At 41.8% G+C, this 144,179-nt stretch overlaps 3 protein-coding genes across 14 annotated transcripts; 2 read left to right on the top strand and 1 right to left on the bottom strand.

Moving 5' to 3' along the window:
• Positions 1-348: 348 nt before the first annotated feature.
• LOC112248338 (guanine nucleotide exchange factor DBS) lies at positions 349-69,846 on the top strand. 8 transcript variants are annotated; one of them, XM_024417296.2, is made up of 34 exons: positions 349-548; positions 15,851-15,934; positions 19,869-19,983; positions 23,527-23,617; positions 23,982-24,101; positions 24,660-24,776; positions 24,862-25,011; positions 25,635-25,759; positions 25,921-26,035; positions 26,486-26,605; positions 26,793-26,984; positions 27,427-27,618; positions 27,730-27,916; positions 28,722-28,828; positions 31,138-31,226; positions 43,868-43,934; positions 44,364-44,479; positions 46,472-46,541; positions 46,629-46,721; positions 48,592-48,684; positions 48,949-49,074; positions 49,774-49,998; positions 50,651-50,743; positions 51,138-51,216; positions 52,278-52,332; positions 52,478-52,575; positions 59,830-59,928; positions 62,850-62,936; positions 63,586-63,660; positions 64,024-64,113; positions 64,456-64,571; positions 65,594-65,706; positions 67,060-67,157; positions 67,894-69,846. In XM_024417296.2, exons 1-34 carry the CDS (start codon positions 470-472, stop codon positions 67,983-67,985), a joined length of 3,768 nt encoding a protein of 1,255 aa, XP_024273064.1. In that variant the 5' UTR covers positions 349-469; the 3' UTR covers positions 67,986-69,846. The 8 variants fall into 8 exon arrangements, with proteins under 8 accessions (XP_024273064.1, XP_024273090.1, XP_024273047.1 ...); XM_024417322.2 differs by lacking the exon at positions 349-548 and adding an exon at positions 8,673-8,867; XM_024417279.2 differs by lacking the exon at positions 349-548 and adding an exon at positions 9,428-10,011.
• On the bottom strand, positions 32,620-42,779 carry LOC112248383 (lactosylceramide 1,3-N-acetyl-beta-D-glucosaminyltransferase A). The gene is made up of 2 exons (XM_024417347.2): positions 42,411-42,779; positions 32,620-34,440 (listed from the first exon to the last, which is right to left on the bottom strand). The coding sequence occupies exon 2, from the start codon at positions 34,128-34,130 to the stop codon at positions 32,991-32,993; it is 1,140 nt and encodes a 379-aa protein (XP_024273115.1). The 5' UTR covers positions 34,131-34,440; positions 42,411-42,779; the 3' UTR covers positions 32,620-32,990.
• A 2,467-nt stretch (positions 69,847-72,313) lies between the features above and the next one.
• On the top strand, positions 72,314-95,873 carry LOC112248389 (protein ECT2). Of its 5 annotated transcripts, none has more exons than XM_024417362.2 (26): positions 72,314-72,524; positions 76,644-76,806; positions 76,955-77,034; positions 77,648-77,743; positions 78,402-78,584; positions 79,247-79,336; positions 79,466-79,573; positions 81,657-81,730; positions 81,872-82,002; positions 82,154-82,269; positions 82,648-82,710; positions 83,455-83,680; positions 84,670-84,794; positions 85,759-85,878; positions 85,992-86,060; positions 86,143-86,253; positions 86,499-86,595; positions 86,884-86,965; positions 87,103-87,181; positions 88,474-88,593; positions 89,441-89,579; positions 90,528-90,682; positions 91,452-91,559; positions 92,285-92,425; positions 93,087-93,432; positions 94,858-95,873. In XM_024417362.2, the coding sequence occupies exons 2-25, from the start codon at positions 76,677-76,679 to the stop codon at positions 93,417-93,419; spliced, it is 2,976 nt and encodes a 991-aa protein (XP_024273130.1). In that variant the 5' UTR covers positions 72,314-72,524; positions 76,644-76,676; the 3' UTR covers positions 93,420-93,432; positions 94,858-95,873. The 5 variants fall into 5 exon arrangements, with proteins under 5 accessions (XP_024273130.1, XP_024273139.1, XP_024273145.1 ...); XM_024417371.2 differs by having other exon boundaries at positions 76,648-76,806; XM_024417377.2 differs by lacking the exon at positions 77,648-77,743.
• Positions 95,874-144,179: the final 48,306 nt, after the last annotated feature.

The raw sequence follows: 144,179 nt of genomic DNA on the forward strand, positions 1-144,179 counted from the left end.
GGTACTTTAGCTCCGTTCCAGTGGCTCTATATCTCCAGGTTTTGTGTTAGTGAATTCATTAGCCCCCCATCTCCCCAAGGCAGGTAGCAGCTCTCTGATTTGCTTCCTGGTGTCTGACTCAGCCTTTATTACAGCAAGCCGAGCATCTGCCTGAAAGCACCATGAAATCCTCCTGATTGGCTCACCCAATGAGTGTGTGTGTGTGTGAGTATCCGTTACTAATGACACACACATACTATGCTACATTGTATTGTCATTTTTGACGTGAAGAGATATTTTCAGTGGAGTTAGAGGTATCCTCAGACCCTCAAGTTGCTTCCCTTCTTTCACATCATCCCTCAGAGGTGCTTGCGGACTGGGAAGCATTGTGTGAGGAGGGTGCTTCATGCTCCGGTGAGGGAGCGGATTGACGAAGGAGGGTGGACCGAAGAGAAGAGGAGGGGAGAGAGGATGCTGCCCACACCCTGAGATGCTCTGCTGTCTGATAGAAGATGAGATGTCTCTGCAGGAGTTCCAGCAACGTGTGGGCTGTGTCATCACACATGTCGGTGAGTGTCCTGTCTTTATCCCTCCATGAGCCATCAGCCAAGGGATACCCAGCAGCTGCTCCCTGCATGGTCTCCCTATTCCAGACAGCATCTTTAGAGATGCCTAGATATGAAATGCTTGACTATAGAGATACATGTGTGAATATTTGGTCTAAACGGATAGAAATGTCAGGTTTGGGCTGATCATAATTGTTGCAATTTATACACAATTTACATTTGAAACAGTTCAAGGTCAGAGTCAGCCTTACACAAATAACCATGTAGCATGTTGTTATTGACTACTCATTTACATTTTTTACATTTGACATTTGAGTCATTTTGCAGACGCTCTTATCCAGAGCAACTTACAGTAGCAATTAGGGTTAAGTGCCTTGCTCAAGGACACATTAACCGTTTTTTCACCAGGCTGCTCTGGGATTCGAACCAGCAACCTTTTGGTTACTGGCCCAATGCTCTTAACTGCTAGGCTACCTGCCACCCAAAATTGGGATCTGGTTTGTGGATTTATATTTTATTCTTGAGTAGATTTATAATGGACGCATCATGTTCCACTCCAGTCAGACTTGTCATTCCATGCTGGTTGGTGTGATGTGTAATAACTAGTTGTCACAGCATATCACAGTGAGTGGGTGTCATCAGAAAGTGTGATTGTCATATATTGAAAATCACTTTTCTATTCTCTGATAATCCCATCCTATTCTTATTATGAGTTTAATTGTAAATCACTGTAACCACATTTTAGAGACAATATGTGTATCATCATGCAGATAGATATACAGTATTTAACGGTGTCTATGGGTTTCGTTACATATTTTATGATACTCAATTGTTATTAGCCACAGAAGACAGCACAACCTAGTATACATCTCTTTAGATTCCTATCTCCCCCTCTCAAAATTCCTCTTGTTCTCCTTCATTCCATATTCTACATCCGGGTCTTCCGGGCTGGGCAGAGGAAGTAGGTTATTGTGCCACGCTGGAGATTGTTACGGAGTGTCTTCTATCACTGCTCTCGTGAGGCAGTCAGGCAGCAGCCATCTATTGAGGAGGGGACCGTACAGCCAGTTACCATAGAAACTGAGATAGCCCAGGCTTGTGTGCATTGGCCCTATTGATTTATGGAAACGGCCTCTCCTGTGTTGCTGTTTGCACCTCACGCCCCCAACTTATCACAGACCCCCAATTATTTTCACTATCACACCCGTAGGGTGGTCTTTGGCCGACACATAACACATCCATAGACTTGGAGGTCCTCCTCCTTTACTCATTAACCATAATTTAATCATTGTCAGTGTCATGTTATATGGTGAGCGTTATAGATTGCTGTCATCATAACACTTTATTATACCGATCGGACCTAACGGTCCCAACAGTGTCCTTTAATGCAAGGTTCATAATGAGCTTCCCTATACTGAAGATGATTGCCTTGCTACACAAGAGACTGACAATAGTAATGTTATTCTGCTAGTGGCATTTATTCTCTATTGATTTATTTAAAATCAAAGACACGCCCCTCTGTTCATCTGTAAGGGATGTAGAGCTGTGCAGAGTCAATCACATATTTGACATTAAAAGCCGTGTGTGGGAAATGGTGAGCTTGGCAGCTGATGTCAGCAGCACTACATCAGATATATTATTGCAGTTACACCTTGTAACAGGCTCCATGACTCAGAGAGAAAGAAAGCGAAAGAGGCAAGCCTTATCTGAGCTCTCATTGGTGGCAGGTGACAACATAGTTGCCGGAGTGTGAAGGCTGTGTAATCTAGGGTAACGGCGTATGGATTTTATGAATAATTCATGATAGAAATGTAGAATTCAAGCGGCTTCCTCTATTAAACAGAGTTATTAGAATGATCATACTGCAGACCATCGTCCTCTCACAGCTCTTCCAAACAAATGATATTTACTGGAAAATACACAACCGACTTGAAATGGTCCTTCAAATAGTTTTCAGGGAAAAAAAGATCAGGCACAAGTATGTTATGTTTTGTTGCCTCTAGCAACCGAGGAATTACAGTAGTGCAATGCCTCTTGTGTACAGGGCAATCCCCCACTACACATCCCAAGGATATCTAATTCAATCTCCAAATCATATAGGGAAATATAAACTCAGTATTACATGAGTTAAATTCTTAACCTCATAGTGTGCAAAGATTTTGGCCCTGTGTAGCAGTAACCCTCATTTCAGGATGCCTTCTGTACTATTTAGTAGAGTAGAACAATGGAAATGTGTGGCATCGGTCATCCGTTGCTAATTGAACTAACGGGATTAGCATGGTCTGGCTACTCAAGGCTGGCCCCAGACACATACTATGTGGTTAACACAGGGAAATGAAGCGGTCTATAGGCCTATATAAACAGAAAATACAACCACATCAAAACATGAGCCCAGACTAAAGACGCAGCTGACAGGGAATCGTAAAGGCACCAAGGCTGGAAAATGCATTAAAATGTCAGTGTAATCACTTTGTGGTTTTCAGAGGCATTTAGTTTAAAACATACTTTCCACAGATGAGTAACCATTCTTGGCAGATTCTCACTAAGTGATCAGTGACAATGTACATGTTCCACTGGTTCTACAGCACAGACCTCGATCCTAGACGTTATGTATTTTGTGTGAGCATGTTTATGGTTTCTCTCAGGATGAATGTTGGCTTACTTGTCTGTCGTTCATTTTGTTGTAACTCTGGCACTGTAGTAGTTAAATCCTCTTACAGTAAGCAATGAATCTATTGAGAGACTCTATGTACATCATAAAGAGTTAAATAGATAAATAGAAGCAGCATTGTTTTGTCCCTCCCTTTATCTATGTCCCCACCCCTCATCCTCTTAGCAGCTAAAGGGCCATTGCTATCTTCCAAAATCAATACCAGATGCCACCATGAGCGCGTGTGCCATGTCATTCTGTAATACTGATAGTCCATTCATAAGCCTTCCTTGGCACAGAAGGAGATATATAACAAGTCCAGATTCTATCCCATCTGCAGAGAGGTGAACAATGGAAAGGTCAGGAGGTCATCCTCTCTCCTGTTGGAACAGCAGCCCTGGTGTTCATCTCAAACGTCCTGATCAGATGCCTTCCTTCCTCACCTCTGACTTCTGAAATTATATCCCCTCACAACAATGCCATCAACTTTATCTCCGTTTTTGGATTTTAGATTATGTGGAATCATAAATGATTGATTGCAGGGATTCGATGTTCATTCATTGAGTGCATTTCATCTGTCGACATATCATAGACTGTTGGATTTTGTTTCATTCAGAGGTTGTCAACATATCTTAAGGTTAGGTAGGTGTTCCAGCCATAGATCTTCCTGGTATCATAACAGCTCTGGTCTTGTTGCCCAGCCAGCCCAGTCTTGTTGTTATGACGTAGGCTGTATTCACACTGCTTCCCATTTGTCCCTCATTTACGTGAAAGGGGCTCTTTGGAAAACGTTTGTCTTATTTCGCACAGCCCCCTTTGGGCATTGGCCAGTATTTGATTGGTGCTCACAGTAACACAATGGAACAATAGCCCATTGAGTCATAAATCTATTTTAAGAGTCTGGCCTAATTTCGAACTCTAATATGGACTTACTGCTCCAGTTTTCAAGGGCTCAGGGTGGCCCTCAGATCAGCAGGGTCAAGCTTCACAGCAGGCTTGGAAAAACAGAGGGCATGTAGGTAGAAGACAGAAGTCAGGTCAGGTAAGGCTAGGACAGACAGAGGGAGTACTGGGGATTACTACTCCCCATTCTCCTTCTGTGACCTTGACCTCTGTAACCCGTTCCTCTCTGAAGGTGGTTGGGAAGGTTTGCTCACCCCCGATAGGGCATTGTTTGTGGGAAGAATTACTTCTCAAGGCTACGGTGTAAATTCATGATCCATAGCACTGCAGATTATTATTATATTTTTTTTTTACCAGATCCTTAATCTATCTCACAAGGGGTTGCAGTATATTGTGTGCAGTCACAGCATACCTGTCACCGCAGATTTCCTCCGAAGAGGTGAAACAAGGATCGGACCAATACGCAGCGTGGTAGGTGTCCATGTTTTAACAGGGAAAACTGAACATGAACACAAATACAAAATAGCAACGTGAACTGGCACCAAAACAGTCCCGTGTGTCACAGACACAGGAAACAATCACCCACAAAATACCCAAAGAACATGGCTGCCTAAATATGGTTCCCAATCAGAGATAACGATAAACACCTGCCTCCAATTGAGAACCAATCTAGGCAACCATAGACTTACATAAACACCTAGAAAAGGAACAAAGAACACTAAGGTCAGGGTGTGACAATACCTGATCTTTGAGTTGATTTCCTATCCTCAGTGCTTCTCACGGTTGAGAGCGTTGATGCATGCTTTGCTCCTGCACTGATAACTGGGGCTCACTGCCACAATGTAATAGTGCAGATGTTCACAACAACTCTGAACTAGGGACGACATACTACTCATTTATATATATACAAATGTATAATTGAAATGGCACTGAAACAAGCTTTGTCCACATTTTTTATGGTTAGGGTAGGGTTGTTCATCAACATGTTTATGTCAAATAAAATGTGAAATAAATGCTGTATATGCTATTTGGACTTGGTTGTTTATGTCCTTGCAATAACGAGAGAATAAAAAATTAATTGTGAGGATTAGCAGATGCATTCCAATATGTATCTTTCAAAAATAGGGTGACCTTGTGTTGACATGCAGATATATATGTGTGAGCCCCATTACAATAGCAGGAAGCAATAAAAGACACTGTGTGGGTATCTGACTCAGTGTGTGTGATCCTGGACCTCATTACTACCAGCACGGTGCTGTTCAGAGCTCACATATACAATACTATTCATCACCCTTCCTATGTGTGTGCAGTGTGTGTGTATTTTCTAGAGGGAGGAGTGACTGACAGATGCCAGTGACACTAGGAGAACCTGGCCTTACTGCACTGGTCCTATGCAGTGTGGGCTCGAAGTATGTGTCTGCTCTGTCATTCGTTGATGACAGAGCAGGGTGGGGGTAAGGGCTGGGTAGGCTTCAGAACTGAAGAAGTGACGGTCCAAGGAGCATTTGAGAGGACGGATAGAGCGGGCAGGGCGACCGGAAGAGTGATCTCCGGATCCAAACATGAGGAGTACGCTTTTTTATATGGGGGTGTCTTGTTCCTGTTTTCATGTTTTTAGAGCACATGTCCCAATGGCAAAGGACAGCTTTCTGCTGACAGAGCCACATGGTGATGTCATATGATGGAATTTACTCCCTGCCTCTGACCTTAAGTAGAAAAACAAACAGTGCAAATACTCCAATATTCTCCTTGTACAGCAGGTGTTGCTGCTTTTCTAGTTTTTTATGTTGTTTCATTAGCATAGTGGTTTAGAATAGATAATGCCAGTACTGTGATTCAAGATCATATTGTTGAACTGAACATATACAGTGCTTTGCAAAACTATTCATCCCCTTGGCGTTTTTCCTATTTTGTTGCATTACAACCTGTAATTTAAATGAATTTTTATTTGGATTTCATGTAATGGACATACACAAAATAGTCCAAATTGGTGAAGTGAAATGAAAAAAATGACTTTTCAAAGAATTCTAAAAAAAAAAAACGGAAAAGTTGTGTGTGCATATGTATTCACCCCTTTTGCTATGAAGCCCCTAAATAAGATCTGGTGCAACCAATTACCTTCAGAAGTCACATAATTAGTTAAATAAAGTCCACCTGTATGCAATTAAGTGTTACATGATCTGTCACATGATATCAGTATATATACACCTGTTCTGAAAGGCCCCAGAGTCTGCAACACCACTAAGCAAGGGGCACCACCAAGCAAGCAGCGCCATGAAGACCAAGGAGCTGTCCAAACAAGTCAGGGACAAAGTTGTGGAGAAGTACAGATCAGGGTTGGGTTATAAAAAAATATCCCAAACTTTGAACATCCCACGGAGCACCATTAAATCATTATTAAAAAATGGAAAGAATATGGCACCACAACAAACCTGCCAAGAGAGGGCCGCCCACCAAAACTCACAGACCAGGCAAGGAGGACATTAGTCAGAGAGGCAACAAAGAGACCAAAGATAACCCTGAAGGAGCTGCAAAGCTCCACAGCGGAGATTGGAGTATCTGTCCATAGGACCACTTTAAATTGTACACTCCACAGAGCTGGGCTTTACGGAAGAGTGGTCAGAAAAAAGCTGTTGCTTAAAGAAAGAAATAAGCAAACACGTTTGGTGTTCGCCAAAAGGCATGTGGGAGACTCCCCAAACATATGGAAGAAGGTACCCTGGTCAGATGAGACTAAAATTGAGCTTTTTGACCATCAAGGAAAACGTTATGTCTGGCGCAAACCCAACACCTCTCATCAACCTGAGAACACCATCCCCACAGTGAAGCATAGTGGTGGCAGCATCATGCTGTGGGGATGTTTTTCATCGGCAGGGACTGGGAAACTGGTCAGAATTGAAGGAATGATGGATGATGCTAAATACAGGGAAATTCTTGAGGGAAACCTGTTTCAGTCTTCCAGAGATTTGAGACTGGGACAGAGGTTCACTTTCCAACAGGACAGTGACCCTAAGCATACTGCTAAAGCAACACTCAAGTGGTTTAAGGGGAAACATCTAAATGTCTTGGAATGGCCTAGTCAAAGCCCAGACCTCCATCCAATTGAGAATCTGTGGTATGACTTAAAGATTGCTGGACACCAGCGGCACCCATCCAACTTGAAGGAGCTGGAGCAGTTTTGCCTTGAAGAATGGGCATAAATCCCAGTGGCTAGTTGTGCCAAGCTTATAGAGACATACCCCAGAGACTTGCAGCTGTAATTGCTGCAAAAGGTGGCTCTATAAAGTATTGACTTTGGGGGGGATGAATAATTACGCACGCTCAAGTTTTTTATTTTATTTTATTTTATTGTCTTCTTGTTTGTTTCACAATATAAAATAAATATTTTGCATCTTCAAAGTGGTAGGCATGTTATGTAAATAAAATGATACAAACCCCCCAAATCCTTTTTAATTCCAGGTTGTAAGGCAACAAAATAGGAAAAATGCCAAGGGGGTGAACACTTTCGCAAAAGCCACTAGTTCTTCTCACATGACATAATCACTGTGAGTAAAACATCTGAACTGGTGACCACCTGCACATCAACACCACTTAGGAACAGGAGTCTGTCTGTGGACACCTATTCTCTCTGCCTGGGAGACCAACTATCTGAGCATAGTATGTGGAGACGTATCTCAAAGTCATCCATAAAGAAATTAGGTACATTGCATCTTTAATTTTTTACATATATATTTTATTACATTATATGGCAAATGTGGCAATATCAGATTATGTGCACTGTATGTTTGAGATATTTTTGGACTGAGCTGTTTATTGTAGTAGATGTGTATGGGAGGTGCGTGCAGAGGTAAACACTAAAGCCAAATATAGGCCTATCACTGTCATTAAAGTCGTCCCTGAATAGACCCGTGTCCTAAGATTAGCTAGCGAGAGTGATCTATGTTTATCGGCCAGTGGAAAGGTAAGCTTAAGATACAGACCTGTGTATTATGCACTTTTAAAAGCAGGAAGGCCACTGGCTCCTATTCCATGTGACAAACATCAAGACTATAGTATCACACATATTGGTCATCACTTTGACACTAAATGGACACATTATGACGTAATGGTTCAGTTCTTACAGCACACGGTGTGGTGAAGCCTGAAGACGCAGATTTGTGAATGAGTGTTAAAAGAATGTCAGACAGTAGGCTACAATAGCAGTTCTACAAACTTACACCAAGTGCCATGCCCATGGGTGTAACTTAGTATAATTGAGTATGACTGATAATGTTCTTGTGTGTTATTATTCTCATGAAGTACGTGCCCTTCGCCAATGAGAGTGTCTTGGGAGGGAGGGGTGAGAAAGGGCTTCTGAGACAAGGACAGTAAATAAGCTACAGCCAGGAGGAAAAGCAGTGCCTCTTGTGCTGTGTTCCTGACGCACATTGTCCACACAGTACTCCACAGCACAGAGGCTGAATGTTGGACTGGGTGGGGGAGGAAAGGGAAGCCCCAGTGCCTCAGGGTATAGTTGAGGATATTGGTGTAAACCATGCCAGTCTCCTGTGCTCCACTGGTCACAAGACTTGAACTCAGACCTCTGGCGAGAGCCCTGACAGAACACACACACATGCACCCACACACTCACAGACACACACATTGTAAGGAATCTGCTCCGTGGTGCTCTGCGCGGTTTTTCATAACCACAGCTGGCGCCCCCAGGGCAGGACTGTAGTGTTCAGCGGTCTGGTCCAGACAGGAAGACCTCGCCATGGGCTCAGTTATGTGTAAGTGACTGGATTACCTACTTTAAACCTTAATTTACATGTTCTTTCACACTCATACAGGTCTGGTTTCCATGGCTCTTTTGCCTCCGAGTGGTGTGAAACAGATGTGATGTAAGCTAGTTGTGCTACTGGAGAAGCCTGCTCAGTAGAGAGCAGTAGGTAGGGGCTGGTGGTTGAGTGGAGTTGTGCTTCCTTGTGACGTCTTGAGTAAGGAGCTCTGCGTGCTTACAGGCTTAAGCCGTTCAGCAATGTGACCTAACAGAGAGGCCGGTGATTACCCTGTGAACACCTTGTGGGAACCTGGTCACAAATAGAGCTGGGGAATTCAAAATGCCTGATCAATTCACAATGGAATGTATTATACAGTGTAGTTACCCGTTACTTCTGTGCATACAGGTTGTGCTTCACAGAGAAATACATGCTGCATTTCACTGTTACATTCTCCCCTGAGTGTGAAGTCACCTAAGCTTATATAGAGGTTACATAAGAAGGGTTTTTGATTATCCTCTGTTGCATGTGCCCGGCATAGAGAGGGAAGAGACGTAGGCAGAGGTCAGAGGCAACAGCTCACTGGCTCCCGGGACTGAAGATAAATAATTGCAGTGGTAGAGGCTGGCAGGGGACTGGGTGTGTGCGTACTGCGTAGAGTATGTGTGTGTGTGTGAGATGTACTGCGCTGAGAGACAGACTATCAGATGGAAGGCACTGTAAGAGAAGAGCGTCTAGGGGACTTGAAAAGCAGACCAGGGGTGATTCAGGAAGACTGAGCCTGGGAGGAGAGTGAAGCTCTGGTAGCCGCTCCAAGCTCTTTCTGTCCCTTTCTCCCTGGGCTGGAGTCTGGACTGACCTTGACTACACTAGGCACTGCGTAGGAAGGAACTACACAGGCTGGTGTGCAGGAAAGCAATCTCTTGAACACAAACGCACACACTCTCAGAGATGAGTAGTGCAGATATTTTGGCAATCTGCTGTGGTGGGATGATGGACGGCTCCCCGCGGTACCAGACCATCCCCTCGCGGTGTTCGGTATGTGGGAGGCACACGGGTGGCGCTTCCTCCATGGTGCGTATCTCTGCCGGGGAGATGGAGTCCTACCACCGCTTTCTGGGGGTGTGTCAGAAGACTGAGTCAGCCACAGGGAGAAGTATGTCCTCCCTCTCTTCCCTCTCAACCTCCTTCTCAGCACCTCTCCTTCACTCCATCCCCTTGTCAGTTTTGTTTTTAAACTAGGCAAGTCAGTTAAGAACAAATTCTTATTTACAATGACTGCCTTGTTCAGGGGCAGAACAACAAATGTTTACCTTGTCAGCTCGGGGATTCGATTCAGCAACCTTTTGGTTACTGGTCCAACGCTCGAACCATTATGCTGCGCTTGTTGATTGATGTGATGCTGCTAAGGCCCTGCTATATGTACATGCTTTAGTGAGATTTCATTAGTCTGCCGCTGCTGCTATCTGAGGTATGCCATTCCTTCTAATATTAGACTGATGCCTTTATGAATAGGCATGGCAGTTCTCAACCTTCTCAGACATGCTTATCATATGCCAGGTTGCTTTCCTATCTGCATGTCAAATGGCTTGCATTGTCCTGGATAGAAAGCTCCACATCACAACAACCTTTTAAAGAACACTTGATTAGAACCCATCTTATACCATGCATGCAGGCTTGCACAATTATTCATGGCAATGACAGCAGAAAAAAATGTCTCCATGTTTAAAAAGAATGACAATCTGAATCATGGTGTCTATGGTTGGATAAAGATGTCCTGTCTGACTGTTTTAAATATGTGGGAAAAGACTAGCAGGCAAAGTTGAATGATGTCACAAAATAACCTACCCAGAAGCAGTTGATGGTCCCACAAACCCTCAATGCCTAGACATGCAGCGTCTCTTATGTGTGATTATCCCTTGCAACTGAAGCAAATAGTCACCTATTTTATCCAGTTAGCTGCCAAGCCTATGTCCTTCAGGGCATCTGGTTCAAAATCTGTGTGTCTGAAGATATAAATGCAATTCAATTGTTTGGGTACATTCAAGTCAGGATATGTGTCACTTATTGCTCTTCCTGGACTGTCTTCATTCAAAGGTGTTTCTGAGATAATGTTCTTTAGTCGGAACAAAGTGACACATTTTATTGCCAGAAAGCAGTTTCTGTATCTGTCAAAGCGCAATTCCAGTACGTTTTTGATTGTTAATAAGAGAATGGGGTATCCATCTTAATGTCCCGAGTGTAAGACGGAAACCATAATGACCATCGCATGGCTTTGACGTCTCTTCCTCAGAAATCCTTTCATCTCTCAGCACCATAATGACGTCCATTCATTCTGTTCCTAGAACAAGTTTCCACGTGAATGTTGGCCAAAATTCATGGTCAAAATCCCAATTTGTTGCCCTATTTTTATCTAATCGGTTGGTTGGTATTCCCTCCACCTGAAGTCCAGATTATTACACATCTGGGGCTCGTCCTACTTCCAAAGACAGTTTTGGCTTAGCTGACATTTGATATCCATCACTAGGGGAGGTTTGTTATTGGGAGATAAATGGACCTGTCTGACACATCCTTTTATTGTTTGCTTGCACGACCGCCCTTTTCCTGAGTGTCAATGGGAAACGTGCTCTTTTGGACGTATGTGGATTTACGAACAAATATCTACTATATTCAAACTTCCTCTCCAACAATATTGAAGGAGATCAGCATGGAGTGTTGGTCACATATTCTCATGTCCCTTTAGCTAAAGAAAAATTCCACCCAAAAACGATCTTTTGGCATTTGTTTCACTGGTCCATTGTTGACATAGTCCCTAAGTGTTTTTGCTTGTCACCACTTGAGTTTTCAAGATATGTAACTTTTAAAATACAGAAGTCGCATTTTGTGTCATATGACGCAAAACGCAGCATCATGTGACGCAAAAGGCATCGTACAGGAAAGATTTCTGTATTTTGAAAGTTACATCTCGTGAAAATGTGAGTGTAGTCAAGCAAAACATTTTTGGACTATGTCAACAATGGACAAAATACCAAAATATCTGATTTGGGTGGAGGTTTCCTTTAAGACAGAAGCTTTTGTTCAGGAGAGGCTGAATCAACCACTATTAAATGACAAGGATGGACTACTTTCATACAATACTTTATGCATCTCATTTGATTGTGCTTCTGTGTTAAATGTCCATTTAGTTAAATGTGTTACTCCATACGCACACACCTGCATGTATGTGTTGGCGCGCACCTGTGTGTATCTGTGTGGGTGGGTGTCGTGTAGCAGGGATCAGACTGGAGGAGGAACATTGTGGGCTGGTTGGCTGAGTGTCTTTACAGTCACATGTTGATGGGAGGGGAGCTCGAAAAACAGTGCTGTGGTCCGCTGGTCCCTGATGCTGAGGGGATGATTTGTGTTAGATAGTCCACTGCTTTAAGATGCTCATTAGGGAGGCTAATCTAGCCTATCAATTGTCCTCTCCTGGAGGACAGATTTTGTTATGAATTTCTCACCCTCGGGGCTCAATTTGTCAACTAAGGGGTTCATATCCTATGAGGATAGTGTGGAGAGAAAGTGTGTGTGGTGTTTATGCTATATGTGGTGGATATTGTAGGATATTGTTTTACATACAGAAAACTTGAGTGCATTTGTGACGCGTGTCTTCTGTTTGGAAAGAGAACAATGCAAAATGTATCAACACATTGATTTGCACTCCTTCTGAACAATTGGCTGTCTCCTTATTTTGTCTTCAATAATGGCCTCTTGTTATGTAACCCTGTAACAGTAGGCTTATTGTCTGTGTGTGAAATCCATGGTGGCTCAGGCAGGCAGGTCGACAGGGCAGACATAGCAGAGAGGGAGTCTAGCTAACTTCCCGTCTACCCGTTCAGACACAGCTGATCTCCCTGCTGTAAACTGCTGCTGACCCGCCAAGTGATTAAACACAGAGCTAATTATCCCATAATACCAGATCTACTGGTAGAGTTTGTTTTGTTTGTTTACTAAATAAAGGGTAGAGTTTTAAGTCTAAACCCTGACATAGATTCAAAGTACCACATGGAGTGAGATTATTTTAAATTACGTGTTTATGAAATTGTATAATATATTCAGGTCTATTAAAACATTTAATCGGATTTACAACAGAATGGTTTTCATGTTGTCTTTTGTGCGAATATTGTAACACATTTCATGTGGCAAACTGGACAACACATTTCAGTGAATCTCACTATTTTGGAATACAGTGTACAATAGGAAGGAAAGCTGCTTGTTTAACATACAATGCCTCAGTAGCTGCCATTGGTGTTTTGGGACATACTTCCTCTAGGACCATAAACACCCTTGTCTTCCCATTCAGCTGCTCTTAGAGAAGAGGGATGGATGGGGGGAGGGGGGAGAAGAGAGGAGATACAGGAAAGGACAGAGACAGAGTCAGATCAGAAAGGGGTGCACAGTCAGCACGTGACTTTAATGAGAGGGATGCTGCTGAAGGGAGGAGAACACCAGAGCACAACACAGAACGCTCTGATTTGATCCTCTCTTTTTTTTTTCTCTCTCTCAGAAGTATAGTTAACATTTGGGGCTGCCCCCCACTTAAAGAGGCAGTAAGCAGTGTTTTCCTCCTCCCTGAGTCCTGATAGGTTGCTTGTGTGGCTGCTGTGCGCTGAGAGTCCTGTGAGAGAATAGAGTGGAGCTGTGAGACACAGCTGGGGCTGGAAAAAATACCCTAAGGAACAGATGCACTCCTTCCTTAGAAAAAAACTTTGCGAGCTGGGTATGTGTGTGTTCCGGTGTGTGTAAGTGGGGAGTGTGTGTGTGTGTGTGTGTGTGTGTCTTGGGTTACTTATTAAGGAAGTCTGAAGAGGAGAAAGGGGATGAAAATGGTTGAAAAAATTGTTTTGACAAACTACCGCTGCTGGCTGTGTGATTTACCCCCGTCGCCTGGATTAGTGTGACTTTTCTCTCTCCTCACACCCAACTATAGTGGCACTACGATGAAGAGAACCAGACCTGTCATAGGTAAGGTATTTTCACTCCCCTTGCTCGCTGGCTGGCTCTCTGTCGGGAGTTATAGGGTGTTTACATGCCAAACAGAGACACAGGTTTGTTGTCACTCATGTTGCTAGCCTTGGTCCTAGACTTGATTTCCATTTCAGCAGTATACCAAGAGGCTGAGACATTCTTCAGCATTTCCTCTGAGGAGCTCAAGGGACTATTGCCTGTCTGTCCGTAGTTAATGCTGAGGGACAAAATGCCTCAGTTGTTTTGCAGTTTTCTGTGGGGGAGATGCCAGTGTGCTTCAGGCTTTTTTTCTGGTGGGGGCCAACTGTGTGAAAATGAGATTGTTGCGTGATAAAAGTTATGTAGGCTACAAATATATAACATCTGTTGTAATTGCTTTGTGTCATTTATCCAGTCCTCTACTCATTATTTCACAAGAGCTGCAATGTTGTTAATTAGTAGGCTACGCAATGATGCTTTCTTGGAGCTTTACTGAACCTTTGTTAAAATAGACTTAGAGGGAAGGGAGGGTAAAGTGAGGAAGGCTACTTGATTTAAGGAATTCTAGGACCTTGTACATGATCATATAACTCACCATAGCTAATGATTAAAAGGAAACCTGCTTGCCCTCCATATAGTTTGAGGTAACTAACGTTAAACATTTATTAAATAAATGATGTACTTTCCAGGCAGAGAAAAAGGTGCATACAGTACAACTCTCAAATGGGAATCATACAAGTTTGAGGTTGTTATATTGTTGTCCGTCAAGTTCATATCTGACAATATTGCATTGCACTTTGACCCATATGCGAGCAACAATCTTGACTATCTCATTAATGGCATGTCACAATAATAAATTCATTCAGTTTACCACACAGCTTGGATTAGGGGAAAATACAGTATGTACTGTAAGTCCTCGTATCCAGTAGATGTGTTCCTGTAGCTGAGAGTGAATGTGTGTGTTTCTGCTCATTGGAGCAAATGGAGAAGGCTGTAGGCTCCCTTGCAAAAGGTGAGGTGAACACTGGGATGAGGTGGGTGGAGCGCAGAGGATGGCACCCTTCTGTGTTGCCATGGCATTATTTCATGGTGTCTCCACATGTTGCTGGCACAACCTGCCACAGAATCAACTCTGTGTGGACAACACACCCACCAGACTAACAATACAGCAGATATGACTGACTAGGGCCTGGAGTTTATCCTGACCATGTGATCTGACTATAGGGAAACATCTGGAGGACCAGGACTGGATAAAGTGCAGTCTGTGTTAATACACTCCTTTATACCATGGCCAGACAGAGGGTGTTTTGTTCACAGTGAAAAGCTAGTTGCAGTGTGCTTCAGGCCAGGGTGACCCCAAACCATTAATGCAGACTGATGGAGCTTCATCAATCATCCTTCCCCTCCTCCCCTCCAAGCATCCAGAATAGCTACTAAGTCTTACAGGAACAACACAATGAAAGAATGATCTGTGTGAAAGGGGGCAACAGTCGCTACTGCAGCTTGTAATGGAAATCTAACAAAGGCACACAAAGCTCATCTGCATTCACAGCTAAAGGTCCTGACTGCGAAGGGCAGCGTTACACATGGAGACCACTGTTGGAGAGAGAACAGACACTGTGGAAAGGTCCAGCGCCCAGCCTTGCCCTCATATTCCACAGATCATACTGAGCTGACTTGTCCGACATGTAGATCACAGGAGGTTGGTGGCAGCATAATTTGGGAGGGAGGGCTTGTGGTAATGGCTGGAGTGGAATAGGTGGAATGGCATCAAATACATCAAACACATGGTTTCCAGAAGTTTGATGCCATTCCATCTACTCCATTCCAGCCATTATTATGCACCGTCATCCCCTAAGCAGCCTCCACTGATGATGATTGGGCCAGGGTATGGCCTCGGGGGCTTGATTAGTTGGGACATGTTGTACGCTAGTGTTTTAATAATACGGCTCTTTCTCCTATGATATTGTGATTGCTGACTGGAGGCATTCTCCTGTTTCCCTCCCCAGATGAGATCATGCAGCAGGAGATCAGGCCCTTGCTGGCTGTCGACATCATAGAGCAGCTGCACCGGCAGTTTGCCCTGCTCTCAGGTATGTATCTAGGGGCTCTGTCTCCTCTCCTTAATCCTGCTTCCCTCACACACAGACAGGCATATATTGTAGTTCCTCTCCCTTTATGAAGGAGGAAAGATTGATGTCCGAAGGATGGAAATGACTATTATTATCCTCACTTAGAGAGATGTGATCGCTTCTATAGTACTACACATTGCAATGTTTCATGATTCATTTGGATCGCAGACAGAAAAAGGAAATGGGTCATATCCTTTCAAGTCACATTATCAGTTAAAAGGCCATTTCCGGTGTTGACCTTAAATCATGATTGAGTTGTGAGCAGACTTGAACCTTTTTAATACTGTTGATCGATAGGAGTGCCTCTTAATGACTTCCCGTCCCAGAGTGGACAGAGGTCACAGGAGGTTGGTGGCACCCGAATTGGTGAGAACGGGCTTGTGGTAATGACTGGAATGGAATCGGTGGAATGGTATCAAATACATCAAACACATGGTTTCCAGGTGTTTGATCCCATACCATTTGCTCTGTTCCGACCATTATTATGAGCTATTCTCGCCTCAGCGGCCTCCTGTCTGGTCTGCTCCATGACAATAACAGCATTATGACATTACACCGTGAACCATTTCCTCTGACTATATTCACAAGCTTTGTTCAGTGCCTGAAATGGCCACTTTTTGGGATCCGGAAGTAGTGAATGTGTACATACATAAAGTTGAAGTGGGAAGTTTACATACACTTAGGTTGGAGTCATTAAAACTTGTTTTCAACCACTCCACAAATTTCTTGTTAACAAACTATGGTTTTGGCAAGTCGGTCAGGACATATACTTTGTGCATGACACAAGTAAATTTTCCAACAATTGTTTACAGACAGATTATTTCACTTATAATTCACTGTATCACAATTCCAGTGGGTCAGAAGTTTACATACACTAAGTTGACTGTGCCTTTAAACAGCTTGGAAAATTCCAGAAAATTATGTCATGGCTTTAGAAGCTTCTGATAGGCTAATTGACATAATTTGAGTCATAATTTGTACCTGGGATGTATTTCAAGGCCTACCTTCAAACTCAGTTTGCTTGATATCATGGGAAAATCACAATAAATCAGCCAAGCAATTTCCAAATGCCTGAAGGTACCATGTTCCTCTGTACAAACAATAGTACGCAAGTATAAACACCATGGGACCACAAAGCTGTCAAACTGCTCAGGAAGAGCTGTCTCCTAGAGATGAACGTACTTTGGTGCGAAAAGTGCAAATCAATCCCAGAACAACAGCAAAGGACCTTGTGAAGATGCTGGAGGAAACAGGCACAAAAGTATCTATATCCACAGTAATATTAATCCTATATAGACATAACCTGAAAGGCCGCTCAGCAAAGAAGAAGCCACTGCTCCAAAACCGCCCAAAAAAGCTAGACTACGGTTTGCAACTGCACATGGTGACAAATATCGTACTTTTTGGAGAAATGTCCTCTGGTCTGATGAAACAAAAATAGAACTGTTTGACCATAATGACCACCGTTATGTTTGGAGGAAAAGGGGAGGCGTGCAAGCCAAAGATCACCATCCCAACCGTGAAACATGGGGTGGCAGCATCATGTTGTGGGGGTGCTTTGCTGCAGGAGGGACTGGTGCACTTCACAAAATAGATGGCGTCATGCGGTAGGAAAATTATGTGGATACATTGAAGCAACATCTCAAGACATCAGTCAGGAAGTTAAAGTTTGGTCGCAAGTGTGTTTTCCAAATGGACAATGACCCCAAGCATACTTCCTAAGTTGCGACAAAATGGCTTAAGGACAACAATGTCAAGGTATTGGAGTGGCCATCACAATGCCCTGACCTCAATCCTACAGAAAATTTGTGGGCATAACTGAAAAAGTGTGTGCGAGCAAGAAGGTTTACAAATCCAATTCAGTTACACCAGCTCTGTCAGGAGGAATGGGCCAGAATTGACCCAACTTATTGTGGGAAGCTTGTGGAAGGCTCCCGAAACGTTTGACCCAAGTAAAACAATTTAAAGGCAATGCTACCAAATACTAATTGAGTGTATGTAAACTTCTGACCCACTGGGAATGTGGTGAAAGAAATAAAAGCTGAAATAAATAATTCTCTCTGCTATTATTTTTTACATTTCACATTCTTAAAATAAAGTGGTGATCCTAACTGACCTAAGACAGGGAATTTTTACAAGGATGAAATGTCAGGAATTGTGACAAACTGAGTTTAAATTTAAATGTGTATAGACTTCCGACTTCAACTGTACATACAGTACTGTATAGTCTTATTAACACGTATGTGAGAACATTGAGTCCCCTATATCATATCTGTATGCTCACAGATCAACCCAGAAGACTCTCTCAAACATTTTCCATCTCTGCGTTATTTCCCTCATAACCTTCTTGGAGCACAAATAAATGAGTCTTCATCTTCTGGCATATCCATATTTTAGTTACTGGAGACATAGAAGTGGCAGAGGTGTAGGGCCTAAGCTGGGACAATAACAGAGGGAGTTGTGGGTAGTTATTGGGCGGGACGTCCACACCTAAGCCTCTGCCTCCATGGGGATTGTTTCCATTCCTTCCCACCCATGTCAAACAACCAGGGGTCGGCCTGCTGCACTTCTGCCAAGCTTATGCCTCAGTCTAAAAACCCTGGCTCAGAAAAGCTAGCTTTCAAACTTATGTAATTTTACTGTGGAAAAAACACAAGAATGTTTTATGACCTACACCGCAAGCTGTTTTTTTTAAATTCTGTGGGTCTCTCAATGGGTTTTCCTCCAATATTACTTTCAGGCAGTACTTATACCTGAAGAGGTGGTGCTAAGTGAAGTTTTCCAGACAGCGCTGTATTTTCTAACTCTGATTATTATCTGATGTAGTGTTGTTGTCAGTGAGAGAAGTAGACAACGAGCCCTGACATGTGTAAAAGGATCTCCTGTGGCGGCAGGTATGGATTCTTCTGCCATCAGCAGATGATTGGATGTGTCTGGTTGGGAGGACTGATAGGTGAGATGTCACCCTGTGGGATGGATGGCAGGCGAGATGGCACAGGAAGTGAACAAAATGCTGCTTTTAGCACAAAGACAGTGACAGCGTTGGAGTTTGGGAGGAGGGTGTTATTCTTGTCTGTGTGATTGGTACATTTTTAGAGCCGACTGAGAGAAGGGAGAGGAGGAGAAGTTAGTCAATGCGTGTTGAAAGTAAAGAGCTACCGTTACCTGACCAATAATATCAAAGGCAATGTTTCTTGACGTGCTCCACAGGAATGAGAGTAATGTGTCCAGATAAAGTGAGTGCCCAGACACAAGCCTTAGGTAGAAAATCAGACTGCCTCCCGCAAATAAAAGCCTTGCACAAAGATACCATTTACAGCTGTTCCCCTCTGTCATCCTAAACGGAACTGTTTTGACGTTGAGAAGAATTCAACCTAGATAATAAGGCCAAACCCTAGTCCCTGATCTCCACCCATGAATGTAAGCACTGGGGGCATGATGTTGAGTGAGGTGGAACACTTTAGATAAATGGTGGCCTTGCTGCTCCACAATGCTTTCGCATAGTGGTACACTTTGACTGATCAATCTCTCATTGTAGAGATATAGGATCATGCATTATAATATGGCTGCTTCATTTGTTTCAGGATTTAATAAGAAACTTTTCTTTCTGTTAGATCAACGTATTCACTTATCAAACTTGTTAAGTTTCATGTTTCAAATAATTAAATAATGACTTAATTGTCAAAAAATTATCAAATTATATCCAACATTGGCAAACAATGCTGACATTTTTTAACCCAATGTTTCCACCTTGTGGTTAATTAGTGTAAATATAACTTTTCTAGGACTGCGTGCAATTAATGTTTATTTCCCTGTCAATGCCTGGTGTGAAAGAATGAACGTAACAAAATGGACACATTTATAACAACCAATTGTTTTACCCCTCTGTGTGCAGGAGGAAGAGGGAAAGATGGTGCCCCAATCATCACCTTCCCGGAGTACTCAGGCTTCGGCGACCTCGTAGCGGAGGACTTCCAGAATGTTGTAACATATCTGACCAGCATCCCCAGGTATAGTAGGAGCAATGCATTTATAGCTTTCTTTCCAACCATGCATATTCACCCATGGCTATGCAGTTCAGATCAAAGTAGCACTTTTGGCGCACTTTATTTTCCCACAGTGTAGAACAGAGGCTTAGTGCTTAATTTGTAAATTGGGAGGTGCCAGAACTAAAAGTGAGCCCAAGAGCGGAGTGATCTGGGGCCTCTGAAGGACCAGAACGCATGAAAAAATATAAGAATGAAGTATTGCATGCATTATCATAGCTTTTGCATACTGGTATAGAGCAGTTGAATAGACGGGCTTGCTTAAGTTGCACACATTGGGCAAATATTTTGTAGCCTGGGGTCAGGGAAAAAATGTGACCTTTTTATAAACGTATTTCATGCAATTCTTCAACATTTTAGATGACTGCAGACTTTAGACAAATATTTTTTAATACCTCACAAATTATCTAAATGACAGGCTACTTTAACACTGACAAACTGAGAATGTGAGATCAATTAAAACGACCTTGTCTCGAATCCATCAATAGCCAAGTCCTAGGTGTTTGGAGACACACATATTGTACAATTAGAGGAGGAAATGATCTTATTAGTCTTAAAAAGGCTCTATCTTTCTTGTTTGACTTTGTAAAACAATGCTGTTTGCTCAACAGGGCTATTTGGAAGTTGATAACATGGTAGCCTACAGACAGATTAGACGTCTCTTTACAGCAGGATCCATTTGCTTTACAACCTGTGTTTTACCCACGATTGTAGGCCTACTATAAATATTTGCTTAAGGCCTGTTTTGATTGCACTGACCGATTTCCCGCGCCTTCCCGACTGTAGGCTATGCCCAGTGATTGGGCTACACAATCCACAGCTAGGCATTTTTGTTTTCTTTTTACATAAACTATTGATCCTCTGTTGCTAAATTATAGGCCTACTCCTGGTCTAGCATTCTGATTTATTTGATGTATTTATGATCAGACAGGAGTAATTCTGTAACTTTGGCAAATGTAGCCTAGAATTTCAATTCATCAGGGGTGCTGCAGCATCTCCAATTCCCTTCGGCGGCTATGATTCAATACGGAAAGATATGAGGAAGTGCAACGCGGAAGAGATGAGTTGCAAGGATCATGTCTATCAGAGCAGAGAGAGATTATAGGAAGTGAATCTCATTCTAGATCTGTGAGAGATACAGGCTTGCTTCTGGTCTATATAGGCGTTGGTCGACATAGGCTACAATGTTGCGCAAACCATAAACCCGGGCTGGCACAACACAAATCAATTTTTAGAATATCAGGCATGTTTTCACATTACGATTTTTAATGGGCAGGATAATTACAGAGGAGTCAACCTGAACTAACTCTGTTTGCTCTGATTGCTTTTATTACATTGCAAATAGTGGGGGGAAAAGTATGCCAAGAAAGGTACCGGATACTGGCAAATGGGTTCTTGAACAAAACTGAGAGGTGCCAGATCCTGTTCCGGGGATCTGGCACTGAATGCTACTATATATTTGGTAATAGCCGGTTAAAGAGTGATGCTTATAGCAGCGCAGTGATGCAATGTTTCTAAAGAGTGTGGCTTGAAGAAAGACATTGGTTTATATAGACGTAACCCACTGGGTACACCACATAATTTCAACGTGGATAATTGGGTACAATTTGGTTGAGACGTTGATCAACGAGATTAAAACCTGTCACCCACTCAAAAAGACAGCCCTAAATGAGTTGAATTTCCAATTTGTGATCATTGTGCTTTCAACCGTCTGGAATGGAAAAACAATGTCAAATTTTTGGTTTAGTTGTCACCCAAATGTCTATCGATGTGCTTTCAACCATTTAAAAGAAAGTCTAATGTGAATACAATATCAGATATTTTGTTTATTTATACAACAGATGAATACTGAGCTTCATCTAAAAGCAGAACCAAATGACCTGGATGCATTTGAAATTACATTAAAAGTACAGGTGGTGAATGCCGTTTGACATTCTGTGCAGATTATTACAGCAATTGTGACGATCTCCACAGATCTGCGATGACCTATGCATGCTGTCTTGTACATGCATGCTCTGTATGATTACATAATAACACATTTATAGTTAAAGAAACCTCAATGTGGCCATGGATGTATTACTTATTTTAAGGTTGAATGTTGCATTAGTTTGTAAGATAATATTGAATTAGTGTGTCCAAGCAGAAGATGCATCTCCTTCAAATGTTAATATTTGGTTGCGTTGACAACCAAACATAACTCAATGTCACAAAATATAATTACATTTGAAATCAAACGTTGCGTGAAACCCTTGGCCTATTGTCATTTATTTTTTGTTGTTGAATTCTGGGTTGAATTGAAACAATTGCTGTTGATGCCTGCAAATGCTACAGTATATAGTCCTGATAGCATCAATGATGATATTTGAGTGAAAGTCATTCCCTTTGGAATGACTTCAATAGCAACAGTGAATCTATTTCGTTGTTAAGTGGAGATCTCTCAACAATCACTCTCATGATCTAATATTGGCAATAGTCAGTGACAAATATCATAGCTAAGCAGGGCTGGCCTTGGTTAAAACCCTGGATGGGGGACCAATGGATAGCTGTATATAGATCAATTCTCCAGTAGGAGGGGATGCCCAGCCTGTCGTTTTTTTCTGATAGTGGATATAACGTTGAAGATCTTAGGTCTTAAAGGTACAAATTCAACATATTTTATTCAAGGTTTGTCTATGTTTAAATTTGATTATGACAAAATGATGACATAATCCTGTGGTTGACATTTCACCTTCAAAACAACACTTTTTTCAAATTCAATTATTTCCCACAGAGTTTCCATGTCACAATACATTGACAAATGACATTAAAACAATGTTGATCCAACTAGTTTATGCCCAGTAAGAAATGCCACTTCATCCCCTCTGTATGGGATGTGGTTCCGGCTAACTCCCATCCAACCGCAAATCCAAAGGTACTTCCCAAGACACATTTCTTGAGGTGTAGCATTTTCAATTCGTTTTCAATTCTTTCCACATCCTGAGAAATGTGCCATTCTTTCTCTCATGGTACATCGTGAGGACCATTAATCTAGTCTCATGTCAGCTGCTCGCAGCCAGGAAAATACACAAAAGTTGCTCAATTGAGTAGGAAATGTATTACGGCCAGATAACACATTAAGATGTTAGACATGAGCAACTTTATTCACCTTTTTGTCAGAGTAACACATTGAGAATGTTAATGGCCCTCACTTAAAAACCTCTTCCCTGTAAAAGACCCCAAACATTACACAAGTTTACACAGCTCCTCTAACACTGTTAACTATAATGGCCTGGCTCTAAAAGTGCTGAAGTGATTTTGTGTCAACTCTGTTTAAACTGTACAGAGACAGAGCACAAGAGTGTAGTGTAGTGCCCTCTTGGATATGTCTTGTGACTGCATGCTTGGATATGTCTTGTGACTGCATGCTTGGATATGTCTTCTGACTGCATGCTTGGATATGTCTTCTGACTGCATGCTTGGATAGCTACACCTACCGCATGTGTTTATTCCCATCTTTCCTTTGTCTAGTTTGGACGTGGCCAGCATCGGTTTCGTTATAATCATCGACCGCAGGCGGGACAAATGGAGCTCAGTGAAGGCCTCGCTGACGCGGATAGCGGTATGCCGATGTCCATCTTTCACTTCAGACAGGGCTTTTATCTCTTGCCTGGTTATCCAGTCTGTTTGTGCTTTAACTCCTCACTGTCTTTGACTTCAATAGAGGAGTTGGCCACACCACAGACAGAATGGGACCAAGCATTTTTATCTCAGCATCATGTAACATTGTAAAATATAATTGCTACCAATGCTCCTATATCAGGAAGTATTGTATGAAGAATTTTTTGGGGAGTATAATCTACTGCAAATTCTTGAGATTATGTTAAATTGAAAGTAAGCGCAGAGCAAAGCTCCCTCACACAAGGCTAACTCCACACAAGGCTATGAGATGGTATGAAGCTGTGTTTTGTACCTGTGTCCACTAGGGGGCATTTCCAGGGAACCTCCAGCTGGTGTTGGTGCTGAGGCCCTCCCGTTTCTTCCAGAGGGCCATCGCTGATATTGGCATGAAGCTGCACCGGGATGACTTTAAAATGAAGGTACCGGTAAGAATGGTTCGCTACCACTCACCCTGTCCAACTCGTAGATCATCTTAGAAACCTTTCCTCTGTGTCTGGGTGTGAGATAGTGATTGACCTAATGTCATGTGGAGTGTTGCATCGGAGTGTGATGTTCACCTGTAAACTAACTGTTAGAACAATGACTATGTACTCACTGCATGTTTTCCTTGTTTATAGAAAGCTGTAGAATGTGACAACATACACCTGTATATCCCTTCATACATTTTTTTGGTGAAGGCCAATTCTCCTGCATTATCCCCAGACGCCTACAGTATACTGTAACTGTACACATTTTCGAAGATAAAAGTTGCAACTCCTCCTCAGACTCCTCATCACCTTGCGTGTGTGTGTCATCCTTACTGGTGAGGAAGTGGAAATAGAGAAATGGAGTAAACCAAAAAAACACAGAAGCCTATATTAACATTATGCCGTGACAATTATTGTCTAACCCTAAAATCAGATGAGAAAACCGAGACTGATAATGCAGAAGATGCCCTAACATCTATAACACACAGCAATGTATGTGAATTTGTTTCCCTACAGATTGTGATGCTCAACTCCCTATCTGACTTATATGGCTACGTGGATAAGGGCCAGCTAACATGTGAGCTTGGTGGGAACCTGGACTACTGTCACAGCCAGTGGATCCACCGCCGGACAGTGAGTTACCATGACATTGGCATTACACCAGTTATTTTCTGGACTCACTGGAAACATTACGAGTGTGTGTGTTTTTTGTTGTCAGGCCATTGAGAACTTTGCTGTGACGGTGAAGACCACGGCTCAAATGCTGCAGAAGTTCGGTATAGACCTGGCAGAGACGGAGCTGCCCAATGATGTGCAGTGCACCAAAGACCTCCTCACTACTCACACTGAGAAGCACGACAAACTCAAGGTGGGCCTCTGCTTCAGCGTCAACATAATACTACTGAACCTGGCTTCCTACAATGGTTTACTTGTACTCATGGCTAGCATCCTCAACACCTGAAGATTGTGTTGATATTTGTTAGTTTACTATTAGTTACATTCACATACAGTAGTGTGATCAAATACACAGGGGAATGGGTTCTATCATAGCCTGTGGCATTGTAGTTTAACCATAAGCATCTAATGGCCTAGATAATAATCAGAGTATTCTATTCCCAAACCAGCAATACCATTATAAATCGGGTGGTTCAAGCCCTGAATGCTGATTGGCTGAAAGTCGTGGTATATCAGACCGTATACCATGTATTTTTACTGTTCTAATTATGTTGGTAACCAGTTTATATTAGCAATAAGGCCAGAGGAGGTGTGGTATATGGCCAATATACCATGGCTAAGGGCTGTTCTTAAGCATGACGCAACGCGGAGTGCCTAGATACAGCCCTTAGCCGTGGTATATAGGGCATATACCATAAACCCCTGAGGTGCCTAATTGCTATTATAAACTGGTTACCAACCTTTCAGCCAATCAGCATTCAGGGCTTGAACCACCCGGTTTATTATGGTATTTAATGAATTCTTTCATTTTGACAGGATGAACTGAAATTAGCGATGAAACAGGGAATCACTCTACTGGGCTGTATCAAAGAGCAGGCTGCCAAGTCTGAGAACCACCAGCTAAACCCAGACGAGATGGAGAACCACATCACTGTGGAAAGGTTGGTTACTGGGACCTACTGGAGATAGAAGCTCCCAATTAAATCATTTGTATGTGTTCGGTTCACAAATGATTTAACTTATTTAATTTCTCACTAAGAGTATATTCCAGAGGTGTATAAAGATGCTGCAAATGATGTTATATGTCCATGTTGTATTTCAGGTTGTTGGCCCAGCTAGATGAGACAGAAAACGCTTTTGAACAGTTCTGGTCTAAACATCACCTCAAACTGGAGCAGTGCCTACAGTTCCGCCATTTTGAGCATGACTTCCGAGAGGTACGTATGTTTCTGTGACAGAGTCACTGACTGCTGTAGTCAGCAGGTTTAGCTTAATCATGTTAACAAAGAAAGCTGAACAGGACACAGCCTGGCTATTTGTGTTCCCCCAGAGACAGCAATTAGAAGTAGCCGTTACAATGTAACACCTTGTCCAAAAATAGTTGCTCACCCGTCAATTTCTCAGTTTAATTACACTTTTTTATGTTTGCAACCTCACACTTACAGTATATAGCGCTTCCTCTCAAGCATATGTGCTTGGAAATCAAATCAAATCAAATCAAATCAAATTTTATTTGTCACATACACATGGTTAGCAGATGTTAATGCGAGTGTAGCGAAATGCTTGTGGGCCTCTGCTTCAGCGTCAACATAATACTACTGAACCTGGCTTCCTACAATGGGAAATACTGTACATAAGTCCTTAACCTCCTGCTGTCCCCTCCACAGGTGAAAGTGTCATTGGACAGTCTGATGGCGACTCTGACAGCCCTGTCAGACATTGGGGACTGTGTCACCCTGGTAGATATGTTACTGAAGGACCTCAAGACCTTAGAGGAGAAGGCTCAGGTCAGCCCAGTCACATAACAAACGTTATATGAGATGTAACATCTACACCTTACAAGACAAAACAAAGCACAATGTATCCACTATGTGTTAATTAGCACGTGATCATCAGCCTTGGATTGTATTGAATGTGAGCCTAACACGAACGTGGTCATGTGAGATGAATGGCTCTCTGTCTGATGCATATCAGGAGTCGTTAGAGAAGGCCCAGCTCCACGCCCTACACGGGGACCAGCTGATTCAGAGCAACCACTATTCTGTGGACTCCATACGGCCCAAGTGTGTGGAGCTCCGACGCATCTGTGATGACTTCACCAACGAGGCCCAGAAGAAGTACGACGTCCTCTCCAAATCACGCCAAATACACAAAGGCATAGACAAGGTGGGGTGGATAACATAAGAGGCTCCTCATCTCTATATTGCTGTCAGAAAAGGCAATGTCCTCAGGGAGAGATTGTTTGCATGATTATACACATCATTTACACATGCTCTCATGAATTCAAATAACTTTCACAAAGTTTCCCTCTTCCATCAAGGTTAGTGGTACTTCCACTTTTTCAGCAAAGCAATAAATACATTTACTCAATAAAATTGTATTTTTCATATTATCTGTCTCAAAAACGCTTGTTCAGTATATTGTCCCATACAATCAGTACCTTCTTTTTTGGTTCCTAAACAACTATACATGCCATCCATTTATAACATTAGTAGTTAAAAATATACATTAGTGCCATGCAAATGAGCCTAGATATACTACTGATATGGAGCCTAGACAGTAGCTACTGTAGTTGTTCATTCATCCATGTGTTCTCGGGTGGTTGTAGGTGAACCAGTGGTGTGAGTCGGGGGTGTACCTGCTGGCCTCTCAGGCTGTGGACAAGTGCCAGTCCCAGGAAGGGGCTGAGGCAGCCCTGCAGGACATTGAGAAGTTCCTGGAGACGGCCAAGGAGAACCAACTGAGTGACCTCAAGAACATCCACAACCAGTATGAGCTAGTCCTCAACATTGAAGTCAAGGTGTGTGCAGTGCTCCCTTAATTCACTCATGGAATCCTAATTCCTGGAGTTGTCAGCCTACAGAAGAACAATGGTCCTATTTGTTGATCCCTGATCTGTGCTTTCCATCAGGCTAATGTACAAAAGGCTCTAAAGAGGCTGGACGATGTACAGGAGATGTTTGAGAAGAGACAAGTTAGTCTGAAGAAGCTGTCAGCCAAACAGACCCGGCCCGTCCAGCCTGTGGCCCCCCGGCCTGAGTCCTCTCCCAAACGTCCTGCGCCCCACAAAACACCCAAGACCACCTGCGCTGCCCCTGGTAAGTCTCCCCCATAGAGATAGTGAAAGGACTCAACTTAGAAATAACCCCTTTTAGCATTGGCATTGCCATTGAGAGCATCCACCATTTTAAAGTAGTCAACTGGGTGGGGATTCCTATGGATTGACAGCAATCAGCCAATGATCAGAGCATTGTCTTCTTCAAATTGAGTGCTATGGTTTGTAAATTAATTTAAGCTATATCACTGCCATATAGTGGCCACAGTGAATTAATGACAAGATTTGTGGCGGTTAATCACCAATATTAGCTTTACAGTTTTTTCAAACACAAAATTAGAAGAAAACAGACTACTTTAAAATGGAGATAGCCTCAATGGCGTTGCCCATGCTGTCACAGATTCCATAATGGCACAGATAAAAAGTTGAAACCTCTTTCCATCGTTATGGTCCCCCCCCCCCACATGACCTAACCTCAAACTTTACCTGCCCGTAATGAAAGATCATTGTAGAGCCTATTCATTGCTATTGAAACTGAAATATAGTCTGTACTTTACTTTACAGGAAGCACAGTCATTTTCTAGTTTAATTCAAAGTATGTATTTAAAACCTTACTTCTTGAGGCTTTTAAAGGAAGTATATTGTATTCACTTTGGTACTCGACCTACTACAGGAGGAGGACATAGCTTTGGGCCAGGGCCTCCTGCTGTTGTTCCACACAGAGAGAATGGCAAAACTCCTGATGTTTCAAACAGGATCCCTAGATGTCTCTATGCCTTCAAACATTCCGCTTAATTAAAAAAAAAACTTTCTTCCTTTTCCCATCCCTGTTCTATAACCATTTCTAGCCCTCAGTCGAAGGATCTCAGAGAACTCTAGTGCCACAAAGCAGCCCACGGAAGCTGAGCTTGCAAAAAGGAAAAATGTAAGCCGCAAAGTCAAAGGGAGCCTCAAGGTAAGACCTGTGGACATCCTCTAGACAATTGAACCTGAAATGGTTCAACCTCATTGACAACAACAACAACAACCATCTGTTGTTTTTTAGGTTAGTCACTGGTCCATTTGTATGACAGTGTCCTGCTAATTCTTCTTGTATAATTCATCAGAACATAACTCTTGGTCAATGGGAGTCTGGGAGAAGAAGTCATGGGAGTGTCCTGTATCAGACATCTTCTGTTTCCTGCCTTTCCCAAGGGAACCCTGCGGGGATGAGAAACCCTAGTTTCAAATCAATTGCGCACCTTTTGCCCTGACCACATCACGTCTGTCTGATAAATAGGAATAATGTGCCATTCTAAATCAAATCACATTTAATTGGTCACATACACATGGTTAGCAGATGTTATTACGAGTGTAGCGAAATGCTTATTGTTCTAGATCCGACAGTGCAGCAGTATCTAACAGGTAATATCTAACAAATTCCACAACAAAACCTAATACACACAATCTGGTAAAGGATGGTATGAGTGAATATACTTATAAAATATATGGATGAGCAGTGACAGATCGGCTAAGACGCAGTAGATAGTAAAGAATAGATAGTGAAGGACACAGTATAGAGTATATACACATGAGATGAGTAATGCGAGATATATAAACATTTTAAAAATAGCATTATTAAAGTGACTAGTGTTCCATTTATTAAAGTGGCCAATGATATCAAGTCTGTAGGTAGGCAGCCGGCTCTCTGTGCTAGTGGTGGCTGTTTAACAATCTGATGGCCTTGAGATGGAAGTTGTTTTTCAATCTCTCTGTCCCAGCTTTGATGCACCTGTACGGACCTCGCCTTCTGGATGACAGCAGGGTGAACAGGCAGTGGCTCGGGTGGTTATTGTCCTCGATGATCTTTTTTACGTTCCTGTGACATTGGGTGTTGTAGGTGTCCTGGAGGGCAGGTAGTTTGCCCCCGGTAATACGTTATGCAGACCGCACCACCCTCTGCAGAGCCTTGCGGTTGTTGGCGGTGCAGTTGCTGTACCAGGCCGTGACACAGCCCGACAGAATGCTCTCAATTGTGCACCTGTAAAAGTTAGTGAGGGTTTTCGGTGACAAGCCACATTTCTTTAGCCTCCTGAGGTTGAAGAGGCGCTGCTGCGCCTTCTTCACCACACTGTTTGTGTGCGTGGACCATTTCAGTTTGTCGGTGATATGTACACAGAGGAATTTAAACTTTCCACCTTCTCCACTGCTGTCCCGTCGATGTGGATTGGGGGGTGCTTCCTCTGCTGTTTCCTGAAGTCCACAATCATCTCTTGATGATGACATTCAGTGAGAGGTTATTTCCCTGACACCACACTCAACTGCCCACACCTCCTTCTTGTAGGCTGTCTCGTCGTTGTTGGTAATCAAGCCTACCACTGTTGTGTCTTCTATAAACTTGATGATTGTGTTGGAGGCGTGCGTGGCCACGCAGTCGTGGGTGAACACAGAGTACAGGAGAGGGCTGAGAATGCACCATTGTGGGGCCCCAGTGTTGAAGATCAGCGGAGTGGAGATGTTGTTTCCTATCTTCACAACCTGGGGGCGGCCTGTCAGGAAGTTCAGGACCCAGTTGCACAGGGTGGGGTCGAGACCCAGGGTCTCAAGCTTAATGATGAGTTTGGAGGGTACTATGGTGTTGAATGCTGAGCTGTAGTGGCTAGGCATGCCGTCTGGGCCGGCAGCCTTGCGAGGGCTAACACGTATAAATGTTTTAATCATGTCGGCCACGGAGAAGGAGAGCCCACAGAGAGCCCACAGCGGGCCGTGTCGGTGGCACTGTATTGTCCTCAAAGAAGTTGTTTAATTTGTCTGGGAGCAAGATGTCAATGTTTTATTTTTGTAATCCGTGATTGTCTGTAGACCCTGCCACATATGTCTCGTGTTTGAGCCGTTGAATTGCAACTTCACTTTGTCTCCATACTGACATTTTGCTTTTTTATTGCCTTACGGAGGGAATAACTACACGGAAGTTTGAGTAGCAGTGGTCGAGTGTTACTCGCTCGTGTATTGCAATCGATATGCTGATTGAATTTAGGTTGCCTTGTTCTCAGATTAGCTTTGTTAAAATCCCCAGCTACAATAAATGCAGCAGGCTCCGGATATATGGTTTCCAGTTTGCATAAAGTTCTAGTCATGCATGATAAGCCACTCATCGTATCTAAATGTTAGCACTATGACCACGAGGGTGATGTTTGAAAGGAAATAGGGGCCTCCAAGGTATGTACAGTATGTGTCACCCTTTCACCTGTCCATGACTGCAACGATGTGTGTTTGTGTCCTCAGATTGAGGTAATGCATGAGGCAAGCCAGGGAGGTTCCAGCCACGTCCTGGTGACGAACGAGACAGAGGAGAGTCTTTCAAACAGACGGAGGTAAATGTCTCTTTCTGTTCTCTGCCCATATACAGTATCTTTCCTGTTTCTTTCGCTCTGCTCTTTTTCAAAACCACTGCATTCACACACTGTGGCTAGTGATGAGGTTGGCGACATTTTACAAGGGACTGCTTTTTCCTCCACCATTAGTTAGTGTTAGTTGAAGAAACTTTGAAATAGGTCACAGGGCGAGAGAGAGTGAAAATTGAGAGACGAGGTTAGGAGAGCATAGCATTTACAGTACAGTGGTCTGAAGAAAGGGCTTGTAGCGATGATGAAGATACACTTTTATCGAGGCAAAGGCTGCCGGCTGGCTGTTAGCACCCAGGTGACCACACACTCTGTGACTGCTGTGTGGAATGTCTCTTGCTCTAATTTCAACCTGCACAGTGCCTCCTGATATGGAGCACACTAAGTTTATTAATACTCGATAAGTCGATCACATTATGAATCTTGTCTTTATTGTAACTGTTACGGTTCGTAGGAGTGTACTCCCTGTTGCATGGGTACAGTCTCTGACTCAACAGACATTTTTATATTTGGAAACCTCTTTTGAGGTTCTGAGCAAGTGAGAAAGTGGCTCAATCTCAAAGGGATGTGGCTGAAAGACAGAAATAAAATAGGTACAGGAAGTGAATGATATTTGCACTCCCCTCCACTGCCAAGCACAGGCATTAGAAGCAGTCAATGTAGGCCATGTGTATTTGCATGACATTGAAATGAGACGTACAGAAGCATATGTACATATGGTATGTCACCTGATATGTTCAAATGTCCTGTAACAGTTCTGGGTATTTATGCATAAGGTTTTTTTTTGTACATGAGATTTTCATAAAACACACATATAGGCTGTGATGTCCCTGACAATGTCTCTTTTGGAGCATAAAGTAGCAACAGATAAAAACCAGATTAAAAAAAGAAGTAAATGAAGGACAGAGTTTTGGAAACGCCTGCTGTAGGCTAGGGCCGCTAGAGATCCATACTAAATCCACATTTTCACAGCCAATCATTCCGATTTCTTAATTACACATGCCAGATTTATAATTGTAGAGAATGTTAAAGACCCTTAGCAAACATTGTGAAGTGCTTTATGTTTGAAGGTGGGGTTAGTTAGCTTATTTCAGAGAGTAGTTAGTTTCACAGTGAATTCCTTTCTGCAGAGTCACTAAATGCTGTATGTTACCTTATTGGGGGGCCCAGACTGTAAGAAAGGGAGAGATGGGGGAGCAGAGTTCATATGGAATGATTTAGTGAGCAGGATGTGGTTTAAAGCAAATTGTGTTTGCTCATTGTTTGCAGCCTGACATTTAAGGAGAAGTGAAATCAGGGAATGGGGTAAGAAAGGCTCTATAGAGATAAGAGGGATGGTAAAATTAGTAGGATACAGACGGTACACTTTCAACCAGTTTAATTCAATGAGCAATAGAAAACTGAATAAAAACCCTAATGTCAGCTAGCAATGCTGGACAGAATTTCCTCTTGAGACTGAGGTAAATTATTCAAATGATTCTTCCCTTATGACTTCACGCAGCCAGCCAAAATGTTCCTGAATGCAGCCAAGAACACGAACAGTCTGTTTACCATCACACAATTAGCTAAACCACAAAGTACAACTGCAGTATCCATCAAGCCAAGGCAAGAGTGGTGAATATATGCTCAAGAACAAGGCTTTGGTCTTTATTTAGAAAATGATACCAGCTGTTGACACTGAAATATAAAAAAAAATAAAGACTGCAGTGACATACTGTGCAGCCTTACAATACACTATGAAAATGCTGCTTTGCATGGGTAGGTATTTAAATAATAAGGTTTACAGAGGAGCATTACTTTCACTGCTGTGCAGTACATCTTTCCCAACAGGCCAGAGGAAATGTCATGGATCTGGGGGTCCGTCGCTGCCTTCCAAAGGTACCGGACATCTGCCACGTGTCCGTGAGAGGTGATCATCTTATCGTAGATACAGGGGTGATAGGGGGCCTTCCCTTCCCCTGAAAAGTAAACATGTTCCTGGGGAGACACCCCCATGGCGTTGGCACAGATGCCCATGAACACATCATCAATGTACAGCGAGGCATTGAGGGACAGAGTAGCCTGGTAGATTTTGGAAGCCACGTCCCCTGAGACAACGTACCCTGCCCCCGCTGTGTAGTCTGGGTAAGAGAGCCACTGGTACATCTCATAAGGCACGTGGTACTTGCTGTCCTTCCGGCGGTTGGGTGGGGCTCCCCTGTGCACGTGGCCCACCCAGCGGTCCTGGGCCCCCTGACGGATTAGGCCCTGCAGGTAGTGCACCAGGTTGGGCATGTGGACAAAGATGTCGTCGTCGGCTGACATGAGGAAACGAGCTTGGCTGCAGTAGTTGTGGCTCCAGCGGAACTGCAGCAGCAGTTTGATGGTGAGGTTGTGAAAGGTGTCCACAAAGTCCTGCTGGACCAGGTCCCCATAGACCTGGTCCTCCCCCAGCAGCCTCCTCTGTACATGGCCCCTCTGCTGGGGGTTGGGGTGGACCCCCAGGGCAAACACCACCCTCACAGTGGCCCCCAACTCCCTCTGGGTGTAGGCCTCACTCCCCCAGGTGGCCCGGATGGCCTGCCTCCTCTCCAGGTTCTCTGGGGAAGATTTGACGAACAGCAGCAACAGCACTTCGTTGCTGTCACATTTGTCATGGTGGTTGATGAGGTACGGGAAGTTGCTCTGGCTCTTAGCCTCCCTCTGGCTGATGCCAAAGCTCTTGTTGATGAAGTCGTAGCTGTTGACCAGGTAGCGGTAGGAGTAGGACTTCATATGGCTCACCACGTGGTGGTCCAGCTGCTCCCAGCACACCATCAACACGGACAGGACAAAGCACGTCGTCACCAGCTGCACACATTGACATTTTCTGATCCTTCTGAAATTCAAAAACATTCTTCCACCTTCCTACCCTTGCCCCCCCTTTTCTATCTTTTTGTCAAGTCCAATAGGTTGTTGCGTTTGACAGGCTGCTACTTTCACAATTATTCCAAATGATTTGGGAGTGTCTGAGTTCCATCATATTTGCCCAACGGGAGACATGGGCTCCTCAGAGAAATGTTGGTCTTCAGTTAAATTTAATCTCCTCCTGACACCTCTCCACTCTGCTCTCTACTGGGACTGTATTGTTGAGACAATCATGTCTCTAGTCATCACCGTTTTGTATTGTGTCCACACAGTCACAAAGCATTCCACATCATAGGATCTGAAAAGAGAAAGACAAAAATATGAACATATCACACTAATAGGAAATGCATTTGAAATTGTGAGTCAATATTATGTTATTGAGTCATTCTGAGGATGTGAATGAAACCGCTAGATGTGCTTGATCCATCACGCCGGCTAAACCCGGTAAGTACTTTTGAGGTTATTACAACAGGGCTAAAGTGCGAAAACCGCAGGGCAGCGTCAATCAAGCATGCTTATTCTGTCCAACCTGGAACGAGGCATCCATCCTCACGTCCCCAAGGTAGGCTACCCAAACAGCAACAACAGCCGTGGGTCGAGCAATCGCATTTAGTCCACAATACGGGGACAGTCCAAATGCAATATTGATTGTAGGCCTATAAATACAGACGGGTAACGTGGCTTTTCAATCAACCTACTCACCGGGGTGAAAGAACGACAGTAAGGCTGAAGGCGAAATTGTAACTTTTCTCATATTCCAACGATTCCAAACTGAAGAAGCAAAGCTGTCAAAACGCGTATGCTCAGAGCTCCCTACAAAAACATTCCCCTTGCTTTGAAGACTTTTTGCAAATCCAATCAGTTTTCTACGTTGATTCAACATCATCACATTACATTTTTTTGTTGAAATAACAAAACAATCTTGATTCAACAAGTTTTTTGCACAATGGGATTTAGGCCTATTGCTGAGAAATGTATGAATTTAAATTATAACAGAAATACCTTTATTTACGTATGTATTCAGACCGTTTGCTATGAGACTCAAAATTGAGCTCAGGTGCATCCTGTTTCCTTTGATCATCCTTGAGATGTATCTACAACTTGATTGGAATTCAGCTGTGGTAAGTTCAATTGATTGGACATGATTTGGCTAGGCACATACCTGTCTATTTAATGTCCCACAGTTGACAGTGCTTGTCAGAGCAAAAAACCAAGCCATGAGGTCGAAGGAATTGTCTGTAGGCACAGATCTGGGGAAGAGTACCAAAAAATGTCTGCAGCATTGAAGGTCCCCAAGAACACAGTGGCCTCCATCATCCTTGGAACCACCAAGACTCTTCCTAGAGCAGGCCGCCCGGGCCAAACTGAGCAATGGGGGGAGATGGGTCTTGGTCAGGGAGGTGACCAAGAACCCAATGGTCACTCTGACAGAGCTCCAGAGTTCCTCTGTGGAGATGGGAGAATCTTCAAGAAGGACAACCATCTCTGCAGCACTCCACCAATCAGGCCTTTATGTTAGAGTGGCCAGACGGAAACCAATTCTCAATAAAAGGCACATGACAGCCCACTTGGAGTTTGCCAAAAGGCACCTAAAGGACTCACAGACCATGAGAAACAAGATTTTCTAGTCTGATAAAACCAAGAATGCCAAGCGTCACGTCTGGAGGAAACCTGACACCATCTCCACAGTAAAGCATGGTGGGGACAGCATCAGGCTGTGGGGATGTTTTTCGTCGGCAGAGACTGGGATACTAGTCAGGATCGAGAGAAATATGAACGGAGCAAAGTACAGCGAGATCCTTGATGAAAACCTGCTCCAGAGTGCTCAGGACCTCAGACTGGAGTGAAGGTTCACCTTCCAACAGGAGAACAACCCTCAGCACACAACCAAGACAACGCAAGAGTGGCTTCGGGCCAAATCTCTGAATGTCCTTGAGTGGCCCAGCTATAGCCTGGACTTGAACCCGATCGAACATCTCTGGAGAGACCCGAAAATAGCTGAGCAGCAACCTGACAGAGCTTGAGAGGATCTGCAAAGAAGAATTGGAGAAACTCTCCAAGTACAGGTGTGCCAAGCTTGTAGCATCATACCCAACAAGACTCAAGGCTGTAATCGCTGACAAAGGTGTTTCAACAAAGTACTGAGTAAAGGGTCTGAATACTTAAGTTAATATGATATTTCTGTTTTATTTTATTCATTTGAAAAAAAGTTCTATAAACCTGTTTTTGCTTTGTCGTTATTATGGGGTATTGTTTGTAGATTGAGGACAATACAGTGCACCGACGCGGCCCACTATCAAAGACTGTGGACTGTCCTTCTCCATGGCCGTCGTGAGTAAAACATTTAAACGTGTTAACCCTCGCAAGGCTGCCGGCCCAGACGGCATCCCTAGCCGCGTCCTCAGAGCATGTGCAGACCAGCTGGCTGGTGTGTTTACAGAAATATTCAGTCAATCCCTATCCCAGTTTGTTGTCCCCACATGCTTCAAGATGGCCATGGTGGTGCTTTGAGAGACTTGTCAAGGATAATTTCACCTCTACCTTACCTGTCACCCTAGCTGTCACTTCAATTCGCTTACCGCCCCAATAGGTCCACAGACGATGCAATCGCCATCACACCGCATACTGCCCTATCCCATCCGGACAAGAGGAATACCTATGTAAGAATGCTGTTCATTGACTACAGCTCAGCATTCAACACCATAGTGCCCTCCAAACTCATCATTAAGCTTGAGACCCTGGGTCTCGACCCCGCCCTGTGCAACTGGGTCTTGGGCTTCCTGACGGGCCGCCCACAGGTGGTGAAGGTAGGAAACATCATCTCCACTCTACTGTTCTTCAACACTGGGGCCACACAAGGGTGCGTTCCCAGCCCCCTCCTGTACTCACTGTTCACCCACGACTGCGTGGCAATGCACGCCTCCAACTCAATCATCAAGTTTATAGAAGACACAACAGTGGTAGGCTTGATTACCAACAACGACGAGACAGCCTACAGAAAGGAGGTGAGGGCAGTGAAGTGTGGTGTCAGGGAAATAACCTCTCACTGAATGTCATCATCAAGAGATGATTGTGGACTTCAGGAAACAGCAGAGGAAGCACCCCCCTATCCACACCAATGGGACAGCAGTGGAGAAGGTGGAAAGTTTAAATTCCGTGGTGTACATGTCACCGACAAACTGAAATGGTCCACGCACACAAACAGTGTGGTGAAGAAGGCGCAGCAGCGCCTCTTCAACTTCAGGAGGCTAAAGAAATGTGGCTTGTCACCGAAAACCCTCACTAACTTTTACAGGTGTGTGATTGAGAGCATCCTTTTGTGCTGTATCGCCGCCTGGTACTGCAACTGCACCGCCAACAACCGCAAGGCTCTGCAGAGGGTGGTGCGGTCTGCATAATGCATTACCGGGGGCAAATTACCTGCCCTCCAGGACACCTACAACACCCGATGTCACAGGAAGGCAAAAAAGATCATCGAGGAGAATAACCACTCGAGCCACAGCCTGTTCACCCTGCTATCATCCAGAAGGCGAGGTCAGTACAGGTGCATCAAAGCTGGGACAGAGAGATTGAAAAACAACTTCTATCTCAAGGCCATCAGATTGTTAAACAGCCACCACTAGCACAGAGAGCCGGCTGCCTACCTACAGACTTGATATCATTGGCCACTTTAATAAATGGAACACTAGTCACTTTAATAATGCTATTTCAAGCATGTTTATATCTTGCATTACTCATCTTATGTGTATATACTCTATACTGTGTCCTTCACTATCTATTCTTTACTATCTACTGCGTCTTAGCCGATCTGTCACTGCTCATACATATATTTTATACGTATATTCTCTCATACCATCCTTTACCAGATTGTGTGTATTAGGTTTTGTTGTGGAATTGTTAGATATTACCTGTTAGATACTGCTGCACTGTCGGATCTAGAAGAATAAGCATTTCGCTACACTCGTAATAACATCTGCTAACCATGTGTATCTGACCAGTAAGATTTGATTTGAATTTGATTTGAGATTGATGAGGAAATAAACTATTTAAGACATTTTAGAGTAAGGCTGTCACGTAACAAAATGTGGACAAAGTCAAGGGGTTTGAATACTTTCTGAATGCACTGTATCTGTTATTTTCCTGTGCTTATAGTGCCTTCACAAAGTATTCACACCTCTTGACATTTTCCACATATTGTTGTTACAGCCTGTTTTTTCATTTTATTTTAATGTCACTGACCTACATACAATACCCCATAATGCCAAAGTGAAATGTTGTATTTTTATGTTTTTACTAATGAATTTAAAATGAAACGCTGATATGTCTTGAGTCAATAAGTATTCAACCCCTTTGTTCTGGCAACCCTAAATAAGTCACATAATAAGTTGCAAGGAGTCACTCTGTGTCCAACAATAGTGTTTAACATGATTTTTGAATGACTACCTCATATCTGTACCCCACACATACAATTATCTATAAGGTCCCTCCTTCGAGCAGTCAATTTCAAACACGGATTCAACCACAAAGACGAGGGAGGTTTTCCAATGCCTCGCAAAGAAGGGCACCTATTGGTAGAAAAAAAGAAGAAGCAGACATTGAATATCCCTTTGAGCACGGTGAAGTTATTAATTACACTTTGGATGGTGTATCAAAACACCCAGTCACTGCAAAGATACAGGCGTCATTCCCAACTCCGTTGCCAGAGAGGAAGGAATTTCATGGATTTCACGATGGTACCAATGGTGACTTTAAAACAGTTTTAATAGTTTAATGGCTGTGATAGGAGAAAACTAAGGATGGATCAACAACTTTGTAGTTACTCCACAATACTAACCTAATTGACAGAGTGAAAAGAACGAAGCCTGTACAGAAAAAAATTATCCCAAACATGCATTGTGTTTTCAACAAGGCCCCAAAGTAATACTGCAAAAAAACGTGGCAAAGCAATTAACTTTTTGTCCTGACATTACATTACTGAGTACCACTCTCCATCTTTTCAAGCATAGTGGTAGCTGTATCATGTTATGGGTATGCTTGTAATTGTAGAGGACTGGGGAGTTTTTCAGGATAAAATTAGAAGTAGAATGGAGGTTAGTACAGGCAAGGTCTTTGAGTAAAACCTGGTTGTCTGCTTTCCACCAGACACTGGGAGATGAATTCACCTTTTCAACACAACAATAACCTAAAATAAATCTACACTGGAGTTGCTTACCAAGAAAACAGTGAATGTTCCTGAGGGGCCGAGTTACAGTTTTCACTTAAATATACTTGAAAATCTATGGCAAAACCTGAAAATGGTTGTCTAGCAATGACCAACAACCAATTTGACAGACCCTGAAGAATTTTAAAAAGAATAATGGGCAAATGTTGCACAATCCAGTTGTGGAAAGCTCTTAGAGACTCACCCAGAAAGATCCACAGCTGTAATCACTGCTAATGATGCTTCTACAAAGTATTGACTCAGTGATACAGTGAATACTTATGTAAATGAGATATTTCTGTATTAAATTAATACATTCATAACTTGTTTTCACTTTGTCATTATGGTGTATCGTGTGTAGATGGGTGAGAGAGAAAAAAATATGTTAACCATTTTGAATTCAGGCTGTAACACAACAACATGTGGAATAAGTCCAGTGGTAGGAATACTTTCTGAAGGCCCTCCATCCCATTGTGCTCTATCTCTGAAAGGATGATGGACAATCCTCAGTGTTTATCTGTCAGAGTCCATCCTCTGTAGATGCTTGTTCACAGTGTGAAGTCTCTTAACCCTCTCAACTGTATAGCGGTAGTTGCCGAATCTTTTGTGAATGAATGCATAAGCCAACCCAGCGAAAGTTCAATAATGGAGGGGCTTTAAACTAACAGAGTGCATGGAATTGCTGAGGTCTGTACAAAACAGTCATCATGACAAAAAAAAATCATTACAGCAGCAGATTTAGGCAGTGGCCCACAACAATGAGCAGCCCTGACAGCATGCATCAGATAACCTTGTGTCAATACCATGATGGCCATCTATCCAACAGTCCCAATGCAAATAACATTCAACTCCCAATTAGAATTTCCTCCCATGTCTGGGTGTCACATATCAGTGTCAATAAGAGGTAGAAATTAGATTGTTGCTTACTTTCTAGGTTATTGTAATCACAAAAGGTTGCATTTGTTTGGTTGACATTTTAGTAATTGTGAATATTCCTGACAAAAACAACAAGAATATACACTATACATACAAAAGTATGTGGACACCCATTCAAATGAGTAGATTTGGCTATTTCAGCCACACCCATTGCTGACAGGTATATAAAATCAAGCACACAGCCATGCAATCTCCATAGACAAACATTGGCAGGAGATTGATCTTACTGAAGAGCTCAGTGACTTTCAACGTAGCACCGTCATAGGATGCTACCTTTCCAACAAGTCAGTTTGTCAAATTTCTGCCATACTAGAGCTTCAACTATAAGTCCTGTTATTGTGAAGTGGAAACTTCTTGGAGGAACACCGGCTCGGCCGCAAAGAGATAGGCTACACAAGCTCACAGAATGGGACCGCCGAGTGCTGAAGCGCGTAGCACTTAAAAATCGTCTGTCCTCACTTGCAACACTCACTACCGAGTTCCAAAGATCAACATGCGCAATGCTCATCGTCGGCTCCGAGTGGTGTAAAGCTCGCCGCCATTGGACTCTGGAGCAGTGGAAACGTGCTTTCTGGAGTGATGAATCACGCTTTACCATCTGGCAGTCCGACTGACAAATCTGGGTTTGGTGGATGCCAGGACAACACTACCTGCCCAAAAGCATAGTGTCAAATGTAAAGTTTGGTGGAGGAGGAATAATGGTCTAGGGCTGTTTTTCATGGTTCGGGCTAGGCCCCTTAGCTCTAGTGAAGGGAAATATTAATGCTACAGCATACAATGACATTCCAGACGATTCTGTGCTTCCAACTTTGTGGCAACAGTTTGGGGAAGGCCCTTTCCTGTTTCAGCATGACAATGCCCTTGTGCACAAAGCGAGGTCCATACAGAAATGGTTTGTCGAGAGAACTTGACTGGCCTATACAGAGCTCTGACCTCAGCCCCATCGAACTCCTTTGGGATGAATTGTGGCTGAATGGTAGCAAGTTCCGCAGCAATGTTCAAACATCGAGTGGAAAGCCTTCCCAGAAGAGTGGAGGCTGTTATAGCAGCAAAGGGGGGACCAACTCCATATTAATGCCCATGATTTTAGAATGAGCTTTTCGATGAGCAGGTCTCCACATACTTTTGGTCATGTACTGTATTTTCTCTCTCTCAAAACTATTTAAAACAGAAGTTCACCATAGCGTTATTATAGGCTACAACGTGTAATATATTTTAAATGATAGGCCTAGTGCAGGGGTAGGTTGCATATGGCCTGTGAGCTTATTCAGGGGAGGTTTTTTATTTTTTAATTGGGGGAGGATGGGGATTTATTATAAAAAAATGTAAATACAGGCCAATCTTGAACATCTAAAACTTGAATTTATTGCCCACCCCTAGACTAGTGAAACATTCACCCCTACCGATGCAAACCTTTTCATTGATCAATGACTTGTAAAGCCAACTGTCCCCATGAAGTTCCTTTGAAAGTGGGAAAAATCTTTGAGCCAGCCTCCCAGAATATAAGTCCAAGAATGTAAACTCTTGGAGACATGAATGTGGTTTATTAATCATCAGCTCAACAACAATGGTTTGAGAATGCAGTAGACATCTATAGAGAAGTATAAACAACTACAGTTTTGTGCTAAGTTGGGTTCTAAGTAAGTTCAGATAGTCAGATTAAAACACAATAGAATAGGCAGATAAGAACACCCAAATTGAGTTTTTTTTTGTGTTAGCAGATGTTATGATTTTTTAAAAGTGACATAAATTCCATATCATTGTTGAGTCAAAAGAAAATATTTAATTCTGTTAAATTTGTGTCTATTGTTTTAAAACCTACCAAGAGGGTTAGGTTCCAATTCCATGAAAGGGTGTTGGCCTCTCCCCTCCTTTCTCCCCTTCATCCCCGCGATGATTCTACCGTTAGCTGTTATCTCACTACAGGCTAACTGTAAAAGCAGTGTGAATTCAGGAGTGCGACATGAGCATAGATTTGTTTTTAGTTTTTCACAGTCTGACTTTTCTTTCTCAAACCCTCTACTGAAAGTCGACACCTTTTTGCTTTGAGCAGCTTAAGTTAATATAAACAGTCTTTCAGCTAGCGCATACAATCCCCCCACCACCTCCCTCTCCTCTCCCAGATCACTTACCAGCCTGTGAGAGTTCCATCCACGTGTTGCTGGGAAAAGTACAGAAAACTACTCTCCCCTGCCCCTCTTTTCCTGTAGATGAGCACTCTCTCTCCCTCTTTCTCTCCCTCTCTCTCTCTCCTTCCCGCTCTCTTTCCCCTCTGTGTGTAAGGAATGGCAGCATCAGCCCCCAGCCGCCTGCCTGCCTCCCAGTGGTTTTCTCCTGCCTGAGCTGTTCTGTCTGTAAGTCTCTACGCTGTGTGACTGTGAAAGACTGAGAGAGCAGAATGGGAGCGGGGGAGGAAACCGCTGGGCTAGAGGGGGAAAGCTCAGCCCTTGTACCTCCCCTCTCATTGCCTGCCTCAGCTGAGTCAGTCTATGATCCTCTCTCTGCGTTATCATATCGGTGAAGCCAACCAGTAGGAGTGAAGTTGGATCATATGCCAGAATGACAGAGCTTGGAATTTGTGTCATCTGAGTTGCATCAGCTACTGCAAATTCTGCACAATAAAGGTAATTCGGTGTTCCCGAGGGTCACATTAGGAGAGGGTTTGCACAGGGGCAAACTCTGGCATTGTCTTCTAGTACATGATATGTATACATTATTTGTTTTATATAGTTATGGAATTGTTTTTCTGTTGGAGGAGGTTATCTTTGCTCCCCGACTTAATTCTAGGCACACAGAGGTGTGTGGAGATCTAAGCTATTTTATGCACTAATACCTTAGCTAGTGTTGCTGGAAACATGAGGTAGGATGGCAGAGTATGTATCATTAAACACTCCACTAGGGTGCTCAATAAAAATGATTTGACCTAGGAGCACAAATAACAGGCTAGGCACATGGCGTCATGGAACAGTTTCCCTCCAGGGCTTCAATCAAGGTATCTCTGTCCATAATATTTATTCGCATGATGCTGCCCTATCTTCCAAAATCGATATTCACAGATCTTATTGCGTTGGGACTTAGGAGGCAGTCACCTATGGTATAACAGATGCTTGCCTCTGTGAGATTGGCGGGGCCTTTGGAGGAGCTTTATTGACCTATAAAATGTGACCATACATCAAACACCACTCAGTGTCTCGATGGGCTCGTGATGGCACATAAAAATCAAGACCTCAGAACTCATACAAATGTGCACATTAAAGGGGCCATTAAAGTCTGGAAATGTTAGCTTTGCTCAAGATGGTTGGTTTTATGACAACTTCCTCTGTTAATTCTCCAAAGGTCTTATTTCCTCCCTTGTACCTCCTATCTGGGGTGCTGTACTGTTGTCTTTAGCAGAGCCTCTTTTGAGTTGGTACAATAACCCGATGACGATGTTGATGGTCATTCAGAACTTTGACAAAGCACTTAGTGTATGAGAGGCAGTTGATGTCCTCATTATGGGTTTCATTAATCTATCTGCATTGACAAATACGACTAAAGGGCTTCTCTGCAATTGTTGTGTATTGACAGATCCTGTATTTTTCCTCCCCAGACACATCATGAATGAGCTGATTGAAACTGAGAGGCTGTACGTCGAGGAGCTGCAGAGCATCATGGAGGTGTGTTTGTTACTTTAATTGGCTCTCTCGTGACATGTGAAACGCTGCCAGTTAGTGGCAATAATGTCAAGGAGACAGTAGAGAAAGCGCTCCTTTCTCTGTTTACTGCACCTAGGGAAAATTAAACCCTGTTCTAAAAATCGAATTGACCGCCAGTGTAAATGTTGCATTAGATCTGCCCATTTCAGAATGCCGTGTGAACTTTTGTTGAACTTAAAATGTGCTGTCTTTATTGATTAGATGAGTCATTAGGCTACTCAAACTGTCAGTGATTGATTGAAGTTCATATCATGTTCATTCAAGTGTTATGTGTAAAGCCATGTGGAGGACAGGATTTGATTGGGTTCAGATTATCAAAGAAGTGTTGACATTATCATTGTTTTCACTGAGCCGTCACTCATTAGCTTTGAATGTGATTTTCTTCTCCAGGGATATGCTGCTGAGCTGGACAACACAGAGCTTTCCCCCCTCATCCCCGCAGCCCTGGAGAACAAGAAAGATGTACTGTTTGGCAATCTCCCAGAAATATATGAATTTCACAACAGGTGACCTAACTTCCTCTGTCTCGTTCTAAATTACATTTCCATATTCAGTGAGTTGACAAATGTGCCTGCGATGTCAAAAGAAAGGATTGGCATGGTCCCCATCCCCCCTGCCACATGACAATCCTGAGAGATAGCAGTGGGAGACCAGTGAGAGGAAGAAGGCTAACAACTTATCTTGACCTGACCTGTGTTTTAACACATTCCTACTATGCATTCTTTGGCTGCAGGCACTCACATGGAACAACTGGTTATTTTATTTTCTCTCACAGCTCGGGAAGTTCCCCCCCCATTCTTCACGGGAAGCTATATATATAGAACACATTGTACCGCTATGTCAACTATGAAGGCTCCAAATAACATTCATCACCAGAAGAGTATGCTACAAAGCAGAATCAATAAGTTAAGGCGTCCGCATGCTTCCCACCTGGAACAGTTCGTGCATATACTGTATTATGACGAGATTTTGTGACGTTTGTTTCGGTCTTCGGCAAGGGTTTTTCGGCTGTTCGTGCGCATAAAAATGTTTCTGGAGGCAAGCCGAAGTTCTGAAGCTGAAGTCTTACGCCCCTTCGTCGGTAATTGGTCAACAGTAGGGAATCTTCAATTAAGTGTTTGTCATACAACTATAGACGATTTGTTTTCATGCAAATGTTCCCCTTGAGAAATACTGTACCAAACATCCTAGTTAGATGTAAAACTGCACGACTAAGATCTCTTTGGCAAAAACATCCAAATGAATGACAGATTTCTTGAGTTATTTTAGATTAATACTGACTACGGCGTCTCAACATGGACAAACAGTACTATTGCTGCTTTTTTTTTCTCGTTTTTCAAGCGAATGTGGAAGGTATGCGAGCGCACTCGTTCTGTTCGCCTAGCCGAGTTCGCCAGCCTAACTGAAGCATGCAGAAAGAAGCCTTTAGCCAGCTAAATTTTATATCTACTGATTGATTTTCTGGTTTATTAGGAAAGCTAAACTGTGTACTTTTAGTTGTTGGGTCAATCAGACCCTGCATATTTCAAGCTTATCTGTTTATTTTATTTTTTATCATACGTTATCTAGGTAAGTGAACTGGCAGAGTCGTTGATCTTGCTTTGTAAAATACCTCTGTGCAAGAAGTAAAAAAATAAACAAACATCCTGCATTGTGATTGGCTGAGAGAGCTCAATTGACAGTGGGCCCTGTATTGTCTTTGGGGTTTTGTATTCTAGGCGTGACGCCCCATGTGATGGACACCCATTGTTCTGCAAGGCCCTGTGATCACTCCCTCGCAGGTGGGGTTAGGTTACAGTGAGGGGGGCAAACAAAAGGTTCCACAGGGACCCATAGAGCTCCACACTACATGGGCATTCAATATTATGCAGACACATTCACGTGAACATGTCCCTTCACTCCTGCTTTTCCAGTTTGTCCATATTTCTAATACAATGACAATATCCATAACACATAGATATCAGATATGTCAACATTTCAGTGCCAGGGTTTTAGCTCTTAACACTATCATTTCATTATATGTGGATAATTTCTGTTGTATAATGTTTTATCTCTACTCAGCTAAATACTGTCCAGTGCCCATAGCTGAAGGACTTACTGTATTAACTCCTTGGTGTGGTAATGCTTAAGGAGTTAAAACCCAGGACAAACCCCCAAGCATGATACTAATGGGACACTCATTGGGAAGGCTCAGGGTTCAGTAGGTTAATTCAATGTCAACTGCAGGGCCCCACAAAAATCCCAACCTTGTTGTTCAGACTGGCATCCATGGCTTCCATAACTTTACACATCATAGACGTTCCAAACAGAAGTGCACAGACACTGTCTACCAGCTACAATTTCCCAACATCCTCTTAACTTCCCAGCATAGGAAAAGTCAATCTGATGAATGTGCAATTGTATCCAATGTTATACATTACTTTATGTACCTTGTAAGGGGTCAACAGGAAATGTGTTGAACTTTTTAATTGAGTTGACTTCATCCTTCTTGTTTGCAGGACATTTTTCAAAGAGCTTGAAAATTGCATGGAAAGGCCAGAATTGGTAGGGACCTGCTTTTTGAAAAGGGTGAGTTCCTTGTGTTGATGTCATTTGGAAACTGAAGGCCGTTACTGTGCTGTAATGTTGCATTGCTAAGTGTCTGTCTCTCTCCAGAAAGAAGAGCTGCAGATCTATGAGAAGTATTGTCAGAACAAGCCCCGATCAGAGGCACTGTGGAGACAGTGTGGAGACAGCCTGTTCTTCCAGGTGACTCCCATTCCTTGGGTGTCTAAGTGTTGTCATAGTTATGATATAGCATTCCACTGTATAATGGTGTCAGTTTACATTAAAGGGATACTGTGAGAACCTTGTTCTACTTCCCCAGAGTCAGATGAACTTGTGGATACCATTCTTATGTCTCTGCATGCAGTATGAAGTTACGCTACTGTAACGGCGGCAGGGTAGCCTAGTGGTTAGAGCGTTGGACTAGTAACCGGAAGGTTGCAAGTTCAAATCCCATTCAAATCCCACATTTCCTATTGTTTAGGGTTCGGATTTGGCTTGACAGACAGTGCATTCGGAAAGTATTCAGACCCCTTGACTTAAACCACTTTTCCCCTCTTTTTTTTACATTACAGCCTTATTCTAAAATGGATTAAATAGTTTTTGTTCCCCCTCAATCTACACACATGATGAAAACAGTTTTTTAGAAAATTTTACAAATGTATTAAAAATAAAAATGGAGATCACATTTACATAATTATTCAGACCCTTTACTCAGTACTTTGTTGAAGCACCTTTGGTAGCGATTACAGCCTAGAGTCTTCTTGGGTATGACACTGCAAGCTTGGCACACCTTTCTTCTCTGCAGATCATTGTTCTCTGCAGATCCTTTCAAGCTCTTGTCAGGTTGGATGGGGAGCGTCGCTACACAGCTACTTTCAGGTCTCTCCAGAGATGTTCGATCGGGTTAAAGTCCGGGCTCTGGCTGGACCACTCAGGGACATTCAGAGACTTGTCCCGAAGCCACACCTGCATTGTCTTGGCTGTGTGCTTAGGGTTGTTGTCCTATTAGAAGGTGAATCTTCGCCCCAGTCTGAGGTCCTGAGCGATCTGGAGCAGGATCTCTCTGTACTTTGCGCCGTTCATCTTTCCTTCGATCATGACTAGTCTCCCAGTCCCTGCCACTGAGAAACATCCCCTCAGCAGGATGCTGCCACCACCATGCTTCACTGTAGGGATGGTGCCAGGTTTCCTAAAAAATGTTATGCTTGGCATTCAGACCAGATAATCTTGTTTCTCATGGTCTGAGAGTCTTTAGGGGCCTTTTGGCAAACTCCAAGCGGGCTGTCATGTGAGTGGCTTCCGTCTGGCCACTCTAACATAAAGGCCTGATTGGTGGAGTGCTGCAGAGATAGTTGTCCTTCTGGAAGATTCTCCCGTCTCCACAGAGGAACTCTGGAGCTCTGTCAGAGTGTCCATCGGGTTCTTGGTCACCTCCCTGACCAAGGCCCTTCTCCCTCGATTGCTCAGTTTAGCCAGACGGCCAACTCTAGGAAGAGTCTTGGTGGTTCCAAACTTCTTCCATTTAAGAATGATGGAGGCCACTGTGTTCTTGGGGACCATCAATGCCGCAGACATTTTTTGGTACCCTTCCCCAGATCTGTGCCTCGACACTATTCTGTCTCTGAGCTTTACAGACAATTCCTTCAACCTCATGGCTTGGTTTTTGCTTTGACATACACTGTCAACTGTGGGACCTTATATAGACAGGTGTGTGCCTTTCCAAATCATGTCCAATCAATTGAATTTACCACAGGTGGAATCTCAAGGATGATCAATGGAAAGAGCATGCGCTCAATTTGGAGTCTCATAGCAAAGGGTCTGAATACTTATGTAAATAAGGTATTTCTGTTTTTTTATTTGTAATAAATGTGAAAACATTTCTTAACCTGTTTTCGCTTTGTCATTATGGGGTATTGTCTGTAGATGGATGAGAATTATATTTATATTTTCAATCCATTTTTAGAATAAGTCTATAACGTACCAAAATGTGGAACAAATCAAGGGGTCTCAATACTTTCTGAATGCACTGTAAATGATTGCAACAGGAAACATTCTATGTTTGTTATTGCAGGAATGTCAGAAGAAGCTGGACCACAAACTCTCCCTGGATGCTTATTTACTCAAGCCTGTGCAGAGGATCACCAAGTACCAGCTGATGGTCAAGGCAAGTTTATCACTGAGGTTAATATTTCACTTCAGCACTATACAATCACAGGCTTATTCAAATTTTAGAGCAACACACAGATAACAGATAAGATGTAAATGTCTTCACTGCTCAAACATCCTCCTTCACTCCCCAAGGGCTAACATGCAAAGCACTTCCTTCAGACTGATCTAATTTGAAGACCTTGACTCTCAAGCAGAGGAGCTAGGATGCATTATTTATCCCACTTGGCTTTGTCCTGACCCGGCTCTGTTTCCTTTGTAGGAGATGCTGAAATGCAGTAAGAACCAGGAGGGTACTGCTGAATTGGAGGAGGCCCTTGCCACCATGCTGGACATCATCAAGTCTGTCAATGACTCCATGCATCAAATTGCCATAACGGGATTCGAGGTCAGTAGTTTCAAGTTTTATTAGTTGTAAAATGGACACGAGATGCATCGTATACACACCGTCCAATGAAATGGTTACTTGCAGGTTCCTTCTTGACAATGCAAAAACAACAAGAAATAATAAAGCATAACAATACGAACATAAAGTAAATGGTTAAATAGAATATAATAAATATTTTAGCATAGGTAAGGAAGGCACAATTTATAGTCCAATATTTACACGTGATTTGGGGAAGGGGGGATTGGGTATGTGTTTTAAATTCTGCTCCCAATTGTGCAGTATGGTAGCAGGAGTTGTGCTGTGTGTATCATGAATGTGTGTTTGTGTGGATGAGTGCATGTGTCAGGTGGTCAGTCCAGTTCAAGTGTTCAGCAGTCTGATATCTTGAAGATACCAACAGGCTCAGAGACAGTTTCTATCAGACCTCATGCTCCAATACCGTCTGCCTGACGCGAAGGGAGTGAACAGCTCCTGGCTGAGGTGTATGACTTGGCTCGAGTGAAAGGGTTTGAAAAATCAGTCCGATTTAGATCCTTACTGTTCCTATCTTAGAGTGGATCTGTTGGGCTGTGTCAAAGTTCCAGGAAGTCCTGCTGTTAATCAGTTTGACTAATCTGTCGGAGAGAGTGTTATGGCTAGGTGTACTGTATGTGTGAGGGTGTAGGACTGATGTCCCCTGTGTGCCTCTCCCATCCCCAGGGGAACCTTAGTGAGCTGGGCAAGCTCCTGATGCAGGGCTCATTCAACGTGTGGACGGACCACAAGAAGGGCCACAGCAAGGTGAAGGACCTGGCTCGCTTCAAGCCCATGCAGAGGCACCTGTTCCTCTACAATAAGATGCTGCTTTTCTGTAAGAAGCGGGAGGAGACCACGGACGGACACGAGAAGCCGTCCGCCTCCTACAGCTTCAAACACTCCCTAAAGGTGAGGTTGGCTTGTGGGGTCAGTTCCTTGTTGGACAAACATAACAATTGCTCACCTGGAATTTGAATGGTTTTAACTGTCCGCGGGGCTACAATTCTCACCATCCTCCACTTACTTCCCCCTTCTCATATGGAAACTTTACAGTGGCTCTCTCCGATCCCCTGAGAACCTTGGAATTCACTGTCATGTCACATATTTCAATTCAAGCTAATCTAGATGCATGAAAAGCCAGGGCAGGAAACAGGGCCCTGAGATGACAGGACCTCCTTTCATCAATGGGATGCTGGGACAACCCTTTGTTTTCTAAAGGAAATATTTGATGAACTTGTTTTTTTTCTCTCACTTGCTGATATAAAGTGCTGTGCATGTAATACACTCTGACTGTCACTTGGTCAATGAGTAATGGTGTTCATAACTTAATAGGAAAATACATGTTTCAGCCCAGGGCTGTTTCAGGATAGAGCCATTCAATTGGAAATAAAGCTGAACTAAAAGGCTGTAGCAGTTCACATTCATTTGCAGAATACAAGAGCCTCTGAGCAGGATTCTATCTTTAAATTCTTCTCTTTACGTGTGTTTATGTGAAGCTGCAGGGGAAATCAGAAATATAAAGCTGTCATTGTTGTTAACCACAGTCTTGCCCCTGTTTCAGATGAGTGCTGTGGGAATCACCGAAAATGTCAAAGGAGACATTAAGAAGTTTGAGGTCTGGTATAACGGCAGAGAGGAAGTTTACATCATTCAGGTACATGTCCATAAACTTTCTGCGTTAAAACTAAAACTCAATTGTTTCCATTTAAATGACTAGTTATTTTCCAAAGAATACTAAATAGATGCCAGACTTTGTAATAAGAGATGTGATTCAGCAACATTCTTTTCTAAGAAGCATACCTCTCACTCCTGAGACATTTGTCATGAAGACGTCAAATGCCTTTTCTGTATGATATTCTCCTTGTGACCACTTGGTGGCAGTGTTGTCCCACTGAGAGTAGCTCCTCAGACGTCGCTACGACAGAAACATCCACTGTCTGGTGTGAGGGAGGCTGTACAGTTAAACCTCAGAGGGTGTTTATATATATATATATATATATATATATATATATATATGGATATATATATATTAGTGTGTGTCTCCCCAGGCTCCCTCCATGGATGTGAAGAACATGTGGGTGTCAGAGATCCGGAAAGTTCTGACAGGCCAGCTCGAAGCGTGCAGAGGTATGCAGTGTGTGGGGATTCTCTCTATAGGCATATTTATACCACCCTCTCAGCTCCCACACTGGACACCTGGACACAGCCCTGACGCCTCCCAGAACGGTGATGTGAATGTTAAGCGGGGGGGAAGACTAGTGTTTGGGAACACTTACCTGACCAGATGGTACAGTCCACACATTCCTGTCCTCCTCTCCTCTCCTCCTGTCCTCTCCCTCCACCTCCCAAGTAGTATGCATCAATCGCCCCATGTTCCGCTCCGAAGCGCCTGACAGTCAGGAAAACGACCCTCTGTGCATTGTGTCCTCTCAACTGAACTGACAACCTGTGTGTGTGTGTGTTTGTGTGTGTGTGTGTGAGAGAGAGGGTGTATGTGTGAGGGGACTGGGTAATGACACAGCAGCCCTCATATGAAGCAGAGAGAGAGAAAGAGGCTCTGGCCTGATGGAGGGCTGGATGTGATTTACACCTGTCTCTGCTGGCAAGTGGTGGGAGGGGAGGGGAGCACGTACAGCAGCATAGAAAAGCACACAAGATAAGCCAGTGTGAGATGTTAAAAAGCCCAGCGACATGGGGTTTGTGCAATAGCAGGACAAGGCAGTGGCTTGTACTGCAGCTGTTTGATTTGATTCCTCCCCTGGGCTTTGGCAGTCAACTGTCCTGTCCCTCCTGTTAAAGACACAGATTAGGGGCTTCCATTCTGTCTACACCACTGTTTTGGCCCACGGCTTCTGGTCTGACTACACTGTTTTGGTCCACATACCCTCCTGTGGCTTATGTAACTCCTGGGATTTCTCCTGTTTTATCGCCTGGCATTGAAACAGTTTTATCAACCTGCTTTTGACTGCAGGTTTCTCACACAGTCCTACACGCAGTGTGATGTACACAAGCATGCAAACAACAAATATATACACACACACATACACACACACACACACACACACACACACTTGCATACCTATGAATCCACCTCCCTGACCGTTTTATGTCAATTTAACCTAAACTAATATGTCGTTCCATTGAAAATCTATGTTCTATTCTAATACCATTTTTCTCTCCATTCACAGAGGCTAGTCAACTCCATCAGAAGATCACTGAGAATGTGTATCATGCTCCCATGAGGTAGAGTACTTGGTCTCACAACGTTTTCATCATGTCGTGTGATTGAATGGCAGCAGCGCATAGATGCTCTCAAGTACAGGGAATGTAATGCTTCTGTAGTGGCTGTGTGATTGACTGTCTCATATCGCTCCTCTCCGCCGCTCAGAAACATGCGCAAAATGGCCCTGAGGCAGTCGGACTCGTCTAGCCCGGAGACAGGCTTCAGGAGGAGCAACCCCAGCCCCAACATGAGACAGAAACGAGGTGAGAGGGCTGTGGCGGTCATGACATTTTGTCAGCCAGTTATTGTCATGCAAAAGACTTCCAGTCTCACGGTAGTTGACCTTTTAATTAACATGAACATGTTTATGGTCTTTGGAACATTTACTAAATCAATTTAATATACACCATCACAATAAATATATATTTTTTGTCAGTTCTAAAAAACATAATGATATGAAGAAATACATTTCAGAAGAACAGAATATGAGTTGGCCTACTGTCGGCCCATGTTATCTGGCTATGCTCCATGCCATAGGCTGTAGGCTTGTTCAATTAGCTGACAAGATTTTATAGTAAGAAAGATATCATTGAACTTAGCTGAATAAATATAAAGGATATTTTTCTCATTAAGGATCGATTGACTGCCCATATGAAGTGGCCATGTTGAGCATAAAAGAGATAATTTGAAACAGGTCCTACATGCTAGATTTAGATTTGGAAACTTTAGTTGTGAATGATACAAACTTTAGAATGTCTTACAAATCAAAACATACAGTACCAGTCAAACTTTTGGACACACCTACTCATTCAAGGGTTGGGTTTTTCTTTATTTTTACTGTTTTCTACATTGTAGAATATATAGTGAAGATATCAAAACTATGAAATAAAACATATGGAATCATGTAGTAACCAAAAAAGTGTTAAACAAATCAAAATATATTTTAGATTTTAGTTTCTTCAAAGTAGCCACCTTTTGCCTTGATGACAGCTTTGGACACTCTTGGCATTGTCACGTTGAAATAGGAAAGGGCCTTCCCCAAACTATTGCCACAAAGTTGGAAGCACAGAAGCATTAAGATTTCCCTTCGCTGGAACTATAGGACCTAGCCTGAACCACGAAAAACAGCCCCAGACCATTATTCCTCATCCACCAAACTTTACAGTTGGCACTATGCATTCAGGCAGGTAGCATTCTCCTGGCATCCGCCAAACCCAGATTCATCCGTTGGACTGCCAGATGGTGAAGTGTGATTAATCACTCCAGAGAACGCATTTCCACTGCTCCAGAGTCCAATGGTGGCGAGCTTTACACCACTCGAGCTGATTCTTGGTATTGAGAATGGTGATCTTAGGCTTGTGTGTGGCTGTTTGGCCATGGAAACCCATTTCATGAAGCTCCCGACGAACAGTTCTTATGCTGAGGTTGCTTCCAGAGGCAGTTTGGAACTCAGTAGTGAGTGATGCAACCGAGGACAGACAATTTTTACACACTATGCGCTTCCGCACTTGGCAGTCCCATTCGGTGAGCTTGTGTGGACTACCACTTCGCGGCTCAGCTGTTATTGCTCCTAGACATTTCCAATTCACAATAGCATCACTTACAATTGACTGGGACAGCTCCAGCAGGGCAGAAATTTGACAAACTGACTTGTTGGAAAGGTGGCACTCTTTGACCATGCCATGTTAAAAGTCATTGAGCTCATCAGTAAGGCCATTCTACTGCCAATGTTTATCTATGAAGATTGCATGGCTGTGTGCTCGATTTTATACACCTGTCAGCAACCGGTGAGCCTGAAATAGCCGAATCCATTCATTTGAAGGGATGTCCACATCAACCACTGTTTGAGGAACATGCACTCACTGGTGATATTCCACCAAAACTCTGTATGCAATGGCTTCTCCAACCTTGTTCCTGCAGCTAAGTGCTTATTTCGGGGAAACCAAGTGAAATCTGTTCACGAACATCGATAGTAACATATTTGTTGACAGCTCGTCTGCACGCTCGAGAAAGGAATAATGGAGAGGGAGGAAATCGAAACGCATGCTGGTGAGATATTCTGTATAGCTTTGTCACCCAATTCATTTTGAAAATATAAAAATGCCCTATTTACTAGGCTATTCAAAATACAAATTCACTCATTGTAGGCGAACTGTAAGCCGCACTGCACAATCAATGAACCAACAGCATCGCTTAGAGCTATACGTTCACTCTCAGACTCATGGATAGACATTTTGGAGTGTAGCATGCGTAAGGTAACCAGTCCATCCAGTATGCATAATAATACAGTCCAAGGCGATTACTAGAATTGTTTAATTTTGGAGTATAGGCTAGACCAATTATGTACCAAAGACATCTTAAATCAGTTTTATGTTTTTCTGCTATGTGTAATATGCGGTATGCTATGTATTGGATAATGAAACATTCATAATTTTTATGAAGGTTTTTATTTGGGGGGCTTGCATATGCATAAAATCTTGTATGGGTATGGGTGTTTTGAATTAATCATCACCTTAGATAGCGCTGTCCATTTTGTTGTGTTAGGCTTTGAAACACAACAACCATGTTTTACACGGTTTCAACCTGCTGTTGAATTTCGTTCATGAAATTGATCATCGCAGTGAGGTGAGTTTTAAAAGTACTATTGGCCTTCTGTTTTGCTGATATGTGTTTGATGTGATTTTCAATTGCATTTTGCATTGATGTCAGAGTGGTTAGAGGGACAATAGAGCCCTGAGTACCCAGTTATTTGGAGCTGAGGCATGTCCAAAGTGCATAAAAGGAGATTACCGTGACTCACATGGAATTTTACTGCGGTTATGACTCATGACTGCTGGTGTCGTAATATGGTCACCGCAAAAGCCCTACCACCAACCCCGAGCCCTGACCAACTAGCATCCACTCAGCTGCGTTCACTGGAAACAAGAGGCAGCATCTGCCATCTACAAATTATCCCATAATGGCATTGTGAAAGACACCAGACTGATGGCACAATTAGCTGGGATGTTTCATCTGGGCTTTAACTCTGTTAGTGAGAGATGAGAGGATGGATGTATTACTGGCTCAGTCTGTCTGTCTCGGCATCATTCATCCCCAGCCAACCCCTCACCCCCACTCCACTCTGATTGCTCACTACACCGGCTCACTATACTGGCAGATGAGGATGAGGTAACAGGTACGATTTCACGCCGTGTAGATCCCGGCGGCAGGGTGCTGCTGCGTCACAGTGAGAGGGACCTGGGCTAACTGTAGTCTGTCTGCCAGGGAGCGAGTGGTGGTGGTTAGGAGAGGAGAGTGGCTCTTTGACTCTGGATGTAGTCGGTGACTGGACGTCACTGGCTCGAGAAGTAAGTGGATCTGACAGGTGCTTAGTCCTGGGTGCACGGGGGCCTTTATTACCCCCACCACGGACTCACAGAGAAAATCTCTCCCCTTCTCCTCTTTGGGAAAGGAATATGACAGAAGCTGTTGTAGAGTTGAGCTTTACCACAAAAAAATAAATCCAGTCCCAACCTTACACTGAAGTCATACAGGTACCCAGCTGTAGTACAGTACGGTTTTGACTACAATGAGATTTGTACTGTGGTCTGGTGGGATTTTTTAGCTGATGCCAACCATTTCCCTAATTGGAACTGTTTCCTTTTTGGGTCAGCAGGACCCACTCCAGAGGTCATGACTCCAAATACTTTAGTTTCAATAATACATCTCACTATACCTCCCAAGCAATGTTCCCTCAAATTTTGGGGGGGAACTGAGCAAATTTTAGGTCCTGTGAGCGGAAACTTGAATGTTGTTTACAGTGAACACTGAGGCTGTACCCTTACAGTTTTAGACAGTAGCCAATAGGCTATTGTGGCAATTTGAGCATAATGTAGACCTACCAACAAAACCACTGGAGCAAGTCCCATAACATGTTCACATGGAAATAGCTTTTGATTTCTATGATATATCCTACAGTAGCCTATATGTTAAATGCAGGCCTACATTGCATGAGACTTTTTTTTACATTATGAAGAGCTTGATATTAATTATGTTGTACTTGGTCTGTAACACCATGGGCCAGATACATTGCATTGTATTGTATGATTGTTATTAAATGTATTTATTTAACGAGGCAAGTCAGTTAAGAACAAATTCTTATTTACAATGACGGCCTACCAAAAGGCCTCCCGCGGCGACGGGGGCCTGGGATAAAATTACATAAAAAATACAATATGAATATAGGACAAAACACACATCACAACAATAGAGACACAACACTACATACAGACCTAAAACAACAACATAAGGCGGCAACACAGCATGGTAGCAACACAACATGACAACAACATGGTAGCAACACAACATGGTAGCAGCACAAAAACATGGCACAAACATTATTGGGCAACAACATTAAGTCAACAGCACATAGGTCAAGAAGGTAGAGACAACAATACATCACACAAAGCAGCCAGAGTGTCAGTAAGAGTGTCCATGATGAGTTTTTGAATGAAGAGATTGAGATAAAACTGTCCAGTTTGAGTGTTTGTTGCAGCTCGTTCCAGTCGCTAGCTGTAGTGAACTGAAAAGAGGAGCGACCCAGGGATGTGTGTGCTTTGGGGACCTTTAACAGAATGTGACTGGCAGAATGGGTGTTGTATGTGGAGGATGAGGGCTGCAGTAGATATCTCAGATAGGGGGGAGTGAGGCCTAAGAGGGTTTTATAAATAAGCATCAACCAGTGGGTCTTGTGAAGGGTTTACAGAGATGACCAGTTTACAGAGGAGTATAGAGTGCAGTGATGTGTCCTATAAGGAGCATTGGTGGCTAATCTGATAGCCGAATGGTAAAGAACATCTAGCCACTCGAGAGCACCCTTACCTGCTGAGCTATAAATCACGCCTCCATAATCTAGCATGGGTAGGATCGTCATCTGAATCCGGTTTAGTTTGGCAGCTGGGGTGAAAGAGGAGCGATTACGATAGAGGAAACCAAGTCTTCATTTACCTTTAGCCTGCAGCTTTGATATGTGCTGAGAGAAGGACAGTGCACCGTCTAGCCATACTCCCAAGTACTTGTATGTGGTGACTACCTCAAGCTCTAAACCCTCAGAGGTATTAATCACACCTGTGGGGAGAGGGGCATTCTTCTTACCAAACCACATGACCTTTGTTTTGCAGGTGTTCAGAACAAGGTTAAGGGTAGAAAAAGCTTGTTGGACACTAAGAAATCTTTGTTGTAGAGTATTTAACACAAAATATAAGACTGTATCATCTGCATATAAATGGATGAGAGAGCTTCCTACTGCCTGATCTATGTTGTTGATGTAAATTGAGAAGAGCGTGGGGCCTAGGATTGAGCCTCGGGGTACTCTCTTGGTGACAGGCAGTGGCTGAGACAGCAGATTTTCTTACTTTATACACTGCACTCCTTGAGAGAGGTAGTTAGCAAACCAGGCCAAAGACCCCCTCAGAGACACCATTACTCTTTAGCCGGCCCACAAGAATGGAATGGTCTGCCATATCAAAAGCTTTGGCCAGGCCAATAAAAATGATGCAAGAAACCACTTTACAAAATAAAATGTATTATTACCATACAGAGAATTAGACAATGTAGGCTACCCCACTGCCTATTGGCTTATTTACATATTCAAGCCTGTCTCAAAATACAACACTGCCTCTTTAATTAAGACAGAAGCTTTTTACTGGACTGGCTTTTCAAAAGCAGCTTGAAATGTGACCTATATGTTTTGTGCTCTTGTAGGAAGCAGTAACTCCCCATTGCTGACCTATACTTATCTATAGTTGGGATAATAACTCGCTAACTAGCAAAGAATATCAACAAACATGCACATGCACGGCTCTGCTCTGCTCTCTGATCTGAACAGATCTGAAAAGCGCATTCACTCGCAGGTGATTGAAAGGCCGCTCATCGGCTAGCTACACCCGCCAATGGAATTGTACTCTGTTGTGCTCTGGGTCTACCTACAACAAAACCACAGACTCAATATTGCAAAGTTAGATTTGTTTTGGTTTGTTGCATTGGAAATGTTGCATCTCTTGCATCGCTGCGCAGCATGACATTTCTTCTGAGTGGCAGTCCTGGAGGAGGTGCGTGCGCCGCACCCATGCGCAGTTTAGAGGGAACATTGCTCCCAATTCTTCTGGGGTTAGTCTGACCAGCTGTTAGATTCGGCCAACCCGTGGAGGCTGAACGGTTCATAATAATGGCCGGGACTAGGCAAATGGAATGGCACCAAACACTTGGAAACCATGTGTTTGATGTATTTGGTACCATTCCACTGATTCTTCTCCAGTTATTACCACGAGCTTGTTCTCCCCAATTAAGGTGCCACCAACCTCCTGGGCTACCAAGGATACGGTATATACCACGCTCACATTCTCAGTCAGTCTACTGGATTCTCTCTCATTGTTATCCAAAAGCTCCAATTTATTTTCTCATCTCCAGAAGGCCAGAGTAACCTCTGAGGAAAGAAGAAGAAGCAGCATCTCTGTTTGGCACCTTTGTCAGAGGTGTGATGTTGGTGAGAGGAGGTGAAGCTGGGAGTTGTGATTATTTTGTGTTCTCACAATTAGAAGGTGATAATTATGTACAAGATAAAATGGACATTTTGAACACCCTCCAGGGCAGGTAGTTAAAGTGTCCTTGAAATCACACACATGCACACGCACAAAGTCCACTTTGAAAATATACATTATTTATTGTGTAAAAGTGTCTTCTAGAGTTGGCATTGGCAGGTGTCTAAATCCTTATACCGTCAAAGTTACAGCATGAATGTGGAGGACTCTTCTCTTCCTAATGCAGGTTGTGTTGTTGATGGAGCATAGAGGGGTCAATCATGGGTCAGGTTTAGTCCATATGGTGAAAGGCTCCAGGAAATTCCATGTCAAGCTTATTATGCATCTCAGAGCTCTGTCAGTGTTGTGTTTAGAATAGAGAGAACCGTTTGGTAGGGATGAGAAAGACCTAGATAAAAGCCATCATTAACAACCATTTGTATCAAGTATGGTCTTTTTATTATTTATTTATTGTTATTTAACTTGGCAAGTCCGTTAAGAACAAATTATTTTTTACAATGACGGCCTACACCAGCCAAACCACGATGCTGAGCCAATTGTGCGCCACCCTATGGGACTCCCAATCACGGCCGGTTGTGATACAGCCTGGATTCAAACCAGGGTGTCTGTAGTGACGCCTCTAGCACTGAGATGCATTGCCTTAGACCGCTGTGCCACTCGGGAGTCCCCTTATAAACATGCTTTTTTTACAACCTTGTCAGCACTCTTCAAACTTGTGACCATCTGAATCTATTTTCAGAAATAGGTTGAGGTTGGTCTACCCCTGATCTTTGAATCAGTTTTCATGCAGACTAAAATGTAGGTGATTGAGTCGGGGTCAATGTCTCCAAAATGTCCAGGGTTGTCATGGTATCCATACTACTCTTACAAAGTCGTCCCTCAGGCTTTCTCTCTACCCTCGGCCTCCTTTACCATTGTCCTCTCCCTTTCCTTCCCTAGCTGATGCTTCTGCCACTAATAACCCTGACCACAATGGTTATCTCGCTAGAAAGCGTTTCACCTTGCAGGGCCTCTCCAACAGAAGGTCTCTTCCCTCAGGTAAAGAAGCCATGACATCTCCACTGACCACCACCACCACTCCATCCTAACTCTTAACTTTGGCTTCATCCCCTCTTTGAAGAGGTCCCACTCATTGTATTGTGAAGAACTTCACCTGCTCTCATTCATTCTCATTGTTGGTCATCTCATCCCTAGCCTGCTACTCTGTGTGTCATTGTGCTGCTAATACATACAGGCACTTTTGCTCAGAGCAGAGAACTATTGTACTCCCCTCCGTATTTATTTCGAACAGTGAAGCAAAAACGTTTAATTTGTCTCTATACTCCAGCATTTTGGATTCGAGATCAAATGTTTTATATGAGGCGACCGTACAGAATGTCACGTTTTATTTTAGGGTATTTTCATACATATCTGTTTTACTGTTTAGAAATGAAAGCACTTTATGTATCTAGTCCCACCACTTGTAGGTGTTAAAAGTATTTGGACACATTCACCTATAGTGTATTAAAATAGTACAAAGTTTAGTATTTGGTCCCATATTCACAGCACGCAATGACTACATCAAGCTTGTGACTTTACAAACTTGTTGGATGCATATGCAGTTTGTTTTGGATGATGTTGTACCCGATAGAAATTAATGGTAAATAATGTATTGTATGTGTAAATAATGTATTGTGTCATTTTGGAGTCACTTTTATTGTAAATAAGAATATGTCTCTGAACACTTTAACATTAATGTGGATGCTACCGTTATTACGGACAACCATTAATTAATCATGACTAATGATGAGTGAGAAAGTTAGAGGCACAAACAGGGCCTCTTCCAGGCATAAGCGACATAAGCGGTCGCTTAGTGCCCCCGGCTGCTAGGGATGTCAGCAAGAAATGTGTAGATTGGTAGTTAGTCTAGCCAGCTATTTAAACTTGTAGTATTCATAGCCAAATACCGACTAGACACGCAGGGAACCTGTCCAGGAGCCCTGACCTCCATGGGGCTCCCATTGATTTTGTTAGTCATTCTCACTCAGATATCATATTAACATGGCATACATAAGTCATTACAACATGTGTAGAATTGCAGGAAATCATCTTTAAAAATGCAAAAATATCTCACCACCCCATGGCGAAATGGGTACAATTGCAAGAAATTGGCTGTAAAACTACAAAAATATATATATCTTTGCCCCATGGCAAAATGAGTATGGAATTGCATGACATTGTTATAAAATTGCAACATTTTCTCTCATCCGTTTTCTCTTTAGCTTCACTGTCCAAATAATTATGGCGGGGAGTATATGTCACAAGTTGCCAAATACTTGTATGTCTAGGACAAAGGGGTTTTACATTTTCAGGAGTTTCGTTACTAAATGAGAAGGTGAATCTGCAACGAGCAACCGACAGATAGGCTGTTATTTAATCGAATGGAACTGTTGTTGACAAGGACAGGGAGCACAGCAAAATAGCCTCAATTAGTGTAGCTGGCTAGCTATCTTATCTAGATTATTTACATCGATTTGATGCAGTAAAGACAGGCACTGCCAGATGGGATGATGGATAACCTATGGGCATTTACAAGTTTGTCTGCCTAGCGCGAGTCTGTCTACTTTTTCGCTCTATCCCTCCCTGGGGCACCATCTCTCCCGAGTCGCGCAGTCTGCGCATCAAACAAGTGTCCAAGTTTAAACAAAGTTACAAAAAAATGTAATGAAATCATTTCAAATGCCCATCACTAGTATAAAACAACCTTGACGTATAGGCAATGAAAACACATGAAGGCTACATTCTCAGCCGTAGTAAATGTCAGCCTGTAATGTGCTATGCTCTTGACATTTAAACGCGCATTAAAATGTTTTTTTTTTTTTTAAAGAGGATGGTTTGATTCAATGTTTTTCTCTTGTTTTAGTGGTTAAGGTTCACTTCAAGGCACACAAAAGCATAATGAACGATGGCAGAATCTCTCCACAGAATACATCCTTAATCACAATACTGATAGCTTGGCGCTACATCAGATGTTTACATTATGCAAACATTATACTGCTTTCAGTTAAACAAACAAATTGAACAGGGAGATGGGTTTATTTAATTATTGTTTTATTACCACGTTAGCGCTATTACAGGGGTATTGTGGTTTGTAAGTGGGCAATAACATTACCGTGTATACTATGTCATCATTTGTATGGTGATAATCTAATAATGTATAGTTGGCGCCATCCTTGATGGAGAGCAGAGCAGGCTAGCTAAAGCTGAAGAGAAATAGACACTGGGGGGGCGATGTTTTTGCACTTTTTGGTTTGCCGAGGTAACGCCTCGCTGTGAACTTGTTGTTGATAGATTTCATCTTGTTAGCATATCCCACCCATGGATTTCTCATCTGCGCCTGTGAGAATGCCGCCACCCGTTAACAATGCAATGCCCTGCACTTCCTCGTGTCTCCTCCACTCATTGCACGGTCTCAGTCCCACAGACCATGGTTTCCCAAACGCAGTCCTGCCACCGCTTCTCTACTTTCTTTCCTTACCCATAGTAAGATGAACTAATAGATACCATGTTGATGTCTCTGCATGCAGTTTGAAGGAAGTTAGATGGAGTTTGTGGAGTCATTGCTAACTAGCGTTAGCACAATGTCTGGAAGTCTACAGGAACATAACGTTAGCATGCTTAAACCGCCTTCAAACTGCACGCATAGACATAAAAATGGTATCCATGAGTTTATCTGACTGTGTAAGTGGAAAAAAGTGCGCCATTTTGGCAATTAAGCCAATCTCCATAAACTGGACTGTGTGTAGTGAGGAATCAACAGTGACAGTTATCACCAAGTATTGTATAAAATCAGGAATCAATCCAGAGGAAAGCGGAATCCTCAATGGAATATGCTCCTTTAGCCTTGCCATTGCTTTGCCCTCTCTCCCTCCCTCCTCTTCTTCTGTGCTCAGCTAATTGCTAACCCTTGCCTTTCACAGCCGAGGCTCCATCTAAGGAGACAGATGTCACACGCCGCTTCTCTGTAGCCTCCTCTATCAGTGTCTCTGCCACCAGCCGCACAAAAGGTACCTGATTGCCTGCGGTCTCTCTCTTTCTTTTTCTCTCTCTACCCGTCACCATCAAACTTTTTAAAGTGTCTGAGAGCAGGCACCGACAGGTTAGTGAGGGAGCTCTTTGAGAGAGAGAAGGGAGAGGGAAAAAAGTCATTTTCTCAACAAATTCTACCCATTTATGACTCATGAAATGTATGAGATGCATGAATAAAATCAGTCTCAGAAATGAAACAAAATGGAAAAGCGAAAACACTGAATAGTCTTTTTTTTGTTGTTGAGAAACCATAGTAATAAAATGTAAATTTTGAAAAGCTGACATTTGGAATGTGGGGTGACATTCAGAGCTGCAAAGCAAGTGCAATTGTTGTTGGAATTTAGATAGGAACTTAATTTCCCCATGAAAAATCTACGTATGAAGTTCTCCTTTAACTATATTCCCTCCTAACAATCAAGCATTTCAATAACTTGTAATAATAATTTATTCTACTTTTTATAGTGCTATTCATTACATAATGAAATCTCAAAGCTCTGTAAAATCTAGAAACATCATTAAAAAGTAGGTAGACTTATGATCAATGAAAACTGAGGATGTACAATAACGTCGATTTGGGTTCACTGTCTCAATAGATCTAATTTTCTACTAATTCTTCGACCCTGACAGGTCCTCCTTCAACTAATGTTAGAAAGACCAAAAGACATGAGATAAAAAGTGATCCAACACCATTCGGTTATGAAGGTAGCTATAGCGTCACAGTATGCACTGGGTGGGTCTGTGCATGTACAGCCTTTGTTAATGTGGACTTTTTTGCATTTTGGTTGTGTGTGTGTGTACTCAAGTGTTTGTGACTTTGTACGTGTCTGTGTACATGATTCTGTATTGCCTGCTCCGTTGTGATGCATGGTATGTATTAGTTATTAGTGTGGCACAACAAGTGCTGAACAAGAATACTTCATATTAACAGGCCTCTGCTTGCCTTGTTGCCGGTAATGAGTCAGTGTGGTTGTGGAGCGATGATGACTCCTTTATTGATTTCTGCATGCGTATATCAATTCCCTGAATGGCATCCCAGTGGTCTGTAAAGAGCTCATTTCCTCACAGATACATTACGCGGTGCTATCCCTGCTGCGAGCAGACACAAAGGCACCACAGGCACAGATTCAGCCGTGCCTAGATCCACTTCTCAACCAGGTAATGGAAAAGTCACACGGATGGTCTGTATTCTTCTTTTCCCATTTTGACAGGTTTGGTTTCAAGTTTGTGTGAGTCTTTGTTGGCATTGAATGTCTTGTGGTACATTTTTCAGGTGGGTTTGTTGCGTTGTATGTATCCTTTATATATTTCCAACTTCTTCACACCTTCTTTGACTGTCAGTATCAATGTTTCAGAATGTTCAATGCGTATGTGTAAAGGGTGGATTTCCATAGCAGTGGATGTGTAATGCCATGTCTTAAGACGAACATGTTCACTTCTTCTCGTCAACTGAAGGGTTGACAAGACCTTGTCTTCTTTCTGTGTGCTCTATTTCTCCAGGCTGGACCCAACGGTGTTTGCCTTCAATGGACACAGAGGACTTTGAAACCATCCATTCAAGTGCAGAGGAGCTCTCCAACTCTTCAGATGGCGAGGATGAGTCCAGTAATAAAAATGTAAGTTGGGTTAAAAAAAATCCTGAAAGGTAACTTCATCCCCCTACATCATGTTGCTCTTCTTAAATCCTTCCAATCCCCGGGAAAGAAATCCTCTCCGCTTAATTATTTCCCACCATCACATCTCGTTAACACGGGCTGACGACTTGACATTTAAAAGACCAAAAGGACTGGGGATTAGCCTAGTGCGGTTCTCCCCAGCGTCTCCGGATTTTCTCTTTCCATTACAATCTGTCTGATGTATAAGATATGGAGGGCCTCATCACAACTCCACCACCCTGTGACTGATGCTCACAACTCCACCACACTGAGACTGATGCTTACAACTCCACCACACTGAGACTGATGCTTACAACTCCGCCACCCTGTGACTGATGCTCACAACTCCGCCAGCCTGAGACTGATGACTGACCCTGCTGATGCTCACAACTCCGCCACCCTGTGACTGATGCTCACAACTCCGCCAGCCTGAGACTGATGCTCACAACTCCGCCAGCCTGAGACTGATGCTCACAACTCCGCCAGCCTGAGACTGATGCTCACAACTCCGCCAGCCTGAGACTGATGCTCACAACTCCGCCAGCCTGAGACTGATGCTCACAACTCCGCCAGCCTGAGACTGATGCTCACAACTCCGCCAGCCTGAGACTGATGCTCACAACTCCGCCACCTGTGACTGATGCTCACAACTCCGCCAGCCTGAGACTGATGCTCACAACTCCGCCACCCTGAGACTGATGCTCACAACTCCGCCACCCTGAGACTGATGCTCACAACTCCGCCACCCTGAGACTGATGCTCACAACTCCGCCACCCTGAGACTGATGCTCACAACTCTGTCACCCTGAAACTGATGCTCCCTGAGTCCAACATGAGACTGATGGATGGACCTGCTGTGCACACACACACACACTCTAAAGTAACACACTGTCACATACAAAGACAAACTACAACTACAAGGATAGGGTATCTCCTCTAAATCACTTCTCCTTCTCCGTTCTCTCCCCACTCTCTGCTCAAAGGACCATGATCGCTTCCGTGTCCAATTGACATACGAGTCGAGGACGGCACAGGACCTGTCTCTGGAGTCAGGAGATTTAGTACAGTTCCTGGAGGAGGCAGAGGATGGCCACTGGTGAGTGATGGTAGCACCCACTCTCTCTATCCTTTGTACACTCCATGAGAGAAACCATTTCTCCTGCCGTAGTGAGAGGGACCCAAGTCAACGGTATAAAACAGCCATATTCATCCTTGTCCCTGCACTGTTTTTACACACACACACTGCCCATCCACATCTCTTCACTGATTGAAACCCTGTGGAAAAAATGTATAACTAATAATCACAATGTTGTTCAGAGTTCCCTTAGGACTAAAAGTAGGTGCTATGTAGTTTTAGATTAAAAGTTAAGTTTATGATTAGTTATTTCGATGGGGCATTCAGGATATTCAAGCATACAAGTTGAGTAGATCTGTACATCCCAGTGGCAATGAAAACACAATGCCTAAATGAATAATATATATGTCTTCTCACAGAAATAGCCTGCAGAATCCATTGCAAGCCAGGGTGGATGAGAGAGCGATTTGTGGTTTCACACGAGCTTTCGCAGTGCATTTTGGGGTGACTATACTCCATTAGATTAAAGCTGCACTTAAAAATTATTTGAATATGCTTATATTTCATCAGCCTCATACATATTTCATATTTTCTTCAATCTCATCTTTTCTTTAAAACCGTCTTCAATCATTTGCATCTTTGGTCTCACACAACCCTCTCCTCTTCAGCAGTCAGTGATATGAATAATTGTATACGTTTTTCATGGAAGGGAGTCAACATGTATTGCACAGAAGTTTCCACAACTGAAAAATCTGTCTGTGTCTTTGACCAAGGCACTAAACCCTAATTCGCTATCTGGATAAGAGCGTTTGCTAAATGACTAAAATGTAATGTAAATAGAAGCTCAGGTTGACTTTCCCACGTAATTGTCCATTGGCATGTGAATGGTTCGCAGCAGGCCAAGGCCATAGTGGTTGTTTCAAGTTATATTAGTTGTAGGTACCGGATGCACATGGTATACACCGTCCAATGAAATGCTTACTTTCTGCTAGGCAGAGCTCCAGCTGCAGAGCCTGTAGAGTATACAGACAGAACACTGGGAATATGAAATACCTATATGAAGCAGTACAGAGGCTTTGGACACAATCAACTGTCGCAAGCAGCATCACAAGCAATGAATACACAAGCTTTCCGTCACACGAAGCAGGGTGTAAAAAACAACAACTTTGGACTTGACAGTTCATAGACAAGATCACAGAGAGAACGCCTGATCAAATACTTTGTAAATATGTTAGATTTTACACTGCCAGGGCCCCTCTAGCTCTCCCTAGTGACAGTAATCTAACTCCCAGTCCTTCTCTGATCATTTTGATTGCAGTCTGAGGCCCTGCACCAGCCTTTCCATTAAAGCCTACATTCTCTTTCATGTTTTAGGCTAGTCAAGAATCTTATTCCTCAGAAGACAGGTCTGGTACCGCCCAGTGTACTTCAGACAGCAGCAGGAGGTGGTCACTCAGACAGTAACACTACTGGTATTTCTGACTAACCAACATCCACCGTAAAATAATGAGGCATTCATGGCATTGCAAAAAGACACTCACGCTATAGCTCAAAGTGATAGTTTGATTCGGTGCTTAGGGATTTGGCGGTGTGCATGCTTGGGAGGAGGGTAATGGTAAACTAAGCTTTTGGCTGTGAGGTGAACAAGCAGAGCATGATGTCATCCATTTCAGCATGCTCTCTCTCCTTCCTCCCTCCCTCTCTCCCTCACTTCAGCCACCCCTTGAAGTGTTCAGTTCACGGCCTTGCTTTTCTTGGAGCTCTTTCCTCTTAAAACAAGGGCTCTCTCGGGCTATTGTCTGCACTGAGTGGAATGCCATCTTAAGTTCTTCGAGAACAGAGTTCCATGCTTGGGCAGTTGACATTTTTGCGCAGAGCTTTCTCACTCGAAACCACTTATAAACACCATTCCAGCAGAATACTGGTTACTACTATAAAGTTTAATAGAAGCACTTTTCACTGATATTGATCTTAATTGATATTGTGTGTTTCGCCATAATGTCCTTTTTTACACGGCTATTAAAACGGCATTGTTTGGTCAGTCATTGTAGCCAGGCTATGCAACCCCTCGCTAAAAAGTCTGATGGTGTTTAAATCCCAGAAATCACCATTCCCTTCACACCTGTTGCTTGGCCTCCATAAAGGTTAGATTCTAACCTCCATCTATGTGACTTTACGTCTTTAACTCTGATTTTCCTTACATTGCAGATATCTTCAGTGACATGTGCACAGCAGCTCTGTCTGACTCTGAGGAAAATGAAAACCCTAGGTGGGGAGATGTATCTCAAGACAGCAGATAGGCACGATGGACCATTTGGCCATGAACTTCTGGAACATGCTGGTAGCCCAACTTGGTAAATCTTCACAGTGGGGCATCGATTTCAGCTGCTGTGCTCAGACAGAAAACTACAAGTCTGAAGTCAAGTCAATAGTGAAAATTAGAATAAATGCCAAACTGTTTTGCCCTGCTTCAGCTGCTAAGGTACACGAAAGTTACTTTTACCAGCATTTTGTCATGTCTCAAAACCTGAACATGATCTGCTAGTCAGTGCTGTCAAAGAAACTCTGCTGTGGCTTTGCTGCACACCATACTCCCTCCTGTGGCTTAATCATGTAACCGTTGTGAGGAGGGTCATCCTGGACACATAGTGGACAAAGAAGTGCTACCATGGAAACTGGATCTCTCCATCAAGGGGGAAAATGCTTCACCGATAGACTCAATTGGTGACAGGCTTGATAGTAATTCTTGCGTTAAGACCTTAACATTTAAACTTCCTGAAACGTTGATGTTTTGTCCTGCTGAATTGTCTGCCAGTTAAGTTGTTTTATAAATAACTGAGGGAATTCTCATTTTGCATGAGATATACTTTTCCCTGAACAACAACATACAGTACATAGATATTTACTTAATCTTATGTACATACATAATATATATATATTTTTCCAATATTGTAAAATATGTGTATAACTATTCTATAAATTCTCATCTGATCATTGTAAAAGTATTCATGCCAACTTCTTTCAAATTTTGGCTTGTGCCTCTAGTGGATTATTGTCAAATGTATGTCCTGGTTAAATGTTAGTGAATTCACTCATGAAATACCATCTTATGGTCGATTGTGATTACAAGCATTGCACATAGCCCTGAACATATTTTATTAATCTACTAAAAATGTGGTATCATTGTACAGAAAATATTCCAGAGGTACTGTACAGCTTATTTGGAAGTTGTATTGCTATACACTACAGCCCCAATATAGAATGTTTTAATATTATGTATATTTAAGAACATAGCTTTGGCCATCAGTGATATGACTCATATGATCAATCAACTGTTCATCTGACTTTTGTTTAAATATCATTGTTTCTAAGCCATATAATGGCATTAAATGCCCCAGATATGGTATAACAGCATACATGAGATTGTATCGGGCCACAGTATAGCATCTTGTAATATAAAGCGCTTCAAAAGGCTGTATTGCTACTGCAAACATTTTTTTGCATGTATTTATTTGACCATTATATCCGGTTAAGTCATTGAGAACAAATCATTATTCACAATAGCATATTATTCAATGAACTTGTCGCATTACCTCAATGTAATTCAATCTCTTCCGAATGCCCATCAAGGAGTTCTAACAATTTGGGGTGTTTAAGAATAGTAAGACATTGAAAGGCATAAGCACATGCACAAAGGGACTGAAGACAGAGGAAACTCTAGATGGAATGTAAAGAAGAGGTCTGGATTTGTTTTTCATAACCAAAAATGTTGTGTTCCTAATCTCTGAGACCAGACCTCTGCAAAAAATATCACTAAGACGTTATGAAATTCAGCCAAAAGGCAATGAATTCTCACGAAGCACAAAGCGACTGCCTTTTTAGACAGAGGTGCTGGACTCATTTAAGATGAGTTACAATGAAATGTCATTCAATCTGAGTGAATTCAGAATGCATCTGTGACTGTTTTCTATGGATAAGTGTACATTACTTTTCTGTAATTTTAAGTATATAATGAAATGCATGCATCTTGAAAGCCAATGTTAATTTCTGCTCTTTTGTCGGTGATCAATGCTGTTTCAGGTATAGCAGAACACAACCAGCCCACTATATCATTATAATTCCTGCCTACCCATTGCTACTCCATCAAGGGAAAGAAGAAAGCCATTAATGTTAGACTTAAAGCATAATGTATTCCCTCAGTTGGTGACTGGTACTAACTCTTTATCTGCTTTCTCCTACTGATATTAAATCATATTTTAAAGAATCACATTATAACATTTGAAATGCTTAAAAGATCTAGTCTCTGGCACCAATAGCCTTAATCATAGCATATGAAAAGGATGACAAATTCCTTCTATTCCCTCATCCAAAACATGAGCCTGCCATTTAAGTGCACCAACAGACATCTTTACATAACTGTAAACACAATTTTAGATGCAAAGTTTGAAAGATATGAACTTCTCATTTGGCCAAATGTCCTTGCTGGTGAGTATCATCCAGATGTTTATTTAACTAGGCAAGTCAGTTAAGAACAAATTCTTATTAACAATAACAGCAGGTTAACTGCCTTGTTCAGGGACGGAACAACATATTTTTACCTTGTCAGCTCAGGGATTTGACCTTTCGGTTACTGGCCCAATGCTCTAACCAGTAGGCTACCTGCCACCCCAGATTTAAAGGCAATAAACATTTAACATTTGATCATTTACACTATCTTTATAGTTTCCATTGGCATGTAATACAGTATGGCATTCCTGAGCTTCACTTCAATAAAGTCTTCCAAAACATCTGAATTGTGCAGTAACAAAAAAAAGGTGCTCATAACTGAAATGTAAACATTTTGTCCATCACTGTGGTAGAAATATGATTTGGTTTGAAATTGAAAGTGCGGTGCAGGGGATGGCAGGGAGGTGGAGGGCACGGCTTCATTGAGCTTTGTTCTATGGTGTGTCTTTCAAGCTCCAGAGGGAATACAGAAGTAGAAAAGAGCTGGCACAAAGAGCTGAAGATGTAACAGGCATACAGAAGCTGGGACTCTGAGTAAAAAATGAAAGGGACTTGCTTGAGCTCATCACTTTGTCCTTCCAAGCTTGGTGCAGGTTTGCAGAGGTTCTGTGAAGACAAACTGCACCACAGCCAGAAAGAATCCATCATGAGCATCTGCCCCTAGAACAAAACAAAGACAGTACAGTATGAAGATAGGCTAAAACCACAGACAGAAAAGTTTATGAATATTTTAGCTAAAACTGCTTCTCGATCACACGTGTAGGCGATGTCATGGCAACGTTGAATAGCTCAAGCGTTAACGGTCATCTAAGCCGTCAAATCAGACACTCCTTCGATATAAAGTTGTTTTTGACGAAAATTAAACCGTGTCAGTTTGTCACTCATGAGGTTGGAGTAAAAACATGTTCAACTACTTAAGACATTGAGTCGAATCTAGGTTGTTTCTTTAGAGTTCGATAAAATTAACAACTAAGGAAGAATATTTCACTTCGCTCATTGACTTCCCAAACCACAGCTATAACAATGAGACAGATATTTCACCGGATGTATAAATGTGAAGCATCCACTTGGCGTTTCCACTCACTACCAAATATGAGAAACCATTGGCCGGCAGTGGGAGAAGATGGATTTTGGCTGACATTCTGCTACATTTATCATCGATTAAACATTTGATCTCAATATAGTTTTCTGTTTCCAAAACTAGAACATGTTATGAACAGAGTGGGCTAAGAAAACTTTACCCTTTGCCAAAGTTTAAAACATAGCGTTATTTACGAGGGCACTTCACAGAGGCATTTCCATAACGGAAATATGCAGATAGATGCTATAACGGGCCAATGGGATCTCGCTAGCTTGTGCTTGGTCCTGCCCAGATACTTTCTAGTTCTGCCCACTATGACTCATTTGTACCCATTGGAAACTACAGTTATAAAAAATCATCGGCCTGGTCTGTTTAGTCTCTTCGCAAGCATTCCCTGAAGACTCGCAATGTTGCAGCTCTGGATTTAGAAACTTTGTGAACAAACTGTGCACCCACATGGATTAACTCTTAAAGTGGGTTAAATCAAGGTTTCCGTTGACGTGACGCCTATCCATAAGAAGTTTTAAATCAAGATGTATCTATTAATCTTGTTGCACCAAATTTTTAAATCCTTCCTCTAATCTAAGTTTAGTTTTCACTTTAAACCTATATTAATTTAAACCATGTTGGCGCAACCCAACCTCAGTGATGACAACAGGGAAATGCAGATGTAGGCCTGTACTACAGGTATTCTGTCTTGTGAAGCCTTGCCTGTGTTTGAGAAAGTTGATTTCCCGGTAAACTTCGTAGAAAGTTGATTTACCTAAATTAACTTGCCCAGGTTTAATGACGTAGAAAGTTGATTTATTTAAATTAACTTGCCCATGTTTAATGATGGCATTCTATAATAGAAGCGGACCATAAATTTGAAGAATATCTGGTAAAGTTGTGTATAACTTCGTAGCCAACCCTGTGGCCACAGAGCGACTATACCCTGCACAGTGCCAGTGGGCATTGTAGTTTGAATCCACGAGCCAATCAGTAGCCGCGCAGTGCTTATTCAGCAGGCTTTCCCATTCTTGTCCAATGAGATTACAGACGCCTTGTTTGCATTGCTTTTTGAATTCGGATTGAGGGAGTTGACAGATTTATCCACGCGCAAATATATATATTTACTTTTTAGAGACGGCAATAACCTACAGATAGTTAAGTATCAATTTAGTTAGCCAGCCGCTAGCTAGCTAGCTGAACTGGTCGACTAGCCAGTTTACCACTCACCTGAGATTATTTGTTGTTAATTCCGAAGGTTTATGTAAGTCTTAACATTTGTTTATTTTCCAGCAACCATGTTTATTAAGTACTGTAGTTAGTTAGCTAACTAAATTCGTTAGTGTTTCATTTAATTAGTTGACGTTAGTAACAACACGTTGTATAGGGTAATGTACAGTCGCTAACGTTTAGCCAGTCTGGTTCGTTTTTGTTAAACAACCAGTTAGCTAGTCTTTGACGAGGCTTTTCACTGTACGTTAGTGCAGTCATAAATACACTTGCATTTGTGTTGTTTTGCTAGTTAACGTTAAGATAGTTAATCAGATGTTGCTAACTGGGGTCGGGACGTCTGTTACGTTAACGTCATGTTTGTGAAATTAGTTTTCTGGAAATGTTTCTTAAATGCAACATTGGTTTTCAATGGCATGACAATTTTGTCGTTAGAACTGAAATTCTATAAAGATGTGTGATATAACATATGGTGTAAGTGGTATACACATCTGAAATTAAGTCATATTTTGACAGAAATAGCTATGTTTATCAACTTGACCAATCCATATTTTAGTATTTGGCTATCAAAAACATTTCTATGTATGGAGAACATCCAACTTCCTTTTTAGTTATATATATATATATATATTTTTTTTTTCTTTCTGGCTGAACTTGGAGAGAGAACCTCTTATTTTACTTTACCATAAGATTAATGGCAGTATTCTGAGACCATAAGACACTTTTTATTTTTGTATTCTTTTGATGTGTAGGAGGGGAGAGGGGGGGGGGTCATCATCATCATCATCAAAGTTATTTGAAGTATTTGGCTGTCTGCATGTGCAGAATGTTACCTTTCCTAAATCCCTGACTTGTCTACCATGTCTCAGTTTGGCACCCCTTTAAGCCCAATGTTTCCTTTTTGCAACACTTCCAAAACTACCTCAATACAAACATCAAAATGAAAATAGATAGCCTGGGAGAATTGAAAATTCCAAAAAGAATGAATTTAGCTGTATTGATTTTGTAATTGCTACTTTTAGCATAATAATTGTCCATGGCAAAATACATTGAATTGAAGGAAATTAGCTTTAAAATGGCAAAATTCTCACAGTTCCAAGGCAGAATATGTACTGTAGAATCACATCAAATTAGCTTTAAAACTGCAACATTTTCTTTCAGCTCCACGGCAAAATGTGTAGAATTGCAGGAAATTAACTTTAAACTGCAAACATTTCTCCAAGCTCCATTGAGAAAATGTTGAATTGCAGGAAGTTGGCTTAAAGATGCAACATTTTTCTTCGCCGCTAAGATGGGGGGCCTTGCCGACCATTCCCATCTTACCTAGAAAATCCCTGAATAAATCCTTGCCTTGGGTACCAGTGTGGTCTCAGACAAGTTTGTAACATTTCAGAGGCTACTAATACAACAATGTAGCCTAGCGGTTAAGAGGTTGGGCCAGTAATCGAAAGGTTGCTAGTTTGAATCCCCGAGCTGGCTAGGTAAGAACATCTGTCTGCACGTGAGCAAGGCACTTAACCCTAATTGCGCCTATAAGTCGCTCTGAATAAGAGAGTCTGGTAAATTACTAAACACTTTTTTAAATATATATAATACAGGATGCAATTTTAGAGACATTGTATTTTTGCAACCGTGGGTCTCACAGGGTTAAAGGGGACTGTCTAAATGTTATGACTTCATATTTATCTCCAGCACCACCTCAACATACAGTTGAAGTCGGAAGTTTACATACGCCTTAGACAAATACTCATTAAAAAACTCATTTAAAAAAAAAAATGTATTTAATGTTAAAATTTTTTTTTATATACAATTCCTGACATTTAATCCTAGTAAAAATGACCTGTCTTAGGTCAGTTAGGATCACCACTTTATTTTAAGAATGTGAAATGTCAGAATAATAGTAGAGTGATTTATTTATTTCATCACATTCCCAGTGGGTCAGAAGTATTAGTATTTGGTAGCATTGTCTTTAAATTCTTTAACCTGGTTGTGGAAGGCTACCTGAAATGTTGTCCTTTAGCGATTTTGCCACAACTTTGGAAGTATGCTTGGGGGTCATTGTCCATTTGCGACCAAGCTTTAACTTCCTGACTGATGTCTTGATGTTGCTTCAAAATATCCACCAAATTTTCCTACATCATGATGCCATCTATTTTATGAAGTGCACTAGTCCCTCCTGCAGCAAAGCACCCCCACAACATGTTCCTGCCATCCCTGTGCTTCATGTTTGGGGTGGTGTTCTTCAGCTTGCAAGCATCCCTTTTTCCTCCAAACATAACGATGGTCATTATGGCCAAACAGTTCTATTTTTGTTTCCTCAGACCAGAGGACATTTCTCCAAAAAGTACGATCTTTGTCACCATGTGCAGTTGCAAACAGTAGTCTGGCTTTTTTTATGGCGGTTTTGAAGCAGTGGCTTCTTCTTTGCTGAGCGGCCTTTCAAGTTATGTCGATATAGGACTCGTTTTACTGTGGATATAGATACTTTTGTATCTGTTTCCCACAGCATCTTCACAAGGTCTTTTGCTGCTGTTCTGGGTTTGATTTGTACTTTTCGCACCAAAGTACGTTCATCTCTAGGAGACAGAACACATCTCCTTCCTGAGCGGTATGATGGCTGCGTGGTCCCATGGTGTTTATACTTGCGTACTATTGTTTGTACAGATGAACGTGTTACCTTCAGGCGTTTGGAAATTGCCCCCAATGATGAACAAGACTTGTGGAGGTGTACAATTTTTTTTCTGGGGTCTTGGCTGATTTCTTTTGATTTTTCCATGCATGACAAGTCCAAAAAGACTTGTCATGCACAAAGTAGATGTCCTAAACGACTTGCCAAAACTATAGTTTGTTAACAAGAAATTTGGTGGTTGAAAACAAGTTTTAATGACTCCAACCTAAGTGTATGTACATTTCCGACTTCAACTGTATGTGAAAATTGGCTGTTTCTGTTTTGTAGTAAAAAAATGTATTTCCAATGACATCATAAACCAGTTAGTAGGCAATGCCTACTCATAATTGGTTAAAATCACAATACACACTTTTTTACTACAAATCCTAGAAATGTGCCATTTTCACATGTTAATGTTGCGGTGGTGCTGGAAATGGTGAATATAAAGTTGAGCATTTTTTAAATTTCCCTTTTTAAGGACGCAGAAAATGACTGTACCTGTATAGCAGGGTGTGTCCAACGTTGGACAGTATCCCCGTAATCAGAAGAAGGTTCTAATTAGAAGGTCCTTGAATGCATCACTGAGCTTTGCCCAATAAATAATCAAATCCAATTGTTAGACACTACCACTCTGTGTTTTCCCTATATTTGTTGCTGCCACTCGAAAATATATAATAAATTTAAAAAAACTACTTAAACAACTAAAACCAGATATAAATTGTAGAAAAGATTATGGAGTTTTGTTTTAATAAAATAATATTTGAAGTCTAGCAATGACTAAAATAAAACTAGACAGTCGAGGCAAATCTCCCCCATTTGACTTTATGTTTGGGACACTCAGATAGCAAAAGAACACCGCATAAGCCATGGCAAAATGTGTAGAATGGCAGGATATTAGCTTTAAAACAGCAAAAGGTTTCTGAGGCCAAGAGGACAGGCTCAAATTTTGGTTGCAGACTGTGGCATTGGCCATGCCCCTCCCCCACCGCTAACTTTGCCACCACTGAAGTAAAAACTTTTTTTATATATATAATTCAGGGGAAATGCATGAATGTCAATGTTTGGTCACACATGCTTCATTCAACTTCTCGTCTGCGATAGCATGGTGCCCGTATTGCAAGGCTGATTAGCTAAAACAGGCAGGTGTACGCTCAAAGCGAACATACCACATGGAATTCATGTTTGGAATTTATCTGGGAGGAAAGTGGTTGCGTCTAAGCGACATTTACCACAACCTACTAATTACAGCCATCTACCAATTACGGATATACATTCAATCGTGGTTTAAGTATCACCAGGCAGGGGCACATATTGGCAAATAACTCGCAAGGTGGGAAGCCAATATGTTATAAGACCCGAATTCCACTTGGGTATAAAATGGGCTACACACCATTTTTATTTTCATCATTTCTATTCCAAGTGGTTTGGCATTTGACACCTCACTCTCTCCTCAAGCTCTGACTTTACTAACTTTTGATTGTTTAGGCAGGATTGTGCCACCACCCGTGTCACACTTCCATGGCTGACAGCAGCATAGTTACTTTGGGGATGGCTCGGAGCCTGCTGGTGGACTCCTCTGTGTATGACTCCAGGATGGCTGAGACTACTAAGGATGTATTCCTGGGTTTGGGCTCTGAAGACATGGAAGGCAAGAGTTTCACCCTTCTCTCAATCAGTGTGATATTAACTGCTTTTTACCTGAGGCTGTCACTCAAAACAGGAAGGATTTTGTTTTATGATTGCTTTCACATTACCTTTGAGATTCACTGTGCCCTTGGTCCTCTATTCCCTTGTAGAGATGCTACCTCGGGTCGAAACCAGAGTTGTTCTTGTAGGAGAAGCTGGGAAAAATGGAGCACTTGTCAAAGCACTGCAGGTACCGTGCCCTAATGGTTTGAGCCCAGTTGTATGGGCTGTCATTGTGGAAGCATCATTGCATTATGATTTGTTGCGTGTGATTGTTTTCATTTTGTTTTTTAATCATGAGTACAGTGAGTATACAAAACATTAGGAACACCTGCTCTTTCCTTGACATACACTGACTAGGTGAATCCAGTTGAAAGCTATGATTCCTTATTGATGCCACCAATTAAATCAGTGTAGATGAAGGGGAGGAGACAGGTTAACTTTGTCTGTGAATGTGAAGCTACGGCACAGGGCTCAACTGTAGGAATAAAACGGGTTCACTCTTGAGCGACTGAAAAGCTTTTCGATCTGAAGGCTTCTTTAAATGATCTATTTTGTGTTCCAATCTGTAGTAGTGGCACATTCGCTGACAGCTTATTCAGAGGGGGAAGTCTGAGTGATTTGACAAAAGTTGACCTGCTGCTTTCAACTTTATTAATTTAGCAGAACTTCCCCCCCCCCCCAGATAGCGTTTGACATTTGTTTGAAGTTCTTGCCTTCTGGGTTGCAATGACACAGGCCCATTGTTCAGAGAATTTGTCAGTTTGGTGTCGCCAGCTTGAGGTCAATGCTTCATTTTACAGGCCGTCAGAATAATGGAAGTCCCAGTGGTTAAGATTAGAGGAGGAGAACCGGGTGCTGAGACTGGAGAGAAATTGATAAAATCTATAGTCAATATGGTAGGTCTTTTTTCAGGCTTGGATTGTGTTGCATGCTTTAATCCATCAATGGGGGGGTCTCTTTGCATGGGCAATCTCAAGGTGATTGGTGTGTAGCTGCAGCAGTGTCCTCACAATTACCGGTAAATGTCACAGATTTATACTGTTAACACCTGGTGTCCAAGCTTAGATGTCTCTAACAAAATGATCTAACACGTTCACACTGTTTATTCCTCTAATGCTTTGTCTTCTGATGTATGGTGCCAATAATTATGGGGTTATGTATTTTATGAATACGGTTTACAGGTATCATACATAATTTCTCTCTTCAGCTCAATGATCTCTGATTTATATAGGCTGTGTTCTTGATTCAATTTCTGCTCGACTGAATTTAGTGAGTTAAATCGAATCAAAATAACACCCTCAGAGTGAGCACTGGAAATTGTTTCATGCGGCATTGAGCAATGTCATGGTGAGCATCGGTCTGTCTCTCTGCAAATTAATGAACGGGTTTCAAGTACCTGAACTTCAATGTTTACCGTTTGCTCTAAACTCACCTACTTTAAATGTATCACTCATATTGCAATATAATATCATGATTATCAAATTACTCCTTTGATATGAAAGGGCTGCTTGTGTGTCCCTACTCACATTAACAGCAACCTTTTTTAATCCACAGGATATCAACGTGCCTTGCATAAAGACTGACAATGTCAAAGAGTTTGGAGATGGAGAAAACACAGAGTTTGAGACTGTGTTCGTGCTCAAAGACTTTGCCTCTCCTGACTACATCTATCTTTACAAACATGACAACCGGATCGTGGGCCCCCCGGTTGTTCTCCACTGTGCGAGACGAGAGGAGGTAAGGACAGGAGCAAATCACTCCTGAAATATACTCACTCACTCTGGGATGGCACTCGCAGTGCTCGGCTGTGGATCACTCCTCGCCAGTTTAAGATATGAGGTTTTGACTGTTATGGTGCAATTTAGCATCTGTCTGCAATGGGAGATGAAGTAAAACATGGCAGAAAAGGTGTGCTTTCAAGTTTGAAATAGATTTATATGATGGGTTTTGATTGTTCCCGTGAACCCTGAGAAATGCATCACTGTTGTCTGGGTCTAAGCAGAGCACCTGCTCAACTCAGTCAGATTACTGGGGAAGATGAACACACCCTTGGCCACAGATCACTGCAAACCTCACCAGTCACCTTTCCAAGATTAACGTAGATCTATGAAGGAATGCATCACAACTCTAAAAACTGAAAAGATTTTTAAAATATGGCCGTATTCAGAATGAGAAATGATCTCTGCATCTATCCCCTTATCTACAGAGCCTGGTAACTTGGAGATCAATAGAACACACACATACTTACAAATGCAGTGGCCTTTCATACAGCTTTGCTACTGACCAGTAAAGAACCCCCCCCAAATGTACTTGATAAAAGCAGTGGAGGAAATGATGCATGAGCAATGTTACCAATATCTGAGATTTATAAGAACCATATTGTTTGTGGTTTCCCACAGCCCCTGCCGTTTTCCTCTCGTCCTCTATACTCTACCACCATGCTCAACTTGTCGCTGTGTTTCACCGGTTTCCGCAACAAAGAGGAAGTTGTAAGTGGAATGGGTTCAAGTTGATTGTCATTATTTGTAGCACTACCAACATGTCGGTTTTGTTTGCTTTTTAATGCTAAGAGATATGTGTTGGTGCCAAATGTCACTCACTGCCTTTAACCCCTGCAGAAAAACCTGGTGAATCTGGTGCATCACATGGGAGGCACCATTCGGAAGGACTTCAGCACTAAAGTCACCCATCTTATTGCATACTCCACTCATGGCGAGAAATACAAGGTTTGTAAAACACCCCTAACCTTTCCTCCCGTCTGGAAGAGCTCATGTATAGACCTAATCCATGTGATTTATTTTCTTCCCCACATGACATTTCATTTGCTGACGGAAGTTTTTGTTTTATTGATTCTCAGTGGTTCTGTTCGCTTTTCTCCACCCTATCTTTTTCTGAGTTGAAAGCTCAACTTGTTTAGATGTTTTGCTCCAGCACTTTAAACAGGAAAGTAGCCTAGCTCTCTTAACAGACATAGTAAGACATTTTAAATGAAAAGAAAGCGAGTACTTAATAGAGTACAAGAATGAGATCCGTTTCAATACACTATGCCTTTTTTCATCCCTGGCTTTTGAAGGAGCTTTTTACCTCTTGCAGTACCTGGCACACAGCCTACAGCTGTTGTAAAAGAGGGCCAAACACCTCAATCCTCTTTTTTTAAAGAGTAGTTTCTGTACCATACTGGGCATAAGAGGTTGCTGAGGGGCTGGAACAGAGCAAATAGAATGGCATCAAACTCATGGAAACCATGTGTTTGATATATTTGATACCATTCAACTCAGTCCTCTCCAGCCGTTACCACAAGCCCCCCAATTATCCTGTGGTACCTGGGTATATCGTATTGCCGGCAGTGCACACAAGGGCCTCTTTCTTTCCTGACGTAAAAAAACTAAATCATGCACAAAACAAATGTAGGCAGCATGGATCTTGATCCAGGAGATCTTGATTCAGGAGGGGATTGTCTCTGCTTTAACCAAGAGGCTGGATCTTGCAAGTTAGCCACTTAGTTCGCAATCCAAATGCATAGGTGGAGCCCTGATCTGAAGATCACTTTCTAAGATGTGCCAAATGAATTGACTTCTAGTTATAAACCGTTGTACCCACACACCGAGCTTTAGGGAGCCCCCCCCAAAAATCGTACAGTCTTTATTTCATAATACCCCAGTATGTGGTATATACTAGAGGTTTACCGATTATGATTTTTCAACGCCGATACCGATTATTGGAGGACCAAATAAAGAGGATAACGATTAATTAGACTTTTTTGGGGGGGGAATAATGACAATTACAACAATACTGAATGAACACTTATTTTAACTTAATATAATACATCAATGAAATCAAGTGCTGTTTGAATGAATGCTTACAAGCCTGCTGGTGCCTACCATCGCTCAGTCAGACTGCTCTATCAACTCATAGACTTAGTTATAACTTAATAACATACAGAAATACGAGCCTTAGGTCGAAATACGGAACCGTTTGGTATTTTATCTAACGGCGGCATCCCTAAGTCTAAATATTGCTGTTACATTGCACAACCTTCAATGTTATGTCATAATTACATAAAATTCTGGCAAATTAGTTCGCAATGAGTCAGGCGGCCCAAACAGTTGCATATACCCTGACTGCGTGCAAAGAACGCAAGAGAAGTGACACAATTTCACCTGGGTAATATTGCCTGCTAACCTTTCTTTTAGCTAAATATGCGGGTTTAAAAATATATATACTTCTGTGTATTAATTTTAACAAAGGCATTGGTGTTTATGGTTAGGTACACGTTGGAGCAACAACCGTCCTTTTTCGCGAATGTGCACCGCATCGATTATATGCAATGCAGGACACGCTAGATAAACTAGTAATATCATCAACCATGTGTAGTTATAACTAGTGTTTATGATTGATTGTTTCTTATAAGATAAGTTTAATGCTAGCTAGCAACTTACCTTTGCTTCTTACTGCATTCGCGTAACAGGCGGGCTCCTCATGAGGCAGGTGGTTAGAGCGGTGGACTAGTTAACTGTAAGTTTGCAAGATTGAATCCCTGAGCTGACAAGGTAAAAATCTGTCGTTCTGCCCCTGAACACGGCAGTTAACCCACCGTTCCTAGGCCGTCATTGAAAATAAAAATGTGTTCTTAACTGACTTGCCTCGTTAAATAAAGTTGTAAATAAAAAAATTGGCGTCCAAAAATACCGATTTCCGATTGTTATGAAAACTTGAAATCGGCCCTAATTAATCGACCATTCCGACTAATCTGTATACCTCTAGTATATACGGTACACCTCCTAATATGACATACCTCTCTGTGTCTAGCTTGCTGTGTGTATGGGAACACCCATCCTCACCCCAACTTGGATCCATAAGGCCTGGGAGCATAGAGAGGATGTGTAAGTATCTCCTCACGCTACAGACAATGGCCAAAGCCAACTGCATGCCCAGTCCTCATTGTGGTCTTCACGTTCATGTCTGTACATCAATGTATACTATTATGTACATGTATGAGGGCTGACAACCACCTGTTCTTACAGTAGTTTCCATGCTGGAGATGAAGAGTTCCGCACCGAATTCAAAGTTCCCCCCTTTCAAGACTGTGTGCTGAGCTTCCTGGGCTTCTCAGATGAAGAGAAGACCAACATGGAGGAAAGGACAATCAAACATGGTATTAGCCTGAGGTCTTACATTTTCAGTATTTATTTTTTGTTCCTTCATATGTTATATCTAGGCTTTACAAAAGCTACTCTGCAAGCACATTATCCTCCCTTCTATTATGGAGTACTTTTGGAGTTTCTAAAACTTTGTGTTTCTCCAAGGTGGCAGCCACCTGGAGGTTGGTGATCAGAAGTGCACTCACATGGTGGTGGAGGAAAACGCTGTCAAGGAGCTGCCATTCGTACCATCAAAGAGACTGTATGTTGTCAAGCAGGAGGTGAGCACTTCAATGTAGTAGGTGTCAGCTTACACCACCGTACTGGCGGTAGGAAGACAAACATGAAACATTTCCCAGGTCAACAGTATGTCTGACTGAAGCATAACACCTCAAATTCATGTGCCTCAAATTCATGAATTCTCTAATACATTGGCATTGTCAAGTCTGGGAAAATGAGCCTTGTTGTTTTCTTCTCAGGATTATGTCAAATACGTATTTCTATTTAATGTATTTGGCTGTATTGATTGATAAACTCTTGCCTCACTTGGATGATCAATATTTAATTTTCCTTTCGACTAGACAAGTCATTTGAGCAGAGATAGTGAGCACGGGTGTTCCCCACCTTGTATCAATACTATTTTTCTTTGCTTGTTCAAGTGGTTCTGGGGAACGATACAGATGGATGCCCGAGCAGGAGAGTCCATGTACTTCTATCAGAAGGTAAGTTTTGTCTGTCAGTCAATCTGATTCATCCTCCCAATGCCCCTACACAAACCTCTATACAGTGGAATGGACACTGCTAAGATTCTATAAACTGTGTCGCGCACATCCTCATGATTATCCCTCTCTGGAAGGAGTTTGTGAAATAAAATACAAACATTTTTCACATACAAACTTTATGTCCAAATCAAAAAAGCTCCCCCAAAAATAGGATCCCTGTGATAGAATGTTTACTTTGATTGGCAATGCTCTGCATTTTTTTTTCAAAGTCCATGTCTGGATTGTAAGAGAAAGCGTTCTTGGAAAGCATGTTAACGTTTTAATCAAACTTATATAAATCTGAGTATTCACAATAATCGTAGTATTGTGCGCTTGCAAACCAGTGGAGGCTGCTGAGGGGAGAGCAGCACATAATAATGGCCCGAACGGAGCAAATGGAATTGCATCAAACAATTCCAAAACTTTGTATTTGATACCATGCCACTGATTTGACACTTATAAGTGTAATTGCTTTGCATGTGCAAACAGATGATAAACTAGGTGAAATTATGGCTTCACAAATCTCATCACAATTGTGAACCTCTCCCCTGCAGAGCTTAATTGATCATCTGACCAAAATACGTGAGATTTTAGTTCTGGTTTATCAGAGATGACTTTCCACCACAGTGCCATCCTTTTTTCTTTTTACACACATTTTTCTCCATACACCCTCATCTGACATGCCCATGTTTCTCCTACTCTCAGATGGACAGTCCTGTGCTGAAGAAGGCTGTGTCCCTGTTGTCCCTCAACACACCCAACAGTAACCGGAAGAGGAGGCGTCTGCGGGAAACCCTGGCCCAGCTCACCAAGGAGACTGAGATCTCCCCCTTCCCTCCACCCCGCAAGAGGCCTTCTGCCGAACACTCCATGTCCATGGGCTCTCTGCTGGACATCTCCAACACCCCCGAGACCTGCAAGGCCTTGGCAGGTGAGAGAGGAGCCACGGTCACTCATCAGCCACACACGTCATGTCACAGGGCTGGTAACACTGGGTGTTAGTTAGCCTGTCAACGGTGGTTAATAAGCGCCTCTGACCTCGTTAAAAATTAATGCAGGCAAACACAGACAGGGATTATAGCATCATTAGTGTCTCATGTCAGCTGAAATCAGAGCCTTGTCATAGACTAAGGAGGCGGTCACTGCTTGTTGCAGGGGGAGGCAGGAAGAACCAGCACTCTCTGCTATTCTGTTTGAACTCCCCCCAAAGAGACTGTACACCCTGTCTTTCAGAGCACAGTGTAGAGAGCAGCAGGCGTAGGAGGTGCTGTGCTGAGGCCAACAGGCAGAGGAGGATGAGTGCCAGGGGGATGAGTAGGGGGACAAAGAGTGGCCCTTCCACTGCACTAGCACTACCACCCCTCAGCAGGAAGCAGAGACCCCAGAGGCCCCCATGGGCCCTCAGGACAGGGAGTTTGTCCTTAGCCAGCCCAGTCCCCGGCCACAGAGACTGGGTAGGGTTCGTGGAGGGACTCGTCACAGGAGTCAGTCTGTCTCAGCGAATGCCAGGAGATGAAGGGTCACTCAGTTGAACTGTCACTGTGGGGAAATCCGATTTGGTATGATATTAGAAATTATATAAGAACTGTCTAGATGATCAAAGTGGTGCAAGAATAGTAGGTTGAGCCTTAAAGCCTGGAGAGTTGACTGGATAGTTGAGGATGAAATTATATGAAGGAATGGGATTATATGAAATACATTTAGTTGCATTCTGGAACCATTCTCACTAGCTAAGATAAAAGCCCCAAGTCTTTTGCAGAGTAGCGTTCACTTTGCATGTCAGAATCTCAATTTTCTAAACTCCGAGACACCCAGGAAGTCAAAATAAGTTCAGAAGTTGTGGGTAGTCAAAAGAAAACATGTTTTTCTCCACTGTCTCAATCAATATTCACCTCTTGACGATCCCTGGCTCTCTTCCAGAACATTCTCGGCCCTTGAAGAGCTCTACACCTGCTGTCCTGAAGCAGTCGGCTAGATGGCAGGTCTCCAAGGAGTTGTACCAGACAGAGAGCAACTATGTGGATATTCTCACCACAGTCTTGCAGGTTTGTCGCTGCTGCTGTGGATGTTGGGCTCACTTAGCACCACCGGGGCTGCTAGGGTCCTAATCAGGCTGTCCCACTGGTGCCTGAGTCCAGTGACCAGTGGGGGAGAAAATTAATAGGATTGTGCGCATCAGGACTGTCAGCCAGCCAGGCTCACACTGCAGAGCTCTTTGCTGCTCATCGACCCAAACCTCAGGCCTGTCCTTGTCTCATCGCTCCTGTTCTCACATCTCCCTCTGTTCACTACAGCATTACTATGATACCAGTAGAATAAAGGTGTTCAGCAAACCTCACTACCATATTTCCTGATCGGTGTAGTGTACTCTACTTTTGCACGTACATCACCTTGTTCTTTCACCCTGACCCATGCCCACTCGTATGCAGTCACCAGTAGTGTCCTCTCTCTGTACCACGCCCACTGCACCATGCCAGCCCAGGAGACAGATGGCCGGCTTCACATTGGATGGTCTTTAACACTGACTGCTGACCCCATGTCCACTGCCCTCTGAAGTCAGCCCATGAACTGGCCTGCCAAGAAGTGGGCTTGAATACCAATTATCCCATTATGATTCACACGTTGGGCGCTTGTTGAAATGTATTTTTATTAGAAGGTATTTCCAGGCTATTCTGAGCCTTTTGATTATACTTTTTACAGGGAAAGCTGAATAGAGCATTGCTAGATCAGGACTTTTTAATGGGAATCATTTCTTGTAGTTTATTAGGGGACCTACTTTCACTGTTTGTGAGTTTTCTATGTCTTTGATAAGATGATGGGGAGGCAGGGTGGTCTTATAATTAATACTTACCTGCACTCTAAAATGATTTGACTTTCTACTTTTACATACATTCTCATAGAACTATTCAGTCTGAAATAGTGAGTACCGTATGTATTGAGGGTGTATGTATTGATTAAGGGAACAGAGGGCAAAGTCTGAGTCTCACCTGAAACGTCTGTTCCTTTTAGCTGTTCAAAGTCCCCCTGGAAAAGGAAGGCCAAGTTGGTGGACCCATTTTGGCTCCGGAAGAAATCAAGACCATCTTTGGCAGCATTCCAGAGATCTTCGACGTACACACCAGGATAAAGGTGGGCACTTCTCTCCTTGAAATATCCCAAGATGACCTGAACAAGAGTTTAATCTGCAGTGAAGTCACCTAAATGCCCTCTGTGTCTCCCTGCTTATTGGGTTGATTTGTTAGGCCGATCTGGAGGAGCTGGTCATGGACTGGTCTGAGGACAAGAGTGTCGGGGACATCATTCTCAAATACGTGAGTATAGCAGGCCTTTGTTCTGAATGTTGTATTGAGCCATTTTGGACATTCTCACTCAGTTCCTTTCTCTGTCTGTCAGTCTAAAGACCTGGTGAAGGCTTACCCGCCATTCGTCAACTTCTTTGAGATGAGCAAGGAGACCATAGTGAGGTGTGAGAAGCAGAAGCCAAGGTTCCATGCTTTCCTCAAGGTATGTGACCTCTGAGACGATGTACCTTTGTGTATACATCCACGTGAGTGTAGGTTTAGAAATTACCATATGCCTCATGCTAAAGGTCATTCATTGCTTGTCTCTATGTACAGTAAACTTGAAGAAAATGTCTCGGTCTGTGTTGTGGATGTGAGTGATTGCCTGTGTGTGTGTAAGTAAGCCGCAACATGTCTGTCAGGTCTCCTCCTGCTCTAACAGCAGTGTTTTTTTTTTTTTGCCTCCAGATCAATCAGGCAAAGCCCGAGTGTGGACGACAGACGCTGGTGGAGCTGCTGATTCGCCCTGTGCAGAGACTGCCTAGCGTCGCCCTTCTCCTCAACGGTAGACTACACACACACACACACACACACACTTGACAGCCAAATCTTGAGAAACATGGTACATATGTGGCATGATAGAAGTACTAACTTTATGCATTCTCCTCACCTGCATATGAAGAGAGCGCTTGATTTCCGACTAAAATGTCACAGGAAATACTGATAGATGCTCCTCGCCTTTATCCACAGTTGTGTTATAAATCTGTCTGCCATATCAGTTGTTTGCCCTTGGCTTTTTTCACTGTTCTATCAATTATATTTGTCAATGTTCATTGACCCATCTATCTTGCAGATATTAAGAAACACACTGCCTGTAACAACCCTGACAAAATCACTTTGGAGAAGGCAATCGAATCACTCAAGGAAGTTATGACGTGAGTCAACTGTGCACCACCGGCCATGCATGAAGCATTTTGTTGTAATTAAGTTAAAGCCTCATCCATTAGCCATGCATTTACATAAAGTGATTGTAGCATCAGTTGGCTAACGGAATTTATTTGACCCCCCCCAGTCACATAAACGAGGACAAGAGGAAAATAGAGGGACAGAAGCAGATCTTTGATGTCGTCTATGAAGTTGACGGCTGCCCTGTAAGTTGTTTGTGCATTTCTTCACCGGAATGTGGCACGCTTTGTTGAGCCGCTAATCCGTTAATGGCTGTCCTCCAGCACCATAACGGCTAAGCCTCTCCCATAATGGCATTAATGACTGTCCTCAGCACCATAACGACAAGGCCTCTCCCATAATGGCATTAATGGCAGTCCTCAGCACCATAACGACAAGGCCTCTCTCTGCATTAATGGCTGTCCACAGCACCATAACGACAAGGCCTCTCTCTATGCATTAATGGCTGTCCTCAGCACCATAACGACAAGGCCTCTCTATGCATTAATGGCTGTCCTCTGCACCATAACGACAAGGCCTCTCTATGCATTAATGGCTGACCTCAGCAACATAACAACAAGGCCTCTCTCTATGCATTAATGGCTGTCCTCAGCACCATAACGACAAGGCCTCTCTCTATGCATTAATGGCTGTCCTCAGCACCATAACGACAAGGCCTCTATGCATTAATGGCTGTCCTCAGCAACATAACGACAAGGCCTCTCTCTATGCATTAATGGCTGTCCTCAGCAACATAACGGCTAAGCCTCTCCCATAATGGCGTTAATGGCTGTCCTCAGCAACATAACGGCCAGGCCTCTCCCTATGCATTAATGGCTGTCCTCAGCAACATAACGGCCAGGCCTCTCCCTATACGTTAATGGCTGTGCTCCAGCACCATAACGGCCAGGCCTCTCCCTATGCGTTCACCCTAATATCCCTATTTATTTCAGCTAATTTCCACAGGATGCATTTTTTGTACTGTTCACTGTGCATTTATAGCTTGTAATTCATGGATTATTGTGCTGGAGTCAACTTGATAATGTGTGTGTGGAGAGAATTTGTGTAGAGCTGTGTGTATGTGTGAACCGAAGTCCTCTTTTCAGGTGAAAATAGTGGAGATGAGTTGGGACTAGAGGGAGTGAATTAGTATACCTTTGGCTCTGGGCTGTGAGTATAGCTCTATTTATCTTGATTTGGATAAGTAGAGCATCCAAATGAATAAACATAGTTTGATGATAGGGTTTTAAAGGAATAATGGGACTGGAAATGGAAATTCCTCCATCAGCCGTGCAGTGAAATTACCAATCTGTGGAGTTAGACCCATTAATACCAAATATGCCGCTTTAAATGAGGCCTGCGATTGAATCATGAAGCTCTCTCTGGTGACCGTGTTTCCTTGTTTATTTTTTTGTTTATTCACGAATGGTTGCTGGATGTCTTTTTGGTTGTGTGATATTCATCCCGTCTTCTCGCTCACTCTCTCTCTCCTCCTCAGGCCAACCTGCTCTCGTCCCACCGCAGCCTGGTCCACAGGGTGGAGACCATCGCCCTGGGAGACAAACCCTGTGACCGAGGCGAGCACGTCACACTCTTTCTCTTCAATGACTGTCTTGAGGTAACGCCAACATCAATGAAGTAATACCAACATTGAAAACCTGCTCATCTGACACTCCAGCCAGGCTCAATGATATGCTGAATATTTGAACCCTGGTCAACATTTCACTGTATTGACTAGTGATGGCCCAGACATGGCTTTAGATGTTAGAACTTTACAATACACCCAAAATGCCCTCCCAAGTCAATGCCATTGCTCATTTGAGAAAATCTTGCCCGTCCTCTATTCCCCCCCCACATTATGAAATCTTTGGGACTTGAGATGCTAAGAAAATGCAAATTCAGTAGCAAAGAGCCCCACTGGCTGATTATTTATGGGTGTGCAATCTATCGTTGCTGACACAGCTTCTTATCTGGCTCCTAATTAGTGAAGTGTTGCATTAGAATGGGGGTTAGCAATCAAACCCAGAATGGGTGTGGGCGAGGCGGCCTGATTCAGGAGTGTCAGAGCAGCCTGGTAATGAGCATGGGGAGAGCAGGGGCTGCACTCTTCAATTATTCATTGATTAGCTCCTCTGTATTCAGATCTCCCCTATCCCCAATAGATATCACAATGCCTTCATGGGACAGACCCAACCCCTGCCTCAGCCCCCACACAGGCCAGTTAAACACATGCTAATGACTTGGACCGTTTACCTTTTATAAAAGGCCCTATCGATTTGTCACAGCTTAACCATACATACATACATACATACATACATACATACATACATACATACATACATACTTCACTTCACTTCACTTCACTTCACTTCACTTCACTTCACTTCACTTCACTTCACTTCACTGGAGAGAGAGTTTAGGTAGGGATGGAGGCTTCCATACTTCAACTGTGTCTGTATTTGCAGATTGCCCGGAAGAGACATAAGGTGATCAGCACATTCAGGAGTCCTCTGGGCCAGACGCGACCTGCAGCCCAACTCAAACACATCACCCTCATGCCTCTGTCCCAGATCAGGAGGGTCCTGGACCTGCAGGATACAGAGGGTGAGTGAGCCCCAGACCCTGGCATGTTCCCTACCTACCTACCTACCTACCTACCTACCTACCTACCTACCTACCTACCTACCTACCTATCAAAACCTATAAATTCAAATGTTAGTCACATACACAGTTTACAGCAGGGATTAAAGGTGTGAAGAAATGCTATGTGCTAGCTCCCTCAATGCAGTACATCAGACAGTAATAATAAAAGTAAAGTCAAAAATGAGAGGTTGTAAACATAGTAATAATGGACTGTATTACACTGTTTAGAAATATAAAGTAGGTAGTGTCTTGGTCACGCTGTGGAATACATAGTGTATATAATAGAACAGCAGAGTTTTGTGTGTGTGTGTGTGAGTTCTGAGTGCGTGTGTTTGTGTAAGGATTGGATGTGTGGGTAGGGAATGCAAATAATTTAAGGTGCCGATAATGAGGTGGAAATAGTCTCTAAGGTGCAGATCTGTAGGGAGACGGCTAGGGTTAGCTGTTCAGCAGTCTGATGGCCTGCTTACCTACCTACCTCAGTGTTTAACATCCATTACTAAGAAACATGACCACTCCTTGTTTGCTTCTTTTGGGTCGATACACATTCCCTGAGCAGGTATATTGCTCCATTCTGTTTTCCCTGTATCGGGAAATGTTATTCATAAGCATACTGGATAGCCTAATATTTGGAGTCAACACGGACTGAAATGGCAGCCCAGACATAATCAAGCAAACATCTCTCCTCTCTCCCACTAGCAGTGACTCCGCTTGTTTGGCCTTGTAATGGAGCTGCTAGGTTTAATTTCACTGTCAATATGTACTATAATTACAACCAGTGTATGTTGATACACCAGAGATGGCTCTCTATGCATCTTAAAGAGAAATGGGATGCATGTTTTACCAGCTAGACTATTGACAATTTTGAGTGGTCCAAACCTCGCTAATTTCTCCTTTTCTCTCTCTTAGATTGCCGTAATGCCTTTGCCCTGGTGGTGCACCCGCCCACGGAACAGGAGAATCTTCTCTTCAGCTTCCAGCTGACCACTGAGGATACGGTGAAGTCAACCTGGCTAAAGATGCTCTGTCGCCATGTAGCCAACACCATCTGTAAGGCTGACGCGGTGAGAGAGGCAGAGTGACACAGTGGTCCACTAAGCCGCTATAGGCTCATCGGGTTGGGTTGGAGGGCTCCTCCTGAGAACACATGTTGCAACACATGTTGCCTGTCTATCTGCTCCTCTCATTAACACAGCCAGACAGGCTGAAGCGACCAAGGCATCCCTCACTGGTCTGGTGTCCTCATGCAGAACATGGTGTATGGACTCTTTTAGAGGTTGATGAGGACACAAATGCAATTATTTTGGCCAGTTTTAGTACACTTACATATCACGTTGCGTGAGTGGCCTTTTTGGTCATTTCAATCCTATTAGATTGTCCTCTGTGGTTAAACTGGAAGACAGATTAATGTAATTAGAAGTGGAATTGTACTAGAACTAACACTAAAGACATAGATGGGTTGTTTTATCTCTCCACAGGTCTTTTCACTGATGTAGTATTTGAGCTTGAATGAGGAAGCTAACTAGTAATTGGCTGCCCGGAGACAGACGTGTATTTCCCATCATAATTAAAAACAGGCGTAATAAGCTTCGGAGGTGAGCCCAGCCAGTCCCAGCTGTCAGGAGTGAACTGTCCACTAGGTGGCGATGTAAACCTCTACTACAGGCTGGCCTTGCTATCTTAATTGATTCACTGGCTCTCTCCGCACCCTGAATACCAACCAGTGAGCTCCAGCTGCATGTAAAAACAGACAACAGTTTCTCACTCTATGCATTTTGACAGTGAAGCAGAATGGTCTGGAAATGTATTTATACTTGTTTCTATTTTAAACAGGAAGATCTAATTCAGTGCACTGAGCCTGACTCTGTCCAAGTGAGCACAAAGGATATGGACAGCACGCTGAGTAAAGCCTCTAGAGTCATCAAGAAAACTTCAAAGAAGGTAAAATGGGCTCTGAATTAGACCATCTCTCTCCTGTATTCCACACAAGCACATGTTGGATATTGGACAAGCTGACTGTTAAACAGAGCTATTTTCAAAATCAAATCAAATTTCATTAGTCACATGCGCCGAATACAACCGGTGTAGACCTTACAGTGAATGCTTACTTACGAGCCCCTAAAAGACAGTGAAGTTAAAAATAAAATACAGATAAGAATAAGAGATTAAAGTAACAAGTAATTAAAGCAGTAAAAAAATAGCAATATATATACAGGGGGGTGCCGGTACAGAGTCAATGTGCGGGGGCACCGGTCAGTTGAGGTAGTGTGTACATGTAGGTAGAGTTAATTAAAGTGACTATGCATAGATTATAACGGGGGGGTTCAGGGGTCTTATGGCTTGGGGGTAGAAGCTGTTTAGAAGCCTCTTGGACCTAGAATTGGTGCTCTGGTACCGCTTGCCGTGTGGTAGCAGAGAGATGACTAGGGTGGCTAGAATCATTGACAATTTTTAGGGCCTTCCTTAAATCCTTTTAAGGATCTGAGGAACCATACCAAATATTTTCAGTCTCCTGAGAATAGGTTTTGTCGTGCCCTCTTCACGACTGTCATGGTGTGCTTGGACCATGTTAGTTTGCTGGTGATGTGGACACCAAGGAACCTGACGCTCTCAACCTGCTCCACTGCAGCCCCGTCGATGAGTGTTTGTGACTGTTTAACCCCCAGGTAACGAGAGCATTTTCCTTCACCAAAACACCCAAACGGGTAATCCAGAGAGCCTTCATGGCCAACAGCACCTCTGACGACAAGAGCCCTGGCCCCAGCTCAGAGAACATGATCCATGTTGGAAGCAGTGCCACCCTGTCAGTAAGTTCATCCATCCACCCACCCACCCGTCTACTTCAAAGGTCCAGGCAGTGAACAAGGTTTGTCTAATCAAGTCGAGGCTAAAGGGGCATAGTGCAAGATAAAAGAGCAATGGCAGAAGAATCTTGAGTCATTTTATGATTTTGAGATGGGTACTGTAATTGCACCATGTACCCTGTTTTTCTCAGAAAATCAATTTGCAGTGCTCTCCAAAGCATAGTCCTGAAAGGGTTGCGTAATTAGGTGATTGTTGACGTCTAATGGTGAAATTGTTCTGCCAGTGCAAGCCATATTCTTTTTGAAGGAACAGCTTCAGTTTTTCAATTAATGATGACACATGACTGTTTTGAACTTTTCTCCTTTTTTATTCAGTTTGGCTATTTATTTCCAGTTCTTCTAACTGCGTCAGTATTGATGACAGGTTTTATTTTATCTCAGTCTTTTTCTGACCTTTTCTGTACTTCCTTTTATTAGAGTGGAAAAGATGAGTCATACAATACTAAATATTTGAAGTAAGGTACTGCACTCAAACTTTGCTATTAAAAAGGGATTTCAAGTGCGTCTTGATGCAGTAGTGTGACATGCAGAGTCTGACCTATGAGTTGACAGGGTCTCTCCCATGGTCTGTGACTCTCCCCCATGCTTTGCTCTGTGACTGTAGATGGCCCGCTCCACCTCAACATTCAACCTCAGTGGTTCTACAGCTGCTGCTGTGGTGCAGCGCTCTAACTCCCTGGACCACCCACCCTGTCCCCGCCTCCGTGTTCCTGTCTGTATTCATACCCCAGACCCAACCCCTAGTCCAACCTGCCCTGAGGAGACCCCACTTAAGCCCCAACCCACCCCCACCAGGCCCCCTTACTCTGCCGGCCCCCCTACCTGGAGGGTCCCGTCCAAAGGGAGGCTTCCCCCTGGGGCCTGCAGGGACCTGCTGGTCCCCTCTGACCCCCACAAGGCAGGCTGCTTGAGGCCCCGCAAAGAGACCCTCCTATAGGCGGCTGACTGACGTGAGCATCACCATGCTGGGTTTAATACCCCTTTTAACTCACTGGGATAGGTGGTGGCTCTCTCACTGACTAACTCCTCATTCCTGGGCTATGGTGGCTCTCTCTCTCTGGCTCTCTGTGGGCTCCCTCCTCTTGTCTCTTATCTGCTGCACACCTCACTCACTCAGCTCCACTAACATCAGCTTGCAGTGCCGGGCCGATGCTCTCTTCTAGCTTTTACATAAGCCCTCTCAATTCATTTTGGAATAGGGAGGAGTGTCTTACAGCAGCGGATTATTTGGTTATGATCTATGGCTTCTAAAACAAATGTGTTGTGGTGACAGTGATTTACATTTTTCTCCCACAAATTAAATAAATCCAACATTGTGTGCAGCACTATGCTTTAGTGTTTTGATGGACACTCCAGGCCTTTTGACAATCTGTCACTGGGAATTTGTGAAACAGTGGCTTCATGTGTGTCCTGACTCTCTTGTTCTGTATGTCCTCGCTGTGCCACTGCTATTGATCCTACGCCCTCAAATTTAAACCGTAATGTCACCTCAAATCTCATTAACCTGACTGGGCCCTGTCAAAGTGAGAATGTGTTATGGTGGTTATATCAACAAGCAAACGGTGAGAAGGTGCTGGTGCATAAATTGGGTTGCTTTTCAGGCTGGCCTTTACTCTCACTCTGGCTTTAGCCGGCCACAGCTTTACTGAAGGAGGATACATGACGCACACCTGTTTAGAGTCCTACGTTCGTTAACACTCCGGTCTCCATAGGGTAGACTCTTAATGAGGGTGAAATATGTATGCATTTTAACCAGCCAGACCTTGTGGTTCACCAGAAATCACCCTGCTTTTATGCAGCAGCACCTTTCATGTTGGCCTCCCCAAGTTGCCCCGGTAACATATAATCAAGGTTCCTTTTGAATAGATCTGATTCATCCACAGTAATGAGCAGCACAGGGACAGAGAGGAAACTACATCTTTACAACATGGCAAAATGTTGAATGGTTTTTGGAAGTTGGTGGGAGTATAGTAATATTGTATTGGCATCACTCGCTCGATTAGTTCAATGCCAACATTAGGCTAGGAAGGCAGACTGGCACTGGGGAAAGCTGAATGTAAAAGTAATTAAATGAGACTTCCATATAAAACGACCTTGTATCCTTCACAATGCACTTCCCACGAGATTGCTTTTGCGGACCACATGACAATCCATCTTTGTGCCGTGGCTTTTAAAGGTCCACCAGGAGTCCCAGCGTGTACATGTGATCAGAAAGCCCTCATGTTGAATGACTTAAGTGCTCACTTGAGCATTTGCTCATCTCTAACCCTTCAGTGTAACTCATTGTCCTTAAACTAACACTCGAGGGGTCGTTTCTGTTTTGGAACGCAATCAATTTCCTAATTTAATTAATGTCCCTGTTCTGTTCCCTCCAGGCGATGCACTCTCCCTCCATGGTCAACCTGCCGTCCATGTTTGAGAGGAAGTACCACACGTTCAGTCGCTCCACATCCCACCTGTTCTGATTGACACTTAGAGGAGAGAAACACGGCAAGCTGTTCTGAATGGTGCACCACTCACTGTAATTCAATTAGCTCACCTCTCGGCAATGTTACTGCAGATTGGCACATCCTGTAATTGTTTAATGAACGCAAGTTCATTCAGATAATGTCTGACTTGGAAAATGAAAGATGGATACTCTTGTATTTAGTGTTTACTTACAATGTTACAAGTTGACCTCATGTCTTAGACAGTTGGGAACATTTGATTAACATGTATAGGTACGATATTTACTGACATATTTTCTGTATTTTTGTCGTGGAGGGATATAATTCAATGAATGATAAGCCAATAAACGTGTTACTTTGTTTTTTTGGGGAACACGCCTGTTGGCTTCACTTACTATAGTTTCCAGCTTTTATAAAGCTCTTGAAATGTTTTTACTTTTTGATGATATAAATGATCAGGATTAGGGGAACAGAAGCTACTGTTTGCTGTTTTGTAAGTGATTGTTTTATGTTGTAAAGTGGGTATGTTTTTCAGGAGGGTCTAAGGGGATGATGTTGCATTACACTACATTTATTTTCCAGAATCATTTTATAAATAGTCTATATACAAATCCTCTTTCTCTTGCTATTTATGTGTACATTTGCCTCCCTTTTGTCTGTCATTATCTATAATTGTTCTGATTTACCTCTTGTCATAATTGTCTTCCATTATGTGTATTCCATACACTTACACATGATCCAACGTTAAGCTTATTTCTGGTGGGTTATTCAGTTATAGGATGTTGTTCACGACTTCTCTTACCAACACATGATGAATGGAAAAAATTAATAATTATCTCCCATTCATCTGTATTGAATAGTGACTATTATTATGCAAAGTCACTTTATTATGGTTTGTAATTGAAATGTTTTACTCAATTTTAATAAAAATGCCCTATATTGAATGTTGTGGTTTTTTAGGATTAGAAAAACTAACATGCATCTCACGTCCAGAGCAAAGTCCTGCTCTATAAACAATGCAAGAGAAACTTCATCCATTTACTTATTCAGTCAGTTACTTCTAATGTATTATGTCCTTGGTGTATTATCCTCCTTACATAGGGGGGGAAAGTGAATCTGAACCATGTAGGCTTCTGCAGAGAAATGCACGGAATTCACTTTGCAAATTACCATGAAGCAATAAATTGCTGCCTGAAATGAATTTGGAAAATGTTAACTGGATGCCATTTGCATCCTTTGACCCCTCTGTTGAAGTGTTGTTCTGAATGGCACACTAAAGCAAGACATGGCAGCAATTTTTATTGTTTCCATTTGAGCAATAAATGTACATTAGCACAAAGCAATCAGTCTGTGATCATGTGTAAAGCAATGTGTGATAAATGTCCTTATTTGTCACTTTCTGCTACAGCTACTGGCCTATTAACGTTCAGGTAACTCACTTGAAAGGTGTCAACATTTTTGGTATTCATGTCACCGCAGCTCAGTATAGCACACGAGTCCGTTCAAAGGGCCAGACTAAAAGCAGTCTACTGGATAGTGAGCCAATGCAGGAGCCCTGAGGCATAGGGAGACCAGGGAATACCACAGTGGATAGGCAACAGGTGGAGGACACACTCTCTTTATATTTGACTTTCCTCCACAACAAAGCAGATATGTCAGGCCAGTAGAGGGTGAACTGTGAGGATGAGCCTTGGTGAGATTAGAATGATGTAGGGGCTTAAATCTTGTGGAAATGTTTTCATTTTTGGGGGGGTGGGTGGGGGTTATCAGTAGTAGAGCACCACCAGAAGTGAAAGTGATTTGATTTGAACTATTCCAGGGTCATAGTCTGTCTGGTCCACACATGTGAGCCATTACATGAATCTAATCGTATTTGACTATCAAAGAAATGTCAACCCTTATTAACTGTCAAGTCTGTTATGCGACTGTTTGACTGAATTGTCTCAATTTATACATTTTGATTTTATGAGCGAAACTAGTATTGTGGATGAAAGTTTCCCATTTGAGCTTGTATCATCTTGGAGACAATATACCATACCTCAGAGTCATCCCATAGCTCTTCATTCTCACCAATGACCTGGCATTGGCTCTTGGTATTGATCATCGCTAATGATGCTATTTGCGCATACCCTTCAACTATCAATTAGGTTGTCTGCTGTTTGCAAAGTGAATTCCGTACAAACATCCATGCATGTGTAACAATTAAATAAATGAAGGGTTTCTTCCTGTAACAGCTGTCAGGTTCCTCCTGTACCATGGGGTATTGTCTGCCTACAACAAGGCCTTGATGGATTACCATAGATGAAAACGTAATTAGGACCTCACTATCAACTCCATTGGTTGGATTAATTCTGATCACAAATGACGACCTGATATTTTAGGTAACTTAAAATGCCATTGGTCTATCTGCCTGCACAATGAGACACCTCCGAGGGAGCGGTGATAGCACAACATGGATCAATGTCTCAAATGAAGAAAAATGGGTCCATGGCACGAGGATTTACAGCATTTATGGCTTTAACAGGTGAAAAACATTATTGAATTCTCACTTAGGAGGCTCATCACCCACTGAAATTGCCAACTACTTTAATGATTTTTTTAATTGGCAAGATTAGCAAACTTAGTCATGACACAACAACAATCTCTCAACCTACTCATCCATTCGTAACTGAGCAAATTATGAAAGACAAGCACTGTCATTTTGAATTCTGTAAAGTGAGTGTGGAAGAGGTGAAAAAATTGTTGTCTATCAACAATGACAAGTCACCTGGGTCTGACAACTTGGATGGAAAATTACTAAGGATGATAGCGGACTATACTGACACTCCTATTTGCCATCTCTTCAATCTAAGCCTACAGGAAAGTATGTACCCTCAGGCCTCGAGGGAAGCAAAAGTCATTCCGCTACCTAAGAATAGCAAAGCACACTTTATTTTTTATTTTAAGCCCGGATGTGGATGTCCTGGGCTGGCATGGTTACATGTGGTCTGCGCTTGTGAGGCAGGTTGGATGTACTGCCAAGTTATCTAAAATGACATTTGAGGTGGCTTATGGTAGAGAAATGAAAATGTAACTCTCTGGCAACAGCTCTGATGGACATTCCAGCAGTCAGCATGCCAATTGCAAACTTGTAGCATTGTGTTCTGTGACAAAACTGCACATTTTGTAGTGGCCTTTTGTTGTCCCCAGCACAGGATGCATCTGTGTAATGATCATGTTGTTTAATCAGCTTCTTGATCATCGCTATGCCACACCTGTCAGGCAGATGGATTGTGTTCCACATGCTTTGAGTGTGTGTGGAACATTTCTGGGATATTTTATTTCAGCTCATAAAACATGGGACCAACACTTTACATGTTGCGTTTATATTTTTGTTCAGTATATATGGCACAGCTATCAATTTTTGGGGCCTTAAATGAAACGGCTATACTTTTTTAAATTTATCACAATTTTCTTTAACAAATGTTGATCTTTAATGCAGACAAGTTCCTTACCTTCTTCCCCTTCTAATGCTGCAATTACAGTGCATTCAAAACGTATTCAGACCCCTTGACTTTTCCCACATTTTGTTACAGCCTTATTCTAAAATGTATTACCTTGTTTTTTCCCTCATCAATCTACACACAATACCCCATAATGACAAAGCAAAAAACTGTTTTTTTTTTATATTTGCAAAGGTATTACAAATTCAAAACTGAAATATTATAGTATAGTATTCAGACTCTTTACTCAGTACTTTGTTGAAGCACCTTTGTCAGCGATTACAGCCACAAGTCTTCTTGGCCATGACACTACATGCTTGGTAAACCTATATTTGGGGAGTTTCTCCTGTTCTTCTCCGCATATCCTCTCAAGATCTGTCAGGTGGGATAGGGAGCGTCACTGCACAGCTATTTTAAGGTCTCTCCAGAGATGATCAATTGTGTTCAAGTCCGGGCTCTGGCTGAGCCCCTCAAGGACATTCAGAGACTTGTCTCAAAGCCATTCCTGCATTGTTTTGGCTGTGTGCTTAGGGGTTGTTGTACTGTTGGAAGGTGAACCTTCGCCCCAGTCTGAGGTCCTGAGCGCTCTGGAGCAGGTTTTCATCAAGGATCTCCGTTCATCTGTCCCTCGATCCTGACCAGTCTCCCAGTCCCTGCCGCTGAAAAATATCCCCACAGCATGATGCTCCCACCACTATTCTTCCCAGTAGGGATGGTGCCAGACGTGTAACTTGGCATTCAGGCCAAAGAGTTCAATCTTGGTTTCATCAGACCAGAGAATCTTGTTTCTCATGGTCTGAGAGTCCTTTAGGTGCCTTTTGGCAAACTCCAAGTGGGCTAATTTAATCCATTTTAGAAAAGGCTGTAACCTAAAAAAAATTGGAAAAAAGGAAGGGGTCTGAATACTTGCACTGTAATAATGCACTGTAGTTTGTTGTAATTTTGAGTAGAGCAGACATTTCCATATATTTTTGTTAGCTGCATGTGTGACTTAACTCCACCAACTCTATTTATCACTTACAAAGAGCAGACTTAAAAAAAACTGTAGTTGAAAGATATTGTTTTTTCATCAATTAGTATATTTCAGTTTAACCATAATATTTGTTGTAATATTTGTAGCTTAGCATCCGCATCATCTGACCACTTTCACTGACCGATTCACCTGCACTTCCTGCTTTAGTTTTTGCTTGCAAGCAGGAATCAGGAGGATAGAATTATGGTCAGATTTGCCAAATGGAGGGTGAGGGAGAGCTTTGTATGCGTCTCTGGTGTGGAGTAAAGGTGGTCTAGAGTTTTTTTCCCATCTGGTTGCATATGCGACATGCTAATAGAAATGAGGTAAAACGGATTTAAATTTGCCTGCATTAAAGTCCCCAGCCACTAGGAGTACTTCTGGATGAGCATTTTCTTGTTTGCTTATGGCCTTATACAGCTGGTTGAGTGCGGTCTTAGTGCCAGCATCGATTTCTGGTGGTAAATAGATGACTACGAATAATGTAGATGAGAACTCTCTTGGTAGATAGTGTGGTCTACAACTTGTCATGAGGTATTCTACCTCCGGCGAGCAATACCTTGAGATTTCTAGACATCGTGCACCAGCAGTTATTGACAAATAGACACAATCCCCCACCCCTAGTCTTACCAGACATAGCTGCTCTGTCCTGTCGATGCACGGAGAAGCCAGCCAGCTCTATATCATCCGTGTTGTTGTTTAGTCACATCTCGATGAAACATAACATATTACAGTTTTAAATGTCCTGTTGGTAAGATAGTCAGCATCGTAGATTGTCCAGTCTGTTTTCCAATTATTGCACGTTGGCCAATAATACGGAGTGGTGGTTTACTACTCATCAGCGAATTCTTACAAGGCACGCTGCCCTCCTCCCCGTTTTTCTCTGTCTTTTCTTCACATTGATGACAGGGATTTGGGCCTTGTCTCGACAAAGCAGTATTTCCTTTGTGTCTGCCTCGTTAAAGAACAAATATTTATCCAGTTTGAAGTGAGCAATCGCTGTTCTGATGTCCAGAAGCTCTTTTCGGTCATAAGAGATGGTAGCAGCAACATTATGTACAAAATGAGTTACAAACAATGCGAAAAAAAATAATTATACATTATTAATAGAAAAAAATCCTTACAATTAACTTCAGTTAGTGGAGACTGAAACAAAACATACTGTATGCTTAAAGTACTTTGCTTCCTCTTTCTAAATATAGTTTGGGGAATCATGGGGGATTCTGTCATTTTAAAAAGACACCCCTAGTTAGAAACTCTGTTGTAGCAGAGTTATTTCTAGTAGGGGAAGTCCTAGAATTTTTCATTAGGAACTCTGTTGGAGCAGAGATAACTCTTTAATTAAAGGAGAAATTCTGGGATGACTTGCCCTGTTGGAGTAGGGTAAGGTTCTAATCAGAGATGCGGCCATGGGATGACATGACATGGTCACAAGTTATGTGATCCCAGGGCACAATCCTGAGATAGAAGTAATAATATATCAGCATAACCGCACTAACCATACTATTTGTGTTGTAAATTGAGTATGTAGTATGCTTACTGGTCATAGATACAAATTCATTGCTTTAACTAATTATGACAAATGTTAAGAAAATGTTGAGCAATGTTATAAAGTAAAGACTATTCAAGGAAATTATGTTCTATGTTATGTTGGCTGACAATTTGTTAGTTACACTATCTTTATGAACCGCATAGCATATCATTACAACTGTATGTAAAGGGAAAGGGAAAGGGGGATACCATGTCAGTTGTACAATTGAATGCCTTCAACTGAAATGTGTCTTTATCATTTAACCCAACCCCTCTGAATCAGAGGGCTGCCTTAATTGACATCATGCACCGGTAATATGTTAGCTACCTACCTAACGTTAGTTGGCTACTAATACATTAAACTTGCCAGTATATTAACTATATGCTTTCTAACTACCCAATGTATATTAACTTGATTATTCACATCATTCTTAGCTTAGCTAAATGGTATAGTCATTGTGAGTTCTCAATGGACATTGTTAAATTGGGTGTCTTGTAAATTCACTCTGGCAATCTGCTCTGATTTCAGAGCACTTTCGTCTGAATGTGCCAGAGCGCAGAATAACTGTTGAATTTACGTCAGCACAGTTACAGTCATCAACGCTCTTGATTACATGAAGAAAGCCTAACCAGCTCAGCTAGGGCGACAAAAATGGTCAGAGTGAGATGTTCTCTCATTTATGTCTGGAAGTAGCTAGCAAGCTAGCCAACTTTAACCAGTTAGCTTGGGTGCTTGACTACCATTGTGAGGTCAACCCTGCTTCTCTGCCAGAGCGGGCAGTGTGCGCTCTGAAAAGTCTGAATTTATGAACACACCTGAAGTTGTAAGATGTCTACCTAGTAATTTGTTATGCTAACAAGCTAGCAAGATGCTGCATAGCAACAGTATCAACTTCCGGTAGGCAGGCGAAACGCTAGTATGCTCATCTGAAAAGTTACTGTTCATTTACAGTATACTAAAATGAAATAATACTAATAGTATGTAGTATATACTCACCTCTTCGGGATCGGTGTCCCGTCCACGGGACGGTTAAGCTAACGTAGACTGATGCGATTAGCATGAGGTTGTAATTATCAAGAATATTTCCCAGGACATAGACATATCTTATATTTGTAGAAAGCTTAAATTTGTGTTAATATAACTGCACTGTCCAAATTACAGTAGCTACTACAGTCAAAGAATACTTTGCTATTGTTTGAGGAGAGTGCACAATTTTGAACATGAAAAGTTATTAACTAACAAATTAGGCACATTTGGGCAGTCTTGATATACAATTTTGAACAGAAATGCAATGGTTCATTGGATGAGTCTAAAACTTTGCACATACCCTGCCTCCATCTAGTGGCCAAAAACTAAATTGCACCTGGGCTGGAATAATATATGATGGCCTTTACGTTGCAAAATTTCAAAATGATGGTACAAAAAAATACAAAATAACGTTTTTTTTTCCTTTGTATTATCTTTTATCAGATCTATTGTGTTACATTCTCCTAGATTCCTTTCACATTTCTACAAACTTCAAAGTGTTTCCGTTCAAATGGTACCAAGAATATGCATATCCTTGCTTCAGGGCCTGAGCTACAGGCAGTTAGATTTGGGTATGTCATTTTAGGCAAAAATTGAAAAAAAGGGGCGGATCCTTATGTTTATGTAGTATACTGTATGTTAGTATGGGTGTTCAAACACAGCTTGGGTATGTGAGTATGTTGATAGAATGTGTATGTATGCTTAGATGGCAGGTTTGAAACCTGTTATCAAAATGGATATTCCGGGGGTAGCGGAAAATTACCGACTCGTAGTGTGAGGGGCCATTGGTCATTGGAAAAGTGAGTGTAGCGGGGCAAGGGAGCTCGAAATTGGCCAAATTTACGACAGGGAAAGTATTATATTTAGTGAGGTAACAGGCAGAATCTAAAACTATACAGCTATTACCCATATCTCTGACCACAGAACCAGTAAAAACAATTCCCTGGTAATGTTACTACATGGCGCCGGGTGTGAAACTAATTTTGGGGTTGGAAGAAACTATGCGAAATGCTAGGGGAATGGATTCTAAAAGGTAACAATTAAAATGACCAGGTCAAACACTCCAGAAAACCTTGAGGGTTTTTAATCTCGTGAGACACTTTATTCAGTCTTATTCTGAAATAGATTTATAGAATTGACGAAAGGAAGGAGGGGTCACGAGAAATTAAAGTGGAGTTAATATTGTGAGTAATTGTTTGTGGAGTTTTGAAAAAGCTATCATGTCTGGCGCCAGCATTGGGGTTGGGCATTGTAGTGCGGTGGTTACATAAAATCATGTAGGAGAAGAGAGACCAGTCATATACGGGAGTAAATTGTTACACTCAGTGGTGAGAGAGAAGCCACTGTGTCTAAGTATAGTGTAGGCTACACAAAGTAAATAAATGTTGGGATGGGTTAATACACAAACGATTATTGAGTGGAGGGAGGACGGTGGCCTCCTAGTAAACATAAGATCTCATGATTTGTTTAGTCTGTAATTTAAAACTTTTTGTTCACCTGGTAAAGTAACGTTAGACGAAAGACAGGGGTAGAGTGTAGTAGAGATTGTAGAGGGAAACAAGTGTTAGAGTGGAATAGAAATGTACTGGGTGATGGTGATTGAGAGTTAAAGGAAACAGAGATGTAGATTAATTGGAAAGTAAATTGGTTTAAGATTTAGCAAAGTGAAAACTAACTAAATTATTATTTTCTCTTTTATGAGAGGATGGGGTGTCTCTATCTCTCCCTTTGAAATGTTTCCCGAGGCTGTTGCCTTGGGAGTGTTGTTAGTGACTGTAACGGTTTTCATATAGTGAAGGAGAGTCGGACCAAACTGCAGCGTGTCGATTGCGATCCATGTTTATTTAAACAAACGTAAACACGACTAAACACGAACACTACAAACAATAAACGAAACGAAAACCGAAAACAGCCTATACTTGTGTCAACTAACATCAAACAAGGACATTAAGACTCTCAGGACAATCACCCACGACAAACTCAAAGAATATGGCTGCCTAAATATGGTTCCCAATCAGAGACAACGATAAGCACCTGCCTCTGATTGAGAACCACTCCAGACAGCCATAGACCTTGCTAGACAACCCACTAAGCTACAATCCCAATACCACCACCAAAACCCCAAGACAAACACACCACAATTACAAAAACCCCATGCCACACCCTGGCCTGACCAAATACATAAAGATAAACACAAAATACTTTGACCAGGGCGTGACAGAACCCCCCTAAGGTGCGGACTCCCGAACGCACCTCAAAACAATAGGGAGGGTCCGGGTGGGCGTCTGTCCATGGTGGCGGCTCCGGCGCGGGGACGTGGACCCCACTCCTTTAATGTCTTAGTCCCCTCTCCCTTCGTCCCTGGATAGTCCACCCTCGCCGCCGACCATGGCCTAGTAGTCCTCACCCAGAACCCCACTGGACTGAGGAGCAGATCGGGACTGAAGGACAGCTCGGGACCGAGGCAGCTCGGGACTGAGGGGAAGCTCGGGAGTGAGAGAAAGCTCGGGAGTGAGAGAAAGCTCGGGAGTGAGAGAAAGCTCGGGAGTGAGAGGAAGCTCAGGAGTGAGAGGAAGCTCAGGAGTGAGAGGAAGCTCAGGAGTGAGAGGAAGCTCAGGAGTGAGAGGAAGCTCAGGAGTGAGAGGAAGCTCAGGAGTGAGAGGAAGCTCAGGCAGGTAGATAGATCTACCAGCTCCTGGCTGGCTGGTGGTTTCAGCAGATCCTGGCTGACTGGCAGATCCTGGCTGACTGGCAGATCCTGGCTGACTGGCAGATCTGGAAGAGTCTGGTTGACTGGCAGATCTGGAAGAGTCTGGTTGACTGGCAGATCTGGAAGAGTCTGGTTGACTGGCAGATCTGGAAGAGTCTGGTTGACTGGCAGATCTGGAAGAGTCTGGTTGACTGGCAGATCTGGAAGAGTCTGGCTGACTGGCAGATCTGGAAGAGTCTGGCTGACTGGCAGATCTGGAAGAGTCTGGCTGACTGGCAGATCTGGCGGCACTGGGCAGACTGGCGGCGCTGGGCAGACTGGCGGCGCTGGGCAGACTGGCGGCGCTGGGCAGACTGGCGGCGCTGGGCAGACTGGCGACGCTGGGCAGACTGACGACGCTGGGCAGACTGGCGGTGCTGGGCAGACTGGCGGTGCTGGGCCGACGGGCGATGCTGGGCAGACTGACGGCGCTGGGCAGACTGACGGCGCTGGGCAGACTGGCGACGCTGGGCAGACTGGGGGCACTGGCGGCGCTGGGCAGACTGGCGGCACTAGCTGCTCCATATAGGCTGACAGCTCTGGTGGCTTCTTACAGACTGACCGCTCTGGCGGCTCCGTGCTGACTGGCAGCTCCTTGCAGACTGGCAGCTCCTTACAGACTGACAGCTCCTTGCAGACTGACAGCTCCTTGCAGACTGGCAGCTCCTTGCAGACTGGCTGCTCTATGCAGACTGACAGCTCTGGCTGCTCTATGCAGACTGACAGCTCTGGCTGCTTCATGCAGACTGACAGCTCTGGCTGCTCCATGTAGACTGGCTGCTTCATGCAGACTGGCAGCTCGGGCTGCTTCATGTAGACTGACAGCTCTGGCTGCTCCATGCAGACTGACAGCTCTGGCTGCTCCATGTAGACTGGCTGCTTCATGCAGACTGGCAGCTCGGGCTGCTTCATGTAGACTGACAGCTCTGGCTGCTCCATGCAGACTGACAGCTCTGACTGCTCCATGCAGACTGACAGCTCTGGCTGCTTCATGCAGACTGACAGCTCTGGCTGCTTCATGCAGACTGACAGCTCTGGCTGCGCTGAACAGGCGGGAGACTCCTGCAGCGCTGTGTCGGAGGAAGGCTCTGGCTGCGCTGAACAGGCGGGAGACTCCGGCAGCGCTGGAGATGAGGAAAGCTCTAACAGCGCTAGATAGGCGGGAGACTCCGGCAGCGCAGGAGAGGAGAACGGCTCCGACAGCGCTGGAGAGGCGAGGCGCACTGTAGGCCTGATGCGTGGTGCTGGTACTGGTGGTACTGGACCGAGGACACGCACAGGAAGCCTGGTGCGGGGAGCTGCTACCGGAGGGCTGGGGTGTGGAGGTGGTACTGGATAGACCGGACCGTGCAGGCGCACTGGAGCTCTTGAGCACCGAGCCTGCCCAACCTTACCTGGCTCGATGCCCACTCTAGCCCGGCCGATACGAGGAGCTGGAATATACCGAACCGGGCTGTGCACCCGCACTGGAGACACCGTGCGCTCCACAGCATAACACGGTGCCTGCCCGGTCTCTCCAGCCCCCGGTAAGCACAGGGAGTTTGCGCAGGTCTCCTACCTGGCATAGCCATACTCCCTGTGAGCCCCCCAAGAAATTTTTGGGGCTGACTCTCGGGCTTCCATCCGCTCTGCCGTGCTAGCTCCTCATAATGCCGCCTCTCTGCTTTTGCTGCCTCCAGCTCGGCTTTGGGGCGACAATAATCTCCAGGCTCATTCCAGGGTCCTTTACCGTCCAATTCCTCCTCCCATGTCCATTTCTCCAGGTGGTGCAACCTCTCCCACTGTAGCTGCTGCTGCTCCTGCTGCTGCTGCCTCTGTTGCCTCTTCTCCTGTTGCTCCTTTGGGCGGCTACACTCCCCTGGTTTAGCCCAGGGTCCTCTCCCGTCGAAGATCTCCTCCCATGACCAGAAATCCTTGTTGAGCATCTCCTTTTTCGGCTGCTCCTGCCTGTTGACACGCCGCTTGGTCCGTTGGTGGTGGGTGATTCTGTAACGGTTTTCATATAGTGAAGGAGAGTCGGACCAAACTGCAGCGTGTCGATTGCGATCCATGTTTATTTAAACAAACGTAAACACGACTAAACACGAACACTACAAACAATAAACGAAACGAAAACCGAAAACAGCCTATACTTGTGTCAACTAACATCAAACAAGGACATTAAGACACTCAGGACAATCACCCACGACAAACTCAAAGAATATGGCTGCCTAAATATGGTTCCCAATCAGAGACAACGATAAGCACCTGCCTCTGATTGAGAACCACTCCAGACAGCCATAGACCTTGCTAGACAACCCACTAAGCTACAATCCCAATACCACCACCAAAACCCCAAGACAAACACACCACAATTACAAAAACCCCATGCCACACCCTGGCCTGACCAAATACATAAAGATAAACACAAAATACTTTGACCAGGGCGTGACAGAGACATTCTGCAGTTTTATAAAGTATATACAGTGGTTCCTCCTTTAAAAGTTACAAGTTTACTTACACCGCGGGACTTAGAGGTACCCAGCGTCACGGCTTCATTGCTCCAGACCACCACAAGGGGGAGTTAGATAGGCAAATGTAAGTAGTTATAACGTAGTAACAATCAAGCAAAACATTTACAATTGAGAGGAATATGTTAGTTAATGTAGAGACAAACGTTTATGCATATTTTTTTGTCATAAAGTTAATTTACAAAAATCGCTATTTTGCAAGTTTTTTTCTGTCATATCCAATACCAGGTGTATCAAGCTCCATTCTGTGAATGACGCTGTGTCTGCATGTATGTATTACAATTATACACTTCAACAGTGTTTACCACTCTTGCTTCTGGGACATCAATGATTACACATTGTAACTATGCAATAGACTAGAAACATGATTTTGTAATTCATATATATACAGAATAAAAAACAGTACATCCTGCCAGCACGCCCACAAGCGTGCTGAATGACACGTGGAAGAGAGCGAGGAATGAGATGGGAGTAACAATTCAGGCTATTTGATCTAAGATCTGCATAATAATGTCATGAAACAAGCATGGAGCAGGTTTCTAACCCTCAACATTCTAGCCTGAAGTCTAGCAGGCTCTCGACTGTGCCCAAATGTATTAATTGGGGTTGGGGCCGATTGTTGCTAAAAACACTTTATCAATTGGAATCTTTAACATGTGGAAAGGGGGAAAAGCATTATTAGTTTTTCACAAGCGTCGCAGGATGGGCTATTAGCTGAACAATAGACTATTCAACCTTTACTAAATAATTGTCTAATAGCCAAGCTAGGTGTGAACCCCAACTTGCAACAAATCATTTGTGTCTACCTACACACGTATCTACCTACACATGTTCTGAAATATATATATATATATCAGAACATTAACCGCATATATATATATATATATATATATATGTATATGCAGTATACAAATATATATATATATATACAGTATATAAATGTTTCGAATTCAGGCTTTATCACATCTAACTGTGATTGGGAGTGTCATAGGGTGGCACACATTTGGCCCAGCGGGTTTGATTGGCCTTCATTGGTCGGGGTAGGCTGGTGCTGAAAATATAGCTAGCTTGTTATGCAAGTGTTGCACACCAACAGATGGAGAAAACCTACACCAGTCGAGCAATTCAGTTCAACAATCTTCATTTTAATTTGACTTTTCAAACAACAAGAGGGCTTAATTGGAGTCTATTTCTTCGGAGCCCAGACCTATATAAAATGACTTAACAGGCTGAGATAGGCTATGAGGCTTTATTAGGCCTACTTACAATTGCAACTGGTCAGAAATGTAGCATCCTACATAAAACAATTGTTTAAAGAAAAAAAATTGATCTAAACATTGTAACTAATAATTAAAAGCGCACATTTGTAAATCCCAAACTCTGAAAGTAATTGGAAAGGTAGATACAAATTATGTGTGACACAATAAAGAATGTAAAAAAGATGTAATCAAGATGCTGTGTTTTTATTTACAGTAGCAGGTGTAGCAGGTGTAGCAGGTGTAGCCCATCATGCAAATGTTTCCTATTAGCAAGACAATATACATTTTATAACCCTGCTACTGTTGTGAAAATCCCCCAACTTGCAATGTATGATGGTTAAGAACTCTAAAGTGTTACATTTCTAAGTCAAAACAGCAGTACAGTATTTATTCAGCAACATATTTATGCTTTTGTTAATAAAATAAAACAATGAGAAAAAAGACATTCAAATGAGGATGTTTATATAAACTACATTTTAGTTGCACTTCCAGCCAGCTCCACGACCACAGGTGAAACCTTGCTGAGATGATCAATGTATTTGTTGCATTGTTGTATCGTCAATTTCTCTAGCAAAAAAACATCTTGATGTCCTTCACCAGTTCATCTTTGCTTGTCTGCTTGGCAGAGCTACTGATGAATGTTTTCAGTTGATGCCAAATAAGTTCGATCAGGTTTAAATCAGGAGACCTACATGTAGAGATGAAAACAATATTTGTAGATATACTGTAGGTCCTACCGAAGGTGTTCTAGGTATTTTATTTATTTATTTAACCTTCAATTTACTACATAAAGGTCTACTTACTCTGCTGGCGTCTTGACCCAGTTTATGCCCTCATCTGCAATGCAAACCCGGGCGGCAGTGTGTTTTGTGTCATTGACTGCCTAGCAGCCAAAATTAGGTACAATAATAGAAATATACATGTAAATAGGCCTAACCGTAACAAAATTATTGCTATAATCCTACCTTGAAAGAAACGATGTGTACCCAGAAACACCCCTCTGACATAGGGTCCAGCATATCTCTTGATGATTTCTTCCTCAAAGAAATCTCAAGTCATGATACCTGAAAAAGGAGGCAAGAGTGAATTATTCTGGAACACATAACAGTCCGTGAGTTTTAAGCTCCAATATTTTATGAACCTTTTGCTTTGTAAATAGCCAAACTTACCATCAAAAATCAAATATGGGCCTGGTCCCTGGCGAGAAATTGCCCCCCACACACATGGAGTTTGAGCGGATGCTTGGGACTCGGCTTGCTTGATCTTCCTTTTTTTGTAGCAATTTTGAGCAATTTGAAATACAATGTGAAAATGTGCAGTGTACAGTACAGACCAGCAGTTGATTTATTTAAGCATTATTTTTTAGCATTATTAGGCCTACATTAAAGTATGGTAGCCTACTGTACCTGTTCATTTTCCTGGGATTTCGAGGTCGGCGTAAAACAGGCATCTGATGATAGTGTTTGCGAATAGCACTGTCCGTGACCAAAATCCCCAAGTCTACCAGTAGTTTTTAAATGTCTCCAGTACATATTCCGTTCCTCCTGAATGGCCTAATCTGCTCACTTAAATGAATAGAGATCCTGTTCATGGTGCTACAATATAATCAAAGTGAGGACAATCGACAATCTGCTCTATACTTAGAGCCCATTGTAACCTGAAAGTCACGCCTTTCCTCACACGGACCAAAACTTCACCCTTAACACACAGTTACCATTCAAGAATGAGCTGTTAATTTAAAAAAAAAATCACATTGCGACCAAAGAGAACAGATGAAATGGGATTCGTTTTCATCAAACCAGCATCTTTCTATGGTGCTACCCATTCCAGGGTTAGGACTGTAACCACCAGAGAACTTGAAAATGAGTCGGAGCTGAGAGGATCACCAAAACTAAAGGTATTTTGGTTTCAGAGCATTTTATATAAAGAAATGAGAAGGTATATAGCCTATCAATGTGTAGGCATACTGTATAATAAACTCGATAATTGTGTACTTAAAATGTGAATGTGTTTTTGCAGAGCTTACAACCATGCCGACAACCATCCGTGGAGATCAGTGGACAAAGGGCTGGACAATGGGCCGCACCGAAAAAACACAAGGTTGCCAAGAAAGCGGTTAGTTAAGCTAGATTCTTAAAATGTGTACAGCATTTGTGTGTTGGAATCACTTTTAATTCTTAATTGATCTACTGTTTCTATCATAGGCCATTGCAATCGATGGGGGCGCAGGGCGGTACCATTCTGCTCATCTGATGAAGGTACTCATGGGTGAGATTCAAACTTTGAAGACCGAGATCGAGTCATTGAAGGCAGACCATCAGAAAGAGAAACATTCTCTGAGGGCAGAGATACGGGCGACAGCTGATGCATTGGTCCAGAGCCAGGCGGTATTGGCGGAGAGTCACTCCTCATTAGCGGAGAGTCAGTTGGCATTGGCGGAGAGTCAGGTGGAGAATGACACGGGGAAAAGGGCGAGGAAGGAGATGGAGTCACAATCCATGTCAGGCACACCTGTGAGCTCTGGAACTCCACCTCCGACAGGCAGAGTCAACATACGTGGAGGGTTCGTCAGGTCGTCGGTTCACCCTGACATTTCCATTTATTTTCTGGCAACAGAATTTGACCAACTGCTCACCAGGCACAGCAAGGGCCGCCCGGACCGTTATGCTGTTCTGCTGTTCCAATGATGTGTAACTGAAGAGAGATACCACGAGAGGGCACAGAATACAAACTGAGATGGATCCCGAGGCAAATGTGGCTTACCAGTGAACCTCCGGGTGTTCAACGTTAATACTGTGTCTCGGAAGTTTCTGTCCATGACTGATGCAACCCGTAAAAGCATTAAAAACATTTTAAAAAACTCTTGAATCTATGGGGGCGCTATTTCATTATTGGATAAAAAACGTGCCCGTTTTAAGCGCAATATTTTGTCACGAAAAGATGCTCGACTATGCATATAATTTGACAGCTTTGGAAAGAAAACACTCTTACGTTTCCAGAACTGCAAAGATATTATCGGTGAGTGCCACAGAACTCATGTTACAGGCGAAACCAAGATGAAACCTCAAACAGGAAATGAGCAGAATTTCTGAGGCTCTGTTTTCCATTGTCTCCTTATATGGCTGTGAATGTGCCATGAACGAGCTTAAGCTTTGTGCCGTTTGTCCAAGGTGTCTGCAGCATTGTGACGTATTTGTAGGCATATCATTGGAAGATTGGCCATAACAGACTACATTTACCAGGGGTCCGTCCGGTGTCCTTTGTGTAAATTGGTGCGTAATCTTCAGCCGCAGGCATTTTCTTCTGGGATTCAGAGGGGAAAGCACACTTCCACGAACGATATATCATCGAAGAGATATGTGAAAAACACCTTGAGGATTGGTTCTAAACAATGTTTGCCATGTTTCAGTCGATATTATGGAGTTAATTTGGAAAAAAGTTTGACGTTTAGATGACTGAATTTTCGGGGTTTTTTGGTAGCCAAACGTGACGCACCAAACGGAGCGATTTCTCCTAAACAAATAATCTTTTTGGAAAAACTGAACATTTGCTATCTAACAGTCTCCTCATTGAAAACATCTGAAGTTCTTCAAAGGTAAATTATTTTATTTGAATGCTTTTCTGGTTTTTGTGAAAATGTTTCCTGCTGAATTGCTAAATGCTACGCTAGCTATGAATAGCTATGAATACTGTTACACAAATGCTTGTTTTCCTATGGTTGAGAAGCATATTTTGAAAATCTGAGATGACAGTGTTGTTAACAAAAGGCTAAGCTTGAGAGCTAGCATATTTATTTCATTTCATTTGCGATTTTCATGAATAGTTAACGTTGCGTTATGGTAATGAGCTTGAGGCTGTATTCACAATCCCGGATCCGGGATGGCTAGACGCAAGAAGTTAAAGGTCAACGAGAAAGTCTGGACATGGCCTGCTCTCACTTATGTAAGGAATTAGGCACTTTCCCATGTTTACTACAGTATGTACTATATGCTACATTTACTTGTCAGACTGCACAGTAGCCCAAAAAACAAATGCAGGTGGCTTATATCTTCAAAATGCTTTAAATGCTTTATTATCCATATGTAAAAGCATATACTGTACATTACTGTATTTCTTCATCAGCATCTTTATGCTTTTGTTAATAAAATAATGACAAAAATACTCTTTCAAAATGTCCATAACGAATTACTTGTTCAAATATGCCATGATATTCTTGAGATATGTGTTGACTGAATATATGCAAGTGATGTCTGCTTTATTGCCTTTTTCTCGCTCACTCTAGGTTAAATGAAAACAAAATCTCCAAAATATTGTTACTTTTTAAACAAAGTGATTATTATTATTATTATTATGAATGAATTCAGAATTATATATAAGCGCCTTAGGATCTGTGAGAATATCTAAAGGAAAATGCCCCATAGATATTAATTTAGAGTCCTCCAATCCTGTAAATGTAATTATTGGTGGAGAGTCACGTCTTTGAAAAAAATATTTTTGATATACTGTAGGCCTACCATCGGCGAAATGAGTCTCACTAGTGTTGAGTAATGTCTAATGCATAATTCTGTAGTAGACATCACAACTATCTTGTGAAGACATCGCAACTATGAAATGATATTGTACAGCGCCATATTTTCCATTCCATTCTAACAGAAACCCATAGGGTTTTTTGTTTTTCATGGAAGAGAAATACCATAATATTAATCAAATGAATTAAGCAATTACCAGTCAAAAGTTACTACATTATGTATTGTAAACTGCACAGTAGCCTAATAAACAAATGAACAAATTTCATTAATAAACTAATGATAAAAAATACTCTTTCAAAATGCAGATGTTGATTTAGTTATGGATAATTAATACATATCACTGATTTACAGAAATATTGGAACAAAGCCTATATTTTCAATTTGTTTTTCATGGAATTGGAACACCATAATATTATTCAAATGATTAAGCAAGTACCAGTCAAAAGTTTGGGCACACCTACTCATTCCAGGATTTTAGCTAAGGGATTCTTTAGCTAAATAGCCCAGCACTGTACTGCCTACTGTCACATTGTACAGCGCCATATTTTCCTTTCCATTCTAACAGAAACCCAGAGGGTTTTTAATTTTTCATGGAATAGAAACACCATAATATTAATCAAATTAATTAAGCATGTACAAGTCAAAAGTTTGGACACACCTACTCATTCCAGGATTTTTTATTTAAAAAAACTATTTTCTACATTGTAGAATAATAGTGAAGATATCACAACTATGAAATAACGCATGCCCTGTATTCTGTAGTACAGACACGGCTTGCTCTCCATTATGTAAGGAATTAGGCACTCTCCCATGTTTACTACAGTATTTATTGTAGACTGCACAGTAGCCTAATAAAAAAATTAACACATTTCTTAAATAAAATAATGATAAAAAATACTCTTTCAATAACGTATTACTATGGGAATAAATATCACTGATTTACAGAGATATTGGAAGAAAGTTGTCTAATGAAGGCAAACAATTTAGAATCCTCCGATCCTGCACCCTACTCCCGACGTCACGTTGTACAGCGCCATAGAAACCGTGAGGGTTTCATTTTTCCTTTTTCTCTGAATAGAAACACCACAATATTAATGAAATTAATTAAGCCACAAGGTTTTAAATTCTCTGGTAATGCCAATACGGAATACTATCAACTGCTTATCAAAGATGCCCTCTGGTGGTCAAACTAGCAATAACTTGCAGTAACAGATAAAATTCTGAGAATTAAACGACGTGCCACAGAATGCCGAGGCAGCACGCAAGGTGTGCTGCAGTATGATGCAACTTTTAAAGGAGGAACCACTGTATGTATCTGGATTCGGCCGTAAAAGGAGCTTCCAAATAAGTAAGGCCTGGCCATTGGTTTGTTTGTTTTTGCCCTACATTTTACCACACACAGCAGCACATGCACACACAACCCACCAGTTATGAATATTTGTTAGATGCTGTTTATTGTGATTTATTGTGTGGGGTCTTTTTAATTATTGTGTGGAGTCTTTTTAATTTGGTTGTAAACTGAGTACGCAGAATGATGAAAATGTTTGAAATGTTTCTAAATGGTTTCTGAAGTACAGGAAAAGAAAGGGGAAAGAAAATGCTAAATGGTGTTGAATGACCTTGTCTTGACCTGACTTTCTGGTGAGGCCTAACCAACCTCACTAGAAATGATAGAGACATTGGATGATATTTAAGTATAATATGAAAAAGTGTATTGTTGTTCTTGTTTTGATTGTTAATTGTTCTTGTCTTTTGATAGCATCCAGTCGAAGTTATCAACTGCCTTTTCTCTCATACCTTTTCTCTCAGGAGTGCTACCTGAGTCCACGTGGAATGAGCATGGAGAGAGATCCTGTCCAAACTTCTCTCCTACTGCTGGTGTACTGGTAGGAAAATGGACAAGACATAATGGACTGTAAAGGGCAGTGGCGGCTCAGGTGAGAGACATTATCAAGGGCCATCCACTTTGAGCATGTGCCATTGGGAGGACGAACTGAAACACTCTCTGAAGCAGAACATGAAGAAACACAAGAAAAAGTGTGCTGAGAAGTAGGGGGTGGTTAACTGTGCCTGTAAATTTATTTAGGGTTGCCCTAAACTGTTTATTTAGGGGTATCTTGTTGATTTTGGAGGTCTACACACTGGGAAGCTTATTGTAAATTAGATTAAAATGCATTGAGATACCGATCTGTCATTAACATGCCACTCGCAACACTAAAACAGGGACAAACTGGGGCCGTAATGAAAAAGTTAATACTGGTAACATATGGTCATTCTAATCGTGTGGATGTGTGCTAAGTTGAGGGTCTTGAATTTGAGTGATATACTCAACGTGGAGCACTGAAGACTGCCATTCCAAATTTGGGTTGTATAACATTGATAGGAGGGGTTTTGTTTTACCATATCATCAGATGTGTAATGTTAAAGCGCATCTATACATACGGCTTTCTGGCTGATACAGTACAATTGACTTGAGCATGTTTTAGTATGTTTATAACTATATAACTATCCCCAAAGCCAACACTTCCTTTGGCCATCTTTCCTTCCAGTTCTCTGCTGCCAATGACTGGAATGAATTGCAAAAATATCTCCCTCTCTCTCTAACTTTAAGCATCAGCTGTCAGAGCAGGTTTCCGATCACTGTACCTGTACACAGCCAATCTGTAAATAGCACACCCAACTACCTCATCCCTATATTATTACTTACCCTCTTTCTCTTTTGCACCCCAGTATCTCTACTTGCACATCATCATCTGCACATATATCACTCCAGTATTAATTCTAAATTGTAATTATTTTCGCCTCTATGGCCTATTTATTGCCTACCTCCCTACTCTTCTACATTTGCACACACTGTACATAGATCCTTTTATTTTCCATTTATTTTGTGTTATTGACTGTATGTTTGTTTACGTGTAACTCTGTGTTGTTGTTTTTGTCGCACTGCTATGCTTTATCTTGGCCAGGTCGCAGTTGTAAATGAGAACTTGTTCTCACCTGGCCTACCTGGTTAAATAAAGGTAAATAAATACATTTAAATAAATATAAGTCGCCTAGCAGTCACCAGGCACAGCAAGGGCCGCCCGGACCGTTATGCTGTTCTGCTATTCCAAGGATGTGTAACTGAAGAGAGATACCACGAGAGGCACAGAATACAAACTGAGATGGATCCCGAGGCAAATGTGGCTTACCAGTGAACCTCCGGGTGTTCAACGTTAATACTGTGTCTCGGAAGTTTCTGTCCATGACTGATGCAACCCGTAAAAGCATTAAAAACATTTTAAAAAACCTCTTGAATCTATGGGGCGCTATTTCATTATTGGATAAAAAACGTGCCCGTTTTAAGTGCAATATTTTGTCACGAAAAGATGCTCGACTATGTATATAATTTGACAGCTTTGGAAAGAAAATACTCTTACGTTTCCAGAACTGCAAAGATATTATCGGTGAGTGCCACAGAACTCATGTTACAGGCGAAACCAAGATGAAACCTCAAACAGGAAATGAGCAGAATTTCTGAGGCTCTGTTTTCCATTGTCTCCTTATATGGCTGTGAATGTGCCATGAACGAGCTTAAGCTTTGTGCCGTTTGTCCAAGGTGTCTGCAGCATTGTGACGTATTTGTAGGCATATCATTGGAAGATTGGCCATAAGAGACTACATTTACCAGGGTCCGCCCGGTGTCCTTTGTGTAAATTGGTGCGTAATCTTCAGCCGCAGGCATTTTCTCCTGGGATTCAGAGGGGAAAGCACACTTCCACAAACAATATATCATCGAAGAGATATGTGAAAAACACCTTGAGGATTGGTTCTAAACAATGTTTACCATGTTTCAGTCGATATTATGGAGTTAATTTGGAAAAAGTTTGACGTTTAGATGACTGAATTTTCGGGGTTTTTGGTAGCCAAACGTGACGCACCAAACGGATTTCTCCTAAACAAATCATCTTTTGGAAAAACGGAACATTTGCTATCTAACAGAGTCTCCTCATTGAAAACATCTGAAGTTCTTCAAAGGTAAATGATTTTATTTGAATGCTTTTCTGGTTTTTGTGAAAATGTTTCCTGCTGAATTGCTAACGCTAAATGCTACGCTAGCTATGAATAGCTATGAATACTGTTACACAAATGCTTGTTTTCCTATGGTTGAGAAGCATATTTTGAAAATCTGAGATGACAGTGTTAACAAAAGGCTAAGCTTGAGAGCTAGCATATTTATTTCATTTCATTTGCGATTTTCATGAATAGTTAACGTTGCGTTATGGTAATGAGCTTGAGGCTGTATTCACAATCCCGGATCCGGGATGGCTAGACGCAAGAAGTTAAAGGTCAACGAGAAAGTCTGGACATGGCCTGCTCTCACTTATGTAAGGAATTAGGCACTTTCCCATGTTTACTACAGTATGTACTATATGCTACATTTACTTGTCAGACTGCACAGTAGCCCAAAAAACAAATGCAGGTGGCTTATATCTTCAAAATGCTTTATTATCCATATGTAAAAGCATATACTGTACATTACTGTATTTCTTCATCAGCATCTTTATGCTTTTGTTAATAAAATAATGACAAAAATACTCTTTCAAAATGTCCATAACGAATTACTTGTTCAAATATGCCATGATATTCTTGAGATATGTGTTGACTGAATATATGCAAGTGATGTCTGCTTTATTGCCTTTTTCTCGCTCACTCTAGGTTAAATGAAAACAAAATCTCCAAAATATTGTTACTTTTTAAACAAAGTGATTATTATTATTATTATTATGAATGAATTCAGAATTATATATAAGCGCCTTAGGATCTGTGAGAATATCTAAAGGAAAATGCCCCATAGATATTAATTTAGAGTCCTCCAATCCTGTAAATGTAATTATTGGTGGAGAGTCACGTCTTTGAAAAAAATATTTTTGATATACTGTAGGCCTACCATCGGCGAAATGAGTCTCACTAGTGTTGAGTAATGTCTAATGCATAATTCTGTAGTAGACATCACAACTATGTTGTGAAGACATCGCAACTATGAAATGATATTGTACAGCGCCATATTTTCCATTCCATTCTAACAGAAAACTATAGGGTTTTTTGTTTTTCATGGAAGAGAAATACCATAATATTAATCAAATGAATTAAGCAATTACCAGTCAAAAGTTACTACATTATGTATTGTAAACTGCACAGTAGCCTAATAAACAAATGAACAAATTTCATTAATAAACTAATGATAAAAATACTCTTTCAAAATGCAGATGTTGATTTAGTTATGGATAATTAATACATATCACTGATTTACAGAAATATTGGAACAAAGCCTATATTTTCAATTTGTTTTCATGGAATTGGAACACCATAATATTATTCAAATGATTAAGCAAGTACCAGTCAAAAGTTTGGGCACACCTACTCATTCCAGGATTTTAGCTAAGGGATTCTTTAGCTAAATAGCCCAGCACTGTACTGCCTACTGCCACATTGTACAGCGCCATATTTTCCTTTCCATTCTAACAGAAACCCAGAGGGTTTTTAATTTTCATGGAATAGAAACACCATAATATTAATCAAATTAATTAAGCATGTACAAGTCAAAAGTTTGGACACACCTACTCATTCCAGGATTTTTATTTAAAAAAAACTATTTTCTACATTGTAGAATAATAGTGAAGATATCACAACTATGAAATAACGCATGCCCTGTATTCTGTAGTACAGACACGGCTTGCTCTCCATTATGTAAGGAATTAGGCACTCTCCCATGTTTACTACAGTATTTATTGTAGACTGCACAGTAGCCTAATAAAAAAATTAACACATTTCTTAAATAAAATAATGATAAAAATACTCTTTCAATAACGTATTACTATGGGAATAAATATCACTGATTTACAGAGATATTGGAACAAAGTTGTCTAATGAAGGCAAACAATTTAGAATCCTCCGATCCTGCACCCTACTCCCGACGTCACGTTGTACAGCGCCATAGAAACCGTGAGGGTTTCATTTTCCTTTTTCTCTGAATAGAAACACCACAATATTAATGAAATTAATTAAGCCACAAGGTTTTAAATTCTCTGGTAATGCCAATACGGAATACTATCAACTGCTTATCAAAGATGCCCTCTGGTGGTCAAACTAGCAATAACTTGCAGTAACAGATAAAATGTCTGAGAATTAAACGACGTGCCACAGAATGCCGAGGCAGCACGCAAGGTGTGCTGCAGTATGATGCAACTTTTAAAGGAGGAACCACTGTATGTATCTGGATTCGGCCGTAAAAGGAGCTTCCAAATAAGTAAGGCCTGGCCATTGGTTTGTTTGTTTTTGCCCTACATTTTACCACACACAGCAGCACATGCACACACAACCCACCAGTTATGAATATTTGTTAGATGCTGTTTATTGTGATTTATTGTGTGGGGTCTTTTTAATTATTGTGTGGAGTCTTTTTAATTTGGTTGTAAACTGAGTACGCAGAATGATGAAAATGTTTGAAATGTTTCTAAATGGTTTCTGAAGTACAGGAAAAGAAAGGGGAAAGAAAATGCTAAATGGTGTTGAATGACCTTGTCTTGACCTGACTTTCTGGTGAGGCCTAACCAACCTCACTAGAAATGATAGAGACATTGGATGATATTTAAGTATAATATGAAAAAGTGTATTGTTGTTCTTGTTTTGATTGTTAATTGTTCTTGTCTTTTGATAGCATCCAGTCGAAGTTATCAACTGCCTTTTCTCTCATACCTTTTCTCTCAGGAGTGCTACCTGAGTCCACGTGGAATGAGCATGGAGAGATCCCGTCCAAACTTCTCTCCTACTGCTGGTGTACTGGTAGGAAAATGGACAAGACATAATGGACTGTAAAGGGCAGTGGCGGCTCAGGTGAGAGACATTATCAAGGGCCATCCACTTTGAGCATGTGCCATTGGGAGGACGAACTGAAACACTCTCTGAAGCAGAACATGAAGAAACACAAGAAAAAGTGTGCTGAGAAGTAGGGGGTGGTTAACTGTGCCTGTAAATTTATTTAGGGTTGCCCTAAACTGTTTATTTAGGGGTATCTTGTTGATTTTGGAGGTCTACACACTGGGAAGCTTATTGTAAATTAGATTAAAATGCATTGAGATACCGATCTGTCATTAACATGCCACTCGCAACACTAAAACAGGGACAAACTGGGGCCGTAATGAAAAAAAAAAAGTTAATACTGGTAACATATGGTCATTATAACCGTGTGGATGTGTGCTAAGTTGAGGGTCTTGAATTTGAGTGATATACTCAACGTGGAGCACTGAAGACTGCCATTCCAAATTTGGGTTGTATAACATTGATAGGAGGGGTTTTGTTTTACCATATCATCAGATGTGTAATGTTAAGCGCATCTATACATACGGCTTTCTGGCTGATACAGTACAATTGACTTGAGCATGTTTTAGTATGTTTATAACTATATAACTATCCCCAAAGCCAACACTTCCTTTGGCCATCTTTCCTTCCAGTTCTCTGCTGCCAATGACTGGAATGAATTGCAAAAATATCTCCCTCTCTCTCTAACTTTAAGCATCAGCTGTCAGAGCAGGTTTCCGATCACTGTACCTGTACACAGCCAATCTGTAAATAGCACACCCAACTACCTCATCCCTATATTATTACTTACCCTCTTTCTCTTTTGCACCCCAGTATCTCTACTTGCACATCATCATCTGCACATATATCACTCCAGTATTAATTCTAAATTGTAATTATTTTCGCCTCTATGGCCTATTTATTGCCTACCTCCCTACTCTTCTACATTTGCACACACTGTACATAGATCCTTTTATTTTCCATTTATTTTGTGTTATTGACTGTATGTTTGTTTACGTGTAACTCTGTGTTGTTGTTTTTGTCGCACTGCTATGCTTTATCTTGGCCAGGTCGCAGTTGTAAATGAGAACTTGTTCTCACCTGGCCTACCTGGTTAAATAAAGGTAAATAAATACATTTAAATAAATATAAGTCGCCTAGCAGTCACCAGGCACAGCAAGGGCCGCCCGGACCGTTATGCTGTTCTGCTATTCCAAGGATGTGTAACTGAAGAGAGATACCACGAGAGGGCACAGAATACAAACTGAGATGGATCCCGAGGCAAATGTGGCTTACCAGTGAACCTCCGGGTGTTCAACGTTAATACTGTGTCTCGGAAGTTTCTGTCCATGACTGATGCAACCCGTAAAAGCATTAAAAACATTTTAAAAAACCTCTTGAATCTATGGGGGCTATTTCATTATTGGATAAAAAACGTGCCCGTTTTAAGCGCAATATTTTGTCACGAAAAGATGCTCGACTATGCATATAATTTGACAGCTTTGGAAAGAAAACACTCTTACGTTTCCAGAACTGCAAAGATATTATCGGTGAGTGCCACAGAACTCATGTTACAGGCGAAACCAAGATGAAACCTCAAACAGGAAATGAGCAGAATTTCTGAGGCTCTGTTTTCCATTGTCTCCTTATATGGCTGTGAATGTGCCATGAACGAGCTTAAGCTTTGTGCCGTTTGTCCAAGGTGTCTGCAGCATTGTGACGTATTTGTAGGCATATCATTGGAAGATTGGCCATAAGAGACTACATTTACCAGGGGTCCGCCCGGTGTCCTTTGTGTAAATTGGTGCGTAATCTTCAGCCGCAGGCATTTTCTCCTGGGATTCAGAGGGAAAGCACACTTCCACGAACGATATATCATCGAAGAGATATGTGAAAAACATCTTGAGGATTGGTTCTAAACAACGTTTGCCATGTTTCAGTCGATATTATGGAGTTAATTTGGAAAAAGTTTGACGTTTAGATGACTGAATTTTCGGGGTTTTTGGTAGCCAAACATGACGCACCAAACGGATTTCTCTAAACAAATCATCTTTTGGAAAAACTGAACATTTGCTATCTAACAGAGTCTCCTCATTGAAAACATCTGAAGTTCTTCAAAGGTAAATGATTTTATTTGAATGCTTTTCTGGTTTTTGTGAAAATGTTTCCTGCTGAATTGCTAACGCTAAATGCTACGCTAGCTATGAATAGCTATGAATACTGTTACACAAATGCTTGTTTTCCTATGGTTGAGAAGCATATTTTGAAAATCTGAGATGACAGTGTTGTTAACAAAAGGCTAAGCTTGAGAGCTAGCATATTTATTTCATTTCATTTGCGATTTTCATGAATAGTTAACGTTGCGTTATGGTAATGAGCTTGAGGCTGTATTCACAATCCCGGATCCGGGATGGCTAGACGCATAAAGTTAAAGGTCAACGAGAAAGTCTGGACATGGCCTGCTCTCACTTATGTAAGGAATTAGGCACTTTCCCATGTTTACTACAGTATGTACTATATGCTACATTTACTTGTCAGACTGCACAGTAGCCCAAAAAACAAATGCAGGTGGCTTATATCTTCAAAATGCTTTAAATGCTTTATTATCCATATGTAAAAGCATATACTGTACATTACTGTATTTCTTCATCAGCATCTTTATGCTTTTGTTAATAAAATAATGACAAAAATACTCTTTCAAAATGTCCATAACGAATTACTTGTTCAAATATGCCATGATATTCTTGAGATATGTGTTGACTGAATATATGCAAGTGATGTCTGCTTTATTGCCTTTTTCTCGCTCACTCTAGGTTAAATGAAAACAAAATCTCCAAAATATTGTTACTTTTTAAACAAAGTGATTATTATTATTATTATTATGAATGAATTCAGAATTATATATAAGCGCCTTAGGATCTGTGAGAATATCTAAAGGAAAATGCCCCATAAATATTAATTTAGAGTCCTCCAATCCTGTAAATGTAATTATTGGTGGAGAGTCACGTCTTTGAAAAAAATATTTTTTGATATACTGTAGGCCTACCATCGGCGAAATGAGTCTCACTAGTGTTGAGTAATGTCTAATGCATAATTCTGTAGTAGACATCACAACTATGTTGTGAAGACATCGCAACTATGAAATGATATTGTACAGCGCCATATTTTCCATTCCATTCTAACAGAAAACTATAGGGTTTTTTGTTTTTCATGGAAGAGAAATACCATAATATTAATCAAATGAATTAAGCAATTACCAGTCAAAAGTTACTACATTATGTATTGTAAACTGCACAGTAGCCTAATAAACAAATGAACAAATTTCATTAATAAACTAATGATAAAAAATACTCTTTCAAAATGCAGATGTTGATTTAGTTATGGATAATTAATACATATCACTGATTTACAGAAATATTGGAACAAAGCCTATATTTTCAATTTGTTTTTCATGGAATTGGAACACCATAATATTATTCAAATGATTAAGCAAGTACCAGTCAAAAGTTTGGGCACACCTACTCATTCCAGGATTTTAGCTAAGGGATTCTTTAGCTAAATAGCCCAGCACTGTACTGCCTACTGTCACATTGTACAGCGCCATATTTTCCTTTCCATTCTAACAGAAACCCAGAGGGTTTTTAATTTTTCATGGAATAGAAACACCATAATATTAATCAAATTAATTAAGCATGTACAAGTCAAAAGTTTGGACACACCTACTCATTCCAGGATTTTTTATTTAAAAAAAACTATTTTCTACATTGTAGAATAATAGTGAAGATATCACAACTATGAAATAACGCATGCCCTGTATTCTGTAGTACAGACACGGCTTGCTCTCCATTATGTAAGGAATTAGGCACTCTCCCATGTTTACTACAGTATTTATTGTAGACTGCACAGTAGCCTAATAAAAAAATAAACACATTTCTTAAATAAAATAATGATAAAAAATACTCTTTCAATAACGTATTACTATGGGAATAAATATCACTGATTTACAGAGATATTGGAAGAAAGTTGTCTAATGAAGGCAAACAATTTAGAATCCTCCGATCCTGCACCCTACTCCCGACGTCACGTTGTACAGCGCCATAGAAACCGTGAGGGTTTCATTTTTCCTTTTTCTCTGAATAGAAACACCACAATATTAATGAAATTAATTAAGCCACAAGGTTTTAAATTCTCTGGTAATGCCAATACGGAATACTATCAACTGCTTATCAAAGATGCCCTCTGGTGGTCAAACTAGCAATAACTTGCAGTAACAGATAAAATGTCTGAGAATTAAACGACGTGCCACAGAATGCCGAGGCAGCACGCAAGGTGTGCTGCAGTATGATGCAACTTTTAAAGGAGGAACCACTGTATGTATCTGGATTCGGCCGTAAAAGGAGCTTCCAAATAAGTAAGGCCTGGCCATTGGTTTGTTTGTTTTTGCCCTACGTTTTACCACACACAGCAGCACATGCACACACAACCCACCAGTTATGAATATTTGTTAGATGCTGTTTATTGTGATTTATTGTGTGGGGTCTTTTTAATTATTGTGTGGAGTCTTTTTAATTTGGTTGTAAACTGAGTACGCAGAATGATGAAAATGTTTGAAATGTTTCTAAATGGTTTCTGAAGTACAGGAAAAGAAAGGGAAAGAAAATGCTAAATGGTGTTGAATGACCTTGTCTTGACCTGACTTTCTGGTGAGGCCTAACCAACCTCACTAGAAATGATAGAGACATTGGATGATATTTAAGTATAATATGAAAAAGTGTATTGTTGTTCTTGTTTTGATTGTTAATTGTTCTTGTCTTTTGATAGCATCCAGTCGAAGTTATCAACTGCCTTTTCTCTCATACCTTTTCTCTCAGGAGTGCTACCTGAGTCCACGTGGAATGAGCATGGAGAGAGATCCCGTCCAAACTTCTCTCCTACTGCTGGTGTACTGGTAGGAAAATGGACAAGACATAATGGACTGTAAAGGGCAGTGGCGGCTCAGGTGAGAGACATTATCAAGGGCCATCCACTTTGAGCATGTGCCATTGGGAGGACGAACTGAAACACTCTCTGAAGCAGAACATGAAGAAACACAAGAAAAAGTGTGCTGAGAAGTAGGGGGTGGTTAACTGTGCCTGTAAATTTATTTAGGGTTGCCCTAAACTGTTTATTTAGGGGTATCTTGTTGATTTTGGAGGTCTACACACTGGGAAGCTTATTGTAAATTAGATTAAAATGCATTGAGATACCGATCTGTCATTAACATGCCACTCGCAACACTAAAACAGGGACAAACTGGGGCCGTAATGAAAAAGTTAATACTGGTAACATATGGTCATTATAACCGTGTGGATGTGTGCTAAGTTGAGGGTCTTGAATTTGAGTGATATACTCAACGTGGAGCACTGAAGACTGCCATTCCAAATTTGGGTTGTATAACATTGATAGGAGGGGTTTTGTTTTACCATATCATCAGATGTGTAATGTTAAGCGCATCTATACATACGGCTTTCTGGCTGATACAGTACAATTGACTTGAGCATGTTTTAGTATGTTTATAACTATATAACTATCCCCAAAGCCAACACTTCCTTTGGCCATCTTTCCTTCCAGTTCTCTGCTGCCAATGACTGGAATGAATTGCAAAAATATCTCCCTCTCTCTCTAACTTTAAGCATCAGCTGTCAGAGCAGGTTTCCGATCACTGTACCTGTACACAGCCAATCTGTAAATAGCACACCCAACTACCTCATCCCTATATTATTACTTACCCTCTTTCTCTTTTGCACCCCAGTATCTCTACTTGCACATCATCATCTGCACATATATCACTCCAGTATTAATTCTAAATTGTAATTATTTTCGCCTCTATGGCCTATTTATTGCCTACCTCCCTACTCTTCTACATTTGCACACACTGTACATAGATCCTTTTATTTTCCATTTATTTTGTGTTATTGACTGTATGTTTGTTTACGTGTAACTCTGTGTTGTTGTTTTTGTCGCACTGCTATGCTTTATCTTGGCCAGGTCGCAGTTGTAAATGAGAACTTGTTCTCACCTGGCCTACCTGGTTAAATAAAGGTAAATAAATACATTTAAATAAATATAAGTCGCCTAGCAGTCACCAGGCACAGCAAGGGCCGCCCGGACCGTTATGCTGTTCTGCTATTCCAAGGATGTGTAACTGAAGAGAGATACCACGAGAGGGCACAGAATACAAACTGAGATGGATCCCGAGGCAAATGTGGCTTACCAGTGAACCTCCGGGTGTTCAACGTTAATACTGTGTCTCGGAAGTTTCTGTCCATGACTGATGCAACCCGTAAAAGCATTAAAAACATTTTAAAAAACCTCTTGAATCTATGGGGGCGCTATTTCATTATTGGATAAAAAACGTGCCCGTTTTAAGCGCAATATTTTGTCACGAAAAGATGCTCGACTATGCATATAATTTGACAGCTTTGGAAAGAAAACACTCTTACGTTTCCAGAACTGCAAAGATATTATCGGTGAGTGCCACAGAACTCATGTTACAGGCGAAACCAAGATGAAACCTCAAACAGGAAATGAGCAGAATTTCTGAGGCTCTGTTTTCCATTGTCTCCTTATATGGCTGTGAATGTGCCATGAACGAGCTTAAGCTTTGTGCCGTTTGTCCAAGGTGTCTGCAGCATTGTGACGTATTTGTAGGCATATCATTGGAAGATTGGCCATAAGAGACTACATTTACCAGGGGTCCGTCCGGTGTCCTTTGTGTAAATTGGTGCGTAATCTTCAGCCGCAGGCATTTTCTCCTGGGATTCAGAGGGAAAGCACACTTCCACGAACGATATATCATCGAAGAGATATGTGAAAAACACCTTGAGGATTGGTTCTAAACAACGTTTGCCATGTTTCAGTCGATATTATGGAGTTAATTTGGAAAAAGTTTGACGTTTAGATGACTGAATTTTCGGGGTTTTGGTAGCCAAACGTGACGCACAAACGGATGTCTCCTAAACAAATCATCTTTTGGAAAAACTGAACATTTGCTATCTAACAGTCTCCTCATTGAAAACATCTGAAGTTCTTCAAAGGTAAATGATTTTATTTGAATGCTTTTCTGGTTTTTGTGAAAATGTTTCCTGCTGAATTGCTAAATGCTACGCTAGCTATGAATAGCTATGAATACTGTTACACAAATGCTTGTTTTCCTATGGTTGAGAAGCATATTTTGAAAATCTGAGATGACAGTGTTGTTAACAAAAGGCTAAGCTTGAGAGCTAGCATTTTATTTCATTTCATTTGCGATTTTCATGAATAGTTAACGTTGCGTTATGGTAATGAGCTTGAGGCTGTATTCACGATCCCGGAGCCGGGATGGCTAGACGCAAGAAGTTAAAGGTCAACGAGAAAGTCTGGACATGGCCTGCTCTCACTTATGTAAGGAATTAGGCACTTTCCCATGTTTACTACAGTATGTACTATATGCTACATTTACTTGTCAGACTGCACAGTAGCCCAAAAAACAAATGCAGGTGGCTTATATCTTCAAAATGCTTTAAATGCTTTATTATCCATATGTAAAAGCATATACTGTACATTACTGTATTTCTTCATCAGCATCTTTATGCTTTTGTTAATAAAATAATGACAAAAATACTCTTTCAAAATGTCCATAACGAATTACTTGTTCAAATATGCCATGATATTCTTGAGATATGTGTTGACTGAATATATGCAAGTGATGTCTGCTTTGTTGCCTTTTTCTCGCTCACTCTAGGTTAAATGAAAACAAAATCTCCAAAATATTGTTACTTTTTAAACAAAGTGATTATTATTATTATTATTATGAATGAATTCAGAATTATATATAAGCGCCTTAGGATCTGTGAGAATATCTAAAGGAAAATGCCCCATAGATATTAATTTAGAGTCCTCCAATCCTGTAAATGTAATTATTGGTGGAGAGTCACGTCTTTGAAAAAAATATTTTTTGATATACTGTAGGCCTACCATCGGCGAAATGAGTCTCACTAGTGTTGAGTAATGTCTAATGCATAATTCTGTAGTAGACATCACAACTATGTTGTGAAGACATCGCAACTATGAAATGATATTGTACAGCGCCATATTTTCCATTCCATTCTAACAGAAACCCATAGGTTTTTTTGTTTTTCATGGAAGAGAAATACCATAATATTAATCAAATGAATTAAGCAATTACCAGTCAAAAGTTACTACATTATGTATTGTAAACTGCACAGTAGCCTAATAAACAAATGAACAAATTTCATTAATAAACTAATGATAAAAAATACTCTTTCAAAATGCAGATGTTGATTTAGTTATGGATAATTGATACATATCACTGATTTACAGAAATATTGGAACAAAGCCTATGTGTGCTTAGTTGAGGGTCTTGAATTTGAGTGATAGACTCAACGTGGAGCACTGAAGACTGCCATTCCAAATTTGGGTTGTATAACATTGATAGGAGGGGTTTTGTTTTACCATATCATCAGATGTGTAATGTTAAGCGCATCTATACATACGGCTTTCTGGCTGATACAGTACAATTGACTTGAGCATGTTTTAGTATGTTTATAACTATATAACTATCCCCAAAGCCAACACTTCCTTTGGCCATCTTTCCTTCCAGTTCTCTGCTGCCAATGACTGGAACGAATTGCAAAAATATCTCCCTCTCTCTCTAACTTTAAGCATCAGCTGTCAGAGCAGGTTTCCGATCACTGTACCTGTACACAGCCAATCTGTAAATAGCACACCCAACTACCTCATCCCTATATTATTACTTACCCTCTTTCTCTTTTGCACCCCAGTATCTCTACTTGCACATCATCATCTGCACATATATCACTCCAGTATTAATTCTAAATTGTAATTATTTTCACCTCTATGGCCTATTTATTGCCTACCTCCCTACTCTTCTACATTTGCACACACTGTACATAGATCCTTTTATTTTCCATTTATTTTGTGTTATTGACTGTATGTTTGTTTACGTGTAACTCTGTGTTGTTGTTTTTGTCGCACTGCTATGCTTTATCTTGGCCAGGTCGCAGTTGTAAATGAGAACTTGTTCTCACCTGGCCTACCTGGTTAAATAAAGGTAAATAAATACATTTAAATAAATATAAGTCGCCTAGCAGTCACCAGGCACAGCAAGGGCCGCCCGGACCGTTATGCTGTTCTGCTATTCCAAGGATGTGTAACTGAAGAGAGATACCACGAGAGGGCACAGAATACAAACTGAGATGGATCCCGAGGCAAATGTGGCTTACCAGTGAACCTCCGGGTGTTCAACGTTAATACTGTGTCTCGGAAGTTTCTGTCCATGACTGATGCAACCCGTAAAAGCATTAAAAACATTTTAAAAACCTCTTGAATCTATGGGGGCGCTATTTCATTATTGGATAAAAACGTGCCCGTTTTAAGCGCAATATTTTGTCACGAAAAGATGCTCGACTATGCATATAATTTGACAGCTTTGGAAAGAAAACACTCTTACGTTTCCAGAACTGCAAAGATATTATCGGTGAGTGCCACAGAACTCATGTTACAGGCGAAACCAAGATGAAACCTCAAACAGGAAATGAGCAGAATTTCTGAGGCTCTGTTTTCCATTGTCTCCTTATATGGCTGTGAATGTGCCATGAACGAGCTTAAGCTTTGTGCCGTTTGTCCAAGGTGTCTGCAGCATTGTGACGTATTTGTAGGCATATCATTGGAAGATTGGCCATAAGAGACTACATTTACCAGGGGTCCGCCCGGTGTCCTTTGTGTAAATTGGTGCGTAATCTTCAGCCGCAGGCATTTTCTCCTGGGATTCAGAGGGGAAAGCACACTTCCACGAACGATATATCATCGAAGAGATATGTGAAAAACACATTGAGGATTGGTTCTAAACAACGTTTTCCATGTTTCAGTCGATATTATGGAGTTAATTTGGAAAAAAGTTTGACGTTTAGATGACTGAATTTTCGGGGTTTTTTGGTAGCCAAACGTGACGCACCAAACGGATGTCTCCTAAACAAATCATCTTTTTGGAAAAACTGAACATTTGCTATCTAACAGAGTCTCCTCATTGAAAACATCTGAAGTTCTTCAAAGGTAAATGATTTTATTTGAATGCTTTTCTGGTTTTTGTGAAAATGTTTCCTGCTGAATTGCTAACGCTAAATGCTACGCTAGCTATGAATAGCTATGAATACTGTTACACAAATGCTTGTTTTCCTATGGTTGAGAAGCATATTTTGAAAATCTGAGATGACAGTGTTGTTAACAAAAGGCTAAGCTTGAGAGCTAGCATATTTATTTCATTTCATTTGCGATTTTCATGAATAGTTAACGTTGCGTTATGGTAATGAGCTTGAGGCTGTATTCACAATCCCGGATCTGGGATGGCTAGACGCAAGAAGTTAAAGGTCAACGAGAAAGTCTGGACATGGCCTGCTCTCACTTATGTAAGGAATTAGGCACTTTCCCATGTTTACTACAGTATGTACTATATGCTACATTTACTTGTCAGACTGCACAGTAGCCCAAAAACAAATGCAGGTGGCTTATATCTTCAAAATGCTTTAAATGCTTTATTATCCATATGTAAAAGCATATACTGTACATTACTGTATTTCTTCATCAGCATCTTTATGCTTTTGTTAATAAAATAATGACAAAAATACTCTTTCAAAATGTCCATAACGAATTACTTGTTCAAATATGCCATGATATTCTTGAGATATGTGTTGACTGAATATATGCAAGTGATGTCTGCTTTGTTGCCTTTTTCTCGCTCACTCTAGGTTAAATGAAAACAAAATCTCCAAAATATTGTTACTTTTTAAACAAAGTGATTATTATTATTATTATTATGAATGAATTCAGAATTATATATAAGCGCCTTAGGATCTGTGAGAATATCTAAAGGAAAATGCCCCATAGATATTAATTTAGAGTCCTCCAATCCTGTAAATGTAATTATTGGTGGAGAGTCACGTCTTTGAAAAAAATATTTTTGATATACTGTAGGCCTACCATCGGCGAAATGAGTCTCACTTGTGTTGAGTAATGTCTAATGCATAATTCTGTAGTAGACATCACAACTATGTTGTGAAGACATCGCAACTATGAAATGATATTGTACAGCGCCATATTTTCCATTCCATTCTAACAGAAACCCATAGGTTTTTTTGTTTTTCATGGAAGAGAAATACCATAATATTAATCAAATGAATTAAGCAATTACCAGTCAAAAGTTACTACATTATGTATTGTAAACTGCACAGTAGCCTAATAAACAAATGAACAAATTTCATTAATAAACTAATGATAAAAAATACTCTTTCAAAATGCAGATGTTGATTTAGTTATGGATAATTGATACATATCACTGATTTACAGAAATATTGGAACAAAGCCTATGTGTGCTTAGTTGAGGGTCTTGAATTTGAGTGATAGACTCAACGTGGAGCACTGAAGACTGCCATTCCAAATTTGGGTTGTATAACATTGATAGGAGGGGTTTTGTTTTACCATATCATCAGATGTGTAATGTTAAGCGCATCTATACATACGGCTTTCTGGCTGATACAGTACAATTGACTTGAGCATGTTTTAGTATGTTTATAACTATATAACTATCCCCAAAGCCAACACTTCCTTTGGCCATCTTTCCTTCCAGTTCTCTGCTGCCAATGACTGGAATGAATTGCAAAAATATCTCCCTCTCTCTCTAACTTTAAGCATCAGCTGTCAGAGCAGGTTTCCGATCACTGTACCTGTACACAGCCAATCTGTAAATAGCACACCCAACTACCTCATCCCTATATTATTACTTACCCTCTTTCTCTTTTGCACCCCAGTATCTCTACTTGCACATCATCATCTGCACATATATCACTCCAGTATTAATTCTAAATTGTAATTATTTTCGCCTCTATGGCCTATTTATTGCCTACCTCCCTACTCTTCTACATTTGCACACACTGTACATAGATCCTTTTATTTTCCATTTATTTTGTGTTATTGACTGTATGTTTGTTTACGTGTAACTCTGTGTTGTTGTTTTTGTCGCACTGCTATGCTTTATCTTGGCCAGGTCGCAGTTGTAAATGAGAACTTGTTCTCACCTGGCCTACCTGGTTAAATAAAGGTAAATAAATACATTTAAATAAATATAAGTCGCCTAGCAGTCACCAGGCACAGCAAGGGCCGCCCGGACCGTTATGCTGTTCTGCTATTCCAAGGATGTGTAACTGAAGAGAGATACCACGAGAGGGCACAGAATACAAACTGAGATGGATCCCGAGGCAAATGTGGCTTACCAGTGAACCTCCGGGTGTTCAACGTTAATACTGTGTCTCGGAAGTTTCTGTCCATGACTGATGCAACCCGTAAAAGCATTAAAAACATTTTAAAAAACCTCTTGAATCTATGGGGCGCTATTTCATTATTGGATAAAAACGTGCCCGTTTTAAGCGCAATATTTTGTCACGAAAAGATGCTCGACTATGCATATAATTTGACAGCTTTGGAAAGAAAACACTCGTATGTTTCCAGAACTGCAAAGATATTATCTGTGAGTGCCACAGAACTCATGTTACAGGCAAAACCAAGATGAAACCTCAAACAGGAAATGAGCAGAATTTCTGAGGCTCTGTTTTCCATTGTCTCCTTATATGGCTGTGAATGTGCCATGAACGAGCTTAAGCTTTGTGCCGTTTGTCCAAGGTGTCTGCAGCATTGTGACGTATTTGTAGGCATATCATTGGAAGATTGGCCATAACAGACTACATTTACCAGGGGTCCGTCCGGTGTCCTTTGTGTAAATTGGTGCGTAATCTTCAGCCGCAGGCATTTTCTCCTGGGATTCAGAGGGGAAAGCACACTTCCACGAACGATATATCATCGAAGAGATATGTGAAAAACACATTGAGGATTGGTTCTAAACAACGTTTTCCATGTTTCAGTCGATATTATGGAGTTAATTTGGAAAAAAGTTCGACGTTTAGATGACTGAATTTTCGGGGTTTTTTGGTAGCCAAACGTGACGCACCAAACGGATTTCTCCTAAACAAATCATGTTTTTGGAAAAACTGAACATTTGCTATCTAACAGAGTCTCCTCATTGAAAACATCTGAAGTTCTTCAAAGGTAAATGAGTTTATTTGAATGCTTTTCTGGTTTTTGTGAAAATGTTTCCTGCTGAATTGCTAACGCTAAATGCTACGCTAGCTATGAATAGCTATGAATACTGTTACGCAAATGCTTGTTTTCCTATGGTTGAGAAGCATATTTTGAAAATCTGAGATGACAGTGTTGTTAACAAAAGGCTAAGCTTGAGAGCTAGCATATTTATTTCATTTCATTTGCGATTTTCATGAATAGTTAACGTTGCGTTATGGTAATGAGCTTGAGGCTGTATTCACAATCCCGGATCCGGGATGGCTAGACGCAAGAAGTTAAAGGTCAACGAGAAAGTCTGGACATGGCCTGCTCTCACTTATGTAAGGAATTAGGCACTTTCCCATGTTTACTACAGTATGTACTATATGCTACATTTACTTGTCAGACTGCACAGTAGCCCAAAAAACAAATGCAGGTGGCTTATATCTTCAAAATGCTTTAAATGCTTTATTATCCATATGTAAAAGCATATACTGTACATTACTGTATTTCTTCATCAGCATCTTTATGCTTTTGTTAATAAAATAATGACAAAAATACTCTTTCAAAATGTCCATAACGAATTACTTGTTCAAATATGCCATGATATTCTTGAGATATGTGTTGACTGAATATATGCAAGTGATGTCTGCTTTATTGCCTTTTTCTCGCTCACTCTAGGTTAAATGAAAACAAAATCTCCAAAATATTGTTACTTTTTAAACAAAGTGATTATTATTATTATTATTATGAATGAATTCAGAATTATATATAAGCGCCTTAGGATCTGTGAGAATATCTAAAGGAAAATGCCCCATAGATATTAATTTAGAGTCCTCCAATCCTGTAAATGTAATTATTGGTGGAGAGTCACGTCTTTGAAAAAAATATTTTTTGATATACTGTAGGCCTACCATCGGCGAAATGAGTCTCACTAGTGTTGAGTAATGTCTAATGCATAATTCTGTAGTAGACATCACAACTATGTTGTGAAGACATCGCAACTATGAAATTATATTGTACAGCGCCATATTTTCCATTCCATTCTAACAGAAAACCATAGGGTTTTTTGTTTTCATGGAAGAGAAATACCATAATATTAATCAAATGAATTAAGCAATTACCAGTCAAAAGTTACTACATTATGTATTGTAAACTGCACAGTAGCCTAATAAACAAATGAACAAATTTCATTAATAAACTAATGATAAAAATACTCTTTCAAAATGCAGATGTTGATTTAGTTATGGATAATTAATACATATCACTGATTTACAGAAATATTGGAACAAAGCCTATATTTTCAATTTGTTTTTCATGGAATTGGAACACCATAATATTATTCAAATGATTAAGCAAGTACCAGTCAAAAGTTTGGGCACACCTACTCATTCCAGGATTTTAGCTAAGGGATTCTTTAGCTAAATAGCCCAGCACTGTACTGCCTACTGTCACATTGTACAGCGCCATATTTTCCTTTCCATTCTAACAGAAACCCAGAGGGTTTTTAATTTTTCATGGAATAGAAACACCATAATATTAATCAAATTAATTAAGCATGTACAAGTCAAAAGTTTGGACACACCTACTCATTCCAGGATTTTTATTAAAAAAACTATTTTCTACATTGTAGAATAATAGTGAAGATATCACAACTATGAAATAACGCATGCCCTGTATTCTGTAGTACAGACACGGCTTGCTCTCCATTATGTAAGGAATTAGGCACTCTCCCATGTTTACTACAGTATTTATTGTAGACTGCACAGTAGCCTAATAAAAAAATAAACACATTTCTTAAATAAAATAATGATAAAAATACTCTTTCAATAACGTATTACTATGGGAATAAATATCACTGATTTACAGAGATATTGGAACAAAGTTGTCTAATGAAGGCAAACAATTTAGAATCCTCCGATCCTGCACCCTACTCCCGCGTCACGTTGTACAGCGCCATAGAAACCGTGAGGGTTTCATTTTTCCTTTTTCTCTGAATAGAAACACCACAATATTAATGAAATTAATTAAGCCACAAGGTTTTAAATTCTCTGGTAATGCCAATACGGAATACTATCAACTGCTTATCAAAGATGCCCTCTGGTGGTCAAACTAGCAATAACTTGCAGTAACAGATAAAATGTCTGAGAATTAAACGACGTGCCACAGAATGCCGAGGCAGCACGCAAGGTGTGCTGCAGTATGATGCAACTTTTAAAGGAGGAACCACTGTATGTATCTGGATTCGGCCGTAAAAGGAGCTTCCAAATAAGTAAGGCCTGGCCATTGGTTTGTTTGTTTTTGCCCTACATTTTACCACACACAGCAGCACATGCACACACAACCCACCAGTTATGAATATTTGTTAGATGCTATTTATTGTGATTTATTGTGTGGGGTCTTTTTAATTATTGTGTGGAGTCTTTTTAATTTGGTAGTAAACTGAGTACGCAGAATGATGAAAATGTTTGAAATGTTTCTAAATGGTTTCTGAAGTACAGGAAAAGAAAGGGGAAAGAAAATGCTAAATGGTGTTGAATGACCTTGTCTTGACCTGACTTTCTGGTGAGGCCTAACCAACCTCACTAGAAATGATAGAGACATTGGATGATATTTAAGTATAATATGAAAAAGTGTATTGTTGTTCTTGTTTTGATTGTTAATTGTTCTTGTCTTTTGATAGCATCCAGTCGAAGTTATCAACTGCCTTTTCTCTCATACCTTTTCTCTCAGGAGTGCTACCTGAGTCCACGTGGAATGAGCATGGAGAGAGATCCCGTCCAAACTTCTCTCCTACTGCTGGTGTACTGGTAGGAAAATGGACAAGACATAATGGACTGTAAAGGGCAGTGACGGCTCAGGTGAGAGACATTATCAAGGGCCATCCACTTTGAGCATGTGCCATTGGAAGGACGAACTGAAACACTCTCTGAAGCAGAACATGAAGAAACACAAGAAAAAGTGTGCTGAGAAGTAGGGGGTGGTTAACTGTGCCTGTAAATTTATTTAGGGTTGCCCTAAACTGTTTATTTAGGGGTATCTTGTTGATTTTGGAGGTCTACACACTGGGAAGCTTATTGTAAATTAGATTAAAATGCATTGAGATACCGATCTGTCATTAACATGCCACTCGCAACACTAAAACAGGGACAAACTGGGGCCGTAATGAAAAAAGTTAATACTGGTAACATATGGTCATTCTAACCGTGTGGATGTGTGCTAAGTTGAGGGTCTTGAATTTGAGTGATAGACTCAACGTGGATCACTGAAGACTGCCATTCCAAATTTGGGTTGTATAACATTGATAGGAGGGGTTTTGTTTTACCATATCATCAGATGTGTAATGTTAAAGCGCATCTATACATACGGCTTTCTGGCTGATACAGTACAATTGACTTGAGCATGTTTTAGTATGTTTATAACTATATAACTATCCCCAAAGCCAACACTTCCTTTGGCCATCTTTCCTTCCAGTTCTCTGCTGCCAATGACTGGAATGAATTGCAAAAATATCTCCCTCTCTCTCTAACTTTAAGCATCAGCTGTCAGAGCAGGTTTCCGATCACTGTACCTGTACACAGCCAATCTGTAAATAGCACACCCAACTACCTCATCCCTATATTATTACTTACCCTCTTTCTCTTTTGCACCCCAGTATCTCTACTTGCACATCATCATCTGCACATATATCACTCCAGTATTAATTCTAAATTGTAATTATTTTCACCTCTATGGCCTATTTATTGCCTACCTCCCTACTCTTCTACATTTGCACACACTGTACATAGATCCTTTTATTTTCCATTTATTTTGTGTTATTGACTGTATGTTTGTTTACGTGTAACTCTGTGTTGTTGTTTTTGTCGCACTGCTATGCTTTATCTTGGCCAGGTCGCAGTTGTAAATGAGAACTTGTTCTCACCTGGCCTACCTGGTTAAATAAAGGTAAATAAATACATTTAAATAAATATAAGTCGCCTAGCAGTAGTGACTGATGTGTTATGGGTTAGATGGATTTCGTTATTTAACTAGGCAAGTCAGTTAAGAACAAATTCTTATTTACAATGACGGAATGATATATGTGCAAATGTATTTGAAACAGGAGGCCACCTCACCGGAAGGGATGTTCGCTGTAGTATTAGCATCACATCGCGTCACATCTCATCACATCTCCCGCCAAATTATAGGTGACCATTGCTGTACATTGATACCCCAGGGTGAGGGTAACTTGACTATTGTAGTGGAACATCTGAAAGAGCTCAGCGGTGATCTCGCAAACGAACACCAACAAGAGAACAATTGGAATCCGTTTGGGGTTAGGTTCAGTCGTTATTTGGTTTTATGAACGCTACAATATTTCATTGGTTAATTTATGGCTTAGTTATCTTTTTTAGCAATTATGCTTATTATAACTTGTGTTTGGTGATGAAGTATGTACTGATGTTTAATTCATATGTCCTTGCCCCCTTCTGAGAATTAATTGCACTATGTGAAGGTTTGAAACTCAATGACAACAGAGGTAATTTACGATTGTAATGTAAGACAGTCTTCATTTTCCCTCTTTCCCCTCCTGCTTGTTTGATGAAAATGCTTGTAGGTAATTTCCTACTAGGTTGAGACTTAGTCTCAAAAGGGTGGATATGTGGAGGAAATTAATTAATTACATACTATGCTGTTTAGACATACTATGCTGTTTTTTACTTAATGAATTGTCCATTGCTATATGCTAATATTTTTTACTGATACAAACTTATCTTGTGTGACTTAATCATAAATCTGAGCGTGGAGATTTATGAGCCGTTTGGGTGCAACTGCAGGATGTGACCTCTTATGTTTACAATCGGCAGGAATTGAGCTATGTGTGAATTACAGGGAGGAAGAGAGAATGGTGGAGATAATGGCTATCTTGATCTGCACAGATGAGCTAAATTACTTTACAACTCTGTTCCCTGGCCCTATTTCTGCACATCTGCTAACTGTCACACAGATAAGAGGATGCACTTTCTATAAAAGGAGAGAGACAACTCTGTTCATTGGGCATTTCAACTCTGAACTATTTGAGTGATTGTTGATTGCTCCATTTTTGCAAATCTTATAATAATGTTGCTGTTTGAAGAAATCTAGTCTCTCTTCTTTTTGTTAGAATTTCCACCACAACTCATACACACTCCCCGCCCTTCCCCCACACACAACCACAGGCTCAGATGTTCAACAGTTGTTCCATCCCTGAGTCGAACTCAAGAGAAGACTTGATGTGCGAATGCATATACAGTTGCAGCTGTCTGAGAAGGCACGCAAAATTGAGCAAGAATGGGGAGATTAACCAATGTCAAGTCCTAGGTGATGGAGCTCAGATACACCCCCCTACCCTGAAACACACACATGCTCGTCCCCCGTTATAACCATATTCCCAGGCATCTCTGTGCAGTCAGAACTTTTGATTATTTTGTGCCACCAGGGCCACAATAATTTCCCCTCTCTCTGAGTGACCCCTCCCCATGGGTTACTGCTGCTAGTGTTACTAGCACTGCCACTACCTAGGAGGGTAGTGTCCCCAATGAAATTCTCATCGGCTAGGTACAAGGTCATCAAAGTTCTCATTAGCAGCTTTGAGAAACTCCTTCTATATTATTTTCACTCATCCGGGGGCTTTGGCTTTGTTGGACCAACCCTGCCAGGCAGGCTCAGACTCTTGAGGGGCCAGTGCTGCTCTAGTTGGTCTCTGACTGCGTATATCTTTCTGTCTTGGCAGCAGATAGGCTACTTGCAGTAGGCCTATAAAACAGATAAGGACTCCTCCTTAGTTCCATCATGATAGGACAATAAATACATTATATTTAGAATTCATTTAAAAATGTATATCCCATATCGGCTCTTAACCAACCATGCTATTTTGTTTGTCTTTTCGCGTTGTTCGTAACTTATTTTGTACATAATGTTGCTGCTACCGTCTCTTATGACCAAAAAGAGCTTCTGGACATCAGAACTGGGATTGCTCACCTCAAACTGGATGAGGAGTTCTTCTTCAATGAGTCGGACGCAAGGGATATACTACAGACACCCGACCAGGCCCAGATCCCTGTAATTTGCTGGAAAAGGAAACGCAGGTTTTGCCGAAAGAGATCAGGATGCCTTGCGAGGATCAGGCGACGAGTGGCTAATCTGCCCGTGCCTTCTGTTCTGCTAGCTAACGTTCAATCGCTGGAAAATAAATATGGCAAACTGAAAGCACTTATATCTTACCAACGGGACAATAAAACCTGTAATATCTTGTGTTTCATTGAGTCGTGGCTGAACGATGACGTTAAGAACATACAGCTGGTGGGTTATACACTCTATAGGCAGGACAGCACAGCAGCCTCTGGTAAGACACGGGGCGGGGGCCTATGCATTTATGTAAACAACAGCTGGTGCACGATATCTAAGGAAGTCTCAAAGTATCTCATGATAAGATGTAGACCACACAATCTACCTAGAGAGTTTTTATCTGTATTTTCTGTAGCTGTCTGCATACCAACACAGACAGAGGCGGGCACTAAAACCGCACTCAATGAGCTGTATTTCGCCATAAGCAAACAGGAAAACGCTCATCCAGAGGCGACGAGTCATGTGGCCGGTGACTTTAGAGCAGGGAAACTTTTTCAGTTTTACCTAATTTCTATCAGCAGAGATGCGTATAAAGTTCTCCCTTGCCCTCCATTTGGCAAATCTGACCATAACAATATCCTAATGATTCCTGCTTACAAACAAAAATTAAAGCAGGAGGCACTAGTGACCCAGTCTATAAAAAAGTGGTCAGATGAAGCAGATGCCAAACTACATGACTGTTTTGCTAGCACAGACTGAAATATGTTCCGGGATTCTTCCGATGGCATTGAGGAGTACACCACATTAGTCACTGGCTTTATCAATAAGTGCATCAAGGACATCGTCCCCACAGTGACTGTATGTACATACCCCAACCAGAAAGCCTTGATTACAGGCAACATCCGCACTGAGCTAAAGAGTAGAACTGTCACTTCAAGGAGCGGGACTCTAACCGGGATGCTTATAAGAAATCCTGCTATGCCCTCTGACGAACCATCAAACAGGCAAAGAGTCAATACAGGACAAAGATCGAATCATACTACGCCAGCTCCGACGCTCGTTGGATGTGGCAGTGCTTGCAAACTATTACAGACTACAAAGGGATGCACAACCGCGAGCTGCCCAGTGACACAAGCCTACCAGACGAGCTAAATAACTTCTATGCTCACTTCGAGGCAAGTAATACTGAAACATGCATGAGAGCATCAGCTTTTCCAGACGACTGTGTGATCACACTCTCTGTAGCCGATGTGAGTAAGACCTTTAAAAAGGTCAAGATTCACAAGGCCGCTGGGCCAGACAGATTACCAGAACGTGTACTCTGAGCATGCGCTGACCAACTGGCAACTGTCTTCACTGACATTTTCACCTTCTCCCTGTCTGAGTCTGTAATACCAACATGTTTCAAGCGGACCAACATAGTCCCTGTGCCCAAGAACACTAAGGAAACCTGCCTAAATGACCCGTAGCACTCACGTCCGTAGCCATGAAGTGCTTTGAAAGGCTGGTTAGGGCTCACATCAACACCATTATCCAAGAAACACTAGACTCAGCTCAGCATTCAACAGTATAGTGCCCTCAAAGCTCATCCCTAAGCTAAGGACCCTGGGACTAAACACCTCCCTCTGCAACCTGATCCTGGACTTCCTGATGGACCGCTCCCAGGTGGTTAAGGTAGGTAACAACACATCCACCATGCTGATCCTCAACATGGGGGTCCCTGCAGTGCGTGCTCACTCCCCTCCTGTACTCCCTGTTCAAGCATGACAGCATGGCCAGGCACGACTCCAACACCATCATTAAGTTTGCTGATGGTAGGCCTGATCACCGACAACAATGAGACAGCCTATAGGGAGGAGGTCAGAGACCTGACCGTGTTGTGCAAGAACAACAGCCTCTCCCTCAACATGATCAAGACAAAGGAGATGATTGTGGAATACAGGAAAAGAAGGACTGAGCATGCCCCCATTCTCATCGACAGGGCTGTAGTGGAGCAGGTTGAGAGCTTCAAGTTCCTTGGCGTCCACATCACCAACAAACTAACATGGTCCTAGCACACCATGACAGTCGTGAAGTGGGCACGACAAAAACTATCCCCCTCAGGAGACTGACAAGATTTGGCAAAGGTCCTCAGATCCTCAAAAGGTTTTTAGAGCTGCACCATCGAGCGATTCCTGACTGGTTGCATTACTGCCTGGTACTGCAAAACCCTCACGCACCACTGCACTTGTATACCAGGGTTGGCTGGCCTTCTCTAGTCACTTGCAGGCTCAGTCACTGGCATACCTTTAGTTACAAAGCCATTTTGGGTTTATTAGCTTTTTATTTGGGCATTTTTATTGTTCAGAAATGTGGTGGGTACTCTCTTCGTTCGCTGGACTTTATCCTGCTAACTGTTCCAAATATCCGAACTGAATTTGGTAAAAGGGCTTTTATGTATTCTGCGCCATCGTCTTGGAACGCCTTACAAAATACTTTTAAACTGGAAGAACTTGTCCCAATTGGTATTTTTAAATCACTGATGAATGATCTTGAGACTGATTCCCTGACCTGTCAATGTTTTTAATGAGCTGTTTTTGATTTTGTTATTCTCTTGTGAATTCTATGGTTTTTACTAGATTACTTGTAGTTTTTCATGTTGTTTGTCTGTCATTTTTGTAATGATTTGGTGCTGCCTATCTTGGCCAGGACGCTCTTGAAAAAGAGATTTTGAATCTTAACCCTTCCTGGTTAAATAAAGGTTAAATAAAATAAATAAAAATATGGCAACCACAAGGCACTACAGAGAGTAGTGCGTACTGCTCAGTACATCACGAGGCCAAGCTTCCAGCCATACAGGACCTCTATACCAGGCGGTGTCAGAGGAAGGCTCTAAAAATTGTCAAAGACTCCAGCCACCCTAGTCATAGACTGTTCTCTCTGCTACCACATGGCAAGCGGTACAGTAGCGCCAAGTGTAGGCCCAAGAGGCTTCTAAACAGCTACTACCCCCAAGCCATAAGACTCCTGAACAGCTAATTAAATGGCTACCCAGACTTTTGCATGGTCCCTCCCTACACTGCTGCTACTCTGTTATTATCTATGCATAGCCACTTTAATAACTCTACCTACACGTACATAATTACCTTGACACTGGTGCCCCCGCACATTGACACATTGACTCTGTACCAGTACCCCCTGTATATAGCCCTGCTATTGTTATTTACTGCTGCTCTTTAATGGTTTGTTATTCTTATCTCTTACTTTTTTAAAGGTATTTTCTGGAAACTGCGTTGGTGGTTAGGGGCTTGTAAGTAAGCATTTCACTGTTGTATTCGCCGCATGTGACAAATAACATTTGATTTGATATCTGCACAAAATTGAAAGCTCTCTCTGTCAGATCTCCTGCTCACAGACACACATGGGCTCAGGAATTTGCAACCATTTTCCTTTTTCACTCACTTTACTCCACAAAAACAAACACCCTACCTTCCGTCAAACAGTGGTGGAAAAAGTACCCAACTGTCATACTTGAGTAAAAGTATAGATACCTTATTAGAAAGTTACTCAAGTAAAAGTGAGTCACCCAGTAAAATACTACTTGACTAAAAGTATGAACATATTTGGTTCTAAATATACTTAAGTATCAAAAGTAAAAGTATAAATCATTTCAAATTCCTTATAATAAGCAAAGCAGACGGCACCATTTTCTTGTTTTTAAAATGTACGAATAGTCAGTGGTACACTCCAACACAAAAGATGCATTTGTATTTTGTGAGTCTGCTAGATCAGAGGCAGTAGAGATGACCACGTGTTCTCTTTATAAATGCATGCATGGGACCATTTTCCTGTCCTGCTAAGCATTCACCATGCAACGAGTACTTTTGGGAGTCGGTAAAAATGTATGGAGTAAAAATCATATTATTTTCTTTAGGAATGTTGTGAAGTAAAAGTAGTTAAAAATAGAAATAATAAAGTACAGATACCCCAAAACACTACTTAAGTAGTACTTTAAAGTATTTTTACTTCAGTACTATACACCACTGCCATCACAATAAACTCGCAAAGCACCCTTTACTGGCTCAAACAGCCGGACGATCAGCCTGCTTACAATCCTTAGTAAACGTTTGGAAAAAAAATTGTGTTTGACCAAATACAATGCTATTTTATAGTAAACAAATGAACAACTGACTTTCACCATGCTTACAGGGGTGGGCACTCAATACATGCAGCACTGAAATAAATTGATACTAAGAAGCCAGTGGGAGCTGTTTTGTCAGAGTTCAGTGCAGCTTTTGACATTATCAATCATAATCTGCTGCTGAAAAAACATGTGTTATGTCTTTACATCCGCTGCTATATTGTGGATCGAGAGTTACCTGTCTAACAGAACACAGAGGCTGTTCTTTAATGGAAGCCTCTCCAACATAATCGGGCAGAGTTGGACTTCCCCAGGGCAGTTGTCTAGGTCCCTTACTGACACTGGCACTGAGTAAAGCTAATATACTGTATGTATGCTGATGACTCAACATTATACACGTCAGCTACCACAGCAAGCGAAATCACTGCAACACTTAACAAAGAGCTGCAGTCAGTTTTAGAATGGCTGGCAAGTAATATGCTAGTACTAAATAAAAACTAAAAGGATTGTATTTGGGACTAACCATTCACTAAATCTCAACTTAATCTTGTAATGAATACTGTGGAAATAGAGCAAGTTGAGGAGACTAAGCTGTTTGGTGTAACCCTGGAATATAAACAGTTAAGGTCAACACATATTGATGCAATGGTAGCCAAGGTGGGCAGAGGTCTGTCCATAATAAAGTGCTGCTCTGCTTTCTTGACAAGGCTATCAACAAACCAAGTCTTACATGCTCTAGTTTTGTCGCACCTGGACTACTGCCCAGTCATATGGTCGAGTGCCACAAAGATGGACAGTTGGCCCAGAACAGAGTAGCATGTCTGGTCCTTAAATGTACACAGAAAGCTAACATCAATGACATGAATGTCAATCTCTCCTGGCTCAAAGTAGAGGAGAGAGTGACTGCATCACTACTTGTCTTTGTGAGAGGGATTGAC

Source organism: Oncorhynchus tshawytscha, linkage group LG01 (assembly GCF_018296145.1).
Source record: "Oncorhynchus tshawytscha isolate Ot180627B linkage group LG01, Otsh_v2.0, whole genome shotgun sequence".
Classification (NCBI taxonomy): Eukaryota; Metazoa; Chordata; class Actinopteri; order Salmoniformes; family Salmonidae; genus Oncorhynchus; species Oncorhynchus tshawytscha.

Bases quoted from the DNA above. Each gene is read 5' to 3' on its own strand.
- LOC112248389 (XM_024417362.2), top strand. From the start codon at position 76,677: ATGGCTGACAGCAGCATAGTTACTTTGGGGATGGCTCGGAGCCTGCTG. The intron at 79,337-79,465 runs GTAAGTGGAATG...TAACCCCTGCAG, and splicing joins TCCGCAACAAAGAGGAAGTT to AAAAACCTGGTGAATCTGGT. The intron at 79,574-81,656 runs GTTTGTAAAACA...CTCTGTGTCTAG, and splicing joins CTCATGGCGAGAAATACAAG to CTTGCTGTGTGTATGGGAAC.
- LOC112248383 (XM_024417347.2), bottom strand. From the start codon at position 34,130: ATGTTTTTGAATTTCAGAAGGATCAGAAAATGTCAATGTGTGCAGCTG.
- LOC112248338 (XM_024417279.2), top strand. From the start codon at position 9,807: ATGAGTAGTGCAGATATTTTGGCAATCTGCTGTGGTGGGATGATGGAC. The intron at 10,012-15,850 runs GTATGTCCTCCC...TTCCCTCCCCAG, and splicing joins TGAGTCAGCCACAGGGAGAA to ATGAGATCATGCAGCAGGAG. The intron at 46,542-46,628 runs GTGAGTTCCTTG...GTCTCTCTCCAG, and splicing joins GGACCTGCTTTTTGAAAAGG to AAAGAAGAGCTGCAGATCTA.